The sequence below is a fragment of the Lutra lutra genome, chromosome 4 (genome assembly GCF_902655055.1).
Source record: "Lutra lutra chromosome 4, mLutLut1.2, whole genome shotgun sequence".
Taxonomy (NCBI): Eukaryota; Metazoa; Chordata; class Mammalia; order Carnivora; family Mustelidae; genus Lutra; species Lutra lutra.
Genome location: NC_062281.1, coordinates 108557506 through 108701684, shown reverse-complemented (window position 1 = coordinate 108701684; position 144179 = coordinate 108557506). Strand labels below are relative to the sequence as shown.

At 35.8% G+C, this 144179-nt stretch overlaps 2 protein-coding genes across 6 annotated transcripts; both read left to right on the top strand.

The window, feature by feature from the left end:
- The first annotated feature begins 56089 nt into the window (after positions 1–56089).
- Positions 56090–85161, top strand: RNPC3 (RNA binding region (RNP1, RRM) containing 3). Of its 3 annotated transcripts, none has more exons than XM_047725155.1 (15): positions 56090–56423; positions 58096–58143; positions 62266–62384; positions 62984–63067; positions 63705–63816; positions 64879–64947; positions 66482–66624; positions 70384–70509; positions 71747–71895; positions 74709–74870; positions 76111–76205; positions 76296–76354; positions 78225–78357; positions 79231–79302; positions 80329–85161. In XM_047725155.1, the coding sequence occupies exons 1-14, from the start codon at positions 56229–56231 to the stop codon at positions 79288–79290; spliced, it is 1554 nt and encodes a 517-aa protein (XP_047581111.1). In that variant the 5' UTR covers positions 56090–56228; the 3' UTR covers positions 79291–79302; positions 80329–85161. The 3 variants fall into 3 exon arrangements, with proteins under 3 accessions (XP_047581111.1, XP_047581110.1, XP_047581109.1); XM_047725154.1 differs by having other exon boundaries at positions 71744–71895; XM_047725153.1 differs by having other exon boundaries at positions 71711–71895.
- Positions 81769–124348, top strand: LOC125097519 (pancreatic alpha-amylase). Of its 3 annotated transcripts, XM_047725158.1 has the most exons (12): positions 99989–100004; positions 113879–113882; positions 115582–115795; positions 116117–116263; positions 117082–117279; positions 117687–117917; positions 119032–119165; positions 120151–120273; positions 120368–120467; positions 122471–122589; positions 122699–122824; positions 124124–124348. In XM_047725158.1, exons 3-12 carry the CDS (start codon positions 115628–115630, stop codon positions 124311–124313), a joined length of 1536 nt encoding a protein of 511 aa, XP_047581114.1. In that variant the 5' UTR covers positions 99989–100004; positions 113879–113882; positions 115582–115627; the 3' UTR covers positions 124314–124348. The 3 variants fall into 3 exon arrangements, with proteins under 3 accessions (XP_047581112.1, XP_047581114.1, XP_047581113.1); XM_047725156.1 differs by lacking the exons at positions 99989–100004; positions 113879–113882 and adding an exon at positions 81769–81886; XM_047725157.1 differs by lacking the exons at positions 99989–100004; positions 113879–113882 and adding an exon at positions 104279–104431 and having other exon boundaries at positions 115581–115795.
- Positions 124349–144179: the final 19831 nt, after the last annotated feature.

Sequence of the window (144179 nt, the reverse complement as noted above, 5' to 3'; positions counted from 1 at the left end):
TTATTATTAGAAGTAGTTATTAAAAATAATTAAAAACATTTTATTGGTAATCTTCATAAAAACAATAAAGTTAGTTAATGGGTAAAGCTATAATGTGATATAAAGACACTAAAGCTTATTCATCTTCCCTTTCTAGTGTTTGACATTGAAGAGAGAACACTCAGCTTAAAGTTATAAAATTTTATTTCTTACTCATATATGACACTTGCTAGTTTTGTGACCTTGAGTAGGTCTGAGACTCAACTTTCATATACATATGCTGAAGGACAGTCTCTTCAAGCTTTCTAAAAATTACACGATTTTATCCTTTCCTTGTCTTTTTTTTTTTTGAAGTACAAATTATTTTTCTCCACCCAAATTTTTAGAACATTACCCATATTTTCCTAGGTGAATTCCTTTAAGCCCAGATTGGAATTAGACATCTTTGAATACCTTCCCTCACTTTACTTCAGTCTTCAATAGTTCAATAACTATAGAAAATAATGCATTACAACTTATTTTGTATAATATTAATGTTCATAAAGTATAAAAAGTTTTATTATCTATAAGGTATATTTTAATGAGTATATAAATTAATATACACTTGGAAATTTCAATGCTGATAAATTTATAAATGAACTAAAAATGCTGATTTTAAATAACATGCAAAATACTATAAAATATATTCACTATGCTCTATCAATAAAAACATTTTCTTGCAGTCGTAATTCTTTAGAACTTTTTTTTAAGCCTCCAACTTAGTACTTGTAATAGGCAAAGGATTATAAACAGAGGATGGTGAAGCTACAACTGTGAAAAGTCTTTAATTACCCAACTCTGCATTAAGTTTACAGGTTTTGCCAAAAAAGTCTAAGTAATTAATTCATGTTTATTTCAATCTTGTCAGGGGATTTCCATTTATTCTTGGTTTATACAAAAGTCTATTAAGGTTAAATGTTCAAGGCTTTCTAAACATCTTCATTTTTTAATTAAACATTTCTTAAATCAAGTTATCAAATGTTCTTATTAATTCTAATAAATAATTTAAATTTTTGCAATAATAGTGACAGAGGTAAATAGAATCCAAAAATAATCCAAAACCTTATTTTGACCAATGTCTTACTCTCCACCACACTATTTGTGAGTACTAATAAAAAATATTAAAATTTCCTATTTTGATTTTTTTAATGTTCTATTTACTCTAACACACATTGGAAGAATTATTAATGTACAAAATTCAATATACTCTATTTAAGGTGGCATAATATATATATGATTATTAGATATGATTATTATAATTTAATATATGATTATATATTATTATTAAAATTTGTGCTCAAATTCCATCTACATGTGATTATTAAAATTTGTGGACAAAGCATTTAAAGGTTGAGTGAAGTTTTAAATTTTTGTTCATAATGTTTGGACATTAGGGATAAATAGCTGATTATGTTCTTTGCATTCTTATGATCAGATGGTAGTCTTCAAAAAAGGTCACAGTTCTTTGTAATTCTTCTCATCAAAAATTGGAGTGTATATCTATACCTCTTAAATCTGGGCACACCTATGATTTTGACCAGAAGAATCTGTTGGAAGGTTTATTGAATTATTGAATTCTAAACATGGGCCTCAAGAAGCTTCAAGAAGCTTCAAAGCTTCTCTTGGTCTTGAAATTCTGACACCATCACATGAATAAGCCAGGACTAATTTGGTGAAAGACTGAGAAACTATATTAGAGTGGGTCCGGTCTCCCCAGTTTTCCTAGTCACACAATAATAAACAAGCCAGCCCCAGCCAGCGCACCAACTGGTCATAGACACATGAGCAAACCTTGCTAAGATTAGTCAAGGCTGGCCCACACCAGAACTGTCCAAAAAGGCCACCCCAGAATCATAAGTAAAATAAATGTTGTTTTAGCTGCTAACTTTCAGGTACTTTGCTATGAATTACAAGCAAATTGCTAAAGCTCATAAAGCTTTTCTATATCTTAGAAATTTCATACTTACAAAATGTTGATATCTATAAATAGTACTTAAAGAGCTCTTATAAAATTGCATAAAAAGGTGGCTTTGGGCATGATTTTCTAAATATAAATCCTTCACACAATGAAGGCAATCTTCTTTTATACCTTGAAAGAGTCTATTGTCATTTGGTTTTCTTTTTTTCTTTTCTTTTATTTATTTATTTGACAAAGAGAGGTCACAAGTAGGCAGAGAGGCACGCAGAGAGAGAGGGGGAAGCAAGCTCCCTGCTGAGCAGAAAGCCTAAAGTGGGGCTCAATCTCAGGACCCTGAGACTAAAGATTACAATCTTTAAAATATCCCAGAGTTGACAGTAGGTTTTTGCTGGGTAAGAAGAATTAAGAATTAAGGACATAGATAAGTGGAATGTAGGTCAGGAGTGGGTATGGAAAAGTAGTTGTATGAGACTACAGACAAATTAAGCATAACTTTCCCATCACTGTGATAATGGTCTCAAACCTCAACTTGTCCCCCAATTCATGTGGTGCAGATTATGAAACATTACATGGAAATTCTCCAGTTCTTTATACAGGGCCAGAAAAAAAACAGGGCTTGCTTATGTCAATATAGGGTTTTTGTAAGTCTGGTCTAAGGTAGAAGAGTGTTACAAAATCATACATCTAGTGCAATTAAAATTTTTGATATTGAATTGTTGCTCACAAATTTTCACAAACTATTATTATTCAACAATAAATTAAAAGAATTATATACAATGATCTAGTGGGATTTACTCCAGGGATGCAAGGATGCTTCAATATCTGCAAATCAATCAACATGATACATTACACTACATCAACAAAATGAAGGATAAAATCATGTAATCATCTCAGTAGAGATGGAAAAAGCATTTGACAAAATTCAACATCTATTATCATAAATAACAACATCTATTATCATAAAAACTCTCAAGAAAGTGGGTATAGAGGGGACGTACCTAAATATAACAAAGGCCATGTCTGACAAATTCAGAGCTAATATAATACTCAATGGTGAAAAGCTAAAAGCCTTTCTCTACGATTATTAAAAAGAGAAGATACCCACTTTCCTTACTTTTATTTAACATAGTATTAGAAGTCCTAGCCACAGCAATTAGGAAAGAAAAAATAATCACACAAATTGAAAAGGAGAAGACATTTACAAATCATAAATTTGAAAGGGGTTAATATTCAAAATATATGAAGAACTCAGACAACTCATTAACAAAAAATAAATGATTAAAAAATGGGCAGAGGATCTGAACAGACATTTTTCCTAAGAAGACATACTAGTGGCCAATTGGCACTTGACAAGATGCTCAACATCACTAATCATCAGGGAAATGCAAATCAAAACCACTATAAGATATCACTTTACCCTTGTCAGAATTATCATAAAAAATATGAGTAATAACCAGTGTTGGCAAAAAGTGTGGAGAAAAGAGAACCCTCTTAGACTGTTTGGTGGGAATGTAAATTGGCACAGTCAATATGGAAAACAGTATGGAATTTCCTTGAAAAACTAAACTAGAAATATATGATCTAGAAATTCCACTACCTGGGTATCTATCTGAAGAAAACTAAAACACTCATTCAAAAATATATCTGCAGACCTATGTTCATTAGATCATTAATTACAATAGCCAAGATATCAAAACAACCCAAGTGTCCTATGATGGATGAATAGATAAAGAATATGTGGGGTGTGTGTATACACACACACCCCACATATTCTTTATCTATGTGTATATATATACACACACACACACACAATGGAATACTATTCACGCGTAAAAAAGAATGAAATCTTGCCTTTTGTGCCAAAGGGGATGGACCTTGACAGCAATATCCTAAGTGAAATAAGTCAGAGAGAGAGAGGAACAAATACTGCATGATTTCAGTTATATGTAGAATCAAAACAAACAAACAAAACACATCTCAGACTTGAACAAAGAACAGAGTGGTGTTTGGGAGACAGGAAGGGAGTTGAGGGGAGCAAAATGGGTGATGGAGATCAAGAAATACAAAATTGCAGTTACAAAATAATTAAGTCATAGTGATGTATAGCATAGGAAACGTAGTCAATAATATTGTATGAACTTTGTATGGTGACAGATGGTAACTACATATTGTAATCATTTCACAATGTATGTAAATGTTGATTCATTATATTGTACACATGAAACTAATGTACTGTTTGTTGATTATACCTCAATTTTTTTTATACCTCAATTTTTTTTTTTAAAGAAGAAATAGTTTTAGAAAGTAAGGTGGTGGCAGAGTAGGAGGAAGCTAGGTTTGTCTGTCACACGAACACTAGATAACTATCAAATCATCTTAAATATCCCAGAAATCAACCTGAACACTGACAAAACAAACTGCACAACTAAAGGGAGAGAAGAGGCCATACAGAAAAAGGTAGGAAGTGTGGAGACATGATTTAGAGGAAAAATAGATCATGGGTGCTGTGGAGAGGAAGGAGTCATGGAGGCAGAAAAGGTGAGAAAGAGAGGAGCACAGATAGGAATGCATGAGAAGGTTTCCCCAAAGCCACTGGCTTGAAAAACAAGAGGAGCCAAATCTTATGAGCTCTTGCAAATAATGGGTCTTAAAGCCTGGAGTTTTAAAAGAAAGCAGGATTGACTGGGATAGAACCTAGAGGGCACTGCTCCACAGAAATAAATGATATAGAAGCTAAAAAAAAAAAAAAAAAATAGTAGAACAGATCAAGGAAAGCAGAAACTGATTCTTTAAAAAAAAAAAATGATAAGCCTCTAGCCAGATCTATTAAGAAGAAAAGAGAAAGGACCCTAAAAAATAAAATCAAAATGAGAGAAGAGAAATAATAACGAACACCACAGAAACACAAAACAATTATAAAAGACTATCATGAAAAACTATATGCCAACAAATTGAACAACCTGGAAGAAATGGATAAATTCATAGAAACATATAAACTACCAAAACAGAAAGAGGAAGAGAGGCATCTGGATGGCTCATTTGATTAAACATCTGACTCTTGGTTTTTGCTTAGGTCATGATCTCAGGATCATGGGATCAAGCTCTTCATTGGGCACCATGATCATCTCAGGGTCTACTTGGGAATTCTCTCTCTTCCTCTCCCTCAGCCCCTCCCATGCTTATGGGTTTTCTCTCTCTCACATATGTGCTCTCTCTCTCTCTCTCTCTCTCAAATAAATAAACAAACAAATAAATAAATATAATCTTTTTTTTTTTTTAAGTGAACAGAAACTCAGCAAAGAAATTGAATCAATAACCAAAAAGCTCTCAGTAAACAGAAGTCCAGGACCAGATGGCTTCATAGGTAAATTCTATCAAACATTTAAAGAGGAGTTATTACCTAACCTTCTCAAACTATTCCAAGAAACAGAAAAATATAATTCGTTCTTTGAGGGTAGTTCATTCTTGTGGGTGACTTTATTACCCTGATACCAAAACTTATCTAGATAAAGACTCCACTAAAAAAGAGAACTACAGGCAAATATCCCTGATGAACGTGGATAGAAAATTCTCAATAAAATACTAGCAAACCGAATCCAATAATACATTAAAAACTCATTCACCATGATTAAGCAGGATTTATTCCTGGGTTGCAAGAGTGGCTCAATATTCCCAAATCAAACATTGTGAGATAACATAGGAAATATAGTCAATAATATTAATAATATTATTAATATTAATTGATTATTAATTATTAATATTATTAATAATTATATTAATCTTTTATTAAAAACATTAATAAAAGAAAGCATAAGACTCATATGATCCGGGGCACCTGGGTGGCTCAGTGGGTTAAGCCGCTGCCTTCGGCTCAGGTCATGATCTCAGGGTCCTGGGATCGAGTCCCATGTCGGGCTCTCTGCTCAGCAGGGAGCCTGCTTCCCTTCCTCTCTCTCTGCCTGCCTCTCTGCCTTCTTGTGATCTCTCTCTGTCAAATAAATAAATAAAATCTTAAAAAAAAAAAAAGAATCATATGATCCTTTCAATAGATCTGGAAAAAGAATTTAACAAAGTTTTTCATTCATTCATGATAAAAACCCTCAATAAGGTAGGTTTAGAGGGAACATACCTCAACATAATAAAGGCCATATATGAAAAAAAAAAAAGACCCAGATAACATCATCCTCACTGGGGAAAAACTGAAAGCCTTTCCCTAAAGGTCAGGAAAAAGACAAGGATGTCCACTCTTACCATGTACATTCAACATAACACTGGAAGTCCTAGCCACAGCAATTGACAACAGAAAGAAATGAAAGGCATTCAAATCAACAAGGAAGAAATCAAGCTTCACTATTTGCAGATGACATGAAACTTTGTATAGAAAACCTGAAAGACTCCATGAAAAAACTTCTAGAACGGATGCAAGAATTCGGTAAAGTCATGGGATAGAAAATCAATCTACAGAAATCTGTTGCATTTCTATCGACTAGTAATGAAGCAGCAAAAAGAGAAATTAAGGAATGTCTAATTAAAATTGTACCAAAACCCATAAGATACATAGGAATAAACCTAGCCAAAGAGGTAAAAGATCAGTATTCTTAAAACTATAAGACAATGATGAAAGAAATTGAAGAGGACACATAGAAATGGAAAGACATTCCATGTTCAGGAATTGGAAGACCAAATATTGTTAAAATGTTTATACTATTCAAAGAAGTCTACAAAATTAATGCAATCCCTATAAAAATACCAATAGCATTTCTCGCAGAGCCAGAACTAACAATCCTAAAATTTTTATGGAACCACAAAAGACCCCAGATATTAAAGAAATTAAAAAAAAAAAAAAAGACAAGCAAAGCTGGAGGTATCACAATTGCCAACTTCAAGATACAGTATGGTGCTGGCACAAAAACAGACACAGATTAGTAGAACAGAATGAAAAACCCAGAAATGAACTCACTTATATGATCAATTAATCTTTGACAAAGCAGCAAAGAGTGTCCAATGGGAAAAAGACAGTCTCTTCAACAAATGATGTTGGGAAAGCTGGACAGACCTGAAACCATAAAAATCCTAGAGGAGAACACAGGCAGCAACCTCTTTGGCCTTGGTAGTAACAACATCTTACTAGACACATTGCCTGAGGCAAAGGAAATAAAAGCAAAAATAAATAATTGGGACGTCATGAAAGTAAAAACCTTCTGCACAGCAAATGAAACAATCAACAAAACTAAAAGGCAACCTTCAGAATGGGAGAAGGTACTTGCAAAGACATATCTGAAAATAGGTAGTATCTAAAATCTATAAAGAACTTATAAGACTCAACACCCCAAAATGAATAATCCAATTTAAAAAAAATGGACAAAAGACATGGTTGCCTGGGTCGCTCAGTCATTTAAGTGCCTGACTTCAGCTCAGATCATGATCTCTAGGACCTGGGATTGAGCCCTACCTCACGCTCTGCACTCAGGGAGTCTGCTTGTCCCTCTCCCTTTCCTCTGCTTCTCCCCCAGTCATGTTCTCTCTCTCTCTTTCTCAAAATAGGTATATAAAATTTTTTGAAAAATGGGCAGAAAAAAATGGGCAAAATTTTTAAAAAAATTAAAGATGCATATTGTAATCTCTAGAGTAAGCACTTAAAAAAAAACAGGTACAAAGAAGTGTATCTAAAAAGCTTTGGGAAGAATTAAAATAAAATATTGAGAAGTAGCTAATATGGTTAGCTACTTAGGGGTAATGAAACAGAATCGGAAGAACTATAGCATATACCCAACTTAATTATAAGTAAATAATCAACAAATCCATTGGATAATGCATTGTGACTCTTCAATATCTTATATTGCAAGTTCATTTTTAAAATCTTAACTTCTTTCAGTTCTCTTTTAGAATTGATTATAGTGACATGTGATTAAGATAAAGCATGATATGTAATATTTACATTTGCCAAACATCAGAGAGGCTATCCTTGGTGCCGAGACGTTTGTTGGGAGCCAAGAATATATCTATGTTAATAATTGCGAGCTGTAGGGCATAAAATGCCAAAAATATATTAGAAGAAAAAAAGATCAGTTGATAAAACTTCTGAGGGAAAACCCCCTGAATACAGGGCAGAGGTTCCATTTGTAGACCCACTCTTAACTCTTCTGATAACATTAACACCATTATGGTTAAGGGGAAGAAGTTGAAAAAATGGAGGGATCTGTAAAATATGATAGAATATAGACAGGATTTTAAATTTTTAAGAAAATGTACATGTTGCAACTTGGCTTGAGATGTCCTAATAATTAGTTTGATAATGTCTTGAGGAATGACTTAGGTCATTAAGTTTACAGAAGACTCTGAAGTCAGACTAAGTAGTGATCCTTGCTATATTACTAAAGGATCTCAGAGAAACTAAAAGTCTTGTGCAGAATCGCCCCCAGACTTGGGACAGTAGGGCCATTTTTGCAGACCCCACAACTGAAGAAGCATGGAGTATCTTATCTGTCAAGGCCAATTGGGCAGGGCCTCTCAAGTCCAGACTGGACTCACATGGAACTTGATCCCTAATTTTCCTAATTTTCCCCTTCAACTGTCTATCCTGAGTATCATTTTTGACTAGATGGTATGAACAATTTTGGGTTTATACCTATAGGAACCATAGTTGGGCCCTGGTTCCTAGAAGGTGGCTTAGCAAACAGATCATTTCTGCTGGCTGGGTCAGTACTTCTTTAATATAAGATTGGCCCCCAGAATCCTATTGGTATAATTTTTGATGACTCACTCATTTCAAACATAGGCCAAGTTCAAGGCTATGAGCTGCATTAGTCCTTCACAGAACATTGGTATTGAGCTTTATATATGGCCCTGCAGATGGAGATCAATTGTATGTAGTCTAATCACACTGCCAACTTGAGTCAACAATACCCAAGGAAGTACACTGATTACCCATAAACAAATATGTGTGTGAATTTTCTCCATCCACAGTTCTAAATCTTTATTAAAAAATCACAATGTTTCCTATGGGCCCAGAAATTTTGTAATTTTTAAAATCAGGTTAGTTATTTCTATAGTAAGTTACACCAAAAATATTTTCCTGATGTCTCATTCAACCGAGGGGTGATCTTACTTTTTGAAAAAGGCTTGTGGGGGTCATCTGGGTGGCTCAGCCAGTTGGTTGAGCATTAGACTCTCGGTTTTGGCTTACGTCATGATCTCAGGATCATGAGATGCAGCCCAGTGTGGTGCTCCATGCTCAGTGGGGAATCTGCTTGAGATTCTCTCCCTCTGCCCTTCCCATGCACTTGCTCTCTCTTTCTCTCTCTCTCTCACTAAATAAACAAATATTAAGAAGAAAGAAAGAAAGAGAGAAAGGAAGGAAGGAAGGAAGAAGGAAGGAAGGAAGGAAGAGAAAGAAAGAAAGAAGCGAGCTTGGGGCAGAGAAGGGGTATAAAGAAGTAGGAGAACAGTTGCGTTAACTAATTCTGACTCTTTGTATTAGATGTTTTATATTATTTACTCATTTAATCTTCAACTGGCCTATAAAATAGGCATTTATTCAATTCCTACTAAGAAACAAACTCAGAAAAGTTAAACAATTTGCTTGAAGTCATACATAGTTGTAATTAACATAACCAGTATTAAAATCCAGATCTGTGTCAGTATGTAATCTATCTTCTAAGTTATTTTGGGTAATTTTTAGAACCAAAACAAATAACTTAGTCCTATCAACAAGATTTTATTTCAATGTGTTATTTCTTAGAAAACTAATTAAGTACATTTTAACAATCTGTATAAGTATAGAATCTGTCCTTGAAGCTTTTCAGGTGTCTTTTTAAACATTCTTTGTGTTTTCGTCTTTAGAAAAAAAAGTCTTTAACAATAAAAAGCAAACTTTAGAGTATCCATTTCTAGTGCGCGTAAGAAGGGAATATAACAATAACTTTAAATTTGAATTTGCTACCATCTATGAGAAATTCAAAAGGTTCACTGAACACCAATTTAAAGAGTAGGATTAATGTGGCTATAGGAAGACTCATTAAAGATAATGCTGATCTTTAATCGTAATTGTTCAATTAAATAGAAAAATTGGAAAAGAGCCATCATACTTGGTTTTCTGGTAAAAATAAATGTAGGCAGCAGAGAAATAAAAAATGCCAGATTGATTTTTCTGTGATCACCAGGTTGTTTCTTTCAAGGCAGATAATTCCCTTTCTGGCCAATTATAATATACAGGAAATGGTATAACAAAAGGCTATCATTTAGATGATACTAATCATATACCAGACACTATTCTAAATATTCTACATATATTAACTCATTTAATCCTTACAACATCCTAATACAGAAGAAACTATCATCATTATTCTCATCACCATTTTACAGAAGAGACAATTGGGACAGAGAAGTTAAATCTCTTCTTTAGGGTCACACAACTGGTTAATGGCAGAGTGGAATTTGAACCCAACTGATCAGACTTCCATGCCTTTGTTTTAATCACTATGCAGTATGGCTTCCCTGTAGAGTAGAGTGGTGGAGCACAGAGGCTGGGCCAGATGGCCTGAATTCAAGTTCCAACTCTAATGTGTGTATATATATATATATATGACTCAGCTTAATTTCTCCCAGTCTCAGTTTCCTCATTAGCATACTGAAATGATATCTTACACAGATCTTTGTCTGGATTGTGTGAGGTAGCCCATAAATACCACTCAGTCTAGTGCTCAGTAATGGGAAGTGTGAGTCAATTATGATAATGAAGCTACTCTACCTTATCCTTTCTATTAAATAAGTAGGGTGAGGTAGGTTTGCTGAGTGATAGCCTAAAACTTTTGTAACACCAGATGGACAATAAGGATCAACCAATATGTGGATAATTTAACATATAAATACTACATATCCTTAACCTTGTTAAGGATATTTTATATTATATATATATATATATTTATGTATTCATACATATTATATATTTATAAAAATATATATTTATATATATATAAATATATATAAATATGTACATGATACATATTTATATATTTATATATAAGGATATTTTTAAGTTTGAAAATAAAATTAGGTCATGGAAATTAAAATAAATTAGGATATTTTATTTAATCTAAGATGTCATTGATTATGTCCCACAATCTTTTATGGCACAGTATTAGCAAAATGCTGCTAGTTACATGCAGATAAATGGTTTTTCACTTATAATTTTTATTGAAAATATTATTTTATATTTATTTAGACATAGATTTTTAACATACATCACATGAGGAAAATGTTAGTAAAAGAAATTAGTTTGTTTATTCCTAAAAGCTTCTTCATAAAGCCTGACTCTACTATATCTGTTTCTAACTTGGAGTCATTGCTTTTTATTTTTTCAACACAGTATTGTTCTCTGTGCCATCAAAATTGCTGGTGATATGGCATTTCTTAAAAGACTCCTGCTGTCTCTGAGATTTGTCTTTTAAGTTGCTAATATCCACTTTGAAAGTTGTGATGCTAGTGTTTTTCTATCTGAATAAGCTCATAGTTTTATTTTTTCCTCGTTCAAATTACATTTTGCTGAAACAAGCAGCTTCTGTTCAGATGACAGAAAATTTTTTAACAAATTGATGTTTCAGTACTCTAACAATAATCTTATATGATTCAGGAATTTGGTCATTCCAGCCTCTCTTTGCTTTAAGATTTGTTTTACCTATTTTAAGACTTGCTAATCTCTACAGTGACACTATTTAGTGTGTAGTAAAAATACCTGTAGTTCCAACAACACACATAAGTTAATGAAGTGAGTAAAATATAAATAGCTATACCAAAAAAATTGTATATGTATAAAGCATTAACTAGTACATCATGATTGACACTTAGTTGACAGAAGTTGTAAAATGCATCCTAATTTTAAGTATGTTAGTAGTTGAAAAAATATACATCTTCAATTTGATGAAATGCGATAATTTACTATATTGCTCTTCTGGTTATATAAATAAATCTGTCATGCCCTTATTGTCACTAATTCCACTATGCATAGCTTTTTCATCCTCCCTTTCTTGGTATATCCAACAGGAACTTTTTTTTTTTTTTTGAGAGAGAGGGAGAGAGCACCCATAAGTTGGGGGAGGGCAGAAGGAGAGGGAGAATCTTAAGCAGGCTCCATGCCCAGCACAGAGCCTGAACCAGGCTTGATCCCATGATCCTGAGCCCACGAGCTGAGCCAAAATCAAAAGTCAGACACTCAACCAACTTAGCCACCCAGAAGTACCCCCCACCCCTTTTTTTTTTTAAGAAAGAGAGCAGGAGAGAGCAACAGGAACATTTTTAACTTCTCCAAAACTTCACAGTTTAGAATAGAGATAAGCCTCTTGGAAAAGGACTATCAAGAGAAATACTGTCTACTAAGTAGTCTGCAAAAACCACATAAAAGTTTAAGTTGTATTTAATCAAAAGCCAGCCTATACAACCAAATGTTTAAACTACACCCCTCATAGGAGTTAATTGTCTTGTATTTTGAAGGAATAGAATGTATTACTTGAATGCGCTCAACTCCTTCTAGATCTGTAAAGCAAGTTAGACTCATTGCAGGGGTTCAAGAGTATGTTCGCAAATCTGAAGTGCTGTGATCATTTTGTCATAATTCTTTGCTCTTTGCTGTCAAAGTCTTAGGGAAGTTTAGACAGAATTTAAGCAACCCCTTGTATCTCCAGTATAATAGACATCAGCTCTACTTTCTTAACATTTAGCCTCTTTAAATATGTAACTTTATATTTTTTCCTCCAATTTTTAAAGTTCTAGTTTAATACTATTTGTTCTCTGAGTAAGCCATTAGGAAATAACTAAAAGGTAATATACTTTTATCAATAGTGAAACAACTTGCAGATGATAGAGGCTAGAGATTAAAGAACAAAAAGAACATTTTGACTAAAACTTAAATCTCAAATTGAAATCTTTAACAATCTTTCATAAGAAACTAATTCCCTGTTCTTAAATAAAAAGACAAAAAAAATTCCCTTGAATTTGATCTATAGTTAAATTTTTAGGTATAAATTTTTTTAGAGATGCTTTGTTTTATCTGTGACACAATACTTTCCCAAGTTTTTTATAAATCAGAAGGAATATATGAAGTAAATTCCAGTTCACTTATTTATTGGTATATCCAAATATATTTACATACAGAATATTCTGCTATAGAATATGAGATTGAAAAAATATATAATTCTTGGGGCACCTGGCTGGCTCAGTCAGTAGAGGATTCTTGATCTCAGGGTTGTGAGGGTTAGAGATTAATTAAAAATAAAATATTGGAAAAAATACATATATAATTCTAAAATATGCAGCAAAGAAGTTAAAAAAAAGATGAAAAGTTAAATCATATGGTTATAAAATGTGATTAGATGTCATTTTAAGAACACTGTATTCCTTTAAGAACTAAAAGACCTTATCATATATATTGAGTTGTAACCATTCATAACTACTTACAAGTAGGTATGACTTATGTAAGAGAGATTTAATTTTAGTGACCTCAAGACAAAGTTACTCCATTTCTAATATGCATGTGGCAAGGGAATCCTAAGAAACATCTTCATTTGTGTTAATAGAAAGAAAAAAAAAAAGAGCTTGGAGGATCACTTACGGGAAAGTTTTATAAGCCAGACCTGGAAGGACTACAGATGACTTTCCAATCCACTGGCTAGAACACAGTCACATGAGCACTTTTAATTGCAAAGGAAACTGGGAAAGGGCTCCTAAGCTGAAAAAGAAGAGGAGGCTATGGTTTAGGTGAGTGCTTAGAAGTTATGTCACTTTTCCCTGGAGGTTTTTTGTTTTGTTTTAGTATTGTATTGTTTTAAAGGGTTTCTTCTTCTCCTCCTCCTCCTCCTCCTCCTCCTTCTTCTTCCTCTTCTTCCTCTTCTTCTTCTTCCTTCTTCTTCTTCTTCTTCCTCTTCCTCTTCTTCTTCTTCTTTTTAAGATTTTATTTATTTATTAAAGAGAGAGTGTGCACAAGTTGGGGAGGGCCAGAGGAAGAGGGAAGAAGCAAAAACTCTGCTGAGCAGGGAACTGGACACAGGGCTCCCTCCAGCACCCTGAGATCATGACTTGAGACCAAGGCAGATGCTTAACAGGCTAAGCCACCCAGGGGCCCCCCCTCTGAGGTTTTTTGTGGCCATTACGTTAATTAATACATATGGAGTACTTAAACAATTCCTGATTTGTGATAAGTATTCAATAAGTGTCCATTATTGGGGCACTTGGGTGGCTCAGTCATTTGAGTGTCCCATTTTTTATTTCCATTCAGGTCATGATCTCAGGGTCATGAGATCATGCCCCTCGTCAGATTCCAAACTCAGTGGAGAGTCTGCTTGAGATTCTCCTATTCCCTCTGCCCCTCATGCTTGTGCTCTCTCTCTAAAATAAAAAAATAAATATCTTTTTAAAAATTAAATACATGTCCATTATTACTCTTTTAAATTTTCCCCCACATACAAATTCTTGTCCTTTAACTCAGAATAACTAAGTCTTATTAAAATCATCTTTAGGGACACCTGGGTGGCTCAGTTGGGTTAAGCATCTGCCTTCGGCCCAGGTCATGATCCCAGAGTCCTAGAATCGAGTCCCGCATCAGGTTCCTTGCTCAACAGGGTGCCTGCTTCTGCCTCTGTCTGCTGTTCTTCCTGCTTGTGCTTGCTCTCTTGATCTCTCTCTCTCTGACAAATAAATAAAATTTAAAATAAATAAATAAAATAAAATAATCTTAAAAAAAAAAGAACACTTGTCCTCTTTCCCTATGTTTCTGCCAATAGGGTCTAGTACTATTGACCTGTAGTGGTTAATTTGAAAGATCTTATTGACCTAAATGTAAATTTAATTTTGTATAAAATTTCTGCACTTTTATTGAACGTATTATTGCCCATCTAGATTACTACTTACTCTAAACATAAACTAGATTAACTCATATTGCTGTAATATATAAACTACATGACCAAGTAAGAGTAAACACAAACTGATCTTTGGTAGATAAAACATTGCTTTTGCAACAAGTACAATAGGAGTAATACTTTTTTTCTACTCCCTGACATTTACTATAAGAATTTAGGGAAAAAAATGACCAAAACTAGTTTAATTGGGGTAGATAAAAGAGTGAAAAAGGAATTCATGAGAAACTTTTCCCTAGTAAATTGAATTTGTAGTTGAAAACAGAGTACTAGAAAGCTCCATTTATTTAAACGTTTATCCTGTTAATATTACTGTCCTTGGAACTAGTGATTAAACAATTATTCTAGGCAGCAGTTCAATATGGAAATTAGTGTAAATAATGATATCTTTATCCTACTAAAAAGTACAGCATTATAAAGTTTTCACATTGTACTCTGAAATCACAAACTGCCTCAGCATGCTACTAAATGGTGCATTACAATTCACAATGTGGCTCTAATGAGCTCTTTAATGAGATTATCTTAAATAAATTAAATAGTATCCAAGAGTATTTGTTCAGCAAACAATATTTGAGGGATATGATTAAATATAAAAGAATATATGTGGCAATCACTAAATGAAGAACCAGACTGAATTTTTAAAATTTCTTGTATTGAAATATGATTGACATTTAACATTATATTAGTTTCAGGTGTACAACATAATGATTTGATATATATATTATGAAAAGGTCACAAACTAAGTCTAGTTAATACACATTGCCACACACAGTTAAATTATTTTTCTTGTAATGACAATCTTTAAGATCTACTCTTAACAAATCTTAAATATATAATATAATGTTTTTAACTATAGCCACCATGTTATACATTACAATTATACTGATTTATTTTATGACTGGAAATTTGTACCTTTTTGCCCCTTTAATCCTTTTCACCTATGCCCACTCCCTCCTCTGGCAACCACTAATCTGCAGAACTGAATTTTTTGAAGTTACAAAAACTCTACAAAATTTAAAGGATTTTAATATTAAAAATCCATCCATGACAATTTGAAAGTGGTCTCACTATTCAACAAAATGGATAACAACTGATGTTGAGTAAAAGTAAAGAAAATCTGAATATGTTGGCAACTTTTATGTTTTGTCAATACCTTCCAGTCAAAGACTACCAGGAACATACCTGGAGTTGAACAAGTTAGGTTTATTACTTGCTGCCATTGGGAGAGAAAGCATACTGTGAAGAACTGTGGGACTTTTTAGGAAGAGGATGTTAGAAAAGATTTCTTGAAGGATTTGGGTTATTATTGAATGATTTGGGGGGAGGGCCAAGCAAGAATTCCCTAAATTGAGTTCTGCAGAAAGTGGGACAATTTTATAATTGGGTATCTCAATAAGTCTCATTTATATAGGAAAGGTAGACTAAAGTGATGCTGAAAGAGTGATGATGCTGGCTAAGAAGTCACAGTTATTCATATTAGCTAGGAAAGGGAAGTTGTTTGCTATCTTGTGACTCCCACAAGTGTTCATCGTTTGTGTGCAGACATGATTATAAAGTAAGCTTGTTTTTATCTTGCTCTTTCATGGTCACAGAGTCACCTTTCCTGATGTTGGTGTTCTACAAAGTTATTCCACGGTCAAGAGAACTTACACTTAGCTGTAAAAGTCAGGTCAGCTGACAGGATCACCAAAGCCATCTACAAATTTTTCTTTTCTCTAAGTATTCATTTATTAAAATAATTAACTGTTTTTAACTCAGTAAATATGTGGTTTTGTTTTATTAATTCTGTACTATATCATCATGTATATTGACATAGATGCGCTACTGAGTAAGCAATATAGCTGAAGTGAATTCAGCATTAATTTTACTAAGCTTAATTTTTTATTACAACTATGATATGATCTTAAAAAAATCTAAGTTTGAATAATATCTGATGATCTATGGATCATGTGTTGAGAAAATTTTACCATGAAAACTAATAATCCAGTAAGATTTGAAAGTATATATGGAGGAGCTGGCTCTGCAGCACAATGAAGTATATATGGAGAAAATAAAGCTGAAATAGGAAGTGGATTTTTCATTTACTTCAGAATCAAATTTAGGTAAAGTAAAAATAATAAAACAAATAGGGCATAAATAGTAAATGGTTAGCAATTATTAATTTACTAAATCAATAATATTTACTGACATTTTGAGTGTTTATTATGGACTAAGTAACTGACATGTATTAATTCATTTACATCCTGCAACAACATGAAATGAGTGCTAGCATTATTCCTGCTTCACAGATGAGGAAAAAGTATTTGACAAGTTGCATAATTTACCTCAAGTAATCCAGGCTAATACATAACAGAAACATGTATGATACGAAATCATGTCTGTCTGACTTCAGAGCCACATCCTCGATCAATTGTCATGCTACTAAGGAGGTTCTTCCAGAAAAATCATTAATCATGGGGTTTAAGATTATGAGACATCTGAGTGACCATCCAGTATGAAGACACAGAGAATACGATACCAATTATTGATGATATAATTATTTTAGGCTAAATAACACAACATAATATTAGTAGGAGTGGGAGATGTGCCTGGGTGGCTTAGTTGCTTAAGCACCCACCTTCAGCTCAGGTCATGATCCCAGTGTCCTCAGATAAAGCCCCTCATCGGGCCCCCTGTTCACTGGGGGGTTTGTTTTTCCTTCTCCCTCTGCCCCATCCCCTGCTCTCTCTCCCTCAAATAAATAAATAAAATCTTTAAAAAGAGAGAGAGAGAGTGAAAAAGTTCATACTTTTCTGTTGTAAAAAGCACAAGAACATATCAGTAGAGTCACCAATTTGAAACAATTCATCCCATTATGTTCAGGCTATCCTGAGGCAATGAAATGAGGATAACTTTTCCAAACAAATGTTAATTTTTAAATTATTGACTCAATGAATAGATCTTTCAGAAAAAAGGAGTGAGTACTTCTCATAATCTGCCTCTATTTCATTGAACAAAAGTTTTTTAGTTAGAATGAAAGTACAAACCTAGATTTCTCTCTTTGTAGTTGGAATTAAATTTTAATAACACTCATATTCTCAGGACTGCTGTTTTTCCCTAGTTCATCACTAGATGATGAATATAAAGGATTAATAAAAGCAGTATTGTAAAATGATATAATACTTCCAGAAATTTGCCAATTATTTGGAAAAACTGAAAAACCTCAAAATTTTCATACCCTACTTCCATATTACTCACCAGAAATCTACAAAAAATGCAGACAAAATTTATGAACAAAGAATTTAATCAAACTAATATTTATAATGTTGGAAACAAGCCAGATCTGTTAAGTTAGGGGAAAAGCTAGGTGAATTATATTCCCATATAATTTAATGTGTTGTCGTTATTTGTAATTTTGTCTTTTAGTGTTTTTAATGATATAAGGAAATTATGCTATATCAAGAAATTTTAAAAAACAAAACAAAAGTATATATATACATAAAAGATAATAACTATAAAAATGCATATAAAAGGACTGAAGAGAAATACAGTGTACTGTTAATCATAAATATTTGAAAGCGGTAATGATATATATATATATATTCCCTAAAACGTCACTTCCAAAATTGTTAACTAGTAGACATGCCTATCATTTCCTCTCCTAGACACTCATTTTCTAGAATCTACTATAAACACAGACTTTAGAGAAACAGACTTTTGTGACTATTTCACCAACCTCCTCATGCTCAATCATGGATAATCATCTAGCCCAAACCCCATCAAGGCACTGGCAGCTTAATAATAAATCTGAGTCTTTCAAGAAATGGACTGATGGGGTGCCTGAGTGGCTCAGTTGATTAAGCATCAGACTCTTGGCTTTGGCTAAGGTCATGATCTCAGGCTTATGAAATAGAGACGCTTATTATGAAATAAGATTCTCTCTTTCCACCCTTCCTCTGCCCCCTCTGCCCCACCCCTGTCTCTAAATAAATAAATAAATAAAAATAAAGGGAAAAAAAAAAGAAGAGGAAGAAAGAAATGAACCGAGACAGAGAGATAGTAATCAATTACTAATAAGAACAGATGCTGGGCGCCTGGGTGGCTCAGTGGGTTAAGCCGCTGCCTTCGGCTCAGGTCATGATCCCAGGTCCTGGGTTCGAGCCCCACATCGGGCTTTCTGCTCAGCAGGGAGCCTGCTTCCTCCTCTCTCTCTGCCTGCCTCTCTGCCTACTTGTGATTTCTCTCTGTCAAATAAATAAATAAAATCTTAAAAAAAAAAAAAGAACAGATGCTAAACTGTCATAATTTGGAGGTATTATTGGTGATTCTAACTGGCATCATACAAAATAGGTTAGAAGGTGGTAAGAGAGACAGAAACCAAATGGCTAAGTAACAGACAGAAAGCAGATTTTAGAATCCATTGCGGTCCTGGAAATAACAGAGTGGTCTCTGTTCCTGACAAATCCAGGTCCCATAAGGTTCAACATTACTCATTTCCATTATTTAAAATCTTGAGATATCTGTGGCTTTATAATAAACAACTTTTCATTTCACCTAGTTTAAGTTGGTTTCCATATTTGAAAACAAGAGAATTTGACAGAATAAATGGAAGAAAATATACCAGAACAACTTATGAGAAAATGGAATAGGAATATGAGCTAGAAAAGTACAAGTTTCAGTTATGTTCCTGCATTTTTCTTCATTTTGAATTCTGAAGTTAACTTGTTTTCTTTTATGTGACTGGTTGAAGTTTTACTTAAAAGCAAAAGTATGAGTCAGAGATTGGCAAAAAGAGAAGTCCGAGAGAATCCAAGCATGAAAAGTATTCAACACACTGACACTGGTTCTGAGATGAAGATGAAAGATTCCTCTAGGAGCCAAGGGCAATCCCCAGCTGACAGCCAACAAGGAAAGCAGGACCTCTGTCCTACAACTGTAAGGAACTAGACCCTGCCAACAATGTGAATGAGGATGGAAGTGGATTCTTCCTGGAGACTTTTCATAAGTGCCCAATTAGGCAACACTTTAATATTGGCCTTGTGAAATCTGGAGCGGAGAAACCAACTGAGCCAATCCAGACTTCTGACTTAAGGAATTTCGAGATAATAACTTTGTATTATTTTAAGCCATCAAATCTGTGGTAATTTATTATGCCAGCAATAGAAAAATAACATACCACCTCAGACCATCTACCCCTAGTTAACTGTTGAGATAACTATAGCCACATAAGGATACCGCCTGAATCTAGCCTTAATTTCTGATCCAGAGAACTGTTTGGTGTTTTAAACCACCAAATTTCGGGGATTTTTTAGGCAATAATAAATAAATGATACAGAAATAAGTACTAAGCATTGGAATCCGCTGTATTAAAACTTTAAAGCAAATGGCATTGACTTTGAGACTAGGCCAAGGGTAGAGCCTTGTAAAGTACAAAGGAAATGCTTAGTAAGACTGAAAAAAATGGTGATGAAATTGCTATAGGAAGCTAAAGTAGAAACCACATGCCTAGACAACATATTCCAGTAAAAGAATGTACAGTAAAAGAATGCAGTCAGATCCTTACGAAACAGAAGCATTTAAGGTCGTCCAGAAAGAAAGAAGCTATCAGTAAAGGAGAATTGACACACAGTGTTTGAAAAAATAGGCTGAGGACCAGGAAAGAGTAATTCAAGCAAATCAATAATCAAGGAGGGGTCAGAAAGTTGTTCATGAAAAATTTGGCAATATGTCTCCCAGGCTTTAAAAATAGGTGTATATTTTAATTTATAGCTATATTTCCTTATCCTAAGGAAAATCACAGCATATGTTTCAAAAGCTAAAGAAAAATTCAGAAACAACCTAAACATTTGACAATAAAGTACTGATTAAATAAATGACACAGCCATATTGTGCAACTATTAAAACTTTAAAAATTATTTTGTAAGAAAGTAGTTATTGACATTTAAGATAGTAACCTTTCATTGACCAGTGAAAAAAGCAGATTAGAAAGCTTATATTTTGCATTTTAAAAGTATACATGAATATATGAATATATATGAATATTCATATATATGAATGTATATGAATCAATACTCTGAAAAAATTCTGAAAGTATATATAGTGAAATAGTAATATTAATCATCTCTGAATAGTAGGACTATTGTTGATTTTTTTTTCATTTTATTAGTGTTTTCCAATTTTCTTATTATAGTTATGTGTAAGCCAAGATTTTTTCCCTAACATTAATGAAAACATCTTTCTCTAAAAAGAAATACTAAATGCCACAGAGAAATAATTAAAAAGGAAAGCTACATGCTCACTTGATCTGGCATTCAATAGATTATTCACAATTTGAGAAAAACATTTCATTTGAATTTGGAAGATCCATGAAGGTTGAGGAATGAGTGGGAGCATCCACTTCACAGAGATGTCATGAGAACTAAACAATGTGGATTACCCAGTGCTTGATATACATCAACACAGTAAGCTCTCAATCAATGAACAGCAGTTAATTTTAGGGGGGGATGACAATGTCTACATTCTACTGCACAGACATTGGGTTTGAGTTACTTTCAGCAAATGCTTTAGTCTGTCTCAATGTCGGTTTCCTCATCTGTAAATAGGGAGTAGGGGATATCTACAGATATTTTGTCAGACAGTCAAGAATTAAATTTGACAATATATGCAACACCCAAGCTTTACACTCTGGCTTGGAATTATCTCTGGTTACTAAATAAAGGGGTGGCCAGAGCAATCCTATGTAGCCCTTACAAGAAACTTTGCTGTGAAATAAAGGAATGATCATGATTGAAGTACACAGAACTAAGGGAGAATATTTTAAAGACAAAAGAAATCAATGCATTTTCTAGAGAGAATGAAACAGTGAAGAGTGATAAAATGAAGCTATGGAGAAAGAAATGTGATTAATTTGGGAAAAGTCTTCCTTGAAGAAATGTGGGTAGATGGGATCTAAAATATTTACTTATCTTAGTCATCTTTCCTGTGACACAGAAAGTATCATTATGAAGGAACCAAATCTTTAGGATAGTATTTCCTTGGTGTGTCCCACCTTGAGTGTGCTTCTGCCTGAAGCTTAGAGAATATTCATTTTTGACCCACAAGTTTGAAAGCAGTTATTATTATTATCATCATCATTTCTTGTTTTCCTTGGTATATTAAAAAATATCCCTTCCCCCACAAATAAAGGGAAACTTAGAAAGGTATTTTACTGAATATAAAAAAAAAAAATTGAGAGAAAGACATTTACTTACTTCAGTAGTGCCTTATCCAAACACCTTACCCAAAAATTATTGCTAGACCCCGGATATCTTTATACAATTAAGCCTCAGTAATTTGAATTCCCATTTCATATAAACACTAGTTAACACAAGGTATGTGTTTGTTCCCTTAGTACTTTGAATTAACATTTTGAACACTTTTAATTTTTTTAGGTTCTGGAAAAGGAACATTTTTAAGGTATTTTTGGCAGGTGCTTTGGCTAGCTTCACTGAATCTATTCATTAGTACAAGGAAGCATTTTCCACTGGTTGCAGACCAAACCTAAGGTGAAACTTACTGGGTAAACATTTCTGTTTACCTGTCATGGTAAATTATCTGATTTATGGTTGAACTAGATCAATATACACAATAGTTTTGTTTGATAAATAAATTAAGAAATAACATATGGGGCCAATATAAATTAAGGATAATATAACACTGTGAGGTTTCAAATAAGGTGGTTCATAATATAATTTGTATAGCTATATTTCAATTCTTTTTTTTTTCATAGCTTCTTTTTATCAACATGTAATGTATTCTTAGCCCCAGGGGTACAGGTCTGTGAATCACCAGGTTTACACACTTCACAGCACTCACCATAGCACATACCTTCCCCAAGGTCCATAACCCAACCACCCTCTCCCTACCACCCTCCCCCCAGCAACGCTCAGTTTGTTTTGTGAGATTAAGAGTCTCTTATGGTTTGTCTCCCTCCTGATCCCATCTTGTTCCATTTTTTTCCTTCCTTACCCCTCAAACCCCCCCACTTTGCCTCTCAAATTCATCATATCATGGAAATCATAGGATAATTGTCTTTCTCTGATTGACTTATTTTGCTAAGCCTAATACCCTCTAGTTCCACCCACATTGTCGCAAATGGCAAGATTTTATTTCTTTTGATGGCTGCATAGTATTCCACTGTGTATATATACCACCTCTTCTTTATTCACTCATCTGCTGATGGACGTCTAGGTTCTTTCCATAGTTCAGCTATTGTGAACATTGTTGCTATAAACATTTGGGTGCATGTGCCCCTTCGAATCACTACATTTGTATCTTTAGGGCAAATACCCAGTAGTGCAATTGCTGGGTTGCTCTATTTTCAACTTTTTGAGGAACCTCCATGCTGTTTTCCAGAGTGGTTGCACCAGCTTGCATTCCCACCAACAGTGTAGGACGTTTCCCCTTTCTCTGCAACCTTGCCAACATCTGTCGTTTCCTGACTTGTTAATTTTAGCTGTTCTAACTGGAGTGAGGTGGTATCTCATTGTGGTTTTGATTTGTATTTCCCTGATGACGAGTGATGTGGAACGCTTTTTCATGTGTCTGTTGGCCATCTGGATGTCTTCTTTGCAGAAATGTCTGTTCATGTCCTCTGCCCATTTCTTGATTGGATTATTTGTTCTTTGGGTGTTGAGTTTGATATGTTCTTTATAGATTTTGGACACTAGTCCTTTATCTGGTATGTCATTTGCAAATATTTTCTCCCATTCTCTCAGTTGTCTTTTGGTTTTGTTAACTGTTTCCGTTGCTGTGCAGAAGCTTTTGATCTTGATGATGTCCCAATAGTTCATTTTTGCCCTTCCTTCCCTTGCCTTTGGCGATATTTCTAGGAAGAAGTTGCTGCAGCTGAGGTGGAAGAGGTTGCTGCCTGTGTTCTCCTCAAGGATTTGGATGGATTCCTTTCTCACATTGAGGTCTTTCATCCATTTTGAGTCTATTTCTGTGTGTGGTGTAAGGAAATGGTCCATTTTCATTTTTCTGCATGTAACTGTCCAATTTTCCCAACACCAATTGTTGAAGAGACTGTATTGTTTCCATTGGACATTCTTTCCAGCATTGTTAAAGATTAGTTGACCATAGAAATGAGGGTCTAATTCTGGGCTCTCTATTCTGTTCCACAAATCTAAGTGTCTGTTTTTGTGCCAGTACCATACTGTCTTGAGGATGACAGCTTTGTAATAGAGCTTGAAGTCTGGAATTGTGATGCCACCAACTTTGGCTTTCTTTTTCAACATTCCTCTGGATATTTGGGCTCTTTTCTGGTTCCACATAAATTTTAGGATTATTTGTTCCATTTATTTGAAAAAAAAATGGATGGTATTTTGATAGGGATTGTATTAAACGTGTAGATTGCTTTAGGTAGCATAGACATTTTCATAATATTTGTTCTTCCAATTCATGAGCATGGAACATTTTTCCATGATTTCAATTTCTTTCATAAGTACTTTATAGTTTTCTGAATACAGATTCTTTGTGTCTTTGGTTAGGTTTATTTCTAGGTATCTTATGGTTTTGGGTGCAATTGTAAATGGGATTGACTCCTTAATTTCTCTTTCTTTTGTCTTGTTGTTGGTGTATAGAAATGCAACTGATTTCTGTGCATTCATTTTATATCCTGACACTTTAAGAATTCCTGTATGAGCTCTAGCAGTTTTGGAGTGGAATCTTTTGGTTTTCCACATAAAGTATCATATCATCTGCAAAGAGTCACAGTTTGACTTCTTCTTTACCAGTTCAGATGCTTTTAATTTCTTTTTGTTGTCTGATTGCTTAGGCTAGGACTTCTAGTACTATGTTGAATAGGAGTGGTGATAATGGACATCCCTGCCACATTCCTGACCTTAGCGGAAAAGCTCTCAGTTTTTCTCCATTAAGAATGATATTTGCGGTGGGTTTTTCATAGATGGCTTTAATGATATTGAGGTATGTACCCTTTATCTCTATACTTTGAAGAGTTTTGATCAAGAAAGGATGTTGTACTTTGTCAAATGCTTTTTCAGCATCTATCAAGAGTATCATATGATTCTCGTTTTTTCTTTTATTAATGTATTGTATCACATTGATTGATTTGCAGATGTTGAACCAACCTTGCAGCCCTGGAATAAATCCCACTTGGTCGTGGTGAATAATCCTTTTAATGTACTGTTGAATCCTATTGGCTAGGATTTTGGTGAGAATTTTCGCATCTGTGTTCATCAAGGATATTGGTCTGTAATTCTCTCTCTCTCTCTCTCTCTTTTAAAGATTGTATTTATTTATTTATCTGACAGAGAGAGAGAGATCACAAGCAGGCAGAGAGGTCGGCAGAGAGAGAGGGGGAAGCAGGCTCCCCGCTGAGCAGAGACCCTGATGTGGAGCTCAATCCCAGCACCCTGAGATCATGACCTGAGCCAAAGGCAGAGGCTTAACCCACTGAGCCACCCAGGTGCCCCTGTAATTCTCTTTTTTGATGGGATCTTTGTCTGGTTTGGTGGTCAAGGTAATGCTGGCCTTCAAAAATGAGTTTGGTAGTTTTCTTTCCATTTCTATCTTTTGGAACAGTTTCAGGAAAATAGGAATTAATTCTTCTTTAAATGCTTGGTAGATTTCCCCTGGGAAGCCATCTGGCCCTGGGCTCTTGTTTGTTGGGAGATTTTTGATAACTGCTTCAATCTCCTTAACTGCTTTGGGTCTGTTCATGTTTCATATTCCTTCCTGGTACAGTTGTGGTAGTTTATACACCTCTAGGAATGCATCCATTTCTTCCAGATTGTCAAATTTGCTGGCATATATTTGCTCATAATATGTTCATATAATTGTTTGTATTTCTTTGGTGTTGGTTGTGATTCATGATCCTTCATTCATGATTTTATTCATGATTTTATTTATTTGGGTCCTTTATCTTTTCTTTTTGATAAGTCTGGCCAGGGGTATATCAATCTTATTAAGTCTTTGAAAGAACCAGCTTCTAGTTTTGTTGATTTGTTCTATTGCTTTTTGGTTTCTATTTCATTGATTTTGGCACTGATCTTTATGATCTCTCTTCTCCTGCTGGGTTTAGGCTTTCTTTGTTGTTCTTTCTCCAGCTCCTTTAGGTGTAGGGTTAGATTGTGTATTTGAGACCTTTCTTGTTTCTTGAGAAAGGCTTGTATCGCTATATATTTTCTTCTCACAACCACCTTTGCTGTGTCCCACAGATTTTGAACAGTTGTGTTTTCATTATCATTTGTTTCCATGAATTTTTTCAATTCTTCTTTAATTTCTTGGTTGACTCATTCATTCCTTAGTAGGATGCTCTTTAAACTCCATGTATTTGGGCTCTTTCCAAATTTCCTCTTGTGATTGAGTTCTAGCTTCAGAGCATTGTGGTCTGAAAATATGCAGGGAATGATCCCAATCTTTGGGTACCAGTTGAGACTAATTTGTGACCAAGGATGTGATCTATTCTGGAGAATGTTCCATGAGCACTAGAAAAGAATGTGTATTCTGCTGCTTTGGGATGGAATGTTCTGAATATATCTGTGATGTCCATCTGGTCCAGTGTGTCATTTAAGGCCTTTATTTCCTTGTTGATCTTTTGCTTGGATGACCTGTCCATTTCAGTGAGGGGAGTGATAAAGTCCCCTATATTATTGTGTTATTGTCAAAGTGTTTCTTTTATTTTATTATTAACTGGTTTATATAGTTGGCTGCTCCCATATTAGGGGTATAGATATTTAAAATTGTTAGATCTTCTTGTTGGACAGATCCTTTGAGTATGATACAGTATCCTTTCTCATCTTTTATTATAGTCTTTCACTTAAAATCTAATTGGTCTGATATAAGGATTGCCACCCCAGCTTTCTTTTGATGTCCATTAGCATGGTAAATTGTTTCCCACCCCCTCACTTTTAACCTGGAGGTTTTTTGGGTATAAAATGAGTTTCTTGCAGAAAGCATATTGATGGGTTTTGGTTTTTTATCCATTCTGATGCCGGGTGCCTTTTGATTGAGGCATTTAGCTCATTTACATTCAGGTTAACTATTGAGAGATATGAATTTAGTGCCATTGTATTGCCTGTAAGGTGACTGTTACAGTATACTGTCTCTGTTCCTTTCTGGTCTACTACTTTTAGGCTCTCCCTTTACTTAGAGGACCCCTTTCAATATTTCCTGTAGGGCTGGTTTGGTGTTTGCAAATTCTTTTAGTTTTTGTTTGTCCTGGAAGTTTTTTTTAAACTCTCCTTCTATTTTCAATGACAGCCTAGCTGGATATTGTATTCTTGACTGAGTATTTTTCTCATGTAGTGCTTTGAATAGAGCATGCCAGTTCTTTCTGTCCTGCCAGGTCTCTGTAGATAAGTCTGGTGCCAATCTAATATTTTTACCATTGTATGTTACAGACTTCTTGTTCCGGGCTGCTTTCAGGATTCTCTCTTTGTCATTAAGACTTGTAAGTTTTACTATTAGATGACGGGGTGGACCTATTCTTATTGATTTTGAGGGGGGTTCTCCTTGCCTCCTGGATTTTGATTCTTGTTCCCTTTGCCATATTAGGGAAATTCTCTACAATAATTTGCTCCAATATACCTTCTGCCCCCCTCTCTCTTTCTTCTTCTTCTGGAATCCCAATTTTTCTAATATTGTTTCATCTAATGGTATCACTTATCTCTTGAATTCTCCCCTCATGGTTCAGTAGTTGACTCTCTTTTGCTCAGCTTTATTCTCCACCATTTGGTTTTCTATATCACTAATTCCTCTCTTATGCCTCATTTATCCTAGCAGTAGGAGACTCCATTTTTTATTGCACCTCATTAATAAGCTTATTATATTTCAATTTGGTTAGATTTTAGTTCTTTCATTTCTCCAGAAAAGGATTTTATTTCTCCAGACAGGGTTTCTCTAATAGCTTCCATGCCTCTTTCAAGCCCAGCTAGCACCTTGAGAATCGTCATTCTGAATTCTAGGTCTGACGTATTACCAACATCCATATTCATTAGGTCCCTAACCTTCAGTACTGCTTCTTGTTCTTTTTTGTGGTGAGTTTTTCTGCCTTGTCATTTTACCTGGATAAGAATATATGAATGAGAGAATAAAATACTAAAAGGGTGGCAAAGACCCCAGAAAAATGTGTGTTAACCAATTCAGATAAGACCCCTAATTGTGGGGTGAAGAAAGGGGGTAAAGAGAAGTTAAAAAAATGAGAAAACATATATATTAGACTGGTGAATAGAACAGAGCCACCCACTTGATTTTGGGAATAGTTTCATCTCTTAGAAGAAACTACTCCCAAAATTGTAAAGAAAGAAAAACTTATACATATATTCATACAAAAATAAGGGTCAACATGATGAAGGGATGGAATATGAATGTAAAGATGAAAATTTTTTAAAAATCTAAAAAAAGGGGAGAGGAGTCAAGATGGTGGAGAATTAGCGGCTGAGACTACTTCAGGTAGCAGGAGATCAGCTAGATAGCTTATCTAAAGATTGCAAACACCTACAAATCCAACAGGAGATCGAAGAGAAGAAGAACAGCAATTCTAGAAACAGAAAATCAACCACTTTCTGCGAGGTAGGACTGGCGGAGAAGTGAATCCAAAGCGACCGGAAGATAGACCGCGGAGGGAGGGGCCAGCTCCTGGCAAGCGGCGGAGCAACAGAGCACAAAATCAGGACTTTTAAAAGTCTGTTCCACTGAGGGACATCGCTCCAGAGGCTTAACCGGGGTGAAGCCCAGGAGGGTTAGCGTGGCCTCAGGTCCCGCAGGGTCACAGAAGGATCGGGGGTGTCTGAGTGTCGCAGGGCTTACAGGTATTAGAACGGGGAAGCCGGCTACAGAGACAGAGCCAAGGAGTAAGCGCTAAGCTCGGGGTTACCTTGAACCGGTCACAGGCTTGGTCAGCTCCGGGCGCGGCCGGAGGCAGGGTGACGGGAGTAATTGGGCGCTGTTCTCTGAGGGCGCACTGAGGAGTGAGGCCCCAGGCTCTCGGCTCCTTCGGGCCGGAGACTGGGAGGCCGCCATCTTCATTCCCGTCCTCCGGAACTCTACGGAAAGTGCGCAGGGAACAAAAGCTCCTGAAAGCGAACTCGAGCGGATTACTCAGCCCGGCCCGGGTAAGGGCAGTGCAACTCCGCCTGGGGCAAAGACGCTTGAGAATCACTACAACAGGCCCCTCCCCCAGAAGAGCAACAAGAAATCCAGCCAGGACCAAGTTCACCTACGAAGGAGTGCAGTTTTAATACCAAAGAGAGCAGCAGAATTCCAGAGGAGGAGAAAGCAAAGCCGGAGCTCATGGCTTTCTCCCCATGATTCTTTAGCCTTGCAGTTAATTTTTTTTTTCCTTTTTCAATTTTTTTCCTCTTCTTCTGCTAAATTTTTTTAAACTTTTACCCTTTTCTTTTTTAACGTTTCTTTTTTTTTTTTAAGATTTTACTTATTTTATTTGACAGAGAGATCACAAGTAGGCAGAGAGGCAGGCAGAGAGAGAGGGAAGCAGACTCCCCACAGAGCAGAGAGCCTGATGCGGGGCTCGATCCCTGGACCCTGGGATCACGACCTGAGCCGAAGGCAGAGGCTTTAACCCACTGAGCCACCCAGGCGCCCCTCTTTTTTAACGTTTCTTAACTAGTTTATCTAATATATTTATTCCTTTTTATATTTTTTCTTTTTTCATTTTCTTCTTTTAATTTTTTTTTTTTTTTTTTTTTTTTGTCTTTCTGAACCTCTTTTTAATCCCCTTTCTCCCCCCTCATGATTTGGGATCTCTTCTGATTTGGCTAAAGCATATTTTCCTGGGGTTGTTGCCATCCTTCTAGTATTTTACTCGCTACTTCATATACTCTTATCTGGACAAAATGACAAGGTGGAAAAATTCACCACAAAAAAAGAACAAGAGGCAGTACCAAAGGCTAGGGACCTAATCAATATAGACATTGGTAATATGTCAGATCAAGAGTTCAGAATGACGATTCTCAAGGTTCTAGCCGGGCTCGAAAAAGGCATGGAAGATATTAGAGAAACCCTCTCAGGAGATATAAAAGCCCTTTCTGGAGAAATAAAAGAACTAAAATCTAACCAAGTGGAAATCAAAAAAGCTATTAATGAGGTGCAATCAAAAATGGAGGCTCTCACTGCTAGCATAAATGAGGCAGAAGAAAGAATTAGTGATATAAAGGACCAAATGACAGAGAATAAAGAAGCTGAGCAAAAGAGGGACAAACAGCTACTGGACCATGAGGGGAGAATTCGAGAGATAAGTGACACCATAAGACGAAACAACATTAGAATAATTGGGATTCCAGAAGAAGAGGGAAGAGAGAGGGGAGCAGAAGGTATATTGGAGAGAATTATTGGAGAGAATTTCCCCAATATGGCAAAGGGAACAAGCATCAAAATCCAGGAGGTGCAGAGAACCCCCCTCAAAATCAATAAGAATAGGTCCACACCCCATTACCTAATAGTAAAATTTACAAGTCTTAGTGACAAAGAGAAAATCCTGAAAGCAGCCCGGAAAAAGAAGTCTGTAACATACAATGGTAAAAATATTAGATTGGCAGCAGACTTATCCACAGAGACCTGGCAGGCCAGAAAGAGCTGGCATGATATATTCAGAGTACTAAACGAGAAAAACATGCAGCCAAGAATACTATATCCAGCTAGGCTATCATTGAAAATAGAAAGAGAGATTAAAAGCTTCCAGGACAAACAAAAACTGAAAGAATTTGCAAACACCAAACCAGCTCTACAGGAAATATTGAAAGGGGTCCTCTAAGCAAAGAGAGACCCTAAAAGTAGTAGATCAGAAAGGAACAGAGACAATATACAATAACAGTCACCTTACAGGCAATACAATGGCACTAAATTCATATCTCTCAATAGTTACCCTGAATGTTAATGGGCTAAATGCCCCAATCAAAAGACACAGGGTATCAGAATGGATAAAAAAACAAAACCCATCTATATGTTGCCTACAAGAAACTCATTTTAACCCGAAGACACCTTGAGATTTAAAGTGAGGGGGTGGAAAAGAAGAAGTACAGACAATTATAAGAACATACTATGAGCAACTCTATGCCAACAAATTTGACAATCTGGAAGAAATGGATGCATTCCTAGAGACATATAAACTACCACAACTGAACCAGGAAGAAATAGAAAGCCTGAACACACCCATAACCAGTAAGGAGATTGAAGCAGTCATCACAAATCTCCAAACAAAAAAAAGCCCAGGGCCAGACGGCTTCCTGGGGGAATTCTACCAAACATTTAAAGAAGAACTAATTCCTATTCTCCTGAAAATGTTCCAAAAAATAGAAATGGAAGGAAAACTTCCAAACTCATTTTATGAGGCCAGCATCACCTTGATCCCAAAACCAGACAAGGATCCCAACAAAAAAGAGAACTACAGACCAATATCCTTGATGAACACAGATGCAAAAATTCTCACCAAAATACCAGCCAATAGGATTCAACAGTACATTAAAAGGATTATTCACCACGACCAAGTGGGATTTATTCCAGGGCTGCAAGGTTGGTTCAACATCCGCAAATCAATCAATGTGATACCACACCTTATTAAAAGAAAGAACAAGAACCATATGATACTCTCCATAGATGCTGAAAAAGCATTTGACAAAGTACAGCATCCCTTCCTGATCAAAACTCTTCAAAGTGTAGGGATAGAGGGCACATACCTCAATATTATCAAAGCCATCTATGAAAAACCCACCGCAAATATCATTCTCAATGGAGAAAAACTGAAAGCTTTTCTGCTAAGGTCAGGAACACGGCAGGGATGTCCATTATCACCACTGCTATTCAACATAGTACTAGAAGTCCTAGCCTCAGCAATCAGACAACAAAAGGAAATTAAAGGCATCCAAATCGGCAAAGAAGTCAAACTATCACTCTTCGCAGATGATATGATACTATATGTGGAAAACCCAACACACTCCACTCCAAAACTGCTAGAACTTGTACAGGAATTCAGTAAAGTGACAGGATATAAAATCAATGCACAGAAATCAGTTGCATTTCTCTACACCAACAACAAGACAGAAGAAAGAGAAATTAAGGAGTCAATCCCATTTACAATTGCACCCAAAACCATAAGATACCTAGGAATAAACCTAACCAAAGAGACTAAGAATCTATACTCAGAAAACTATAAAGTACTCATGAAAGAAATTGAGGAAGACACAAATAAATGGAAAAATGTTCCATGCTCCTGGATTGGAAGAATAAATATTGTGAAAATGTCTATGCTACCTAAAGCAATCTACACATTTAATGCAATTCCTATCAAAGTACCATCCATTTTTTTCAAAGAAATGGAACAAATAATCCTAAAATTTATATGGAACCAGAAAAGACCTCGAATAGCCAAAGGAATATTGAAAAAGAAAGCCAAAGTTCGTGGCATCACAATTCCGGACTTCAAGCTCTATTACAAAGCTGTCATCATCAAGACAGCATGGTACTGGCACAAAAACAGACACATAGATCAATGGAACAGAATAGAGAGCCCAGAAATAGACCCACAACTCTATGGTCAACTCATCTTTGACAAAGCAGGAAAGAATGTCCAATGGAACAAAGACAGCCTCTTCAATAAATGGTGTTAAGAAAATTGGACAGCCACATGCAGAAAAATGAAATTGGATCATTTCCTTACACCACACACGAAAATAGACTCAAAGCGTATGAAGGACCTCAATGTGAGAAAGGAATCCATCAAAATCCTTGAGGAGAACACAGGCAGCAACCTCTTCGACCTCAGCCGCAGCAACATCTTTCTAGGAACATCGCCAAAGGCAAGGGAAGCAAGGGCAAAAATGAACTATTGGGACTTTATCAAGATCAAAAGCTTTTGCACAGCAAAGGAAACAGTTAACAAAACCAAAAGACAACTGACAGAATGGGAGAAGATATTTGCAAATGACATATCAGATAGAGGGCTAGTGTCCAAAATCTATAAAGAACTTAGCAAACTCAACACCCAAAGAACAAATAATCCAATCAAGAAATGGGCAGAGGACATGAACAGACATTTCTGCAAAGAAGACATCCAGATGGCCAATAGACACATGAAAAAGCGTTCCACATCACTCGCCATCAGGGAAATACAAATCAAAACCACAATGAGATATCACCTCACACCAGTCAGAATGGCTAAAATTCACAAGTCAGGAAATGACAGATGCTGGCGAGGATGTGGAGAAAGGGGAACCCTCCTACACTGTTGGTGGGAATGCAAGCTGGTGTAACCACTCTGGAAAACAGCATGGAGGTTCCTCAAAATGTTGAAAATAGAACTACCCTATGACCCAGCAATTGCACTGCTGGGTATTTATCCTAAAGATACAAACGTAGTGATCCGAAGGGGCACGTGCACCCGAATGTTTATAGCAGCAATGTCTACAATAGCCAAACTATGGAAAGAACCTAGATGTCCATCAACAGATGAATGGATAAAGAAGATGTGGTATATATACACAATGGAATACTATGCAGCCATCTAAAGAAATGAAAGCTTGCCATGTGCAATGACGTGGATGGAACTAGAGGGTATCATGCTTAGCGAAATAAGTCAATCAGAGAAAGACAACTATCATATGATCTCCCTGATATAAGGGAGAGAAGATGCAACATGGGGGGTTAAGGGGTAGGAGAAGAGTAAATGAAACAAGATGGGATTGGGAGGGAGACAAACCATAAGAGACTCTTAATCTCACAAAACAAACTGAGGGTTGATGGGGGAGGAGGGTTGGGAGAGGGGGGTGGCTTTATGGACATTGGGGAGGGTATGTGCTATGGTGAGTGCTGTGAAATGTGTAAACCTGGCGATTCACAGACCTGTACCCCTGGGGATAAAAATATATTATATGTTTAAAAAAATAATAATAAAATTTAAATTAAAAAAAATCTAAAAAAGGAGTTGATAAGATAAGTTGTTTGGGAAAAGAAAGAAAAAGAAATTGGAGAGAATTTGCTCAGGCTGGAGACTAGAACAAATCTGTGCTAGATTTAGGGTATACTTTAATTTATTAGAAGAAGTTGTATTCCAAAAATTTTTTTTTAAGATTTTATTTATTTATTTGATAGAGAGAGATCACAAGTAGATGGAGAGGCAGGCAGAGAGAGAGAGAGGGAAGCAGGATCTCCGCTGAGCAGAGAACCCGATGCAGGACTCGATCCCAGGACCCTGAGATCATGACCTGAGCCGAAGGCAGCGGCTTAACCCACTGAGCCACCCAGGCGCCCGAATTCCAAAAATTTTTAAACAAAAAAACCCTATGTGTATATAAAAAATAAAGTTAGATACAACAAAGGATAAAATAAGACTATTATAATGAAGGTTCAAAAAGATTTTTTTTTTTAAGAAAGGTATTGTTAAAATAAACTAGTTAAAAAAATTGTTAAAAGAGGAAAGAGTAAAAGTTTAAAAAATTAGTACAGGAAAAAAATAAAATTTAAAAAATTAATTAACTTTGCAAGACCAAAGAATCATGGGGAGAGATATGAATTCCATGCTTTGCTTTCCCTTCCTCTGGAATTCCATTGTTCTCCTCGATTAGTGAGCTTGGTCTTGGCTGGATGTTTTTGCTGATCTTCTGGGGGACGGGCCTGTTGTAGTGATTCTCAAGTGTCTTTGCCCAAGTTGGAATTACACCACCCTTGCCAAGGGCTGGGCTAAGTAATCAGCTCGGGTTCACTCTCAGGATCTTTTGTTCCCTGAATGCTTTCCGTAGATCTCTGGAGGATGGGAATGAAAATGGCAGCCTCCCAATCTCTGGCCTAGAGGAGCCAAGTGCTTGGGGCCCGACTCCTCAGTGTGCCTCAGAGAAAAGCGCTCAATCACTCCCATCTTCCTGGTCCCCGGCTGTGCTCTGAGGTCACATGGCCTGTGACCAAGCATTCCTATCTGTGGCACACAGCTCCATTTGGAGTCTCCAAACCCAGCAAATGCCTGCTGCTCTTCCAGGTGGGATCTCCCCAGATCTGCTACTTATGGGGTTCCTGCTCAAAGAGCAGTGGCCTAACTCTGCCATGGATCACAGTTCAAGGTAACCCCGAGCTGAGAGCTCACTCCTCTGCTCCGTCTCTGGAGCCGGCTTTCCTGCTCTAATACCTATGAGCTCTGCAACACTCAGATATCCCCGATCTTTCTGTGACCCTGCAGGCCCGGAGACCACACTGTCCCCATGAGAGCTCCACCCTTGCTTAGCCTCTGGAGCAGTGTCCCTCAGTGAAACAGACTTTTAAAAGTTCTGATTTAAAAAAAAAAAAAAAAAGTTCTGATTTTGTGCTCTATTGCTCCGCTGTTTGCCAGGAGCCAGCCCCTCCCCACATGGTCTATCTTCCTATGGCTTCGGATTCACTTCTCCGCAGGTTCTACTTTTCAGAAACTGGTAGATTTTCTGTTTTAGAATTGCTGCTCTTCTTTTCTTTGATCTCTTTTTGGATTTGTAGGTGTTCAGAATGGTTTGATAACTATCTAGCTGATCTCCTGCCACCTGATGTCATCTCACTCAGCCTGCTACTTCTCTGCCATCTTGACTCCTCCCCTATATTTCAATTCTTGTCATCATCATCATTTTATTTCCATTTGAAATACAATTTGTGCTACAAAATGAATATGAATGTATTTCATATTTGGTAACCATTTTGCTTGTGCCCTTATATTAGGATTCTCCAGAAAAACAGGACTAATAGGATGTGTGTATATAAAGAGAATTATTTTAAGACATTGACTTACCTCATTATGGAGGCTGGCAAGTTCAAAATCTGTGAGGTAGACTGGCAGGTTGAAGACCCGTTGCTGCAGTTCAAGTCTGAAAGCCTTCCCCTGCTAAATTCCCTGTTACTCAGAGGAAGTCAACCTTATATTCTATTAAGGACTTCAACTGATTGGATGAGACCCAACCAGCTTACAGAGGGCAATCCACTTTACTCCAAGTTTACCAGTTTAAATATTAATCTCATCAAAAAAACCACAAAAAAAACAAAAAACAAAAAACCACACCTCAGAAACATGGAATAACGTTTGACCATATACCTGGGCACCATAGCCCTGCCAAACTGACACACAAAATTCATCATCATACCCTTCCTTAATTATAATCAAGTTTAATGAGACTTTCAAAATTAGGCTAAAAGGATACATACCAGTGAAAAATAGAGTTGGTATAATAAGTCAATACCAGACAGAAATCTGTCAATGCCCTTCCTTCACCCCAATCTTCTGCTATGTTGATAGATACCACTCTGCCTGTCTTTGATCTCCATTCCCACCTCCTGTCCCCTATCCTTATTTGGAGGAGGAACCAATATTAGTCTGCCTTCAGCGTTACTAAAAAATGCAGGCAGGCAGTATCCTGTACTGTATTTCTCTTCTCTCACTCTACTTCTTTCCTCTGCTTCCCTTCATTCCCCTCTTCTCTTTGGAGGTCTCCAAGCCCAGGGACTCCCCCTCATTTTACCTATGCCTAAGTGGGTAATAAACCTTCATATTACTTGTAATCACTGGCTCTGGTATGGACTGTTTGTCATTTAATATTTTATACAGGAAGGAATGCAGACATGACAACTGGTCCAGTCATGCAAAAGCAATAACAACTCCAAACTTTTAAGATGACCATTCTTAGACTGGAATGCAGAGGGTAAAATTTCTGGTTTTTTACTCAGTACACAAAGTGTATTAACAGAATTTTGTAATTAAAAAATATATGTTTCATTTTTAAAGTAGGCATTCGGTTAGAATACCTCAAGTAAACAGTATATAGACCACTATAGACCAGTACATAGACCATTTTTATGATATATTTCAAATACAGTATTCAGTATTACCAACTACATAAACAAGAATGAAGTCTGTCCTCACACAAGTTAAAGGCCCAAGCTGTTATGGCAGTTGTGCTATACAAGTAATCAGAGGGTCAGCTTCCTTTTGTCTTGTGATTTGTCTATCTCTAGATTCCCAGATAGCTCATTAACACCTACACAAATTCTAGCTAGTGGTAAAAAGGAAAGAAGGAAGGAAAGGTATTTTCCTCTAAGGGCATTGCTTTCAGGGCACAGAGATTTTATCTGCTCATATGCCATTGTCCAGTACACAAGCACATCTAGCTTGAAGGGAGCCTGGGAATCTTTAGTCTAGATGACCTAGTGCCTGGTATTATAGGAAGAGGGAAAATGGATGTTGGGAATCAATAACCAGCAGTGTTGACCACATATGTAAGCTTTAGTTTAATAATTCAGTAAGTAAATAGTGTGATTCATATCTTGAAATTACTAAAATTACAACCATGCATCTGCTATAATGGTGATTCATTCACCTGTGTCAATAAGGATTTGCTTTATGTCATAGGCATACTAGATTCATTTTGATTGATTATGAAAATATGTAAGCACTAGAAAATGTTTCTGTGGATATAAAATAAACGGTGCAGTTTATTCATTAACTAGACACGTGGGAAAAAATCTCTTCATAGATGAGTATCAACTGTTGTCACAATTGTGCTTGTAAATAAACTACCTCATGACTTTAAGGCATGAAACAAAAATCATTTATTTTTGCTCACATATTTGTGTCCTGTGAAGGTTGGCTGATTTAGGCTGAGCTTGGCCTCAAGCTATAGGTTAGGTTTAAGTCTGGTCTATATATCTTTCTTAGATCTGTGGGCCTAGTAGACCACCTGCCACATGTTCTTCACATGACAATAACAGAAGCACAACAGGGCAGACTCAACTGCTGCATTATTTTATGTCATTTCTGTCATGTCTGCTAACAGTCCAGAGCCCATTGCTAGCCAAATGTTCAAGTCTTTAAGGCTGACAAAGTACCTCCTGCTTACCTGGAGATAAGGGTAGGGATATATATTATCAAGAATGTGGATATATATTACTATTATAAGGAAGCAAAATCTATCATAAGATTGCATTGTACTATTCCAAAGTGAATGTAATTTCACATTGTATATCAGACTTATTCCTATAAATGAATTCATTTATTTGATAGTTATTTAGCTCCTATTATATGTGTGAAACAGATTTTTTTTTTTTTAAATATACCTCCAGCTCTTAAGAAAATTAGCCTGGTGGAAGATTACAACAAGGTAAGAAGCAATTATAGTATAATGTGGTAAGCTCAGTGAAAGAGATATGGAAAAGTCAATTCACAGATACAGTGAGAAGTATCTATCTAGCCTAAGACAAAGGAAGAGTATTGGAAAGATTTCCTAGAAGGAACATCTTAAAAAGTTATGTAAAAAGAAAGAGAATGAAATTCTATCAGTTATCTTTTGATGCATTGAAACTGCCCAAGAACCTCTCAGAGGAATTTTACTCACATGTCTGGGTTTGCTGGGGTGGCTCTGCTTCATTCAGTGACATGGTCTTCATTCCCCCACTGGAGCTACTAGCTAGTTAGGGTATTCTCATGGTAATGCCAAAGAGCTAGAGGAAAAACCTGAATATACAAACACATCTGTGTTCTATCTTCTAAAATCCCACTGGCCAAAATAATTTTTATGACTGGGCAAAACATTAAAAGGTAGGGAAGAAAGTATACTCTTTTGTGTGTGTTGGGGGGGGATTGAAAAGTTACAGTGCAAATGATTACAGGAAGCAGGGAAAATAATTGAACCAAATAACTCAGTCTATCATATAAGTAAAAAAAAAAAAAAAAAATCAAACCAAAAACTGAAAACCAAAACCAAAAAAACCTCAAACTCCAAAAATCTAATCTCTTACAAGTACTGATCTGTTGGGGCATCTGGGTTATTCAGTCAGTTAAGCATCTACCTTCGGCTCAGGTCATGATCTCAGGGTCCTGGGACAGAACCTTGAGCCCTGTGTTGGACTCCTTACTCAATGGGGAGCCTTCTTCTCCCTCTCCCTCTGCCACTGCCCACCGCTCATGCTCTCTCTCTCTCTCTCAAATAAAATAAAATCTAAAAAAAAAATACTGATCTGTCTGCATTAATATATAATTATATATGTCTAATCTTATAATAAAAATAAATACATAAAATACATAAATACTTTTTAAAATATGTATTTAGTTCATATCATGATTTAGTCCATATCATGTGATAGTTACTGTATGGTCTGTGTTAGGATATATTAATAATATATTAATAAATATGTATTATTAGTATACACTATACTAATTCCTACAGCATTGGGAATGCTCACTGATTCCATGGTCCATGATAATAACATTTGCTTCATTATTTAGTTATACTTTTTTATGCAATTTCTATACTTTCACAGAATTAATTCATGATATAACTATATGGATACATTAAGCCCTTTATTAAATTCTCAGTACCAATATTGGTGGTTTTCATTGTTGTTATTAAACATAGTTATATAGGACTCAGTTTTGGAGACTGACCTTATTAAAGTTAAATAGTGTCCATTAGTAGGACATTAATAGCAACTAATGGGTTTATGTGTGTGTGTTTTAAGTTCCACAGAGTATAAGACTTTGTCTTTGCATCGGGAGGGGAGTTTGTTAACAAAGTAGATTCTCAGGTCTCTGTTAGGTTCTGTTATGGACTCAAAAACACTGAATAAAAATTGGTTAAATCATTGAATACATATAATAAAAAGGCAGTTAGGTGATACAGGTAGTCCTGGAATGCACTTTGAGAAACACAGGTTTTGGTTTTAGGAATTCCAAAGAAAAGATACAAAAACAGCAGGTAAACAGTGGACAAATAGTTCTCAATTCTTGTCTATTTATTTTTCTGGTATGTACTTTGAACATAAAATAAACAATACATTAATTGTGTTTAAAGCACATTTGAACTGGGTAAATGAAGATGCAGGCTATTTTATATTTCATTAGCATTTGCAATGGTTCTGTGGATATTTAGCAAAATTTTTTAATTGGAAAAGTCATAATGAGATGCTTTTCAGACTCTCCTTAGTTTTTACTTAGAAGACTTTCAATAATTTGTTTCTTACTCTATTATTAAGATTTTCTTGAGCCTCATGATTGATAGATCTAATTCTAATTCTTTTCTAATTTATCTAATCTGCTATAAAGAATTAGTATAGCTGGGTAAGCCAGGTTTCCAGCTTCCTTGCTGTCAGCATTCTATAAAAGTGAATGCCAGCAAATTGAGACATTTGATGTGAAAATCTGATAAGTGATTATTTAATGAAATATGTAAATATGTAAATCCAACCTTGACTGGATGTACTTAGTGTCAAATTTAACTACAAGATTTAGCTTTCAACAAATTTTGAAAGTTATAACAATGCAGTAATAACCCAACATTATTAAATTATGATGAGGTTGATCATCCATTCATTACAATAAGAGTAGCTAAGTTACTGAACTCTTATAGGCATCTTAGATACATTATTTTATTAAATCCTCAAAGAAATTCTTCAGCTTGATACTGTAATTATTTTACAGATGAGGTTTAGAAAAGTGATATAATTTCTCATGATTACAGAACTAATGAGTTTTTCCCTACCCATTTATACCTATCTGTGGCTTATATCATAAACATAAATCTGCTTTTCTTCAGTTATCAAATATTTTAGGCAACAATAATCCAGATTTTTTTCCTACTAAATTATGCTTTTAATTATTTTATTCATTTATTCATTAGATAACAGTTGAGCAATTACAATGATATAGAAATTAACCTAAGAAATTGTGGACACAGACATAAAAGAACATATGGCCCACTACCTTCATGAGTTTCCTAGTTTGATGGTTTAATAAATATACACTGACTGATAGAATGGTTAACTAATGGCAGTGGGCCTACCCATTTTTCCCTTTAAATTTTTGTCAAATGTTTGCTTGAAAACCACAAAATGGAGGTTTTTAGAATCATTCATAAAAATAAAGATATCTGAATAAAGAACTAAAAAAAAAAAAACAAAGTACATCAATAAGTTAGAATCCTTTTGGTTGCAAGTGACAGAAAATGCAACAAAGCTGGATGTTACAAAAAAGGAGGGATACTGGCTAACATAGGGGAACACTGTAGGGGTCATTCTATTCCAGGTCAGAAAGAAAACTGCACCATGATGAATTTTCAGTTTCTACTCCTTGTGGAGGCCATAATCTTAGGCCACACTCTTCCAATTAACAAAATGCCTTACTATTTCCAAGCCACTCATTGCCATATCTAGCCCAGTGTTGAAGGGAGAATCTGCCCTGGTATTCACAGCAAAAGTGCTGAAGTATACTTTAACTGGACTGGCTCTTCTGCTTACCCCTGAAATAAACTCAGTGGCGATATTGTGACTGCTTCAAGCCAGTAAGTCTAGCCCTGAAGTACATAGAGGTAACTCAATTCAATCCTCAATCGTGGGAAATGGCAGAGTGGAGAGCAAGTTCCCCATACAAGTATCAAGAGACTTTCATAATTTTTTAAAAATACGTAATTTTGTATTTTTTTGATAAGGGCTATGCTTTATTTTACATAGAATAGGTTGCCAATTTGCTTAATTCTAAACAACTGAAGTATTACTGAGTAATTCTACTCACCAAAATCACTCATTTAGCAAATATTGACAGTCAGACTTCTGCTGGTTAAATAGACCATAAAAATTATCCAGAAGGATAAGATACTGTCTTTAATCTTAAGAAATACCTATTTCCTCTGACTTAACAAGCTGTAATAAACAAACTAGCTGAAACTCTCTAAAATTACCTAGAAATACTTAAAGCTGTTTAAAACTTGATAGAAGCAAAACCCTTTAAGCTTACTTTTCTTTTTTCTAGAAATAGAGAGAATTCTTTTTTTTGGGGCTACATTGTTTATTTATTTATTTTTTTAAATTAATTTTATTTTTTATAAACATATAATATATTTTTATCCCCAGGGGTACAGGTCTGTGAATCACCAGGTTTACATACTTCACAGCACTCACCATAGCACATACCCTCCCCAGTGTCTATAATCCCACCCCCCTCTCCCAACCCCCCTCCCCCCATCAACCCTCAGTTTGTTTTGTGAGATTAAGAGTCACTTATGGTTTGTCTCCCTCCCAATCCCATCTTGTTTCATTTACTCTTCTTCTACCCCCTTAACCTCCCATGTTGCATCTCCTCTCCCTCATATCAGGGAGATCATATGATAGTTGTCTTTCTCCGATTGACTTATTTCGCTAAGCATGATACCGTCTAGTTCCATCCACGTCGTCGCAAATGGCAAGGTAAAGCTATTTCCTATAAAAAGGTAAAGCAAAGATCCTATTCTGAAATAAAAAGTTTACAAAGACATTAAGTTAGTTGTTTTGTGTAATACTGTAAGTGCTTTCTTTACTGTGAAAGGAGCTGTATTAATATGGGTAGTTTCCTTTATGAAAATGGGTCTTGTCTAAATTGGATTAAGACGGTATCTCTGAAAACTATTTATTTAGGGTGGATGTGGTATCTACGTGTTTTCCTATACTATTGAAACTTTTACTCATAAGTGATAGATCAAAACAAGACACTAGATAAAGATAAGAAAGAAAAAGCTGAGTTCAAGCAGATAGAAAAATTGTGTAGGGTCAGAACTGTGCGTGTTGGAGCCCAACATAGATTATTTAGTTGCAGTTTCCTTACACAGTATTACTCTACATTGGGAATTTGCCAATGTAAAATGGTCATTGTTAGGCAATAATTTAGTTTAGAAGTGAGGTGGTAGATTCATGGATGCTCTTTTTATATTACCAGGCTCTCTAACATATTTGTTAGAGATATTCTTTTAGATCTATCTAATATTATATATTAATATATAATCAAGGAAAATAATAAAGGGATTGGTTAAATCCATGCATTGGGATCCTATAAAACATGATTTGAAGAACATGTATAATTATACAAGAAGATGTTTATAATACATTACTAAGAGTTACAAAGTAATAGGAATGATGATCTTTAATTTTTACAAACATGTATATAAAATGGGTAAAGGAGTAGAAGGAATATAACAGAGTTTATCAATGTTTGATGGGGTTATGTTTTTTCTTTCTTTCATTTGCTAATTAGCATAGAGGTTCAATATAAATATGCATTATTTTTGTAAAATTTTATTTATTTGTCAGAGATAGAGAGACCACGCAAAAGCAGGGGGAGTGGCAAGCAGAAGGAGAAGCGGGTTCCCTGCTGAGCAAGGAGCCCAGTGCAGGAATCTATCCCAGGACCCTGGGTTCAGGGCCTGAGCTGAAGGCAGATGCTTAACCAACTGAGCCAGCCAGACATCCCTAAATATGCATTACTTTTAGAAAATAGTAGTACATTCATTTCAAGTAAGGTATAGTTGTTTTAAAAAATATGATTTCTTGAGACACCTGTGGAGGTGTGCACTCTCTCTCTTTCTCTCAAATAAATAAATACATCTTTTTAATACATCTTTTTCAAAAATGTGAGTTCTCAGGGTGACTGAATCTGGAATATTAGTGGGACAGTCATATATTTGAAAATTTTACATGGGGGATGCCTTATATAATATAACTATAACTTACTATAACTATAATAGTTCAATTCAAATTTGCTCAAGTTGAATATAAAATAATTTATGAGTCAGATATGAAAGAGAATAGAGAGATTAGAGAGTACATAGGAGTCAGTGCAAGACTCAGAATTCATGATACAAATCTTCCCATGATATAAGAAATCACTGTACTGAATATTTTTTCAACTTTCAAACATTTACACTGAGAAATATTATCAATAGGTCTAATTTCCCGCCAGCCTTGCAAATGGTAGCAATTTTGAGAACCAGCAGGCAAAGGGTTGAAACAATTAGGAAACTTTTGTTAATAATCCATACTGTAAGAGAACTTTCTAAACACTGTTTTTTAAAAGAAAACTACAAATGATATAAGAAGGGGGCTAGTAGAATGACAGAAATGCCAAAAAGCATCACTATGTGAGAGATGTCAGAGGGTTAGAACATACAATAGAATGAAGCAGAATAAAATACAGGTGATTCTTCTTATTTTATGATTTAAACTCTTATCTTCCTACCACCCTGCCAACCTAAAAAACACATATGACATTTATCCCTACCTTGCACTTCCACTCCATTTATAAGCTTAATGCCAGCAACATTTCCCTTGCTTAGAACAAGCTTGCCATCTAGTGTCAATCACTGGTAACTACAGAATATGGGAAAGCATTCAGTCCATACAAACATGCAAGCATTATCTCAAAATTTAAATCATTCTCTTTTTTCAACATAATTTGTAGAGTTCCTATTATGAGCTGGTGTCTGAAGATACAGTGGTGAGGAAAAAAAAAAACACCTAATATGGCTCCTAAAAGTCTCCTGGGAAAGACAGACATTACTCAATCATCAATTAAATGTAAAAATGATAACAAATTAAACTTCAATAGCACTGACTCTATGTCAGATTAATTCATATAATACTTATAAAAAAAACTATAAGGAAGAAATTTTCTCCATCTTACAGGTTGAAAAACTGAGGCAGAAAGGTCACGGAACTTCCCCTAGGTCACAAAGCAGAAAAGGAATATAAACCCAGGCTGTTTCACTCTCCAATCTGTGCATTTAATCACCTCTGAAAACAAACTGAAACTTTGTATATGCAAGCAAGATAAATATATGATTGGAAAACACTTATTAATTCAAAAAATATTTGCTGACCTCCTATAATGTGCCAGGTACTATTTTTGGCCTGTGGATGAAGAAGTGAATAAGAAAAAGACAAGACAAATATACTTAACCTTATAAAGCTAGTATCATAAACATGCAAGTGGATGCACACACTCACATATAAAAGCATTAATATAATGTCTAAGCTGTTATATGTGCAAAACTTAATATACCAGGATAACTGATTAGTGATGGGAAGGATGGGGAGATACACTATTTCCAGAGCAGTAATGGAAATCCTCTCTGAGGAGAGGACATCTGAATAGACTTTGTATAAATGTGAGGGATATGAGCATCTAGAAGAATGCTAGAAAGAAAAATAGCAAACACAAAGACCATTAGGAAGGATTCTGGTTTTTGTTCTGTGCCTTTATCCCACCAACCCTACCACTCCCCACACCAGCAAGAATGATTAAAGGGGGGGTGGGGAGTGCATACAAAACAAAGTAATAGGATTACATGAGAACATGACAGGGATTTCATATTCCAAGATGGGAAACCAACTGAAAGGTTCAAACAGGGAAGTAACACGATCAAATTTGTATCTTTTAGGGGCGCCTGGGTGGCTCAGTGGGTTAAGCCGCTGCCTTCGGCTCGGGTCATGATCTCAGGGTCCTGGGATCGAGCCCCGCATCGGGCTCTCTGCTCAGCAGGGAGCCTGCTTCCTCCTCTCTCTCTGCCTGCCTCTCTGCCTGCTTGTGATCTCTCTCTGTCAAATAAATAAATAAAATCTTTAAAAAAAAAAAAATTTGTATCTTTTAAAGACCACACTAGTTACTATGAGGAGAAGAGACTGCAGGGTGTATAAAGTGAAACAAAGAAATTGATCAGGAGGCTAATACAACTTTCCAGATAAGACATAATGATGAAATCTAAGAATCAGGGGTGCCTGGCTGGCTCAGTAGGTGGAGAATGCGACTCTTGAATTGGGGTTATCAGTTTGAGCCCCACATTGGGTATAGAGGTTAATTAAAAATAAAATCTTTAAAAAATTTTAAATCTAATAATCAAATCAAATTTATGAATGACTAGAATACAAAGGAAACTATAAATGTCATAATAGAAGGTACAAAATATATAGGTCATCAAAGTTTATATTTGTATGAAGACCAAGAAAGTCATTACTAGGGGGCTGGGATATGCAGCATATCTAAATTTACAGAGAAGAATATGTGAATGTGTTCAGAAAAGAGTAAGTACTTCAACTTCCCTCTGCCACAAGGCGACTATAAGGGTAAAACATGAATTAGAGTCAAATAATGGAGCATCTCAAAGGATTAAGGAGATAAATTTAGTCTCTCCTTTATTTTTTCTTCTCTGCTTTCTTTTTTTTTTTTTTTAAAGATTTTATTTATTTATTTGACAGAGAGAAATCACAAGTAGGCAGAGAGGCAGGCAGAGAGAGAGGAGGAAGCAGGCTCCCTGCTGAGCAGAAAGCCCAATGTGGGGCTTGAACCCAGGACCTGGGATCATGACCTGAGCCGAAGGCAGCGGCTTAACCCACTGAGCCACCCTGGCGCCCCATCCTCCAAATTTTCCTTTTAAAAAGATGGTCTAGGGGCGCCTGAGTAGCTCAGTCAGTTAAGCATCTGCCTCAGGTCATGATCACAGGGTCCTGGGATTGAGCCCCACATTGGGCTCCTTGCTCAGTGGGGAGCCTGCTTCTCTGCCTCCCACTGTTGCTCCCCCTGCTTGGGATCTCTCTCTGACAAATACATAAATAAAATCTTTAAAAAAATAAAAAATAAAATAAAATACAGTCTAGATAAAAGTTCTGGAGAAGACCCTGGGTACAACATTTATACTTCAAAGAAAAAAAAATAAAGCAAGATGACCCTAGTATGTTTGTTCCCTTGAGCCCGGAGTTTTTACAAATTTTACTTACAAGCCTTTTGAGATAAATAAGGGAGGTTTGGGAATAGGTAAAAAGATCAGTGGACTCTGAATTGTTTCTGTAATCATACCTTTGGTCTTGTAGTAAAGACTAGGTTCCTTAAACAAGGACAACTATTTCAAATTCTTCAATTTGGTTACTTACTGCCAATGATATCAAAGGCCTGTTGTACCCATCTACCTACATTAGAATTTCTTCTTTCCTTTTGGTTACATTTAGCCTACGGGAGAACACCTAAAAAACTTCTTATCAGGCTCTGAATATCAGCTTCTACTTTGGCCAAATTTCTGATCATAGAGTTATTAAGTCCTTCTAAATTTCTTGTCAGGTTTCAGCCTAGACAAAAAATAAATATTTCTGGCAGTTTTAAACAACCTTATAGACCTATGAGGTGTTCTCAAAGAGGGTGTAAAAGATTGTATCTTCACAAGATCTACAGTTACTTCCAAAGATAGCTAAAGAAAGAACCAATAGGGGCACCTGGGTGGCTCATTGGGTTGAGCCTCTGCCTTCAGCTCAGGTCATGATCCCGGGTCCTGGGTTTGAGCCCCACATCGGGATTTCTGCTCGGCAGGGAGCCTGCTTTCCCCTCTCTCTCTGCCTGCCTCTCTGCCTACTTGTGATCTCTCTCCCTTTCAAATAAATAAATAAAATCTTAAAAAAAAAAAAGAAAAGAAAGAACCAATAACCTGCACTCCCTAGGCTGGTAAAAAGCCAAGCAAAATTCTTAGGATGCAAAAGGTAGATAAACAAAAAGGAAATAGCTATCCTGGGAGAGAAAGAATCAATAATCAATTGGTCTAGATTTGGAAAGAGAGGGACAATGTGAAATTTTATTTTCCTCTTTTGAGTGGGCTCAGGATGCAATTATTTACAAAAACTTCTGAAGATCATCCTTGGATTTAAAAAATTCTTAACTCTAGCCCTTAGTTTGGTCTTTGACTGAAGTGTGAAGAATACCTCAACAGGACTACCTGTAGCCTTGTAGTCTTAATTTAAAAGACAACTGTTTAATATTTTTTTCAGAATATAATCTTCTAAGTACGTTTTCTCTCTTTAATTTTTTATTAGCCTTTTACAGTGACTCTTCTGCTGAAATGACTTTGGAAGTTTGAAAATTTCTGGAGACTTCTGCATGTAAATTGAAATAAGTATCCCATTCTATTTAATTTGGAACCATTAATTATAAGTGTTCTTCTTAAATGATCTTATCTAATTGTAACATTCCCCATAGTGGCCATTGTAATTCCAGGATGTTTTTAGTAAAATTGTTCCATCTTGCTAGACATCTCCAACTAACAAGACTATGTTATGTAGTCTATGTAACTATAGTTCTTAGACACAAAATAAGTAGGTGTGCTGGAAGCAGTGTACTCAACTCTAGATATAAAGAATCCTATTTCTTTTAGCTAGGGCTTTTAGCTAGGTTTCTTAGAGGCAAACTAATACCTACAGGGGATGTGTCATAGGTTTGGTATTTGTGAGGTGTTATACAGTGTACTTCATTGCACAGAAATTTTCTTGAAGTTGGCAAGGGAAATAGTGTCAGTTTAACCCATTCCACAACAAACTTATCCTATCATGGAAATCTTCTTGAGGTGGCAAAGCCTTTAAATGCTCAGTCTATGCCCACTGATGTTTGCAGCTTTATTTCCAGCTTTCAAGATTCCCCATTAGCAACTAGTTTTTATTTAAAAGGCCTCACACTAAATGCAGGCCAGCTCAAATCAGACCCAGTCCAATCCCAGACCTATTCTGGTTCTTAAATTGGATCCAGCCTAATCCTGAACTCATTCTGGTTCTTGGGTCTGGTTCTTAGCCAGTCCAGCTCTGGCTAATCCAACATGGACTAAACCAGCAAACCCTAGTAAATGGGGACTACAGACTGGAACTAAGAAAGGGATTCTGATATGGAATTGTGGCCTGAACTGAGGGCTGACTGATGATCTGTTAGTGCTTCCTCTTAGTCTAGAGTGATCTGTTAACCCTAGACAAAAAAGTCAATTAGATCATGAGCACAAATGCAGAGCACAGAGCTCAAACAGAAAAACTAACCAATGGCCTTGGAAAACAGAGAGAAAGACAGTGAATTCAGAAGGATTCACAGGGTGCCATGCTTGTGTTTTTCATTATCCCTGAATATCGATGGAGATTTGCTTTGGATCCTACTGCTGCCACCAACTCTGTTAAAGAACTAAAATTCAATCGTGTAAACTTGAAGATCTAATTGGTTTTATTAAGTGATTCAGGAAGTATCCCATATAGTAGGTAGAGGGGAGCTCCAAGGAGCCATACAAAATAAAAGGTTTTCATAGGGAGGAATAATAACAAGAAGTTATTAGCGAAAAAAGAAAGGAACATCTCAGGCAAGGTCACCTTCCCTTATCGGGAATGGTAGGAAGTCTTATCAGGTAGATTACCTCATCTTTTCATCTTCATTTGGGGCTAGAAAGGGCCTAACAGATTACCTCATTGATACTTCACAGAAAATTTCCTGACCAGTTAAGGTTGTATGTCTGGGGGAGGTTGAAACTATAATTAGGTTATGTATAAAGACTTGTTTTGTTGACTTGGTCCAGTGAGCCATTTTGGGGCTGCAGTTTTTTTTAACAAAACTAAAGAAAATATGGGAGAAAAAAGAGTGGAGAAAATAAATATAAACCATTATTTCTAGTTTTTCTATAAACAGAAAAAGATGAAGTAGCAGCAGGAGAGGGAAGTGGGAACAAAAGTTTTGTTTTTTTTTTTAATTTGTATATTTGCTGATGTGAAATGTTGGGGCTTGGGAGCAAATGGTCAAGAAAGAATTCTTGAGATATCTTTTTCAAAAAACGTGGTTTTATTAAAATATGGGGACAGAACCCATGAGCAGAAAAATCTGCCCTGCAGTTGTGAGGAGCAACGATTATATACTTTCAGATTGAGAGGGGGTTAGGGATAGCATAAGTCCTTAAGGAATTGGAAGCAAGGTTTCCAGGACCTTGAGGGAGCATTTATTACTGTCTAGTAAAATCTTAGTCATGAGACCCTTCAGATATATACCAGTGGGCCATATGTTGGAGGATGATTGCTACCATATACCTTGGGAGTGATATGGTTTGGGGTGGTAGGGTTTATTGCCGAAGGCCAAGAAAGAATTCTTAAGATATCTTTGGTACAAAAAGGTGTTTTTATTATAGCAGGGGGACAGGACTGTGGGCAGAAAGAGGGGCACTGGGAATGTAAGGAGTGTCTGATTATACAAGACTTTTTATCCTGTGGAGAGGAGGGTGATGTTACGGCTCCAGGAAATTGAGTCTATAGATTTTAGACACTGTTTTTTTCTTGTATCATTAAGACAGTTGCAGATTAATGGAGATCCATGTCCTGCAGACTGTGACAACGTCAGCCTTTTCTTTTTCCATTTTCTTTGTTCTAGGGCAGCCAGGAATGCCTGAGGAATGTCACACATGTTGGAGGAGGGGGTGGGGGTTAGCCCCGTGTTAGTTTGTGCTATCTATGCTCTCCTTTTGCCTTTTGCTCCCTTATTATGGGCATAGAGATAAAGGAAGTTTCCAAAGGAATTTTTATATGTTAAAGAAGACTTTTAGCACCCTGGAGGTTGGGCTATTGTCAAACTAAGGCTGCCTTTTGCCTCTAGCAAAGTATTAACACTGAGGCAATTGATTTTCTGGAGGAAGGTCACTCTGCTTGTCCCAAATACTTGGCTATAAGTTGTAAGGAAGTTTATTTCTATATTTCTTTTGCCTTTATTCTCCATATCATTTGCTTTGCTTTTTTAAAAATCAAAATAATAATAGCATATATGCTGAATACGAATGATTCAGGAGAGCACACCAGAAGGGAGGGAATCTTCTTCTGAAGTAAGAGGTTGCATTAACTAAAGGGCACAAATGCAAGTAAAATTGATAGGTATGTAAGTCCTCAATTTTTTTTTTCAATGAGAATAAAAAACAAGGTTATCATTTAAGAGTTGTAAGGACCTATTTAGCCAGAGAACTTCCATCTGGTTAAACAATAACCTTGTTGTTTTTACCCTTAAACTGTCCCTGTCCCCCTTCCCCCAGAGGACTTACTTAAAAACAAGTCCTGGAAACCAGTCCCAGGTAACAAAGCCCAAACACAAGTGTGGGTCAGGCCAGGTGGAGACATCCACGGGGGGGGGGGGGGGGGGGGGGGGGGGGGAGTCGGGGGGGTGTGGGGGTGTGTGCATACTGTCTCCCTAGTTACCAAGGAGTATGGACCCCACCCTTTGGGAGCCTTTTGGGCACCAATTCTGACCAAGGTGATAGGCTAGTTCAAATATCTACTAGGGTAAATTGTAATTCAGTTGGTCACTGATGTGTGACCTAGCATGACTGTGCAGCTTTCTCTGTGTGTTACAATTTCATTGGCTACCTGTGCATGGCCAGGCCCAACCTCATGGCCTTTGCCTTTAAAAGCTAGTCTGTGAAGCAGAGAGAGGTCGCCCCGAACGTTCGGTTTGATTCTCGATGCTTGGCACGAAATAAAGCTTTGCTTGACCTTCGCTTTTTATCAGTCTCGCTCCTTTGATCATGGACCCATTATTGGGGGACTTTTCAGAGTAAAGATAGGAAAAAAAAAAGAGTAAAGGTAAAATGAAGATGAAAATTTACTACAGTCAGGCCAGATAGAAAGTGAACTAGAATAATAAGAGAAATGGTATATTTTGTAAACCAAGGGAAAATGATGTTTCAAAAAGAATGCGGCCAAATGTCTCAAGTGCTGCTAAAAGTTAAAATGAGAACTAAAAAAGTCTACTAGATTTAGAAATTTGGAAATAACTGTTGCTGTAGCAAGAATTACTTTATGGACTGAAGGAATCAGGAGTCAGATAGAAGTGCATTTTGGAGTGAGTACAAGGTAAACAAATAAGGATAACTTATGTCTCTTGATGCAGGAAAGATGTTGAGGTTTCGAGCCAATACCCAAGAAATAATTCTTGAGATGTCTTTAGTGCAGTAAGGTGGTTTTATTAAAGCAGAGAGATAGGACCTCTGGGGACAAAGAGCTGCACTGGGGTCATGAGGAGTGGCTGATTATATACTTTCAAGTTGGGAGGTGGTTAGAAATAGCAAAAGTCTCTAAGGAATTTTTGAAGCAAGACCTTGAGGTGAGTCCTAGAGGACTGTTAACCTGTTCCAAGGACTTATTAACGGGCTGGCTGTGAATAGTAAAGAAATTTAATGTTTCTTTACTTACCACATCATCTCTCTAGAAGTTTGGCTATGAAGGAAGAGGAGAATGCTTTTAGCAAAAAAATTAGGAAAGGAATTCAGAGAACTGAATAGCAAAACATATACAATTACAATAAGCAGAAAATCTAAGTAGACATTTTTCCAAAGACAACATACTAATGGCTAACAGATACACAAAAATGCTCAACTTCAGTAATCTTTAGGGAAATGCAAATCAAAACCACAATGAAATATCAACTAATGCATTTTAGAATGGGTATTATCATAAAAAAGAAAGAAGGAAGGAAGGAAGGAAGGAAGGAAGGAAGGAAGGAAGGAAGGATGGATGTTGGCAAGGACCTGGAGAAGAGGGAACCCTTGTGCACTGTTGGCAAAAATGTATACTGATACAGCCACTATGGAAAACAGTATGGGGGCTCCTCAAAAAATTAAAGATACAGCTATCATATGATCTAGCAATTACACTTCTGGGTACTTAGCTGAAGAAAACTAACTAAAAAAGATAAATGTATCCCCATATCCACTGCATTATTACTTACAATAGACAAGATACATGCTAAACAACCTATGCATCCCTGAATGAATGGATGAAGAACATGTGATAGATAATGAAATATTCTGAAATGTTTTTTTCAGAAATAAAAATGAAGGAAATCTTGCCATTTGTGGCAAAATGGATGGATCTCAAGGGCATTTTGCTCAGTGAAATAGGTCAGACACAGAAAGACAAATATCATCTGATCTCATATGGAGACTCAAAAACAAAACAAAACCAAGCTCACAGATATAAAGAATAGATTGGTGATTGCTAGAGCCAGGAATAAGGGATGGAGAAACTGGTGAAGGGTGTCAAGATATAAACTTCTAGTAATAAAATAAATAAATCCTGGGGATGTCATGTACAGCATGGTGACTATAGTTAATAATACTGTATTACATATTTGAAAGTTGCTAAGAGAGTAGATCTCAAAAGTTCTCATCATAAGAAAAAAAATTGAAACTATGTATGATGGATGGATGTAAACTAGACTTATTGTGGTGAACATTTTGCACAGTATACAAACATGTCATTATGTTGCATACCTGAAAATAATATAATGGTCTATATCAATTGTATATTAAGTAAAACCAAACCAAACCAAAAAAACGAAAAAAAAAAAAAAGAGTAAATTCTTTTCTTAGGTTAGTTCTCCAAGCCCTTCCAGAAATAGTAGAAATAGGCCCCAGTTCTCCTGGCTTCATGAGAAAAATTAAAGAGCTTGGAAACTGAAAGGAATGCCCAAATAGACACATGGCTAAGTGAGGTAAACTGGAGATGTAACCTAAACCAAAGTAAAGGCTGAAGGGGAGGGGGAAGCTACTCTTAACTGAAAAGGTACCCAGTGACTAATGGAGAGGGAGCTGATGAATATGAACCTCTAAAAAACCACATTAGCAGAGGCTTCTATGAACAGACAAAACCAGAGATAATCAGAGTGAGATAAAGAACCAACTTTTGGTCACTGAAGTAAGATACTCCCAAATTCTAACTTTCCCTCCTCTTACCTTGCAATGAAGAAAATCAAAACCATAAAGTAGTATAGAGCCATAGTTCTCAAACTATGTGTTGAGGGTGTCCCAGGTGCCCCAGCTACCTCACAGAGGTGCTATGGAATATATATATTTAGTAATCTCCACACTCAACGAGGGAGTTGAACTCATGACCCCAAGATCAAAACTGAGCCAGCCAGATGCACCTACTATGGAATATTTTAAATATTTGAGGGAAACAGCAATACTCATTATCTGCCAGATACTACATGATCACCAGCTTGAAATATTTTTGAATTTAAGAATCTTTGCAAAGCTGTTTTTTGCCCCCCCTGTTGCTTTGATAAAGAACAGGCATCTCTTGAAAATCAGGGTGGAACAGGAAGCGAGGAAGCACCAAGAGATGCTGTTAAAAAACTATTGAGACAGTAAAAGCACTATGAGCTGAGAAAGTTTGGGAACCTCTGTGGTATCCCAAGAAAAGAAAATTGAGAAATGTGCAACACAGAGCAGACCACACCCACTTCTACCCAAACGTGGGAGAGCTGAAAGCAAATTATATCTTCTTCTTATCTCTTAGGCGAAGGCTGATAGGAGAAGAGAGCAAAAGCGAGGGCTGAATGTAATTCAGAGTTGACATTTTGAACCCACTGGGACTATTAACTAAAAGTGAGTAGGAAATTATGAAATTTGCCTGAGCTATTGACAAGAAAAGGATAAAACAGATTTAAGTCAGTACAACTAAAAGTAATTAAGTGGAGAGAAAATAAAATTTTGTCCCTTTACTATCCAAATGAGTTGTGGTATCTCAATTATAACAAATAAAGCCCATTAAATTTATCTTGATGGCCTATGAAGCAATTCTTGACCAAAAGAGGCAGTTGTAAATATTAAAGGTAATCCATTCCCCCATTCATTCACTGAACATGTATTTTTATGTCTATTATATGCTGATCATCTTACTAATAGTAAAAGACACAGACAAAAGCCTACAAAGGATAGTGTTTAAAGTAGCATGTCTCCAATCACAGTTTATTCCTCTACTCTGTCTCTATTTCTCCCCCTACAGCACATATTACTCTCCAAAGAAACTTAATTACTCATCTACATGTTATGGTCTGTCTTTCCTACTAGAATGTAAGTGCCAAGAAAGAAAGGATTACTATCTTGTTCTTCCTCTTTCCTCCAATTCTCAACATTGGCATGCCCCATCAATCAATACTGGGCCCCTCTCTCCCTGCCTACACTCTCTCTCATCCCTTGGATATAAATATTATATGGGTTGATGCTGTATGTGCATCCTGTTTTGATAGCTCTCTAAAATACGGATGTTGACGAGATACCTTAAATTTAATATGTATTCCTCCCTTTCCCACCCTTCCCAACAGTCCCTAATCTAGCTAAACTTTACTCCCTCTTCTCATACTCAGTAAATGAGATGGCATCATCATCCACCTAGATGGTGAACAGTTTGGGGCTCAACGTAAACATCCGAACTATCCTTCACTACTCCTCTTCAAGTCTATCAATTCTACTTCCCAAATATATCTCAATTCCAGATTCTTCTCTTTGAATCCACTGTTACCAAACTATTTCAAGCAACGTTTTTTTGTTTGTTTGGTTTTGGTTTTGCTTTGCTTTGTTTTTGCGGACTATTGTAGGAGCCCAGCTATCTTCTGGCTTCTACTCCATTTTTCACACCGCAACCAAAGAGAAATTTTCATACCCAAAATTTAATTATTACATACACATACATAACCTTACTAGGAAAATCTGTCAATTTCCAATTACTCTTCACATAATCAAGACTCCAAACAAACATATAGGGTCATCAAGTTCTGGCTCTACATACCGGACATTTTGGTTTTTTTTTCCCACGTTTTTTCCAGTTTTTATTAAAGTCTGTACCTCCTCTGCCTCTCAAACAATGCTCTATGAAAGCGCAAGTTTGATATTTTTACTGTTATATTTTAAACACCTAATTAAGTAGCAAATAAAAAGTGTAGGCAGAAGTTCCTTAGGTCTCTAGATTGTAGTAAGCCCTGTGGAGAACGCAGCGGACTGCAGAGAATACCTTTCTCTAGAATCCTCAAGGCCCTCACTGTATGGAGTGAGGGAGAAATTTGATTCTCTTCTTGGGCTGATCTCTGCCTCACTCCATTCAGAAACTAGACAGTATAGTGGATTCAAGTGTAATCCCTTGTCACACTTGCAGGGTCGAATCTCACTTTTGCCATTTATTAGCTATGTGACTTAAACTTTTTACATCAAAGTCCTCAAAGGTAAAATGGGAAGGGGTACCTACCCCTTAAAGTTGTTATTAGAATTAAATATGTGAATATCTATCTATTGATTGATTTATCTATGTAACTATTTATATTCATTAGGGTACATCTCCCTAGAGACCACCAGTTCCCTGAAATGTACACTGGCCAGAGCCTATTAGACTGCTATATGCACGATGATTCAAGAAAAAAAAAAAAAAAAAAACATACTTCTTAGCTTTTTGTTCCGTAAACCGAGTTCTGCCTACGCGCACCTTACTGAGTTGAAGAAAGAATTTGCTATCTTTAGGTTTTACAATCCCAAGATTGCAAACACACACCGCTGAATCCCACACCAAGTCGTCCTTCCCAGGCAGCCAGTCAAATGCGCTTTCGCAATTGGCCGTAATAGAAACCCTGGGAGCTCAGCTCTGACCAGGCGGGCGCCACGCCCAGACTCGCTTCCTGCTCCCACAAGCGCAGCCGTAGTTCTTTCCTGTCCTTGGGCTTCCATCCTTTTCCTTCACGCGGCTGAGTCCCCTTATCAAATTTTTTAAATCCTCGCGCTTCTCCATGGCAAATTTTTGTCTTTAATACCTTCAGCAGCTGCCTGGAATTCAAAACCACTTTCCTCTCCCACCGGTGTAGAACCGATTCCTCCAGTTTGAGGAACCGGCCTCCGCAGACCAGTCAGCCGCGGGGGCGCAAATCTCGCGAGAAAGAGACCATCCATCGCGGCACTTCCTTGTTTCCAGAATCCTTAGCGCGAGGCGGAAAAATACTGCCTCTTCAGCTTCTGTGGATTAGCGCATTTTCACTGCGTGCTCATTTGTCGCCTTCCGTGTTGCGTTCTCTGGAAATGGCGGCCCCTGAGCAGTCCCTGCCGCCGATGTCAAGGGGATGCCAGAACTCTGCCTCACTCTCCCCACCGCGGGGCGACCGAACCCTTTTAGTGAGGCACCTGCCAGCCGAACTGACCGCCGAAGAGAAAGAGGACTTGCTGAAGTATTTCGGGGCGCAGTCGGTGCGGGTCCTGTCAGATAAGGGACGACTGGTAAGGGCGCGTCCGTCCCAGGCCTCCGGGGAAGGCCCTGGGCTAGTGACTGAGGGGGTCGGGGGGTGGGGGAAGCTTTGACAGAAGGAAGTAGAATAGAGTGGGAAAATGAGCTTGTGTAGTGGGGTCTTCCCTGTCTTCTCTCTTTTACGTCAAAATACCTTGCGTACCAAGTGAAGTTTTAAATGCCTTGAGCCTGTGTTAGTCACTGCGCTGTAGAAAAAAGCAGTGAAAAAGTCAAGGGAGAAGAATGGAAAATAGCTTCTGTCCCCTTTTCTGACCCATCTTCAGAATCTCAAAACTCCTCTGAATTTGAGAGCATTTCTTTTAGACGCAAAGTACTCTCAGATATGAGGTACAAAGGACTTTTTAAAAATATTGGATCATTTATAAGCCACTGTTAAGACATTCATGAAAACAGAGGAGAAAGTACAGAAGTAACTTCAGTAAAGCAGTTACAGAATTTCTACGAGAATTTTTAGGAAAAAATTCTGAAATTTTTCTGATGGATTCCGTTGGAATAATATTTTAAGACTATTAAAGTTTTCTACACAGGAAAAAAAATTTACAGTTATTTCATTTGCTTTTATACCTGAAGATGTTTTAGATCGATTTCTCTCCGTTAAAATAGTGATGGTGAGGGGCGCTTGGGTGGCTCAGTGGGTTAAAGCTTCTGCCTTCGGCTCAGGTCATTATCCAGGGGTCCTGGGATCCAGCCCCCCATCGGGCTCTCTGCTCGGCTGGGGGGCTTGCTCCCCGCCCCCCTCTCTGCCTACTTGTGATCTCTGTCTGTGAAATAAATAAATAAAATCTTTAAAAAAAAATAGTGATGGTGATGTGAAGTTTCTGCAAGATGGTCTGGGTCTGTGATTCTGCCAAATGTCAGTGGTTTTAGTCTCCTCACGTAATTCTAATATGCAAACAGGGTTGAGAAGTATTGAGAAGACTGACAATTTTGATCAATGTGTCAGGTACACCGGAAAATACAAATAGTCTATGTGTTCAGTTTAAGTACTCTTAATTATGTCATCTTGGATCAGATTAGACAAAACTAGAATGTGTCATATAAATACTCAAGCAACTTGTAAATGTTTTAATAAGCGCTGTTAAGAATGATAACATTACCCGTTGTAATGATTCATTTACCTTTGAGTTAACTTTTTTTTTCCCTGATGGTCTTTAAACTGTTTACAGTTTATATTTTAAAATAGACTTCCCCCACTGACCCCTTATTGCAGGGGTAACAGACAAAGGCACCATGCACTTGAGGAATGGTTTTCTGTGGTAAACATTTATAAACTTTGTATTTGGCTGTATAGAGGGAAAATCTGTATTATAAATTTAAGATATTTTGTTTAAGGGTTGTCCTTTGGTAGAGTAGGGGTTTTAAACTTCTGGTCTCTTGAACTATTTGAAAGTGTATATAAAGCATCCTGTGTGTGTGTGTGTGTACACCTTTATATAAAAGGCTACATAGCTATCATCTCAAGGAACTCTGATCCAAAAAAGATTTAGAACCACAGTACTGAAATTAATAAATTTATAATGGTCTTGATTTTCCATCCCTTTCCATGACTTTATTTATTTGTGAAATAACTGTCAGCTGGTAAAGTCAGACTTACGAAAACCTGATACTGCATCAGAAGTAATTTGTACCTTAATTCTTTTTCAGAAACATACAGCTTTTGCTACTTTCCCTAATGAAAAAGCAGCTATAAAGGTATGACTTTTTTTTTTTTTTTTAACTATTAAAGTTATCAGCAATTTCCTGTTAACTAATTTTTGTTCAAAAGATTTTGGACTGAGGTATTGGGTTATTGCATTACCTGACATTAAGGGCAGGATTCAAAGGATGTTGGGAAAGGTAGATAATGAATTCAGATGTTACATATTAACGTTGAAGAGTTGAGCTGTTTCTATGGAAATTTTTTTTTTTAAAGATTTTATTTATTTATTTGACAGACAGAGATCACAGGTAAGCAGAGAGGCAGGCAGGGGGTGGGGGTGGAGCAGGCTCCCTGCTGAACAGAGAGCCTGATGCTGGGCTTGATCCCAGGACCTTGGGATCATGACCTGAGCCGAAGGCAGGGGATTTAACCCACTGAGCCACCCAGGTGCCCCTGGAAATTTTTTTTTTTAAGATTTTTTATTTATTTGAGAGAGAGGCAGAGCATCAGGAGGGAGAAGCAGACTCCCTGCTGCATGGGAATCCTATATGAGACTCAGTCTTAGTATCCTGAGATTATGACCTGAGCTGAAGTCAGATGCTTAACCTGACCTGAGCTGAAGTCAGATGCTTAACCAACTGAGCCACACAGGCACCCCTGAAATATTTTTAATATATTTAAAAATATGACTCTAAAGACAGGGTCAAAAATGGAGTTTCTTGAATCAGGTGAATGGATATGGTTGCCCAAAGGAAGACAAGCCAGGAAAGGAGAATGGGAGGGAGAAGTTAAAAAGAAAGTTGAACTAGAAAAGAAATTTTCATGGTTGCAAAGAGAAGAGAGTTTTAAGAAGATGAGGTACTGTGATGACACAAAATGAGGAATGAATAGTCTAATCAGTAAAAGGTTTTTTATTGTGAAACAATAGAAATCACCCAAATTCTCATCAATAAAGGGAAGGGACAGCTTATATTATAGTATATCGGTAGCCTGTACTACTGTCAAAGAATGACGGTCAAACCAATATATATTAGTAAGGAATGTAGCCTTGATAGAGTACATGAATAAAGTTGGCAGACATTATGTATGAGATGTAATGGATTTTTGGAAATCCAGTAGTACCTATGTTTATGCATAGGAAAAAAATGTGGCAAAGTTGTACACAAAATTGTTAATAAATGTCTTTCTGTCAAGGTGGGATTACAGAAGACTTTCATGTTGTATGTATTTTTTTAACATTATAGGATTTTTTTTTTCAGAAGAAATTCTTGTAAATATTGCATAAGATATTATAAATAAAATATGGTAATGAAACCCACGTTGTTTTATGGTCGACATTAACTTAGAGAAGAGGATGTGGAGCCAGTCAGTGTCTTTGGGAAATGTTTGTAGTAGAGAAGTAATGAGAAGATAATAGCATTAGTATGGCTTTTAGGTTACGTTGCATGTGACTGATAGATTTTTAAAAAACAAGGGTAGAGAAATCTTTAAGAATAAAGTAAGTAGCTGGGCAAAATGGGTAAATTAACATTAAAAGTGGAAAAACTGTATATCCTTGAAGAGGATAGGTTTGGTACCCATTTTGCCAACAAGAAAGTTGAAGCAGTTGAGCTCAGATGCCTTGTATCTCAGACAATCAGAGGTTCACTGGTAATTGAAGAAGTCTAGAATTGATTTAAGGACTTGAAAATTATTGAAACATTTTAAAATGAAACAATCAAATAAGGATGCATAAAGATGGTAAAATAAAACTGTAGTCCTAAATAAGGCTTATAGGTCTATTTATTAAAAAATATTAAATGCTTACAATGTGGTAGATGCTGCTTTAGGTCTCGGGATAAATTGGTTAACAAAATATTTATAAAAAAGGAAATAAAAATTTATGTCCTCATTGGGGCTCATATTCTCAAAAGGGGAGGCAGATTATAAATAATAAACTTAATTGTTTAATATTTTAGAAAATGATAAATGCTATGGAATAAAAAGGAAAAAGAGCAGTACAATCAAGAGTGCGAGATGGGGATGGTTGTAGTTAAGGTTATTAGGGTCATATTTAAGTAATAATTTGAAGGAGGTGAAATTAGCTAAGGGAATATGTGGAGAAAGTACATTCTAGTCTGATTAATGGCTGGAATAAGGGCACTAGTATTGGAGAATGCCTGTTATGTTCAAGTAAGCTAGAATGACTGAAGCAGACAGAATGAGGAGGATGTAATTAGAATTTGAGGTCAGAGAAGTAATAGATGCCATATCATGTAGGTACTCTAAAGATCCTGGATTTTACATTTTACATTTGAGTAAAATGGGAAGGTACTAGAATATTTTGAGCAAAGCAGTAACATAATCTAATTTATATCTTTAAAAGGATGTGTTGAGAAGAGATGGGAGGCAGGAAGAGTAGAAACAGGGAAATCTCTAAAAAGGTTATGGTGGTAATTTAGGTCAGAGACGATAGGTGTTTGGACCAAGTTAGTAAGAAGCGGTTAGATTCTGGATATATTTTGAAGGTAGAAGCAAACAATTTCTTGATGGCTTGGGTATGCAATGTGGGAAAGAAGTCTTAATGTATGTTTCCAATATTTTTGATAAGAGTAGGTGGAAGAAGGATTACCATCAACTGAATGTGAAAGCCTCCACATAAAAAACATTTGGGGGGATGAGGATAGAATATCAGTGGTCCATTTTCTGAAATGGCAATTTTGAAATGTTTGTTAGACACTTAGGAGAGCTGTCTGGTAGTTTGGATATGGTTTCTTGAACTTTGGAGCAGGTTTGGGCTGAGGTTAAGAAGTGGGGAGTTAGCACAGCATTGGGATTAAAATTTAGGATGGTGATTAGATCACTAAGATAGTAGCTAGAAAGAGGACCAATAATAGAACCCTGGAGTATGCCAACATTTAGAGTTTGAAAAGGCAAAAGCCAAGAGATTAAGGAGTAGAAACCAGTGAGCTGGGAAGAAATCTGCAGGAAAGTATGATGTTTTAACATCAAATGAAGAACATGCATCAAGGAGGGAGTGATCAACTGTGTTAAGTGCAATAAAAATGAAGACTGAAAATAGACCATTGGCTTGGCAGTACAGAATTTGTTGTCTTTGAGTTGGAGACTGGATGGGAGGAGAGGAATTTTAGAGGGCTTAGAAAAAAAAATTTTTTTAAGATTTTATATATTTGAGATCAAGAGAAAGTGTGCGTGAGAGAGGGCAAACAGTGGAGAGGGAGAAGCAGGCTACGGATCTAGCAGGGAGACCAATGTGTGGCTTGAGCCCGGAACCCTGGAAACATGACCTGAGCCAAAGACAGCTGCTTGACAGACTTAGCCACCCAGGCGCCCTGGTTTAGATAAATAATTCTTAAGGAGTTTTACTGCAACTGTAATTAAAGAGGGGGAAAGGAGCAAAATGGGATCAATAGATGAATAAGAACAAAGTAGGGTGGGAGAAGTAGAAGCATATTTGTGTGCTAATATGGATGAATCAGTACAGGTCAGAAAATTAGTAATGTAGTTAAGAACATTCCCCAAACAAGAGTTGAAAAGAGATGATGGGTGGATGCGAAGGTGGGATTTAGTATACAAGTCAAGTAACTGGATTTAAATAAAAATGTGGATAATTAATACTTAATAACAGAAGGTTGAATATGTGGATTCATTAGCTGGTAGATAGGCCATTAGGGTGGGAATCTGAAGTTCTCATCTGGTTGTTTCAGTTTTCCCAAAGTAGGAAGCAAGGTCCTAGGCTAGAAGAACGGGAAAGGAATGTTGTGAGGCTGAGGAACAAGGAGAAAATACAAAATAATATCTTAGAGATTAGTAGAAAGAAATTAACTAAAAATGTGGTAAGTGTGGCATCATTTAGGTTTCATCTCCAAATTTGTGGTTGTGATCATGAGTTTAAAGTGAGTCCAGACTGATTATGTTTGTTTTTCTAACAATTTTCAGCTGCCTAGTTATAGGGAGATTTGGATTTACCAGATGTTGCTTTTACTAAGTGGTAGGAAGCAGTCCCTTAGTAAATGACAAAGGCTAAGCACCCTGAGATTGGAAATGGGTAAAAAATAGCCAGGGAAGTATTAACAGCATTCACAAAGATCATGTAAAACTATTTTGAAATGTTCTCTAACAAACAACTTTTGATGCAGTTATAAAATATTTTACTCTTATTTTTCCAACTGAAGGCATTGACAAGACTACATCAGCTGAAACTTTTAGGTCATACTTTAGTTGTTGAATTTGCAAAGGAGCAAGATCGAGTTCATTCTCCATGTCCCCCTTCAGACACTGAAAAAAAGAAAAGGTATGTAGTTAGGTTTTCCTAAATTTTAAAGTGTTTTTTTTAATCAATTGTATTGTTGTTGGGTTGTTTTCAGACTAGCAGGTAAATAATTTGACATAATAAATGATACATGTCTCTATTGAATCTAGTACACTATATTTATTTTTGTTCCTAATTATGCGTTAGGAATCCGAGTATTGATTTAATATTAAGAAGTAATCAGTGTGAAGTGAGAAGAGGGTGGGGTGAAAAGTATTCGGCTTTAAGTGGAGGAATATAACTAGTATAAAATCCTTGTATTACAGATAGCAGGGTGTCATGGATAGGCATGCCCTTTGAAATCAAAGACTGGTATTTGGTTCCCAGCAGTAACTCTTTGTAGTTACAAAAACTTTACAAATTTGCCTTACACTGGTGATTCTCAGAGTGTCCCTGGGCCAATGGCATCATGTAGGATCTTGGTTGGAATACAGATTCTTGGGCTTTACCCTAGTCCTGTTGAAATTAAAATTTGGGGATGGAAAGGGGAATATAAGGCCTAGCAGTCTGAGTTTTAACAAACCCTCAATTTTTTACTCTATTTCTAAAGATAAGATCAACTTGTATTCTGTATTTTATAGATGTGATGACCCTGTGGAAGATGATAAAGAAAAGAAAGAACTTGGTTGTTTAACCATAGAAAATGGAATTGCACCAAACCATGGGTTAGTGTTTTTTGTTTGTGTTTGTAGCTTTTTGATTTGTTGTTCTGAGTGTGTGTGTGTGTGTGTGTGTGTGTGTGTGTGTATTACAATAAGATATTTTAAAGGATATTTTATTATGTCAGTCAATATGTTGGTTAAAGATGTTGAGCTATTAGAGTCTGTCACTAAATTTGGGTCCATTAAAATGTTAAGAGCTATAAAATAAGCTCTGGTAAGAAATACCTTATTTTTCTTTAGTGCAATCAGAAAGCAAGTTTTTTTTTTTTCTTTTTTAAAGATTTTGCATATTTGAGAGTGTGTGTGCTCACAAGCATGGGGGGATGTGGGGGACAGGGAGAGGGAGAAGCAGAATCCCTGCTAAGCAGGGAGCCCAATGGCCCAATGGTGGGGGTAGGGGCTTGATCCCAGGACCCTGAGATCATGACCTGAGCCAAAGGCAGACACTCAACCAACTGAGCTACTCAGAGACTTCAAAGCAATTGTTTTCTTAAATGTACTTATTTGGGATTATAAGGAACAAGGTAAATCTAAAAGTGCTGAATTATTTGAACAATTATGTACTTCTATCAGGTTATGTAAAAATGTTATTGATATGAAACTTACTAAAACATGATAAGCATTTTAAATATTTTTTTAGGCTGACTTTCCCTCTGAATTCATGCCTCAAGTATATGTACCCACCACCTTCAAGCACAATCCTAGCAAACATAGTAAATGCTTTGGCAAGTGTGCCTAAGTTCTATGTACAGGTAAGTAGAATGAAACTTACTTTCCCAAAATAAATGCTTGAATAACTTAATAAGTTATTTTTCATGCTGATTTCTTTACTTTTCATAATAGCATTAATCAGACTAATTCTAACAGGTAACGGTATTATAATTATCTTAAAGGTATCTTCTCAGTTTGGGCTTGCATAACTAAGTACCATAGACCAGGTGGCTTATAAGCAACAGAAAATTATTTCTCACAGTGCTGGAGATTGAAACTGTGAGATTAGGGTGACAGCAAGGTTGAGTTCTGGTAAGGGCCCTCTCCAGGGTTGCAAATGGCTGTTTTCTCTTTGTATCTTCCCCTAGCTGAAGAAAGGAGAGAGCTCTTTGGGGTCTCTTTTATAAGGAACACTAATCTCATTCATGGGTGTCTACCCTTGTGACCTAATTATTTCCCAAAGACCTTGCCTCCTGATAGCATCACATTGGTTAGGGTTTAGTATATGTATCTGGTTGGAAGTTAAGTCCATTGCAAAAGGTAGTGAAATATTACTACATTCGAGTAAAGGTTTTTATAAACTGGCTTAAACTTTTTAACTTGTTTAGTATTAATACTAATAAACATAAGATAATTTGGGAAGTGTAACTTGTGGTAATTTTTGTTACTTGATCATACACCTTTAATGTGGAGATTCTTTCTTAAAGGAAAAAACATAGGGGACCCCTCAGCAAATGCTTGAAAGTATTGACAGTACTAATATACTTTTAAGTACAAACTATAGATGATATTTCTTTTCTTTAATATGCTTCTTATTTAACTCATAGTAACTGGAAGATAAAACATTTTGGTAGCATTTACATTGCAAGAACATGGTATTTTTAATAATGAGAATAAGTATTTATGTAATTGACAAGCATTTTAGAAAGGGTAATCTTCTGAGATACATCAGTGACTGGTAACAGCCCCATTCTGGGATAAAGCAAGAAATAGCCAGCTTTTGCACCAAATCAGGAGTATAGTTATAGCAGAGTTTTAAAGTACATAAAATATGTGAGTTGAATTATTTTACTATGTGATTTTCAATGTTTTATTGCTTTCAGGTGCTTCATCTTATGAATAAAATGAATTTACCCACACCTTTTGGACCAATTACTGCACGCCCTCCAATGGTAAGGAATATCTTACAATTGTAAAGATTTATGGGGCACCTAGGTGGTGCAGTTGGTTGAGCTGCGATCGTGATCTCAGCATCATGGGATCGAGTCCTTCATTGGACTCTCTGCTTAGTGCAGAGTCTTGTTTAAGACTCCCTCTCCCTCTGCCCCCCACCCATAAATAAATAAGTCTTTTTTTTTTTTTTAGATTTTGTTTATTTGTCAGAGAGAGAGAGAGCTAGATAGGGAGAGCACAAGTACGGGGAGCGGTAGGCAGAGGGACAGAGCAGGCTTCCTGCTGAGCAAGGAGCCTGATGCAAGACTTGATCCCAGGACCCTGGGATCATACCCTGGGTCGAAAGCAGATGCTTAACCAACTGAGCCACCCAGATGTCTCAATAAACAAGTCTTTGAAAAAAAAAATTTTTTTTTTTTTGAAGATTCACAACTTCTCTTCCTGAGGTGGGATTGTTGAGGCTAACCTTCACAAATACTGAGCCACTAACCTCTAATGTGCATTGAAAGTAAGGGACAAGTATAAAGTTAACATACTAACAATAGTTAAGTGGAGAATGCTAGAAGGTGAAAAAGATGCTTTTGGTAATAGAGGCTCTCATTTCTACCAGTGTTCAGTCCTTTGACCCACAATGCTCTTGCATTTTATAAAATATTTGCATTTAACAAACTTAATTATGTAAAATTTCCATTGTTCTGGTTTTATTGCATATAGAGAGCATCATTTGCAGAAGAGAAGAAAGGTTGCTAATAACTTCTATTCAGAATTTACTGTGAAAATATATCTGTAATTTAGATAGTAGTCTATGTCTGCTACTGAACTATTCTACTTACTATTTTGTTATAGTACTTGGTAATTGTCTAGATAATAGCAATGAGAAATCATATTGAGTCCTTACATTTAAACAGAAAATTGACTTTTCTGTTGTGTATTGCATATTGACTGCTTTTTCTGATGTATATACTACTAGCGGCACTATTTTTCTTTGCAATCCCAACACTTCAATATCTGGCACATTACAGGAATATCTGTTAAGTTTAGGCTGCTTTTAACATAAAACTCAAATCTTAGTCACTTAACCCAGCATAAGTTATTTCTTGTGCATGTCAACTCCATTCCAAAAGTAGGGCAGATGACTTTCCATTCTATTTAGTCATTCAGAAGACCTAACTTGTTTTCACTATGTGCATATCCCAGAATAATGAAGGCATTACCATACATCCTGCAGATCAAGAAGGAAGAGAGGATTATGGATGGATATTTTTTTTATGCTAGCATTCTGTTGGTTAAAACTCATTTACACGGTTAAATCCAGCTATAAAGGAGGTTTGGAAATTTACTCCAGCTAGGTGTCAAGGAAGAGGAAACAAGTTTTGTAATCAAATAGCAGTCTTCTATAGCAGGTGTTCTCTCAGTATGTGTTGAATGTGTCATGAGGGAGAGAGGTGAGAATAGAGTATCTGAATGGAGATGGTTTTTCTGTTCTATAAATATCATAGATTACCATATGATTACCGTTTTTCTCTTAATTAGTATGAAGATTATATGCCATTACATGCACCTCTTCCACCTGCATCTCCTCAGCCACCAGAGGAACCTCCTTTGCCAGATGAGGATGAGGAATTATCAAGTATAGAATCAGAATACGAGAGTAGTGATGATGAAGACCGACAGAGGTTTGCAATATCAAATAATATTTGTTTCGATTTCAGGAACAGAATATGAGAGAGATTCTTTTGCTCTTCTTAAATTTTACCTTAGAAGAATTATAGGAATTTATAATTCTTCCATAATTTGGGGTCATTAAAATTTCTCCCAACCCCCCAACCCCTCAAGCATATTATAACAGGTATAGATTAAGATCTGAGAATGTATATCTAGACCTAAGGAAAAATTCTTGGATCATAAGTAATTTTTTAGATTAATTATTATGGTATTATAAAGTGCATTTGATCCTCATTATTTGTGGATTACGTATTTGAGAATTGTCCACATACTAAAATTTATTTGTAAGACCCAAATCAATACTTAACAGTGTTTTTATGGTCTTTTGCCAATGTGGGCATGCACAGAATGGTGAAAAATTTGAGTTGCTTGATGTGCACATTCCTAGATGAGGTAGAACAGAGTGACATGCAGTCTTCTTATGTCAGCTCCAGTACCGTAAGCAAGTATCCCTTTTGTGGTCTATTTAATACCAAGCCTTTCACATTTTTTATGCTTTTTTTTGGTGATTTTGCTGGTTTTTTTGTTTGTTTGTTTGTTTAGATTTTATTTATTTATTTGACAGAGAGAGATCACAAGTAGGCAGAGAGGCAGGCAGAGGGGGAGGGGGAAGTAGGCTCCCCTCTGAGCAGAGAGCCCGATGCAGGGCTCGATCAATCCCAGGACCCTGACTGAGATCATGACCTGAGCCGAAGACAGAGGCTTAACCCACTGAGCCACCCAGGTACCCTGGTGATTTTGCTGTTTAAAGTGGTCCCCAAGCATAGCGTTGAGGTACCATCTGATGTTTCCAAAATCAAGAAAGCTGTGTTGTGCCTAATGGAGAAAACATGTTAGATAAGTCTTGTTCAAGCTTGAGTTATAGTCTTTGACTGTGAATTCAATGTTAGTGAAACAGCAGTATATAAAATAAGATGTCCTTAAACAAAACACACAGGAAACAAGGTGTGTGTTGATCAGTTGGTGAAATGCTAGAGCATAGGCTTACAGGAACCCTATCCTGACTTTCTGGTAGGGGCATTGATTCATTATTCACTAATTCTTTGTGAAGACTTTATAAAACTTAAGTATCTCAAATAACAAGAATAAGAATAGATTGTATCCATATTTTTTTCAGCTATTCCCCTGACTTTTATTCACCTTAGAATAAATTTCCAGAGCATTTCTGCGGGATTTTATACAAAATAGTTCATAGTAACTAATGCAGAGGAATTTTTGTTGTTGTTGTTGGTTGTTCTTGACACCATACATGTATTTTATTTAAAGATTCTGGGGAGAAGTAGTAAGTTGTTAATAATGTTTAGGTGTATTTACAGCATAGCCTAGAACAGGAATATGTAAATATTTTCTGTATAGGGCTAGAGTTCTGTTGTAGTAGGAAAGCAGTCACAGACAATGCCTAAATGAGTGGATATGACTGTGTTCTAGCAAAACTTTCTGTTCACAGAAAGAGGCAGCTGGCTGACTTTGGTCCTAGGGCTATAATTTGACAACCCCTAGCCTGGAAGACCACTATCGGCATATGATAAGAATCTTTTTTTTTTTTTTTAAGGTTTATTTTCTAATTTTTAAGTAATTGTTAGATCCAGTGTGGGGTGTGGGGCTCAAATTCACAACCCCAAGGTCAGGAGTCACATCCTCCACCAGTTGAGCCAGCTGGGCACCCCAAATGTTAAGAATCTTAGGTAACTATGTTGAGAAGTCAGATACAGGAGTGGTTGACATGAATCAAACCCAAGCAGAGAATCCAAGCAATATTTACAAATAATCAGCAACAATATGACTATTATTGAGTCAATGTTAACTTAAGTAGTTGCTCAGTATGCATTCTTTTTAGAGAAAGAGTTAAAATAAAAATGTAGATGGAGCCCAAATTACAAAAATGGGGTGAATAGAGTGTCTTGAAGAGAGACATTTAGGAAGTCTGGCAGTTCTTGATAGACTATAACTTTAACTTGTTGATAAATAAAGAACAGTATAAAGTGTTGCCTTGGGTTCATTACGTAACTTCTGTAAATTTTACTTTCTTTATAAAAATAGTGATAGCAGTTTCAGGAATGCTTTATGCAGACTGGCCGAAACCTTTTTTTGTTGTTTTGTTTATTTAGGTTTCCATTTAGGGAAATAGTGAAGAATTCAGCAAGTATGTCATCTTGAGTAATGAGAATAAAGTTTTTCCAAGAAACAGTCTCTGGTTTCATGCTTTTCTACTATCTTATGGAAACATAAAACGAAACAAAACCATACTATTTATTCAGCAAATATTTATTGGTTATCTAATTTATGCCTGGCACTGTTGAGAGGCTTAGTATATTCTGGGTGAGCAATTTATGAATAGAAACATGTTTGTATAACTGGATTTATTCATAAAATTTTTGGCGAACATTGGTTGTTAAGAAGCTTTACAAATGTATAGCATGTATTTACATTTTTTGTAACTTAGTTTAAAGCTTATTTTAACCACATTCGTTTGTTTACATTTTTCCTCACTTGGTTTAAAGCTTACTTTAACCACATTCTCCCTTTTTATTTTGCCTTTAAATTTCACAAATGTAACTGTAGAAATAGAGTTGTGACTAATGGTTTTGAGCTTGTGCTCTGTAGGAACACTGTGTTTGATTCTATGGAAGATAACAAAAATGCCTAGACAGGACCTATTTGAAATTTTACACTGGTAATGAAGATAAACTGGGTACAATGTATTAATTATCACACCTTGATAGTTACTTATAAAAAGCTGCTTCAGAGTATAGTATTGAAACTTTGTTCAAGTTATCCTTTTTCTATAAGGATTCATGTACAACAGTTAGGAAAATGCTTTAAAATAACTTCAGTTTAGACTCTAATTAGAGTAAGAATCAAAATAATTACACTGTATTTATAAGGTCTTTTGACTATCAGTCAAGAAAGGCAGTAAAGTTACCTAGGTTGTATTATTGTATCCTGTTCAACTTTCTGGCATCAAATACAACCATTTTATTTAGAAAACTAATAATTTTCATAATAAAACATATCTTTTTTTTTTTTTTTAAAGATTTTTATTTATTTATTGAGAGAAAGGCAGTGAGAGAGAGCATGAGCGAGGAGAAAGTCAGAGGGAGAAGCAGACTCCCCGTGGACCTGGGAGCCCGATGCGGGACTCCATCCCGGGACTCCGGGATCATGACCTGAGCCGAAGGCAGTCGTCCAACCAACTGAGCCACCCAGGCGTCCCAATAAAACGTATCTTTAAAAGATAAATTGAGGGGCACCTGGGTGGCTCAGTAGCATCTGACTCTTGGTTTATGCTCCTGTCATGCATGATCTCAGGTTGTGAGATAGCCCTGAATCGGGCTCCACAATCAGCAGGGAGGCTGCTTAAGATTCTCTCTCTCCCTCTCCCGTTGCCCCTCCCTCTGCTTGTGTATGTGCGCACACACACACACACACACACACACACACACACACTCTTTCTCTGTATCAAATAAATCTTAAAAAAAAAAAAAGATAAATTGAAATTAAATAAATTCCCAGTTCCTTTAAAGGTGAAATTGGCCTAGGAAATTCAGAACCTGAGCTTATTGTTAATTATTTTAATTGATGGCTTAGAAACTATACTTCTGCTATATAAATCATAATTTATAATATAACATATGATTTATATTTATAGTTCATATTATATGCTTCTACATGAAGAATTTCTGTTTTTACTTCCCCTTTTCATAATGTAGAATGACTAAACTAATGGAACTAGCAAATCTTCAGCCCAAAAGGCCAAAAACAGTAAAGCAGCACCATGTGAGAAAAAAACGAAAAATAAAGGATATGTTGAAAACACCTTCATCTGCTCCGCACAGGTAATTTTGTTTTATGAAATAAGGATTTTCTGTGTACTTTGTCTACTTGCTTAACTCATGTCATTTATAAACAATTAGTGACAGACATTTTACCTACCTGTCTGCCATGGAACTCTATATATTTTAATATATTAATCACATAAAATTAATGTTAATTGCAGTTTCATTTAGCTATTCTACAGTGTAAATTTCCCTTGAACTTGTTATTAACTTCATAAATTGAGAAAGGAGTTTGTTAGAAATTTTTTTTCCATTTTGAAGGAATAAATCCTTAATCTGTGTTTTTTTTTTTTTTTATTTATTTATTTGACAGAGAGAGATCACAAGTAGACAGAGAGGCAGGCAGAGAGAGAGAGGGAAGCAGGCTTCTTGCTAGGCAGAGAGCCCGATGCGGGACTCGATCCCAGGACCCTGAGATCATGACCTGAGCCGAAGGCAGCGGCTTAACCCACTGAGCCACCCGGGCGCCCCAATCTGTGTTTTTTTTAAATTTCACATTAAGTATGTGTTTCTTACCTGTCTATGTCTTGATACCACAGTTCCATGCTTTTATTACCTATTGCACCCCTGAACAATTAAATAACCTGAACCAAATTCAGTTTTCCAGTAGCCACAGTAAAGGATTAAAAAGCTGATGAAATTAATTTTGATAATATATTTTATTTAACCCATTATATCCAAAATATTATTCCAGCATATAATTAATACAAAGAATTATTGATGTGTCACTTTTTTTGTACAAAGTTGTCATAGCGGTGTGTATTTTATATGTTTTAATTTGGACAGCAGTATTTTTAAGTGCTCATTAGGACGAATTTGGCAAATGGCAATTCTGTTGGACAGCATAGCTATATTATATAGTGGTATAGAATATAGTACATAAAAATTCTTATATTGAACGGAAGAATGTCTTTGTATATTAGTAAATTTCCTTAAGTTTGGAATCAATAGTCCTCAAGTATTGTTTCTGTCATTTAGTGAGTGATATTCCTTAATCCAGTCTCCTTGTTTAACTAGTAATTTAATAGTATCTGTATTAGAAAATTTATTAGGGTTTATTAGGGTTTATTTATTAGGGTTTATTTATTAGGGTTTATTAAATGTAAGTTATTTTGTGCAATGCCTGTAGTATAATGAGTGCTTTGTCAGTGTTAATTTAAGGTAAATAGTAATAATGTTTTACTTAGGATTTTATTTGCAGTTGGAAAGTAATGCTGTCACTATTTATAAACAGCAGTTTACATCCAGTTCTGTTACCTTCGGATGTATTTGACCAACCACAACCTGTAGGTAGTAAGAAAATTGAATTTCATATATCTACTGACATGCCATCTGCATTTAAGAAAGATCTAGAAAAAGAACAAAATTGTGAAGAACAAAATTATGGTAAGCATATTCTAGTTCTCTAATATGCTATGTAAAAATTCTTCTCATTCTGCTTTTTGTGTTAGAATTAAATTTTTAAAATTTGCAGTTAATCTTCCTTAATATTGTGGAACATTATCCATATTGAACTTTTTCATATAACTAAAATTAATGCTTAATGATGAAACCATCACTGTTGCCTTTTGCTAGAAATGAATTTTAGGGTGAAAATGGAGTCTGGTTTTTGCTGATATTGACACTAAAAATACAGTGAAGTAGTTCTGCTAGTGACTTATTTTTTCATTGTTAGATGTGATGTTCTGTAATTTTATTAGTACATTTGTATTATAGATGAGGAAATAAACTGACTATTGTGTGTATTGTAGATTTCATGTAAATTTTTATTTTTTATCCAAAAGACATTGGAGATTAATTACTAAGGTACTGTTCTTTGCTTTAAAGACAATTTATTAAAATTGCAGATATTTGTTCTGTTAATTTTAGGCATTAATTTGATACTATAGTGAAATTCCTTTATTAATTTCATAAATAATACAAACTTACAGAAAAGGTAACAAAAAACATATAAAGTAAAAAATTTAAAAAGTTTTACCACCTCAAACCCCACTGTCCTCTGTCTCACCACCATTGTTAAAAATTTAGAATATAGCTATTCTTCTGGACCTTATTCTCTATACATGTGTAAACACATTTTCTCCTCTAGTTTTAAGTGGGTATAATGTTTTATGTAGTGTTTGCCATTGACTTAATATTGACTTATTGAAAGCATACAGTATAGCAGGCTCTGTGCTAGGCACTAAAGAACAAGTTAAATGTGGTCTCTGATTTTTAGGAGTTTAAAGTCCAGAGGGAGTAGCTTAATGTATCAACATAAAAATACATACTTTTTTTAATGGTTGCATAATACTACGTAGTACAGTTAAATCAATCTGTAATCATGCTCTGTTAGTAGAAGTTAAGATTGTCTGTTTTTTTTTTTACTATCTGAGAAACTACTGGAACATATATTTTTGCATATATATCTTTGAGCATTTGTGTGACTACGCAGTTAGAGTTCCAGTAAGTGTTGTAAATGTAGTGAGTGGAAAAACTGATTTTAATTCCTCTTTTTCAAGGTTAATGAGAAGGTATTGCCTTTTCAGATAGCTCCCCTATTATTATTAAGGAGAATAGAACATATTTTTTTTAACAGTTAAACTTGATTTTTAACTTTACAGTATTTCAACGTATGGTATGAGGCCTCCATCTGTACTCTTGTCTTGGCCTGCCGCCATTAGGGGTGGGCTTGGGTTAGCCATTGGATCATAATCTCAACCAGAGGGGTAGCATGTGCAGAACCCCTGCTCCAGAGCACAGTGCCTATCACATAAGAGCAGCTGATAAATACCAGCTGTGAGAAACAAACAAGATGATCCAAGTAAAATGCTTGGCATGGTGCATATATCTAAATAATAGCTATTACTGTTTGTTGAATAAATGAATATAGGTAGGGCACGGATAGCTCCTTTTTTGTTTCAATATTTATATTTTTCTTTTTGTATATTTTTGTTTCTTATTTCATGTTAGTCACCTACAAACTAATTTTTACTTTTTTAAACTTAATTTACTCAAGGGTGTAGACCACTATGAGATGGTGACAGCCCTACCATAACATCCCTGTTTGGTAGTAATGTTGAAGTAACAGTAGAAGAGTCTTAAGTTTTTCTCTTATTGATACTTCCAGGCCACAGGAGATCTATTTGTACAACAGTTTTTCAACATAATGAAGAGACTTTATAATCCTCTAAGTTTAGCATGTTCTTTGTATCATTTTCATAGCTTTTTAGTTTTTTGTTTTTTGGTAGTATGACTAGAATTTTTCTAGTGAATATTTAACTTACCCTTACTGTGCCAGTTTAATTTTTGCTGAAGCTAAAATTCATATTTTATAAATGAAATCCATTATATTGCTAAAATTAGAAATTTGCAGTGTTTTTGAATTTTCCTAGTTGAGTAATTTTTAAAGTGTGAATACTTGTTTTTCTTTATTTCTTATAGGATCCAGGAGTAAAATTGGTTTCTTTTTGGTGGGAGGGTGGGAAAAGGATTGATGAAGGTTTTTTGGTATCCTCAAATTTCCATTTGTCTTACGATTTCAGGATTTGTGCTGATCTTAATCTTTTAATCATTTTTGATAAGACTGAAGATTGAAGGCTATTTAATTATATTCTGGTGTAGCACTATGAAGTCTTCAAATCCATTGTATAAATAATGTTGAGTGACCACATTCCATTACAGAATGAATGCCTTTGCTACAAATTTCTTTCATATAATTACTAAGAGTTCAAAGTAGACAGGTTAAACATAATACTTACTATTGACCCCCTCTCACACACACACACACACACACACACACACACACACTTGCACGCGCACATTCTGCCTATCTTGCCCAATACATTTTATCTTTTTGAGGTGTCCCTCTGGTACCTCAGACTAAATACATTGAAAATGAATTCATTTTCTTTCCACCTTGCAGGCCCTATGAGTAGCACCACAAAGCAATCATTTGGCTGTTTAGCTATTGTCTGGCTGTTTCCATAATACAGTGGCAGAGTTTTAATAGCCATGACAGAAATCACATGGCCTGCAAAGCTTAAAATATTTGCTATTTAAACCTTTACAGAAAAAATTTGTCTACTCGGTTCTAAAGCATTGAGAAAAACACTGAAGAATTTTAGTACCAAAAGATATTTTAAAGACTAAAAATGGAAAACAAAACCTGTTTTGAAGGGAGGGAATTTTTAATGGCTGATGTTAATGTTAACTTTTAGATTTACCTGCTGCTGAAGGTGATGCACCCAATGTAGGATTTGGAAAAATCTTCCCTAAACCTAATTTGAACATCACAGAAGAGATTAAAGAGGACTGTGATGAAATGCCATCAGAATGTATTTCTAGAAGGGAGTTGGAAAAAGGCAGAATTTCTAGAGAAGGTAATTTCATGAAATAGACCGGTGCTTATTCCATTTCTCTGATGCATCAGAAACAACAAATCTCTTCATGTTCTTTACCTAATTAAGGCATACATTTCAAAACCTCTTTCCAAATAATGTTTTTAATCACTGCCTTTTTTTTTTTTTTTTTTTGGGTGAAGATTTTGTTTATTTATTTGGTAGAGAGAGAGAGAGCGAGAGAGGGAACACAAGCAGGGGGAATGGTAGGGGGAGAAGCAGCCTCCCTGCAGAGCAGATGTGAAGCTTGATCCCAAGACCCTAGGATCATGACCTGAGCCGAAGGCAGACGCTTAATGACTGAGCCACCCAGGAACCCTGCTTTTGGTTTTAATACCCATATTTTGTAGGGAGGAAAATGTGTCTCGATAAAGTATTTTCAGTCTATCTATGATTGGAAAAAATATTTTTGTTTTCATTCCTAAAACTTTTTATATATAATATTTTAAAAAATCAAGTGGTCTATGGTCTGGAATTTTGTATTCCAAATACGGTGGATATATCATTACAATTCTTATGTTTGAGAAACATGCAAAGCAGTTGTTTTAAAAAAAACAGTTTCAATTATTTGGTAATTGAAGATCTGTGTTTAAGGATTTTATATCCCAACACGATAGTTTTTTTACTTCTAAAAGAATTTTTTCTGTTTAGTACATTTTAGGAAATTAGGGGTTTTAGATTGACTCGTAACATTTTATAGTATTTCCCATGGTAATGGGAAATAAACTTCCAACTAGCATTTTTACATAGAACATCTGTTGTTAGGAACTGATTATTGATACTACAAGTAGTGGTATAGGGATTCAGAAGCCACAGTTTGTATGAAATTAGGTTTCTTACATTTGACTGTGTTGGTACCTGGTGGTTTGGGAAATTAACTTTAAGCAAGACAGTGACACAAATGATTGATAACATTTTTTTGCTTTATTTTTTTTAATAAGGTTATTTTATTGTAAAGGAGTTTCAATAGTAGATATTTTATTGAACAGATTTTAGTTATTCTAGGTGACCTGAAATTTTTAAGTTTATTTTCATATTATCAATACAGATTTTTAATGAGTATATTTATTAATAACATTGCTATTAATGGTTATGGTTTAGAAATTTTTATAATGCTTGTTCTATTTAACACTTGTATTTGAATGTTCTTACAGTTTTTCTTTGAGAAAATTAATGAAAATATCCTAATGTGTGTCCTCCTTTTGTTTTGCTTTTAAATAAGAAATGGAAACACTCTCAGTTTTCAGAAGTTACGAACCGGGTGAACCAAACTGTAGAATTTATGTAAAGAATTTAGCTAAACATGTTCAAGAAAAGGTAAATTGAAATTTGTCAATTGACTGTATCATTTTACTTTTTTGTCCCCCCTGAACCTTCTTACTTGTCTTTTTTTTATTAAAATTCTAGGACCTTAAATATATTTTTGGGAGATATGTTGACTTTTCATCAGAAACACAACGGATAATGTGAGTCATACTCTCAAATTATGTTTTGTTTTTATCTGTTACAGATTAGCCCTTTATTTAATCCCAGCACTTTCCCTTTAGAGATAATAATTACAGGAAAAAATTGCTCTTATCTGTGGCATAACTTTTAGATAACTATAGCATTAGTCAGCAGAATTCTTCGTAAATGGACAGATAGTAAACATTTTATATTTTTATTTTATTATAGGCCATATAGTGTCTGTCGGAGCTACTCAGTTCTATCTTTGTAACATGAAGGCGGGCATAAATAATAGACTAATACTTATGTCTGAGTTCCAGTAAAACTTTATTTATACAAAGAGCATAGATTCCAGCCTTAATGCCCAGTTCTGAAGCAGTGGGTCTCAAACTTTAATCTGCATAAGAATCACCCGAAGAGCTTAGTAAAACCATTTCCTGGATCCATCTAGGTTGACGTAGGGCCTATGAATTTGTATTTCTAAAAAGCTCATGGGTGGTGCCAAAGCTGCTGGTCCAAAGACTATACTTTGAAAACTACTGCATTAATGACCTATTCAGGAATATATATAGTAGTCTGGCAAAACTTTTCAGATTCTTAACCTTGGCAGTAACTTCCCTTCTTTTAATTAATCTGCATTAACCAAGGCTCCCAATTTTGTGAGAGGAAAAGAGAGGCATATGATTTGTAAACAATATAAAAGCTAATGTTTAGAGTTAGAATTTCATTCTTTAAATTGCCATAATTAGTTGGCTGCGAAGTATCTAAGACCCTCAGCCATGTAAGTTAGAAGTAGGGAAAAGTAGAAAAGGTAAAGAGACAGACTTTGAGTTGGAGGTAAAATGGAGGACTAACTGGAACTAAGTTTTATTTTAGTATTTAAGTCTTATCTGGCCTGTTTATACACAGTAGTAGTAGATCTCTTTTCTTAGCAGTATACCAAAAGTTTCTTTTGCTACTCTTGTAAAATACTGGTCCTTTTTCTTGTTGCTACCTTTGAATCATGATTATAAGAAACAGAAAAAAATATATGTATGAAATGTTTCATTTACATAAGTATTTGTATACATCCATTTCTTCTATTTTTAGTATTGCTGCAATTAGAATTTGAGGGATATGGAGAAAGCTGTATGTACATCAAAATTATAAATAAATTGTTTTTCTTGGGACTAGTGTGAATTTAAAAAATTGCTGCATTTTTTAATGCTCTGTATAGACTATTGTGATTGTAGGAAGTACTTTAGTTGTAAATTATGGTCTGGTTTTTCTGATTTTTGAATATCATTTTCCCAAAAGTATTGAAAAATAAATATGTTATGGAATAATAGAACATTACATTTGGAATAAAAAAATCTAGTTTGTGTTTTTGCTCTAATTTTTATCTATCTTTATGACTGAAGAAGTCACTCTCTGTAGACTTCTGTACAATGGTGATTTTGACTAGATGATAAATAAGGTCATTTCCTATGCTGAAGTTCTGTGTTACTTTTCTTTGGTTCCTCTCAGCCTTCCTATTCTCATTATGTAGTTGTCTTTTGTCTCTTGGGTGGATAATACTGAGTTGGCTGTATGAAATATTTTAAACATTGAAATATGAAGTAAAAATTTAAGTTTGCTTTTATAGTTTTTAGTATTATAATTTTTAAATTATATAAATACACAACATAGTTTTGAAGGATAGGTATAAGCTCATTATCAGACTTACTTAGAATCAATTTTAGAACAGTATATAAAACATAACTCTAGAAAGTCTGAGTAATGTTCTAATCAGACAATATGGTCATTTTTATTCTGAAATAGCAAACATTTTAAATGTTCAGCACATTTTCCTGTGATTAGAATTGTTTGATACTCTTCAAATCAAAATCTCTTTTTCTTCTTCACTTCTAGGTTTGATATTCGTTTGATGAAAGAAGGTCGCATGAAAGGACAAGCTTTCATTGGACTTCCAAATGAAAAAGCAGCAGCAAAAGCCTTAAAGGAAGCTAATGGATATGTTCTTTTCGGAAAACCTATGGTGGTTGTATCCTTTAAATAATCCGTTCCAAAGACAGTGTGTTTTTTAGTAGAAGGGTATGTGAAACTAATTTTTTTTTAAGATGTTATTTATTTGGGATAGAGAGAAAGCACAAACAGAACTAGGGTGGCAGCAGAGGGAGAGGGAGAAGCAGGCTCTCTGCTGAGCAGGTAGCCCAATGCCGGGCTTAATTCCAGGACTCTGGGATCATGACCTGAGCCTAAGGCAGACACTTAACTTAGCCACCCAGGTGCTTCTTGAAACTAATTTTTAAGTTATCCTTTAGAAAACTGAACAACCTGGCTTGAGATTAGTTATAAACATACTTAACTGGGTCACATGGGTGTAAATAAAGGAACCTCAGTGGCATGAAGATATTAAAATTTAGCCATGTCTACACATTTCACTTATATACCTCAGAAGCACATTTTTAGGCTAAGCCTAAAACACTACAGTATCTACAAATACACTTGGAGTCTTTAAAAAAGATATGATTCATTGTAGTTTTGTTTTGTTTTATTATAGTATAATTCATATATCTATTTGAAAATTTTAATGACCAAAATATATCATTGGTTAAACATTCTGCTTTTAGTAGTTAATGTAGTTTGCAAAATAGAAATCAGTGGGATAGATGGAGTCAAGGTCCGGCTGTAAAAAATTATGAAGGAAAGGTACATTTCTTACTTTAGTAAATCATGGGCAGCAGGTAGGAGGCACTCAAGAAAAATTTTTTTTGACAAATGGCTGAGAGTAGGAAGACAGGTGTAAGAGACAGATTTTAAAAACTACTCCTATCGTACATTAGGTAGTTCTTAATAATTATTTAGAGAAAATTACTGTCCTGTTCGCGAAAGAACCTTAATTTTTGAATATTAGCAGTTTGCTCGATCTGCTAGACCAAAACAAGATTCAAAAGAAGGAAAAAGGAAGTGTTAAAAATTAATGAAGGTAAGTGTGGATATAACATAATGAAAGAACAAGACTTTCTTGAGATAAAATAAAGGAAGTATAAAAGCCTGCTTTTTTATAACTCAGGTATCTCCTAAGGTTTTTAAAGGATAATCATTTGATTCATCTATCCATCCAAGTCTTTATCACTCTCTTTGTTTCACTATGCAACTAATTCCCAATAAATTTCAAAATTGTAACTACAGACTAAAGCCAATCTGTATATAAAATTAAGTTTGGAGGATGGATTTATGAGGGGAATATGTCTTTGTCTTAGAACTTTTTCAACCTACAGGAAAGCAGTGGTTCTTAAACTTTAACATATATACAGTGACCTGAAGGGCTGATAAAATAGTTAGCTAGGCTTCTTTTCACCCTCACCCAGAGTATCTGATTCAGTAGGTCTGGAGTAGGAACCTTGTGTAGTCAATCATGCCAGTTTTCCTGTGCTGATGCTGGGAAAATGTCCACCCAGCCAAGACATGTTGGTCACTCTTAACAGGGCCTCTGAATTTTCATTACTAATTACACATGTCACGGAAATATGTACATTTTTTTAGTGGAATGAAATCTTTTGCCTTTCAAACAAGTAATTTTAATGCATTCTTAAGTAATTTAATGGTTAAAAAAGATAGAATTAACCCGTTTTAAACTTCAAAGTTTGTGTTATATTGTTTAAGACACTTGAGTGGAAACATTTTTTTGTTTTATGTTAAATCTTTTTACCTTTATATTTGGAAGGACATGGAGTAACTCAGTCAACTTTAATGGTGTTAAGCTAAAAAAAATCCCATAACTAAGGAAAAATTTTGCTTAATGTTTATTTCTTTTGTGAAATGGCTTTAAATACTTGAATTTTGTGAGGTATCTATACTGGTATAGTCAGAATTCTTACAAATACCTTAGTGGAACAGTTAAAAAATTAACAGTTTTCAGTGTGTGTTTAAAAAAAAATCATTTATTTATAAATCTAGTGTGTGAAAACTGAGAAAAAAAATTAAACTGCCTTCTGCTGTTCTTCTTTAGAAGCATTCCTGCGTAAATACTGCTGTATTACTGTCATACAAAGTGTATCCTTTCTTGTTGTATCCTTTTTGGGGCAGTGTTTTCTGTTTTTCCTAGAAATGTTTTGTCCCTCCCCTACTCATTGATTCAGATTAAGCAATAATTTTTTATAATTTATCCAATGAGATATTTCTAAAATAATCAATGTTGACTGGACAAATCGCTTACATGTTTTTTAGATCTGTTGGCTGAATTTTCTATGCTGTTCTTGAGGTTATGCAATTTTTCCAGGGAAAGTTAGTGAATCAGGTCATCTTATGTACTTGGAGAATGTATGCATCTGCTTCAACACAGAATTTAATCTTCTTATATTTATGTATTTCCTAAACCTGTTTCAATAACATATGCTTTCTGTTTTATGATATATCTGGTTTAGGTGTTCTATATAATGTATTGTAAAATTGGTTTGGGGAAAGGATTTTTTCTTTAAAAAAGTGTATATATTGGAAATTAAAATAACTGAATTTTGTAAATTCCAAGTAAGAGTAGCAGACTTCACTTCTGAGGTTTTATTATTGATATTTCCTTTGAGACAGATAGCAAGTAGAAGTATTTTTTTCCCCTCTTTTTCTAAACAAAACAAAAGGAATGAGAAAAGAGGAACAGAGGGAAGAAGAATATAATACTGACTCAGGGTAGCACATTAAGTGAAAAAAAAAAAAAAAAATCTGGTAGGTATATGTAGTAACAGTGGTTTCCAGACTGGCTGATGACCATAATTACCCAAAACAGTAGTTCTTAATCTTGGCCACATTTTGGAATCACCTGGGAAACTTAAAAACTGATGAAGGGAAGAAAAGGCTAAAATGTACCTGGGTTTCTCCCCATTTTGATTTAATTGGTCTGGCGTACAGCATAGATCCTGGAGTATTTCAAACTTCCTTATGTGTGACCCAGGTTGAGAACTATTGAGGAAGGATTTTTATATTCAGAGATTCCTGGACTCTCACCTGAAACTAATAAATCAGAATTTCTGGGAATGGGACCAAGAGTCTAATTTGAAAAGGTGTCTTTAGTAGTTCCAAGGGCTGACCAGTTTGGATACTAGTTTGTTAGATTAAAATGGTTAGATGCTTACTACAACCTAGCCATCCAACCTTCTCTATGTAGGAAAATCAAGAATTGGAGCCTCTGCTTTTCTTGCAAATCCTGCTATTGCTAGTACTAGGAAAACAATAAAAATTCTGTTAATAATTTTAATCACTCAAGAGTATAAAAATTTATAGATATTGAAATTGCTGTTTTTGTAGAGACAGTTAAAATGGTTCTTTTTTAATGTTAATCAGTTTCTGTATAAGCTGTTTATTTAGACAATTAAAAATTTTTAGTACTGACATGATTCACTAATTTTCTAAATATAAACATGTTAGCTTTTAGTTATTTTAAAACTAATAAACTGTGTTATAATCATAATTATTTTTAATGAACTCTTATGGTGTTTTAGGTTCCTTTTGATTCCATGTCTTCCAACTGCTTTCCAACTTTAAGGAAAAGAAAGTGACACCTGGATTATGGAACTGTGCGTAACAGCTTTTAAAGTATATTTAAAAATTAAATCTATATGCATTTAAATCAGTTTATTGGAGATATATTACATGTATTTTAATCCTCTTCCTCATATATAATAAATTATTTTCTTTCCAATAAAATAATGTTCTTATTTTTTTTTGTGTGTGTTTACCACATTTGGAAAGTGTAGTTTGATAATTGCATAAAATTTTGAAGAAATTTTCTTTTATGATTACAGATACTGCCCTTTTTTCACTCTTAACCTTCATACCAATGCACTTAAACATGCTTTTTTATAGTAATATTATTTCTTACTTCTTATAATTATTTTAGGAGTGGTTATATTTGTCTGGCTATGAATTTTGTTTTTTTATTGTTGGTTTTTTGTTTTTGTTGTTGTTGTTGTTGTTTTTAAGTAGTGGGAGATTGCCCCCGCTTGAGGGAATTTGTATCTTGCCCTAATTTAGACTTTTATTTTGGTGCCCCAAATCGATCAGATTATCACCTAAGGTTGTAAAGGTTTCCCTTACAAAATCTGTTATCTTAGTGAAATTACCTTCATCTATGTGTTAAGAAGGAAACTGATATATTTAATTCTTACTAATACTATCCTGTGAGTATATAATAATAACTTGACCAGAATCAATGCCCAAAGACTTGGTCTTTGTTGGAATGCTGTTGTGAATCACAGTTTTTTCCTCAAAGCATTGTAAAAGTAAGGAAAATAGGAATTTTGAAGATATAATTTAGAAGTATGGAGAAGTGAAGCCTAGGACATGCTCAGTTTTAGATATCAGGTATATGAAGAAGAGGTAGAAGCCAAATGAAGGTATCTCAGGTAGGAAGGGGTGGTGAAATGTATCAGATCTATTCTTGACAGATTTCTTCTTGACAAACTGATTCGATGAATGGAAGAAATGAGAAGAGGTATTAAAGAGAATGGTTGAGAGGAACTTAATATAGTGAGAATTTTGAAGGCAACTGTTGGAGAGTCTTGCTCTCAGAGGGATGGAGAAATGGGCTGTTAATGCAAAGACAAATATGATGCAGGAGGGAGGAGGAGGAGCTATAAATACAGTATACAAATGAAGTTAGTTTTAAAGATGGACGTGTAAACGTAATAGCAGTGGGAGAAAGGATAGATTATGAAGGTCCAGATATTTGTAGTTTGCTAGATATATAGGAGGAGCATGTAAAAGTTGAAATAGGAAGCAGGGTCACAGAGGGAAAGAGTATTAGATTGAGGAAAGAAAAGAAGGTATAAAATAGACACTTAGGGAAGTGGCAGAGTGAATAGATATTAGAAAGATGGCTAGACAGTACTTAAAGAGGTCAGTTGAAGTCTGTTAATTTAAGTAAGACTGGTCAGATGATTCTGTATTTTCAATTATGTTTAGCCTTGGTGCTATCACTAAGCAGACAAGAGTTGAATTTAATGAAAGTTGGGATTTTCCTAGATGAATACAACAAAGTGGGAGAAAGGAAAAGATGTTGGTATATTCAAGGGAATGATTTTAAAGAAAAGACATAGAGATCTGGGTAAAGAGCAAAGTGAGAAAATGAAGGTTCAGAAACAATGGGAAAGTGGTATGATCAATTATAGATTATAGTATGATTGAAGATATGTTGAGTTATTTACTAGAGGTGGGAAGTAGAAGTTTGGGAGGTTGAAATAACAGAATAAAGTAACAAGTTGACAAAGGCATAGAGAATACAGTAATTAGTGACTATAAGTTCTAGGATCTAAACATGGTAGTTGAGTGAAAACAGGGTCATGGAAAGAGATGAATTAAAGAAATAAACTTGAATGTTAAAAGGATCATCTAAGGGATTTCAAAATTATTATGACAAGAATAGTGAGCCAAGATCTAAGTAAAATTATTCCTTAGAACATGTGATTCTGTTAGATATGCAAAAAGTAATATTTTAAAAAATAAATTTATAAAACTCTGGAGTCCCCATCTTTCTATAGTGACAGGAAATTCAGCCTAATTTACTGAAAACTAGTATTTACTAGTTTATATACTAGTATATATAACTAGTATGTATACTAGTTATATATACTAGTATTAAAACTAGTATATTACAGTGGTTTTATAGCTGTAGATTCTGACATCACATCTTGTTTCTACGGTTTAATTGCTTTATGGCCTTGGGTAAGTTCTGTCAGTTTCCATGGAGATAATCAATACTTGTCATAGTGTTGTTGTAAAGTTGATTTGATGAATATAAAATACTTATAAAACAACTCTGATGTGTGTGTATGTATGTATGTGTGTGTGTGTGTGTTTATAGTCAAGTTTTCAATAAATACTACGTCTTGTAGTAGTGGTTGTGGTGGTTCTCAACTCACACCAATTACGGGTGATACAAAGATTTCGATGTCTTAGACAAGACTTCAATCATCTACCCTCTGTGATGACCAGCACTTCTATTTCTTCTGAGAGAGGAAAAATTGCCTCGATTATTCAAGGTTCTTCTAGCTGTTCTAAGAATTAAATTTATGTGAGACATATTCCTAATTTCTTAATCTTAAGTTAGCTTTAATACTGAATATTTTCCCATTTCACGTGAATTTGAAATTCATTTGGATTTTTTTTTTATTTTGAGAATTTTTATGAATACAAAACTTATGTAAGTGCTTAATTTTCTTTAAGCCAATCAAATAGAGCTCTTTTACAAATTAATTTTAGCAATTCTAACTGGTGGTAGAAAATGCTGTATAGCCACAATAGACACATACTGACAGATGCAGAAACCTTACTTTTATTAATATTTGAAGAGAAAAGGGGCAAGAGAACCCTTTTGCAGTTTTATTTTTTAGAAAGACCTACTTTCTTCTTTTTTCCTTTACTTAGACAATTGCGGGGTGTGTTCACACTTCAGAGATAAAAGATTTACAACTTTAAGAGACAGAAAGAATGTAAGCTCCCCCTACCCCCCAAGAATTATAGGGTAATTGCTACTTAGAATTTTCTTTCCTTTTCTTAAGTACAGGACAATTCTGTTTCAGTATCCTAGTTTTTTATAATACCTATAAGCATTTTGAGAGGAATCGTTGAGGTTTTGGGATTGGTAGAGATGGCAGGCAGGGTGGGGGGGGGTTGCTTCTAGAGTTGTATTTCTGGTTTTGTAGAGATTAGCAGGCAAAGTTGTTGCTAATTCCCAGAAAGAACTGAATTACAGCCTGAATATCAAGAGACTGATTAGCCTTTTTAACTAAACTTGCCTCTTTAGATGAGGGAGATTTCCAAATAAAGTAGGAATCAGAAGATTTATATCTTTATTTAAAAAAAAATCTGTATAAATCATTTTAACAAAAGCCTTCTTTCGTCACAATTCAATCTTGACTTCTTTAGACCCTGAATATCAGCCTTCTGCTGTTGAATTGTAGGAAGGCCAGGAAAAATTATGGTCATCTGTTTTCTTTGGTAGTGGGGAGGATGTGAATGGCTACTAGTCTTTCCAATTTCTCTTTAAATTTGGTGGGATCTTCAAAAAGTGGAGGTAAAATTGGGCTTTATAAGACTTGCTGCTATCCAGGGGACATGAAATTTTTTCCCTCCTGGGTTTGGGGTGGGAGGAGTGGATCCAGAGTACATCTGCAAAGGACATGACATAAGAATGCCTAAAGCTGGCAGAGCCTGATTGCAGAGCTGTAGAAAGTAGGAGTTTTAAGAAATAGCAAAGTGAGCCTCATCACATGTCTTCAGTGGTTCTGTTATATTCACTTCATGAGTTTTAGCATTTATATGAGTAACCTACATACTTTGACTCTAGCAGATAGGCTAGAGTGCTCTCGGTAAATCTTATAAGGAAGGGTAAGTTAAAACAGGCGGACGGACGGAGCTGGTTTTTAAGAAGAATTTACCTTGGACGTGGACATCAGTTTTTGTCTTAGTCTAACTTCTGTTCTTTGACTTTATTAAGGGAGTCCCTAAGTCCCTAACCCTAGTAAGTATACTAATAGGATAATTGAGAGCTCTGTATAAGGATTTTTTTTTCCTTTGAATTGTAGCCAGTTTAAAAGATTTATTGTCTGACCATTGATGAGTAGAATCTTACTATTTTTTTTTTAAATATTGTATTTATTTGAGAGAGAGAGCACAAGGAGGGAAGGTAAGGATAGAGGGAGAGGGAGAGGCGGGCTTCCCGCTGAGCAGGGAGCCCAATACAGGGCTCGATCCCAGAACCCTGGGATTGTGACCTGAGCTGAAAGCAGATGCTTAACCAACTGAGCCAGGTGTCCAGGATCTTACTAATTTTAAAGCAACTCAAACAAATAAGCCTTTTTATGGAAAGACCCAGAGACATGTTCTAGGCTTAGGCCATGGATGCAAGTGGCATCCCTGGGGAGGGCATAGATGATGCAGTCCCCATGATCTAAAAGTTTATTCCCAGAAGTAGTGTAAGAAAGCAGATGCTTTTGTTACACAGGCAGTAAGGATGCTTCAGTGAAAACAGTGTCACTGGTCACCTACAAAAACCTGAAATGCCTCCAGTCATAGACCTACTAATCTGTGACACCAGGCCGGTGCTACTGAAATGGGACACTTCAGCACTAACAAAGCACAAAGGTTAAGAGCACAAAAGTCCCTTATGGACTAGAACCTGTTATGACTTACTGTTCTGAGGGCTGTCATGGCTAGATAGAGAGTGCCACTAGCAACTTTGTCTTAGAACCCCACTCTTAACTTGGCTACCAAGGTATACCCCAGTAAGTGCTTTGTCTGCATGGTGGAGACCAGAGAGAATAAAGCAAGTTCTCAAGACAAAAGGAAAACCCTTATCCAGATCTTATGTGTGAAACCCACAGCAAAGTTTGTCGGAACATATGCCAGTCTGTTGAGAACCGTGAACTCAACAGTCTATAATGTTAGTTTGAATAGCAGGCTTATAAGGACCTGTGCTGGTATTTCCCTATAATAATTCCCTTTTATAACAACACAAAAGATAAAATTAGTGACCATCTCTGGGAGGAAAGAGAGTACTCTACCGAATTTATCAGAGATGCTGAGCCCATGGAACTATTTCCAAAAATATTTTCTCCTGCTAATCCAGATTTAGAAAGAAAAACGGCCATCACCACTCTTGCTTCACCAGATCTTGCAGACAGATTCCAGGAGGCTGACATGGTAAGAAATCTTACCTTTGCTAGCTGTTTGTGAGATATCCCAGAATTTCTCAGCTACAGCAATCTCGGGGAATAATATTTAGCCGGTTAAAGTTTATCCTGCCAACTAGCTAACTATTGGGGAAGAAAAAATTTCCTTCAAGGTTCTTCTAATTGGTCTAAGAATTAAATTGACATGAAACAGATTAGCAGTAGGAAAAACAAATTATAATTAAATGTACATGGAGGCCTATTAATAGCATTGAGTCTCAAATGTCCAAGTCCTATGCTTTTATGCATTTTAGGCAGATGTTGCCGGGTGAACTTCGGAGACCCTGGACCCTGGGTCCTCAACCTAGCCCATCCTGAAGGAGTCACCAAAAGTTCTCTATCTTGAGAAAAGATTCAAGGACACACTCAACACAGTGGATAAGTGACATAACGGGAAGTTTATTAAAGTGAAAAGTGCACTCTAGAGATAGGAGAGCAAGTGAGCTCGAGAGAGCGAGAGCGAGCGTGCGTGAGCGCTATGTGCTCTGAAGGTTGGGTTTCTGTCTTTATTGATATTTGTTAACTAGAGGGTAGAATATTTATTACTTGGAGCAGGAAGCAGGGTTTTGTACTTTTTCTTCCTAATTTGGTTAGGGGTTTACTGTCATGGTATCCATCATCTTGGACCTGTCTGGTTTCATCAGGTTTCTTGTGGAATACTGCCAGGATAGGCCTCTGACTTTCCCAGCTACTTTGTTAGAACCTAACTTCCTACTTCGAACAGGAAGAGACATTTATCATCAAGGAATTGACAAGATAAAGAAAACTTAGAATTTGGGCTGTAAAATTTTCAGTTGTTTTTGTTTGTTTTTTTAAATTCATCATGGAGAAGTACTAATAATTTAAACCTGTAGCAAAAGCCTGAACAGTTAGTGTGTCATAGAATTTTTTAGTTACTTTAAATGAAAAAAGCTTGAAATAAATACATTTTCCTTTTGCTGGACGGATTTGGCACTCTACAGACTAACTGTGGGTCATAGATGTCATCCTTAAGGACAGAAGTTTCATATAAACTGCATGAAGTGAGAGTTTAAAGGCCTTCTCCAAAGGAAAAGCATAGAGCTATGAAATCAAGAGAGAAAGTAGGTACTACACAATCCAAAACAAATGTTTTACTACAGTGTATAATATATTTCCACGTGGTGGTTTTCCACTTATGCCTTCTACAAAGGCTGGGAATGGTATGAGGCAAGTGAGACAAATATGGTATAAAATTAAGGAGTCACTCAGACTAATGTAAGTGCTCTTCATCCCAATTTAGTAGCATGGCTCTGCCTCCTACTGTTAGTAGCATGAATAGAATCAGCATAAACCTGATTAGGTAAATCAAACAAAAGGCGGTAGTTCAGTTTACTGCTTTAGATGATTTGGAAAGTATTTGCTATGCAAATGAGACTCCTTTAAAATCAGTATCAAAAAAAAAATCAGTATCAAGAGATAATCAAGGCTTTTAAAAGAAGTAAGGGAACATATTAAGAGCCTGAAATTCAAAAGGCACTGTACTGAGTGCTTGGAGCAATTTGATCTTAACCACTTTATAAGAAGAGAGCACTTCCCATTATGAGTAATGGAGAAGGTTGTTTTGTTTTTTCTAATAAACTTCAGCTGTAAATTAATAAGATACTTTTTTATATCTATACTTATCGATGAATATAAAACAAAGAAGTATTCACCTTAGTATGATTGTTAGGAGAGATGAGAGCCACCCACATATGTTAGGCACATAAGAGAACTGATGATCTCAGGAGGAATAGTGTACTCCAAAAACTTAAGCCACTATATATATATATGCTACTCTGACATTTCCTGAAAGCAAACTGTTGTTAACGGTAGGGCATTCATGTAAAGGCCAGTAGGGAATCTAAAATAAACAGCTCAAACTCACCAAATTTTGGGGGGAAAAAAAAATCCTGGGAAAGGGAGACTCTGTATCCAACAAGCATAAGCTTCAATACCTTGGTGTAAAGCAAGGGGATTAAACAAAAACAACACTGCGATTGAAAGGGGTTATATCCAAAAACTGCAACAATGAGAAAAGGGGCATTTAACTACACAAGAAATTTTAATTTTTCCAAATAATAATATAGCACTGATACGTGGATATTTGAAAATCTTAAGAGTTCAAGAAAGTCTGAGCAAGAAATTAATTTATTGTATGAAATTTCTCAGAGCTTAGAAAAAAGATACACAAAATATTAAAATTACTTATGGAGACATTTAATATGCTGCTATGTAAGAAAAGGGTGGAAGGAAAAGATTGAGGTTTGAATTGTGCAGTTTTGTATATATTGTACGTTTCTTTTAAAAAGTTATTTGAAGAATATTTTGATAAAATGTTAACATCTGTTAAATCTGGATCTTGGGACCTGGGGCCTGTAATTTTTTTTTTTCTTTTACATTTTTCTGTATGACATATATCACAACTTGAATGAAAATAAAATAGTGGAACACCTCTAATCCAGTGTTTTGCAGCTGTTTTCATATTGTCCTCCCCAAAGGAACATTTTTAGAATTTTTTTCACAATTGTACATGAAATTTTAATATCATAATATACTTTTTGATTTTGAACTATATATGTACCTGTCTTTATGGATAAAAATTGGTAGATTTTCTATCCTTTTGAAGAACTAAAAAATAACACATGATACCATAAAACATTAAAAAGTTCAAAACCTTAAGAGATCATATAATTTTCCCTGACCTTAGTTGATAAATTAGGTATCAGTAAAGAAAGATTTGAAAAATGCTTAAATTTCTGAATATTAAACAATATTTCTAAATAACATGGATCAAGGCAGAATTCTTAAGAGAAATTAGATAGTATTTGAACTGAATGAAAGTGAAAATCGATCAGATATTTGTGGAATACACCAAAGGAGTGTTTAAGGGGAATTTGCTTATATTAGAAAAGAAGAAAAATCCAGATTGATGACTCAGCTTTCTACGTTAAGGAACTAGAGAAAAAAGAGCAAAGTAAACACAGAGCAAGCAGGTAAAGGAAGTAAAAATAAGCATTAATCAGTGAATTTTTAAGCAGAACAATAGAAAATATTGTAAACAAAGCTAGTTCTTAAAAAGACCAATAACATTGAAAAGGTTCTAGCCAAAATGCAAAGAAAAAACACCCCCAGAGCTGTAAGAAAGTATTTGGAATATTTTGAACAAATTTATTTCTGCAAATTTCCAACTTTGATGAAATGGGTCAGTATCATAAAAGAGACAAACTGCTAAGCTGTTTGAGAAGTAAGTAACCTGAATGATCCTACATCCACTTAATACATTTACTTTGTAGTTAAAAATATTCCTTTCTTTCTTTCAAAGAAAACATAAGGCATAGATAGTGTCACTGGGTTAATTTTACTAAATGTTAAATGAAACCAACAATTCTATACGACACATACAAATTCATTTTATGAGTTCTGTACTGCCCTGATGCTAAAACAAGATATAAGAAAACTGTGTTACCACTATTTCTCATGAGAGTAAATGTAAAAATCCTCATCAAAATATTAAAGAAGCTGAATCAGGCACTGTGGGAAGTATTTTAAATCATGATATACAATTTATCTTGGAAAATGCAGGCTAGTCCAGCCTTTGAAAATCAACTATAATCCATATCGATAGACCAAAGAAGAAAAAGCATATGCTCATCTTAATGAATGAAAGCATTTGATAAAATTAAACATTCCTAATAAAAAATAATAGAGAAGAGCTTTCCTTAATCTGGCAAGTAGTGTTTACAAAACTTACTACTACCCTAATGGTTAAAAAACAACATTTTATTCCAAGATTGAGAACAAGGTAAGAAAGTCGATACCAATTCCTTCTTTTCAACATCTACTAACAGCCAGTGCATAAAACAAAAAAAGAAAAGCCATACAAATTGGAAATGAAGTAAAATTGTCCCCATTCAGAGATGACATGATTGTTTATGTAGAAAATCCAAAGAATTAAGTCTCCTATAACTAATAAGTAAGGTAAGCAATGTTGCAAGATTAAAAGTCAGTAAGTGGATATCAAATTTTTTTTCTAAAAATGCCATTTGCAGTAGTACCAAAACAAATAATAGAAGTCTACCAAAAATGTGTACTGACCCTGACAACCCTTCACCAATTTTGATATTGACAGGTGAAGATCTAAATGAGAGAGATACTATGTACATGAATCAAAAGACTCATGATTTTTAAGAATATCAACTTTGCCAAATTTATTCATTACTATGAAAAAATCCTAGCAGTATATTGTGTTGATATTGCCAAGCTGATTTAAATTTCTTTGGAAAAGCAACAACTGGAATAGCCAGAGGGGGGAAAAATTGGGTGACTTAGACTACCTAATTCTAAGACTTATTAGAAAGCTTGGATAATCAAATTGTGGTATTGGCAAACATGGACACATAGATCATTGGAACAGAAAAATCCAGGAATAGACCCACACATGTACCATAATTTTTGACAAAGGTGAGAAGGCAATTCAGTGGAGAAAAGATGGTCATTTCAACATATGATGCTACAATAAATTGGACATCCATATGCTAAAAATTGAGAATAAAATCTCAGTATATTTTCTCATGCAAAAAATTTCTTCAAAAATTAGCCCTAGTGCTAGGTATAAGGTGTAAAAGTATAGAATTCCTGGAGGAGGGGGGAACAAATAGAGTAAGTCTGCATGGCCTTACATAAACAAGTTCTTATATGCAACACTATAAAAATACAAAGATAAATATGCCTTCATCAAATAAAAACCATGTATTTTTCAGAAGACATAACTAAGAAGATGAAAAGGAAAGTCACAGACTGGGAAAAATTTTTGCAAAGTATATATTTGAATTTTATCTGGAATATATAAAGAACTTTGAAAACTCAGAGAAAACAAATCCCTGCCCAAAAAAAGGACAAAAAATTTGAAGATACTTTACCAAAGACTTAGAGATGGCAAATAAGCACATGAAAAGATGCACATCATTAGATCTTAGACAAATGTAAGACAGCCATAATAATGTATAGCACTACACACCTATTAGAATGGCTTAAAATGAATTTTGACAGTACCAACACTTGTCAAGAATGGAGCACTACAGCTTTCAAACATTGCTAATTGAAGTATGAAATGGTCCAGCTGCTTAAAAAAAACAGTTTCAAGAAGTTTGATATAAAGTGAAATATACAATTATATGTGACCTAGCTATCACACTTCCTGTTTAAGAGGAACAAAAAAGTATGGTCACCCAGAAAACAAACAAACAACAACAACAAAAACAAACAAACAAAAAAAAACCTTGTATGTGAAAGGATACTGGGAACATGACAGAGTAGGAAGCACCAGGAATTCATCTCCCCACCCAGATGACAATTGGAGTGGTAGAATTTTTTTGATTAACTATTTTGGAACTCTATTAAGGCCTTTCAGTTTAACAAGAAAAAGCTTGGACAGTAAATTGAGGTTAATTTTATTCAAATTTAGATCTTAACATAGTAGCGACCCATTTCCCAACCTTAGCCATATAACAGGCAACTGTACATGTGTTTCTGGGACAGCTTGGACACAGCTAGTGGGCGTCAAGGTAGGCAAAAAGAACCTCCACCTCCAAATATTGGGAATCAGGCTGATGGCTGATTCCTGCTTTTGATCACAGGAGTGCAAAGAAGTGGGAAGCCATGGTTCTACTTCTTTCCATTATAAGCATACACACCCACATCCTGTGAAGTGACTTAAAAGGGTATAAAAGGACTGACATTCCCTTTATTCCCCGTTTCTTTCTTTCTTTTTTTTTTTTTTCTTTTTCTTTCCTTTTGTCTTTGTCTTTTCTCTCTTCTTTTCCTACCCCCCTCCTTTTTGGGATCCAGGCATTAAATACCAGGGCATTCATAAACAACTGCATGTATGGGAAAAATGAGAAATTGACCACAAATGCCCAGGAAAAGATTCAAACAAGATCTGAGAAGACCTTAGGTTTCATACTTCAGACTGATCCTTAGCACAGAGAGCGAAAAACAATCAAAAGCAAGCGATAGGGTTGCCTGGGTGACTCAGTCAGTTAAGCATCTGACTTTTGATTTTTGGCTCAGGTCATGATCTCAGGGTTTTGAGATTGAGCCCTGTGTCAGGCTCCACGCTGGGAGTGGAGTTTGCTTAGGATTCTTCCTCTTCCTCTGCCCCTCCCCTGCTCATGTACAGGCACATATGGGCACATACACTTTCTCTGTCTCAAAAAAACACAAACAACAAAAAAACCCAGCAAACCCCAGGGAGGAATTTATTTCTAGAATTAAGATATTGTAAAAATGTGATTTCAAAAAGCACAAACAGAAGTGTATGACCCATTCAAAAGAGATACAAACTACCTGAAGTAGATGATGGCATTTACTAGACAAAGTATTTAAAACAACTTAGAAAGATGATCAAAAGATTAAAGAATGATGTCCAGAAAGCTAAAAAGCAAAAGAATTCTAGAGATGAAAAATACAGTAAGTGAAATGAAAAAAAAAAAAAAATCACTGTAGAGGTGTTCCAAGGAAGATTTGAATAGGCAGAAGAATCAACAAACATGAAGATAAGACAATGAAAATATTAAGTCTGAAGAACAGAAGCCAAAAAGATTGAAGAAAAGTGAACAGAGCCTGAGGGACCTGTTGGACACCAACAAACAGATGTGTATACACTGTGGGAGTCCCAAAAAGAGAGAGAAAGGGACAGAGAATATTTGAAAAAATAATGACTGAAAACTTCCTAAATCTGATGAAAATTACAAATATAGAGATCCAGGAAGTTAAATTGTCAGTAAGATGAACACAGAGACCCACATCAGGACACACTCTAATCAGACTTTCAAAAGACAAAAACAGAATCTTAAAAACTGTAAGAAGTGGGGCGCCTGGGTGGCTCAGTGGGTTAAGCCGCTGCCTTCGGCTCAGGTCATGATCCCAGGTCCTGGGTTCGAGCCCCACATCGGGCTTTCTGCTCAGCAGGGAGCCTGCTTCCTCCTCTCTCTCTGCCTGCCTCTCTGCTTACTTGTGATTTCTCTCTGTCAAATAAATAAATAAAATCTTAAAAAAAAAAAAAACTGTAAGAAGTGAGTTGTCACAGGGGATACTGAGATTATCAGCAGATTTTTTTTTTCATCAAAAACTTTGGAAAACCAGATGGCACTGGGTACAAAGTGCTAAATGGGAAAAAAAACAAAAACAAAAACAAAAAACTGCTAACCAGGAATCCTGTATCTAGCAAAACCTTTCTTCAAAAGTGAGGGGGAAATTAAGAATCACAAATGAAGTTTGAGAAATTTGTTACCATTAGATTTGCTTTGGAAGAAATACTCAAAGGAGTCTTGCATAGTGAATTTAAAGGTCACTAGATAGTAATTCAAAGTTGTTTGGAGAAATGCGGCACTCAATAAAGGGAAATATATGGGCAATTATAAAAGTTAATATTGTAATAGTGGTTTATAACTATACCAGTTTTCTACATGATTTGGGAGACTAATACATTTTTAAAACAATTATAAGCCAGTATTGTGACTGTGGCTAGTAACTCCACATGTTTTCTACATAATTTGAGACTAATGACATTTAAAATAATTACTTATGTTTTGGGTTTTGGAGTACACAATGTATGAAGATGTCCTTTGGGGGACTTCAACAATGAAGTTAAGAACTGTAAAGACAGAGTTTTTGTCTGATACTGAAGTTAAGAAGTGTTAATTTAGGATTGTTAATGTAAACCCCATGATAACCACAAATAAAAGAGCTACAGAATAAACACAGAAGAAAATGAGAAAGTAAACACGTCACTACAAAAAATCAACATAAGACTGTAAGGCAGGAATGAGGAACAACAACAACAAAAAAGCTATAGGACATATAGAAAACAGACAAATGATCCCCACTTTAAGTAATTAAGTATAAATGAACTTAACTCTTTAGTCAAAACACAATTGGGACAGTGTATAAAGACACCTGATTCAACTATATGATGTCTACAAGAAACACACTTTAGATTCAAAGACACAAAGAGATTTAAAGTGAAAGGATGGAAAAAAAGAATGAGAAATGATAATGCATGCAAATAGTAATCAAAAGAGAACAGGAGTGGCTTTACTGATACTGACAAAAGAGACCTTAAATTGAAGATTGCAAGAGACAAGAAGGATTTTAATAAAAGTTTAATAGAGCAAAATAATATATTTATAGGTTATAAACTATAAACATTTATGTGCCTTAAGAATATGAAATGAATGAAATATGAAGCAAAACTGACAGAGTTGAAAGGTGAAATAGTTTTACAATAATACTTCAAAACTTTAGTACTCCTTTTATGATGATAGAATGAGACAGAAGATAAGGAAATAGAGGACTCACACAATAAACCAACTAATCTAACATAGAACACTCTACCTAAGAACAGCAGGATACACATTCTTCCCCAGTGCACATGAGATATTTTCCAGGGTAGACTTCATTATCAAACCACAAATTAAGTTTCAGTAAATTTATAGAAAGGGGCATACAAAGTATGTTTGACTGCAGCAGGATTCAATTAGAAATCAATAACAGAAGGAAAGTTGGAAAATTCATTTTACCATTGAAATTAGACAACATTCTTGAACAACCAGTAGGTCAAAAAATAATTCACATGGGAAGTTAGAAAACCCTTAGAGACAACTGAAACCAAAACAATGTACTAGAACTATGGGATGCAGCAAAAGTGGTGCTAAGGGGAGAATTTATTGTTAGAAATCACACTAAAAAAACAAAGCTCTCACACCAACAAGCAAACTTTATAACTTAAGGAACTAGAAAAAGAAAAATAATTAAATCCAAAGCTAGTAGAAGGAGGAAGTAATAAAAATTACAGATAAATGTAAATGAAATAGAAAATAGAAAAATAATAGAGAAAATCAGTGAAACCAAAAGTTGATTAGTTGAAAACATCAGCAAATTTGACATATTTATAACTGGATGGACTAATTTAAAAAGACTCAAATTATTAAAATCATAAGTTAAAGTGGGTACATTACTAATGATTCTACAAAAATAAAAAGGATTACAAGAGTATGATGAACAGTTCTACCAAATTGAATAACTAGATGAAATGGACAAATTCCTAGAAATACAAAGCCTACTAAGAATAAATTACACACAAAAATAGAAATTCTGAATAGATCAATAACTAATAGGAAGATTGAATCAGTAATCAAAACTCTGACAATGAAAAGCCCTGGGACTGACAGCTTTACTAGTGAATTCTACAAAGCATTTAAGGATGAAATAATACCAATCCTTCCCAGACTCATCCTAAAATTTGAAGAGCAGGCAACACTTCTTGGCTCATGCTGTGAAACTAACATTACCCTGATATCAAAGCCAGAAAAAAACACAAGAGAAAAAATATAGACCAATATCCCTTGTGAACATTGATGCAAACAAACCTTTCAACCAAATACTAGCAAACTGAATTCAGCAGCATATTATAAGGATTACACATCATGACCAAGTGGAATCTATTCTTGGAATGCAAGGATGGTTCAACATACGAAAATTTATCAATGTAATATAAACCATGAAAAGAATGAAGAACAGAAATGACATGGTCATTTCAATTGATACATAAAAAGCATTTCACACAATTTAATACATTTTCATGATGAAAACATTGAGTAAACTAGGAATAGAAGGAAAACTATCTCAACATAATAAAAGCTATATATGGATAACCCACAGTGAACATCATACACCGTGCTGAAAAGTAGGGAAAAGTTTTCCTGTACAACCAGGAAACAAGTAAAAAATTCCCACTTTAATTATTTCTGTTCAACCTAGTGCTGGAAATTGTAGCCAGAGGAGTTAGGAAAACAAACAGCATTCAAATTTAAAAGGAAGAAATGAAATTATCTCTGTTCACAGATGATATGATTTTCAGCTTAATTAGGTACAATTGAGAAATAAAATCTTCAGATAAAGTATACAACATGACAATATATACATATATTGTGGAAAGAATCTGCACCCCCCCCATCTAGTTAATTAACACATCTATCATTTGACATATTTACCTTTAAGATTTCTCCACAAAGTTCAATTACAGAGTAGTGGTATCACTTATAGTCTCCATGTTATACATTAGATTATCAAACCTTATTCATTTTATAGCTGAAAGCTTATACCCTTTATCAACCTTTTCTGTATTTATGCCACCCTCAGTCCCTATTAAATACTTTTCTACTCTCTGACTATAGGTTTGACTTTTTCCCCTTTCTTTTTAAAATTCCACTTACAAGTGAAACAGTGCAGTATTTTCCTTACTCTCTCTGGCTTATTTCACTTAGCATAATGCCCTTTCAAATCCATCCATGTTGTCAAAGATTACTGGGATTGGTGGATCATATGGTAATTCTGTTTTTACTTTTTTGAGGAAACTGTACTGTTTTCCATAGTGGTTGTATTACTTTACATTCCCATCTACAGTGTACAGGGTTCTCTTTTTCACATCCTTTCTAGCATTTATTATCTCATCTTCTTGATGATAACCATTCTAACAGGTGGGAGATATTAGCTCTCTGTGTTTTTTGTTTCTGTTTTTTTTTTTTAAGATTTTATTTATTTATTTGACAGAGAGAGAGAGAGAGATCACAAGTAGACAGATAGGCAGAGAGAGAGAGGGAGAACCAGGCTTCCTGCTGAGCAGAGAGCCCGATGTGGGGCTTGATCCAAGGACCCTGAGATCATGACCTGAGCTGAAGGCAGAGGCTCAACCCACTAAGCCACCCAAGTGCCCTAATTCTCGGTGGTTTTGATTTGCATTTCCTGATGATTAGTGATATTGAACACCTTTCATGTACCAGTTTCCTATTTGTATATCTTTGAAAAATGTCTACTTAGGCCTTTGTCCACTTTTTAATTGTTATTTATTTTACTGAGTTGTAAATATAATCTTATATGTAGAAAACGTTAAAGATTCCACCAAAAAACCATGTCAGAAAAAAACCTGTCAGAATAAGTGAGTTCAGCATAGTAGGATGCAAAGGCAACATGCATTTCTGTACACTAATGAACAATCTGAACAGGAAATTATGGGAAAAAATCATTTATAATAGCATGAAAAAAGAATAAAATACGAATCAAATGATGAGGTGGAAAAATGTACAGTAAAAACCTATAAAACATTGCTGAGAGATGTTAAATACATAATAAATTGAAACATTTCTGTTTTCATGGGTTGGAATACTTAGTGGAATCAAAATGTCAGTACATCCAAAGTAATCTGTAGCTTCAGTGCAATCTCTATCAAAATCCCACTGACTTTGAAAAAAAAGAAAGAAAATTCTCTCCTAAAATTCATCTCTCAAGGGACCCTGAATAGCCAAAACAATCTTGAGAAAGAACAAAACTAGAGGACTCACTTCTGGTTTCAAAACCATTATAAGCCTATAATAATCAAAACATTGTGGTACTGGCATAAAGACAGATATATAAACCCATGGAATAGAATAAGATCCAGGAATATAGCCTCTCATATATGGTCAAATGATTTTTTTTTTTTAAGATTTATCTTATTTGAGTGAGAGAGGGAGAGCAACTATGAGTGGGAGGTGCAGAGTGAAAAAAGGAGAGTCCCAAGTAGACTCCTTGCTGAGCATGGAGCCTGATATAGGGCTTCATCCCAGGACCCCCAGATCACGACCTGAGCCAAAACCCAGAGTCAGATGCTTAACTGACTGTGCCACCCAGGCACTCCTGGTCAAATGATAAGAATGATGCCAAAACCATTCAATGAGAAAGGACAGTATTTTCAACAACTTGTGGTAGGAAAATTATATAACCACACATGAAAGATTTCATTTGCACCGTTACCTAAGACTGTATACAAAAATTAATTCCAAATGGATCAAAAAATCTAAATTTAAGAACTAAAAAACCTCTCAAAACAGAACTAAAGCTTCACAACATTGGATTTGACAGTGATTCATTACATAAGGCATTTATGTAAAACACACATTTTACATTACCAAAGGCATAGGTAACAAGAAAAAATAGACAAATTGGATTTCACGAAAATTTTTAAAAATTTTTCATCAAAAGATGTATACAGAATGAGAGAATATATTTCAAATCCTAAAATCTGATAAGTGATTAATATTCAGAATATACAAAGAACACCTAAAATTCAACAACAAAAAAATCAACCTAATTAAAAAATGGGCAAAGCATTTAAGTAGACTTATCTCTAAAGATGTATAAATTATCAATATGCACAAAGATATTACTTCACTCTCAGGATGTCTATTATCAAAACAAACAAACAAACAAACAAAAAAAACCAAGAAACAAGTGTTTTTGAGGATGTGGCAAAATTGAATCCTGTGCATTTTTGGTGGGAAGTTAAAATGCTTTAGTTGCTGTGGGAAGCAGTGTGGCAGTTTTTAATAAAACAAAAATAGAATTACCATATGATTCAGCAATTCCACTTCTGGGTATATACCCAAAAGAATTGAAAGCAAATTCTCAAAGTAATTATTCATGCACCCATGTTCTTTTTTTTTTTTTTTTAAGATTTATTTTTATTTATTTGGCAGACAGAGATCACAAGTAGGCAGAGAAGCAGGCAGAGAGAGAGAGCTGAGCAGAGAGCCTGATGCAGGGATCGATCCCAGGACCCTGAGATCATGACCCGAGCTGAAGGCAGAGGCCTTAACCACTGAGCCACCCAGGCACCCCACACACCCATGTTCTTTTTTTTTTTTTTTAAACACATGATAGAACTGAAGTTTTTTTTTTTTAAGATTTTATTTATTTATTTGACAGACAGAGATCACATGTAGGCAGAGAGGCAGGCAGAGAGAGAGAGAGGAGGAAGCAGGCTCTCCACCGAGCAGAGAGCCCGATGCGGGGCTCGATCCCAGGACCCTGAGATCATGACCTGAGCCGAAGGCAGAGGCTTTAACCCACTGAGCCACCCAGGTGCCCCCACACCCATGTTCTTAACAGCATTACTCACAATAGCCAAAACGGTGGAAGCAACACAAGTGTACTTCAACAGATGGATGGATAAGTCACATGTGGTAATACCATATGAGGGAATAATATTCAGCCTTTAAAAAGGAAAATTTGCCATATGTTACAATGAGGATAAACCTTGATGATATTATTGTTTGTCTGGGAAGTCTTTATATCTCCTTAATATCTGAAGGACAACTTTGCCAGATAGCATATTCTTAGCTATCAATTTTTATCTTTTAATGCTTTAAATATTTCATTTCATTCACACCTGTCCTATAGTTTCTGCTGAAAAGTCCATTGATAGTTAAATGGGAGTTTTCTTGTAAATTACTTTCTTTTTTCCCCAGCTGCCTTTAGCATTCTTCATAAGTAATTTTTGACAGTTTTGTTATAAAGTGTTTTGGAAATGGTCTTTTTGCATTGAAATAATAGGGTGTTCTAGCTTTGCAGACTTGTATGTTCAGTTTCTTCCCTACATTTGGAAAGTTCACAGCTATTATACCTTTAACTCTCTGCCCCCTTCCCTCTCTCTTTTTCTAAGTACACCAATTATTCTATTTTCTTTTCTGATAGAATCTGATAGTACTCATAGGGTTTCTTTAATTTTTAAAAATCTTAGTTTTCTCTCCTTTTCTGACGGAATCATTTCTAAAATCCTATCTACCAATTCACTTATACTTTCTTTCTTCTTATTTGCTCTGTTATCTATGCTCTTCAATGCATTCTTTATTTCATTCTATGACTTCTTCAGCTCCAGAATTTGTTTTTGTTTGTTTGTTTCTTTTTAATTTCAGTTGTTTTGGTAGAGAACTCATTCTGTTCATTAATTTTATATGGAGTTTATTGAGTTGCCTTTCTTCGTTTTCTTGTAGCCCATTAAATTTCTTCATAAAATTTATTTTGAATTCTCTTATCAGTTTCATTTCAATATTTTGTGTCTTTGAGTTCAGTATATGGGGAATTATTTTCTTTTCATGATGTATTACCTTGATTTCTCATTGTGTCTGACAATATGTGTCTCTGATTTTACATTTGAAATAGCAAACACTTTTCTTACTTAAAAATTTGTGTTACTTGGTCATTACAGCTCAACAGGCTAGCAATTAGAAAACTCTCTTTTGTAATCCAGGAGGTGGCACTATAGCTCAAGTTTTTGGTTTCTCACATGGGTGTTCGTTCTTGGGATGAAGTATGCAAAAAGAGTTGGCAGCGAGTTGGGCTAGATATGGATTTAGCACCTGGAACTTTGGGGGTGCCCACAGTCCATTAGGTGGATCCTAGTGTAGGGAACTTCAAGAGATCTATGAATAGACCTACTGCTGAAATTCTGAAGCATACAGAAGGAAATTAAGTTCCTTCAGTGCCATTTAATATTCCTTGTCTGCCTCCTTCCCTTCCCTCTCCCTCCCCCAAGTCATGGAGGTCCCTCCTTAAAACTCTTGTGTCGCAAGCAAGAAACAAGCCCCTCCAGCTGCAACCCACACGCAGCTAGGTAGTGTGTCAGCTTCTTTCACTTATCACTTCCTCTGCCAGGGAAGTAGCTCCTTCTGTTGCCCAAAGCCCAGAGTGTTGCATTGTTGCCCTGAAGAGGGAGCTGCCTCAGTGGGTTACTCCCTGTCCTCTGCCTCCTCTGCCATCTATCCCACTCTGATGTTGTGCCAGATGGAGCAGGTTCACCAATTCCCTTGAATCTATAGTCCGCTCTGAGATCCTACCACTTACTTTTGGATGCACAAGTAGATAGAAATTGGTATAATACAGAGAGGCACTTTAATACAGTTATAGGTGACTAATTAATTGTAAAAGAGGAGAGGAGAAAGGAATCACTCACAGTACCATGATGCTGACATCACAGTCAGTTTTTTTAAGTTGTTATTTGTTCAATATAAGTACTGCTTGTCTCATTCCTAGGTCTTGTTTTTTTATATCAGTAAAATAAGAGCATTAGATTTAGATAAGAACAATATATTCTTATCTAAATGTAAAAATATAAAAATAATATATCAATGTGGTATATATATACAATGGAATACTATGCAGCCATCAAAAGAAATGAAATCCTGGCGTTTGCGATGATGTCGATGGAACTAGAGGGTATTATGCTTAGCGGAATAAGTCAATTGGAGAAAGACAACTATCATATGATCTCCCTGATATGAGGAAGTGGAGATGCAACGTGGGGGGTTTGGGGGGTAGGAAAAGAATAAATGAAACAAGATGAGATCGGGAGGGAGACAAACCATAAGTGACTCTTAATCTCACAAAACAAACTGAGGGTTGCTGGGGGGAGGGGGGTTGGGAGAGGGTGGTGGGGTTATGGACATTGGGGAGGGTATGTGCTATGGTGAGTGCTGTGAAGTGTGTAAACCTGGCGATTCACAGACCTGTACCCCTGGGGCTAATAATACATTATATGTTTATAAAAAAATAAAAAATTTGAAAAAAAAGAATAATATATCAGTGGTAGTTTTTTTATGAAACTGAATTTCATGACTTTTATATGAGAATATGTTTTTATATAATTTTTTAAAGATTCTACTGATTACTTAAGAGCTCAAAATCTGGAAACCATTGGACTAGCTTATTCCAGTAGTTTCTTTCAATATTAATGTTCTCTGATCTTATGATTTATTCTTTCTTCCTACATCACAAGAGAAAAGAAATGTCAAGTAGAATGTCTAAGAATCAAAGAGCTTAATTAAGGGAACTTAATGGTTGCATCAATCAGGATAAAATAAGTGATGTCATAATAACAAAAACCCTGAATTCTCAGTGGCTTACAATAGCCAAGTTTATTTCGCACGTTTACCTTAAATCAGCAAGGAGACTCTTCCTATTAGTCACTTTACAGTCTGTCACTGAAATTTCATTTTGATACATGCTTTAACAATCACAGAGGCCCCAGAATAAAACGTATTACTTTTGCTTTTATTTCATTGTCAAAGGAAATTACATAGATATTCCCAAATTCAACAGGACAAAGTGTGTAATTCACCTGCAGGGAGGAGCACTGAATATTTATGAATAAGATCTGGAATAAGAACTGTAACAGAGAGGGGTGCCTCTCTGTGGCTCAGTTGGTTAAGCAGCTGAGGACTCTTGATTTATGCTCACGTCATGATCTGAGGGTATTGAGATCAAGCCCTATGTCGGGCTCTGCACTAAGTGTGATGCCTGCTTAAGATTCTCTTTTACCCTCTGCTTCTCATGCTCATGCTGTCTCTCTATAAAACAAACACACAAACAAAAACCTCAAACTGTAATAGAGAAATATTAATTTTGTTTAGTGTAAAAATTCAAAAAACAGGAAATAGGAGATGAACTACTTTTGCAATTTTCTAAACATATTGATATTAGCTAAACAGGAATTACCAGATTCTAAAATATCTTCAGATAAAGTATTTGATTTTTTTTACAACTCAGTGACGGAGACTGATAAACCTAAGTATTGGCTACAAACACACTATAGAGTTAAACTGCTTGATTTTGAATTTCAGTTTCAGCATTTACTGAAATTTGACCATGGACAGATTACCTTACTTAGTGTACTTCAGTTCCCTTCATTTAAAACTGGGTATAATCATAATTCTATATTGCATTTATGTTTGTGTGAAGAATCAAAGTGATAATAACACTGAAATGACACATAGTTGTACTCAATATATAGTTAGTTGGTTTTAGTTATTTTTATATTTCTATCATGTTTATCAATAATACTATTACCCCCATTTTCCAACTGAGACCTAAATACAATAGTCTTTGATTTTCCTAAGGTTCACACAGAAGATGGCAAAGCACAGATTCAAAATTAGATGTTTGGCTTAGAGACTTTGTGTACATCCTAGTCACACTTGTTTAATTTGACACAATCATTTTAATCTTTGTCTTTAAGGTTATTTTATCAAAAAAAGTTTTCTTACAGATTGCTATAGATGGTTCAGGAAAGAAAAAGACTGAGATTGGGAGAGGATATTGAAAGAAAGAGAAAGGAAGAAAAAAAAAGAGAAAGAGAAAAAGAAAGCAAACAACTGAAAAGGCTCCGTGTAATTAGAAGTGGTGGTAGGACTGCAACTTGAGCAGAGGAGAGAAGACTATCGTTTGTTCAGCAACCGGGAGTGATGGTAGCCAATCAAGTATCGTTGTGGAGCTCACATTAGACTTTTTTTTTTTCTTTTTTTTTTTTTTCTTTTTACAAATTAGGTTTGAAGAATTGGAAAGGGTTGTAGAGCACCTATTGGAAAGAAAAGAATTATAGAAAATCTATAAAGTCCTAAATTCAGTGTTTTTTTTCCTCTTGCTGAAGAGAAAGCAAAACAAATGTCTGATTTTTGTTTTTCTGTAATTGAAAAGACTGACCTGTGGATTTGAGAGGTTGCTGATTTAAAGAAGTGATGTAAGTTATTTTAATGTTTTATGAGTATCATGTAGTCCCTTCCCCCCACTTTTTTCTTGAAAGAAATGGTTTCTATCATATGATTTGATATTGCTCAAAGCTTCCCGACCTATTTTAGATTTGTTGACAACTCAAGTTTCAGTTTCCAGCAGCACAAAATGTACTGTTTGTGTTTGAAGTGTGTCTGAGCCTTGGCTCAAAATATTTCTTTCATTTAAGAAATCTGGTAGGCAAACTTCATTATATTTGCCTCTTTTCTCTAACTTTCCCATGTGATTTATTATCTTGAGCTCAGTTTCAATTTCCTGTTTTTATTTTCCTTTTTTTTCTTTTTCTTTTTTTTTTTTTCGTGAGAATAGAGAGCTTGTAGGAGACAGTTTTGTTGTACATCATTCAATGCAAAGTTTAGAAGAATTATCACTTTTTCAGTAAGAGAAACCACTAACTTGACCAAATACTGTAGTAATAATACTACCTAAAGCTCTAAAATATTCAAAACAATGAAAATAGAAAAAAATACTTACAGATAAATAAAAGTGAAAAATAAGCATAGATGTGACGTATAAGGTATTTCCATTAAAATGTTTTATGATACTTTAATTAAACAACCTAAAAAAATTTAACTATGAGGTATCTAGGCTAATAACTACAAATGATAAGAGTAGATAAATTGTCTCTTCTTGATTAATGTTAATTTATTTACATGTTAAAAAATATATTACTATCTGCCTGAGATACGAGGTTGCTTTGGATAGGGGGAAAGAACATTGTCATAGCTAATACTTATATAGGTAACTGACTGACATTTATATAAATAGAAAGAAAGCCATAGAAATAGATACTAGTTTTTTTACTACTACTTTTTACCTAACATTTTAATAGAGCTCCTTTATTCTATTTATGACATGGTATGGTTTAAGTAGACTTTAAGCTGAATCACTAAGTTTATGGCATTTCATGTATCAAGAGAAATCCTGAATTTATTCCAGAGCTTTTCCCCCAGGATGTCATTTATATTGTGGACATTAAATAAAATAACAAATATATCAATACTGATTGAGAAAAAAAATACTTGAGAACATTAGAAACTAGCAAACTTATGGAGAAGTCTAAGTTAATAGTATTTTCTTCTTCTTTTTCTTTTTCTCTCTTTTTTTTTTAAAGATTTTATTTATTTATTTGAGAGAGAGAGCACGAGAGGGGAGAAGGTCTGAGGGAGAAGCAGACTCCCTGCGGAGCTGGACCCTGGGACTCGATCCTGGGACTCAGGGATCATTATCCAAGCCGAAGGCAGTGGCTTAACCAACTGAGCCCCTATTTTTTACTTCTTAGCATTGTATATATTTTATTGACACATCAAATATAAATACCTCTTTTTTTTTTCTTTTATTTATTCGACAGACAGATCACAAGTAGGCAGAGAGGCAGGCAGAGAGAGACAGGAGGAGGAGGCAGGCTCCCTGCTGAGCAGAGAGCGTGATGCGGGACTCGATCCCAGGACCCTGAGACCATGACCCCAGCCGAAGGCAGAGGCTTTAACCACTGAGCCACCCAGGCGCCCCCAAATATAAGCACCTCTTAAGGAGTATTGCTTTTTACCAAATGTCCTAGTTCAAGTTTTTTTATTTTATTTTATTTTTTTATTTTATTTATTTGACAGACAGAGATCACAAGTAGGCAGAGAGGCAGGCAGAGAAGAGGGGAGGAGCAGGCTCACCGCTGAGCAGATAGCCCGATGTGGGGCTCGATCCCAGGACCCTGGGATCATGACCCCAGCCGAAGGCAGAGGCTTTAACCACTGAGCCACCCAGGCGCCTCCAAATATAAGCACCTCTTAAGGAGTATTGCTTTTTACCAAATGTCCTAGTTCAAGTTTTTAAGGAACTCCCAATACATCTCATTTGACATATTATAGTAGCCCTTAAAGCTTTAATATAGAAGGAAATCTCTTTGTAAGGCAATCCAAGCAATATGAGATATGGGCAATGGAGCATTGATATTAGTATTAATAACTATGAATATCTTCTCTGAGGAAAACAATTTTAGGAAATCCATAATGGGAAGTAGACATAACAACGATTTCAAGTTTCTTATTTTTTTGTTTTGTTTTTTAAAATATTTTCTTTGTTTATTTGAGAGAAAGAGAGAGGATGAGCTGGGGGAGGTCCTGGGGGAGAGGGAGAAGCAGGCTGCCACTGAGCAGGACTGATTTGGGCCTTGAGCCTGGGACACTATGATCATGACCTGAGCCAAAGGCAGAGGCTTAACTGACTTAGCCACTCAGATCCCCCCTTTTTTGTTTTGTTATTGATATCAAAGATGTCAAGGATTTGTTTGCAGATTTTACTTCACATGATATAAAGATGCTTTAGTTGTTTTAATGTCTCTCCTATGGAGTTTATAACTCTTTGATTGAGATAAAAATTAAGATTAAATGAGAAAATCTTTGACAATGACTGACCCTTGATAGAAGATTATTGTATAATTGTATACATCCACCTATGCTGTGATGCTAGTAAAATTTCTCAGCTTATGTCTGCAAGTTATCTGTTATTTTAATAATAACATCATAAGATACATGTGAAACAATATTAAAAACAGTTCAGAGATAATGGATGAGGCAGTGATGAGAAGTTATTTCAAAATCAACATGTGATCTCCTATAAGTTCTAAAGAGGTTAAAACAAAAAGAGAGAAACAGAAAAGAAAGTGTGGAAAAAAGAGCAGTGGAAAACCTTGCTGGTTCCTTCTTATCACTATTCCCATGGGAGGGGGGAGTATGCAAATACTTCTGAGAGTAGAAGGTATTATTAGAATTTGGAAAGAATGGAATGGAAAGAGAGAATGTCCAAGTGACTATAAGTGAAAGTAGAAAGAGAGCATGAGTTTAGAGCAGTTTGAATAGTACTAGCAATAAAAATAATAAAACAGTAATAGCAACATCACAGAAACCAAATATATTGGGTTTTTAATATATCATGTACTGGGGTAACAGTATTATTGATGTTAATTCACTCAATCATGATGACAACTTTATGAGGGTCATGTTACATTTTCTAGTTCATAGATAAAGAGATTATCCCCCCCCAAAAAAGATTATTTTCCAGGGCCACATAGATAATAAATGACAAGGTCAGGATTTAAACTGTAGTTTATCTAACTCCTAAGGTCATTTTCTTAACATTTGAATGCTTAACTATGAAGTTCAAACCATGCTCTTATCTAATTCTCAACTCATTATCACCATCAGCCCTATATCATCCACTGTCTAGTCAGTCTTCGCTCTTTTTTCTTATTCTGATATTCATCTTCATCCAATTGGTCTCTTGTCCTCCCTGAAAATTCTTCTTCCTATTTGTTTTTGAAAACCTTTCTCTGGTGCCTGGGTGGGTCAGTTGGTTAAGCGTCTGCCTTCCACTCAGGTCACAATCCCAAAGTCCTGGGATTGAGACCTGTTCAGGCTCCCTGCTCCATAGGGAGTCTGCTTCCCCTCTCTGCCCCTCCCCACTGCTTGTGATCTCTCCCTCTCTCTGTCTGAAATAAATAAATAAAATCTTTAAAAAAAGAGAGAGATGTCAAAAGAAACTGGAGAAATTAGTGTTAATAATAAATTTTATTTAGCCTAATGAATCACAAAATATTATTTCAACATAAATCACATAAAATTATTTTTTACACTAATTTCTAATACTAATTCTTCAAAATTTGGAGTATATTTTACACTTATAGTACATCTCCATTCAGACTAGCATTTCAGGATCTCCGTAGCCAAATATTGCCTGTGGCTATGATATTGGACATTACACCTCTAGAATTCTATGATAACTGTTGGTGTAATACAGAGAATGTTGATTTGTGGTAGAATCTATTGTCAAATCACTGGCTCTATTTACCATATGAGCCCAGTTTTATTTATTTATTTATATATTTATTTATATATATTTATATATATTTATAAATTTATTTATATATATTTATATATATATTTATAAATTTATAAATTTATTCAGTTTATCTGGCATTAGTTCCTTCATATGTACAAAGGTTTTACAAAGATTAGATTGTATCACATAATTTCTGACACTGTTTGTTAACTTTGGAAAATCATTGAGGACATCACCCATGTTATGCCAGAATTTTATACAATGCCTGAAATTTAGTCTTTTTTTTTTTTTTTTAAGATTTTACTGATTTATTTTGACAGAGAGAGAGAGAACACAAGCACAAGCAGGGGGAGGGGCAGAGGTAGAGGGAGAGCAAGGAGCCAGATGTGGGACTCAATCCCAGGACCCTGGGATCATGACAAAGGCAGATGTTTAACCAACGAGCCACCCAGGAGTCTTTGGAATTTAGAGTCTTATATTACAAAAATTTATTGATCATATAAGCCATTATGCTATGTGTTTTGCTAGTTTCTAAGAATATTAGGTAGAAGGTCTACCTTTAAGAAGTTTGGTATAGAATGATGAGCATGTAAATACTTAGCTATTTATAGTATATTTATAATATAAATCAAATATAGCTTAATAATGTCATATAAGTTAAAAAATTATCATACAGAGGAGTTATTAACTATGCCTGGAAATATTAGGATAACCTTCAAAAGATGCTACTTCAGCTGCATCTGGAAGGAAGAATAGTTGCTAAGTACACAAGGATGTTGGCTAAGTACATAAGGATGTTGGAAGGTGATATTTGGAAAATCATGGAGCAATTTAATTGTTTGTGAAATGTGAGGGAATTTTAGTTTTGCAATGGATAAGTGTTGGGGTCTGCACATTTATGTCTCCTTTCCCCCAAAATTTACATGTTGAAACCCTAACTCCCAGTGCAATGGTATAAGGCTGTGGGGCCTTTGAGAAGTAATTAGGTTTAGATGAAGTCATGAGAGTGGACCCCCATGATGGGATCGGTGTCCTTATAAGAAGAGAAAGAGACTGGAGCACTCTCTGTTCTCCACCATGTAAAGATACAGGAGAAAATGGCTATCTGTGTCTCAGCAGGCACTGGAACTGCCGACATTTTGATTTCAGGCTTCCCAGCCTCCAGATCTATGAGAAATAAATATTTGTTGTTTAAGCCACCAGTTATATGTTTTAACATATAAAACATATTTTATATGTTAAAAGAATCTTATTTTAACAACTTGAACTGACTAAGAAAGTAGGACAAATTGTGTTTACATCGTGGGTTAGAAGAAGGACCAAAGGAAAGCATTAGGGTTGATAGAGGAGTAATTATGGAACATAGTGTTCTGCACAACCCTTCCCTAAAACTGGTACTTCCTTGTTTTTCCTCATCTTAATGAATGATATCACCAAATACCTTTCTATATTTTTTCTCTTTCCCTCATTCTTCAGCTCTAATCTATCCATAAACCTATTGCCTTTCTGACTCTGAATTATATCCTGTCAGTGCCCTTAGTCCAAGCCACTCACCTCTTTCCTAGATCACCAAAAAAATTGCAACTGATCTCCTTATCTCTACTCTTGTCTTCACATAATCCCAATTTCTTCATGACAGCAAGCGAGATTTTCTTTTCAAATATACCAAATTTTCTTTGCTCTGCTTTTTACAGACTCAAAGACTTTCTCATTATATTCTATAAGGTCCTAAGTGATCTGGCCTGATAGACCTCATGTCAGTTTACCCTTCACTTTATTACACATTGCTTAGCTACTTTTTTTTTTTTTTAACGTCACTTTGTTTTTTTCTTTCCTTGTTTTTTTTCTGTTGTATTTTCCTCTAGATTGTTCTTTCTCTCATCTTCAAATGACTGGCTCCTTCTTATCTGTCAAATCCTAGCTGAAAATCATTTCCACAGAGAACTCTTCCTGACTATTAAAATACCTTGATGACAAAGTCACTTTCTATTTTATTACTGTTAATTCATACTAGTTCTTATTGAACTTATTAAACTTATCTTCAGTTGTTTATTATTATTATTATTAATTCATATATTTTCTTTTTTAAATTCCTTTTTCTTTTTTCAGCTTTTTATATAAATTCTAGTTAGATCACATATAGTGCAAAATTGGTTTCAGGAGTAGAATTAAGTGGTTTACCACTTACATACAACACCCAGTGCTCATTATAACAAGTGCCCTCCTGAAGGACACTCCTTAAGGGCTCTCCTTAGGGCCCTCCTAACAAGTGCCTATCATCCATCTAGCCCATCCCACACCCACCTCCCTCCCTCAACCCTTACTTTGTTCTCTATTACTAAGAGTTTCTTATGGTTTATTTCCCTCTCTCCTCTTTTCCCCCCCTCCCATATGTTCATAGGTTTTCTTTCTTTTTTTTTTTTTTTTTTAAGATTTTATTTATTTATTTGACAGAGAGATCACAAGTAGGCAGATAGGCAGGCGGAGAGAGAGAGAGAGAGAGAGGAGGAGGAAGCAGGCTCCCCGCCAAGCAGAGTGCTCAATGTGGGACTCAGTCCCAGGACCTTGAGATCATGACCTGAGCCAAAGGCAGAGGCTTAACCCACTTAGCCACCCAGGCGCCCTCTTTCTTAAAATTTATTTTATTTTTTTTTTACTTTTAAAGATTTTATTTATTTATTTATTTATTTGAGAAAGAGTGCAGAGCAAGAGAGAGAGAGCAGCAGTGGAGGTGAGGGGCAGAGGGAGAGGGACAAGCAGGCTCCCCACTGAGCAGGTAGCTCAATGTGAAAGTTGAACTCTGGGATCATGATCTGAACCAAAGGCGGATGTTTAACTGACTGAACCAACCACCCAGGTGCACCATCTGTTTTATTTCTTAAATTCTACATATCAGTGAAATAATAGGATATTTATCTTTCTCTGACTGACTTATTTTGCTTAACATAATAAACTCTAGGTCCATCCATGTTATTGCAAGTGGCAAGATTTCATTTTTTAAATTTTATTTAAATTCCAAGTTAGTAAACATATAGTGTAGTATTGGTTTCAAGAGCAGAATTTAGTGATTCGTCACTTACATATAACACCCAGTGCTCATCCTAACAAGTTTTCTCTTTCAAACCCATCACCCATTTAGCCCATTCCCCACAAACTTCCCCTCCAGCAACCCTCAGTTTGTTCTCTTTAACTATACAGTCCCTTATGGTTTGCCTTCCTTTTTGTTTTTATCTTATTTAATTTTCCTTTTTTCCCCCCATTATGTTCAGTTAGCCAATGATTCATTAGTTGTATAACACCCAGTGCTCATCACTGCATGTGCTCTCCTTAATACCCATCACAGGGGTACCCCATTCCCCAAACCCTCTCTCCTCTGTAACCCTCTCTCCTTTGCTTCCCAGAGTCCAGAGTCTCTCATGGTTTGTCTCTGTCTGTGATTTCTTCCTATTCCGTTTTCCCTCCTTTCCTCTGTGGTCCTCTGTGCTCTTCCTTATGGTCCACATATGAGTGAAACCATATGATAATTGTCTTTCTCTGCTTGACTTATTTCACTTAGCATAATACATTCTAGCTCCATCCACATTGTTGCAAGTGGCAAGATTTCATTCTTTTTTATGGCTAATATTCCATTACACACACACACACGCGCACACACACACACACACACACACACACACACACACCACTTCTTTATCCATTCATCAATCAATGTACATTTGGGCTTTTTCCATAGTTTGGCTGTAGTTGATAATGCTGCAATCAACAAAGGGGTTCATGGACTCCTTTGAATCTATATTTATGTATCCTTTGGATAAATACCTACTAGTGCAATTGTTTGATCATAGGATAGTTCTATTTTTAATTTTTTGAGGAACCTCTGTACTGTTTCCCACAGTAGTCACACCTGTTTTTATTCCCACCAACAGTGTAAGAGGGTTCCCCTTTATCCATCTCTTCGCCAACACCTGTTGTTTCTTGTATTGTTAATTTTAGCCATTCTGACAGGTGTGAGGTGATACTTTGTTATAGTTTTGATTTGTATTTCCCTGATTGTGAGTAATGTTGAGCATTCATATATTTTCTTTCCTCAATAGAGTGTAAGCTTCTTGAGAATAAGAATCCTGTCTTATTCATCACTGTATCCTGAAAATCATCCACATGCTTAAGCAAAAAGCAGCATTCAGTTTAAGCAAAGTGCTTATTGGATAAATGGTTTAAGTTTTCCCCACCTGTACTATTATTCTCTTTTATAGGTTTTTACTTATATTAAGAAAAAAAATGGGATTGAATTCATCAATTTAATGTCCTATTAAGTATAAGAGATATTTAGCTTGGGGCGCCTGGGTGGCTCCGTCGTTAGGTGTCTGCCTTTGGCTCAGGTCATGATCCTGGGGTCCTGGAATCGAGCCCCACATCAGGCTCCCTGCTCAGCGGGAAGCCTGCTTTCTCTCTCCCACTCCCCCTGCTTGTGTTCCTGCTCTAGCTGTCTCTCTCTCTCTGTCAAAGAAATAAATAAAATCTTAAAAAAAAAGACAGTAAGTGAGAGAGAGATATTTAGCCAAAAGGAGAAAAAAACCAAAACACTCTACTGCTATAGGCATTGCATTAAGCACATGATTTGATGGAGGTGGGGAAAGGGTCGGTTTCCTCAATTCATGGACATTCAACTTTCAAATAGTTTCTTAAATCTTAATGCAGAAGCATTTGATTTTGATGAAGTCCCAAAAGTTTATTTTCACTTTTGTTTCCTTTGCCTTTGGAGACATATCTTGAAAGAAGTTGCTGTGGCTGATATCGAAGAGATTACTGCCTATGTTCTCCTCTAGGATTCTGATGGATTCCTGTCTTACGTTGAGGTCTTTTATCCATTTCGAGTTTATCTTTGTGTATGGTGTAAGAGAATGGTCGAGTTTCATTCTTCTACATATAGCCGTCCAGTTTTCCCAGCAAGCTTCTGCACAGCAAAGGAAACAGTCAAGAAAACAAAGAGGCAACTCACTGAATGGGAGAAGATATTTGCAAATGACAGTACAGACAAAAGATTGATATCCGGGATCTATAAAGAACTCCTCTAACTCAACACACACAAAACAGATAATCATATCAAAAAATGGGCAGAAGATATGAACAGACACTTCTCCAATGAAGACATACAAATGGCTATCAGACACATGAAAAAATGTTCATCATCACTAGCCATCAGGGAGATTCAAATTAAAACCACATTGAGATATCACCTTACACCAGTTAGAATGGCCAAAATTAGCAAGACAGGAAACAACATGTGTTGGAGGGGATGTGGCGAAAGGGGAACCCTCTTACACTGTTGGTGGGAATGCAAGTTGGTGCAGCCTCTTTGGAGAACAGTGTGGAGATTCCTCAAGAAATTAAAGATAGAACTTCCCTATGACCCTGCAATTGCACTACAGGGTATTTACCCCAAAGATACAGATGTAGTGAAAAGAAGGGCCATCTGTACCCCAATGTTTATAGCAGCAATGGCCACGGTTGCCAAACTGTGGAAAGAACCAAGATGCCCTTCAACGGACGAATGGATAAAGAAGATGTGGTTCACAGCAATTGCATTGCTGGGTATTTACCCTAAAGATACAAACGTAGTGATCTGAAGGGGCACGTGCACCCGAATGTTTATAGCAGCAATGTCTACAATAGCCAAACTATGGAAAGAACCTAGATGTCCATCAACAGACGAATGGATAAAGAAGATGTGGTATATATACACAATGGAATACTATGCAGCCATCAAAAGAAATGAAATCTTGCCATTTGCGATGACGTGGATGGAACTAGAGGGTATCATGCTTAGCGAAATAAGTCAATCGGAGAAAGACAACTATCATATGATCTCCCTGATATGAGGGAGAGGAGATGCAACATGGGGGGTTAAGGGGGTAGGAAAAGAGTAAATGAAACAGGATGGGATTGGGAGGGAGACAAACCATAAGTGACTCTTAATCTCACAAAACAAACTGAGGGTTGATGGGGGGAGGGGGGTTGGGAGAGGGGGAGTGGGGTTATGGACATTGGGGAGGGTATGTGCTATGGTGAGTGCTGTGAAGTGTGTAAACCTGGCGATTTGCAGACCTGTACCCCTGGGGATAAAAATATATGTTTATAAAAAATAAAATTAAAAAAATTTCCAAATAAAAAAAAAAAAGAAGAAGAAGATGTGGTCCATATACACTATGGAGTATTATGCGTCCATCAGAAAGGATGAATACCCAACTTTTGTAGCAACATGGACGGGACTGGAAGAGATGATGCTGAGTGAAATAAGTCAAGCAGAGAGAGTCAATTATCATATGGTTTCACTTATTTGTGGAGCATAACAAATAGCATGGAGGACATGGGGAGTTAGGTGAAGGGAGTTGGGGGAAATTGGAAGGGGAGGTGAACAATGAGAGACTATGGACTCTGAAAAACAATCTGAAGGGTTTGAAGAGGTGGGGTGGGTGGGAGGTTGGGGAACCAGGTGGTGGGTATTAGAGAGGGCACGGATTGCATGGAGCACTGGGTGTGGTACAAAAACAATGAATACTGTTATGCTGAAAATAAATTAAAAAAATGATTTAAAAAAATCTTAATGCAGACATTTAAATAGCTAAAAATTAGGGTTGGTGGTGTAAAAATAGAATGGGATTGAATATCCTATTTCTTTTTGAAATTGAAACATTATAATGTTTGCAAATAAATAGTTAAGGCAATGTTTTTTTTTTTTTTTTTTAAAGATTATTTATTTATTTATTTGACAGAGAGAGATCACAAGTAGGCAGAGAGGCAGGCAGAGAGAGAGGAAGGGAAGCAGGCGTCCTGCTGAGCAGCGAGCCCGATGCGGGACTCGATCCCAGGACTCTGGGATCATGACCTGAGCCGAAGGCAGCGGCTTAACCCACTGAGCCACCCAGGCGCCCCAAAGGCAATGTTTTGACTATAAGTTCAGTTGGCTTTGATTGTGATTGTCCTATTAGTGAAGGACTTCAGAAATAAAACCTAATCCTAATTAAATAATACATGATTAAGGTTTCTTTACACATAAGCTGCCAGATGTTTTAAAAGGTTAATATTCCCTCAGTAAGGAAAACATTAAGTTCTAAAAAGTCATTTAGATTGTTTTCCTAGTAGGTTGTTTATAGATATTCTTCACCTGTTAATATTATTACTGATAATCCTTTTCTGATTTTGAATAAACACTTTCTCTATGTGTTTATTCATGTTAACATTTACTTAGTAAAACATGTTTCTTGCAGGAAGATAAATACTTGCTGGAAGAAATGCTGGCAACTTCAAAGCAAAATGAAGGTCTTTCTATTGCTTTCAGTCATTGGGTTCTGCTGGGCTCAGTATGCCCCAAATACCAAACCTGGACGGACAACTATTGTCCATCTGTTTGAGTGGCGCTGGATTGACATTGCTCTTGAATGTGAGCGATACTTAGCTCCAAAAGGATTTGGAGGGGTTCAGGTGGGTATTGTTCACAGTATAAATTGTGGTTTGCTATGCTTGTAGTAAATGGCTATGATGATCTGTATCTATGAAGCTGAAACGTTTTACTGAGGAAGAGAAAAGTTTAGTATTGTTGGCAACGTTATGTTTTGTTTCTGATATAATCCTTCTTCAGCAGGACATTTCCAATATGTTGTTAATATTTTCATGTATTTGTTAAAAATGTAGCTGTATATGCAAAGATTAAGAAATTATTTTAGATTATTGATTAGTCTCTAGAGTACCCAGTGATATAAAGTAACCCATAATTTGATACTTATTATGATTTTTTATTTGTAGATCTCTCCACCCAATGAAAATGTTGTGATTAATAACCCTTCAAGACCTTGGTGGGAAAGATACCAACCAGTTAGCTACAAGTTATGCACAAGATCAGGAAATGAATATGAATTCAAAGACATGGTGACTAGATGTAACAATGTTGGTGTAAGTGAATTAAAGTTTCCTTTAAAAAATATTTAGGAAAATAATTTCTCCTCTCTCCTGCTTGTTTTGAGGAAAATGTTTTCCATATTTATTTTTTATTTTACTTTACACTTAAGCTATAACTGAAATTTAATTATTACCTTATGTTCAGCTTTTGTAAATTTTTGTATATGTGCTGTGTACTAAAGAAATTTAAGTCAAAGTTTAAAGTGAACTTACTTATAAAGCAAGTATCAACTTTTAGTTCTAAAACTATACAAATTTCTGGGGAATACTTTTCTAGTTAGGAATTGGAAATTCTAGTTGTGATATTTGCTGTAATTTTTGTGTGACTTGTATCTCCACCTATAATTCCTGGGTCTTCTTTCACATAGGGTTTTTGATGGTAAATAATTATATTCTTTTTGGCAAGGAGCATGAGAGACAATATTTACCTTCAGATGCTTAATAAATAATAAAGGCTATCTGCTTCTTTCTTAGGATGATGCATGGAAATTTCAAAGACCACTACTCTTTGCATCTCAGCTGATTCTTACCTCCCCCCGCAAAAAGCTGCATTTTTTTCATAGTTATGGTAGTTTCAGTTCTATAATTTTATCACATATGTAAGTATTTTACCAAGATGATAGAAAGCAGATAGGTATTGAGTTCACATTAATTTCCCTTCACTCTTGACTTTTGATTTACTAAGAAGAGAAATTAAAAAATAATAAAGACCTATTTTGGAGTGTGATTAACATACCATAAACTTCAGTCAATAATACCATAGATTAATTCCTCTGTATAAGTCAAACTGAAATAAAAACTTTGTTTTTCAGGTCCATATTTATGTGGATGCTGTAATTAATCATATGTGTGGGAATGGTGTGGGTGCAGGAACGAGCAGTACTTGTGGAAGTTACTTCAACCCTGGATATAGAGATTTTCCAGCAGTCCCATTCTCTGGTTGGGATTTTAATGATGGTAAATGTAAAACTGGAAGTGGAGATATTGAGAGCTATAATGATCCCTATCAGGTAATTAAAGAAAAAAAACCACAGTGATCTAAATAAAGAGCTATCTGTTCCTTTAATTATCTACATATAGTTTATTAATCTTCATTTTAAATACTGGCCTGGATTCCATAGGAAAACAGGATTCTAAGTATGACTCTTTAAAAATAAGAAACTTGAATTGATATATAAAACATTTTTCCCTATTTAATTTGTCCCAATCAAAAAGCTCATCTACTTTATTTCCTACATTTTTATACTAGAAAATATTTCAAAGGTATGTCCCTACTAGAGTGTCAGTATCTCCAGTTCCCAATGCAAGGAAGACACTACAGAAATATCTGTTACTGAATAAATGAATGCATAATCAAATGGATTCTCAGGTAAAGGTGATGTTTTGTCTATCGCTCACAAAATGTTTACTTTAATAGGTCAGAGATTGTCGTCTGGTTGGTCTTCTTGATCTTGCACTGGAGAAAGATTATGTGCGTTCCACAATCGCTGAATATCTGAACCGCCTCATTGACATTGGTGTAGCAGGGTTCAGAATTGATGCTTCTAAGCACATGTGGCCTGGAGACATGAAGGCAATTTTGGATAAGCTGCATAATCTAAATACAAAGTGGTTCTCTGAAGGAAGTAAACCTTTCATTTACCAGGAGGTACATTAATACATATATGTATCTATATTTCATGTGTATATGGAATAATATAATTTAATTCAGTAGAAAATAAGTGATAGGAGTGTCTAGGTGGCTCAGTCGGTTAAGTGGCTGCCTTTGGCTCAGATCATGATCCCAAGCTCTTGGGATCAAGCCTGGCAGGCTCACTGCTCTCTGGAGAGCCTGCTTCTCCCTCTCCCTCTGCCTGCTGCTCTACCTACTTGTGCTCTCTACCTCTCTGACAAATAAACAAAAAAAAATATAAAATAAATTTTAAAAAAGAAAATAAGTGATAGATTTAATTAATACAATTTCAGTTGTTTATGGGCTAAATCATTTATATAGAAGAGTTTTCTTGAACCTCTTTTAGTGAGACAGTATCTTAATACCTAACTCTTTATCACAAGTAGTTTTATGAAAGTGCAGAGAATTTATTTAGGTTGCAGACATCTGTGTCTTTTACCATCTCCCCAGAGACCATTAGAAAAGATAGATAATATTACAGTGGTTTTCTTGAGCCAGTCTATCTGAGTTTATATCCTGACTTTAGCACTATTAGCTGTGTTCACTTAGGCAAATTGATTAACCTCTCTATGCAACATTTTTTTTCATATGAAAAAAAGGGATGATGTTAATAGTTATATTTTTGTCTAAATATTAATGAGTTAACATAGTCAAGCAAGCACTTAGAAATGTTGTGAACCCGATATCAAGTGCTATAGAAATGCAAGCCTTTTTTTTATCATTATATGCAAGTCTAAAATTATGTCAACATTCTCACAGGCCAACAGTTCACCTTGTTATATTATTTTTTTAATATTGTAGCATATAATTTAGCACAAAAAAAGAATCTTTCTTTAGGGAAAGCCATTTACGCTTTTTCAAATAATATAAATAGTTTCAAGCCATTTTCTATATAATAGTACCTTGTTCGTTAAAAGTCTTTAAAGTTCTGATTTAAAATGATATTAAAAAAAAAACAGTAGACCTAAAGAAAATATTTTTTAAAAAAAGGATGAACTTGATTTTAGTGTTTCAATTTAGGGCAATAAATATTTTTAGGGGTAAAAAAAAGTTAAAAAATTAAAATGATATTTCCCTATATTTCTACTAGGTAATTGATCTGGGTGGTGAGCCAATTAAAAGTAAGGAGTACTTTGGAAATGGCCGTGTGACAGAATTCAAGTATGGTGCAAAACTAGGCACAGTTCTACGCAAGTGGAATGGAGAGAAGATGGCTTACTTAAAGTAAATGAAATATAATTTGTCTATTAAATTATTTTAAAGATGTATTAGTCTTATTATGCCAATCTGAGTTATCTTCAGAACTTATTTAGAACTTTTAAGGATTCAGTTACTAGTAATGAGGGTTATAGTTCCCCACACTCCAGTTTATCATCTTTATTATTAAGAATGTCAATCATGAAGGTATCTAGAAACCCAAAACATACCCTAGAGACTTTTATATTATATAACTATACTATATTTGACTCATGTTTGCATATAATATGTGAAGGCCACGTTATTGTTAAAATGATTGCATCATTTATGAAGTACTTACAAGGTGACTATTTTTAATTTACATATACTTATTTACATATTTATATAAAATGATTTCCATATATTATCAATTATTTTCAAATATTAGAATATTTACATTATAACAATATAATATTGAAACCTACTTTTTTTTAAGATTTTTATTTATTTATTTGACAGAGAGAGATCACAAGTAGATAGAGAGGCAGGCAGAGAGAGAGAGAGAGAGAGGGAAGCAGGCTCCCTGCTGAGCAGAGAGCCTGATGCAGGACTCGATCCCAGGACCCTGAGATCATGACCTGAGCTGAAGGCAGCGGCTTAACCCACTGAGCCACCCAGGCGCCCCTTGAAACCTACTGTTAATCCAGTTTTCCATTCTGTATGATATCATATGGATATTGATCATTCTGAAGTTTTATCTAAATTATAATGTACTAAAATCTCTAAAATGACTTTTTTATAACAAAAATCTTATAACTGTAATGTGAATGTAATACAAGTAATTCATACATATATACATACATGGAATGTATAATGTATCTGTATATTGTTTATATATTTTTTAAAAACCCCTATAGAATAATCATTTTAATTAGAAGATTTCATTTGGGCCTGCTATACCAAAAGAAATACACATTTAGGTTACCCTAAAGCTATTGGAAAAGAATACATATCTTTGTGTGTGTTTTAATAGGAACTGGGGAGAAGGATGGGGTTTTATGCCTTCTGACAGAGCACTTGTCTTTGTTGATAACCATGACAATCAGCGAGGACATGGAGCTGGAGGAGCATCTATTCTTACATTCTGGGACTCTAGGTAGGTAATAAAGCACCTCCCCCTTTTTTTAACCTACCTTTTAATGATGCTAAAAATGTTTTCTTCTATGATGATATCATTTTGTAACCTTCAGACTGTACAAAATGGGAGTTGGATTTATGCTTGCTCATCCATATGGATTTACACGAGTAATGTCAAGCTTCCGTTGGCCAAGGTACTTTGAAAATGGAAAAGTAAGTTTTGGTGTTATCCAAAATATATTTTTCTCAAGGAAGGGAATGCAGTTTTGTTGTGATTGTACATGATGCTATTATATTTACTATTTATCAAATATTGAAGTGTAAACCTGATATAGGACACTGTTAGTAATGCAGTAGATATTAAAGAATTAAAATTCATGGTCTGTATTGTCAGAGTATTCAAGCAATATCAGAAATATGACAAACATACACTCACCCCAAAGAAGCACTTAAAAGTAAGGATATAGTGGAAAAAAAAGAAAAAAGATAAGGATATAGTCAGTAAAATATGCACTTTTTATAAGTACCTACTTCATAGGGTTGATATAAGTATAAGTTAACACTTGTAAAGAACTTAAAACAGTACCTGCCCATAATACAAACAATATATTTTTTTAAATACTTTGAAAGAAAAAGTTGTATGGAATCCAAAGAAATTATTCAGTTGAACTGGGATTAAATAGGGAAAGTATCTTTTAAGAGGAAAGAAAATATATGTATTAAAGAGGAGAAATTTGCAAACTATTTTGGGAAATGTAAAGATGAGAAAAATATTTGGGGTAATAGGGGATATTAAGTAGCAATTTTATTTATTTTTAAAGATTTTATTTATTTATTTGACAGACAGACATCACATGTAGGCAGAGAGGCAGGCAGAGAGAGAAAGGGGGAAGCAGGCTCCCTGCGGAGCAGAGAGCCCGACATGGGGCTCCATCCCAGGACACTGAGATCATGACCTGAGCTGAAGGCAGACGCTTAACCCACTGAGCCACCCCGGCACCCTGAATAGCAATTTTAAAAAAGGAACTGAGAAATAAAATTATGAATGTATTTGGAAAGTTAGTGGAAAATTTTTTTTTCTTTTTTAAACTGAAGATTTCAGGGTGCCTGGGTGGCTCAGTTGGTTAAGCGACTGCCTTCAGCTCATGTCATGATCCCAGAGTCCTGGGATTGAGTCCTGCATCAGGCTCCCAGTGGCTCCCTGCTCCACTGGGAGTCTGCTTCTCCCTCTGATCTTTTCCCTTCTCATGCTCTCTCTCATTGTCTCTCTCTCAAATAAATAAATAAAATTTTTAAACTGAAGATTTCAGATGCATCATTGTACAGCAACTTCATACCTAAAGTAAAAAACACTTTACAAACCAGACTGATATTTACCTGGTTTCTTCCATTTTTTTTTCTATGACTATCATAAAAAGTGCCTATCAGAAAAGCACAATATTAAAACTTTGATCAATTTAATAAAGAATATTGTGAAGTATTGAATAACACATTTATCCAGAAGAAAGAATGAAGGAAATGAATGCTTATTTAGCAATTTGTCATATTCAAGGCATTTTCACATGTATTATTTAAATTTTATAGCAACTAAACAATATCCCCATTTTATAGAAGAAAATTAGATACAGAGAAGATATGTATATTAACTAAGTTTTCTTAACTAATAGTAATAGAATCTTTGTTTCCATTCTGCTGTTTCTGACACTGAAGTCCTTGCCACTTCAATATCATTGTACTATTGACAGTGATATTTATTAAAAATTCCATGGCAGGGACGCCTGGGTGGCTCAGTCGTTTAAGCCACTGCCTTCAGCTTGGGTCATAATTCCGGGGTCCTGGGATCGAGTCCTGCATTGGGCTCCTTCTCTCTCTGCCTCTGCCTGCTTGTGCACTTGTGCTCTCTCTCTCTCTCTCTCTGACAAATAAATAAATAGAAATCTTAAAAAAAAATTCCATGGCAATTCCTTGGAAAGAAAATAAAAGGGCAAAAAAACATTACCTTTAAAATATGGCACTAGAGAATGAAAAATTGGGGAGAAAATGGTGAGGACTTGGTAAAAGGCTGTAAAAATACCGAGGGACTTAGATTCTAAATGAAGACAATGCAGAGACACAAGACAGATTAGGTTTGGTGTTCTGGAGAGAAAAGAGACAAATACATGAAATGTTAAAAGTCAGGGCTTTTTAAATTTTTTCTTTTTTTCTCTTTACTTAAGGATGTTAATGATTGGATTGGGCCACCAAATAATAATGGGGTAATTAAAGAAGTTACTATTAATCCAGACACTACTTGTGGTAATGATTGGGTCTGTGAACATCGATGGCGTCAAATAAGGTGGGCATTCTTATTTAGAGATGTCTTCTAATAATAAACATTCTTAACATTTTATTTTATTAAACTGTTAATGTATTCATCAGCATTTTATGTGGTATTATATTTTTAGGAACATGGTTATGTTCCGTAATATAGTTGATGGCCAACCTTTTACAAACTGGTGGGATAATGGTAGCAACCAAGTAGCTTTTGGAAGAGGAAACAGAGGATTCATTGTCTTTAACAATGACGACTGGTAAGCAGATCTCAATTAGAAATAACGTTTTACACTAATATGTTCTTGATTTACTACTTTCTCTTCTTGCACATTTACTTTTTTCATATCTGAAAAATTCCTTAGTGGATTAAGAAATCACAGAAATCAGAAGAAAAATGATGATGGCTTTTATTCTGATCTCTTCTTTATAAGGGCTCTATGTTCTAAGTAGAGTGATTTTATGTGCATCCTTGCCTGTTACATGCAGCTATATGAGGCACACACATAGGCTCACACATACACCCCACACAAAATACACAGAATAGTTAATATAAAGGTTGTGAAATCACTAGAACTGTCTAATAACCCCCCTCCCTTTTTAAATAATGGAAAACTATTGCCTCAATACTGAAGTGCCTTTATTTAGTTCTCTCTTTCAATTATTCTTGTATCTGTTTTTTTTTCTTCATTTCACTTCCCTTTCTGACAAATAATATATTTTTTAAAGCATATGTATAAAGAACTTATATCTTATGGTTGGTCAGTGATTCACTTCAGAAGATTTTCAAGTTTTAGTTCTGAGACTTCTTCTTACTTTCATTGGTTATACTTACATCCTTTACCTCTAGTATATTGATTTCCTAATATATAGAACTATGACTTAGAAGATGTCTTTGCAAGAAGTTGAAATGTCTCAGTTCCAAGGCCAGCTTTCACTTATGCTTAATTCATTTTAGCCTACATTATATTTTACTGACAAAAAGATAAATCAAATATATCTCTTTCTTGCCAAAGGAAGCTATGGCTTCTTAAATTCTTCTTTAATTTCTGTCTTTTGGATAGGAAAAGCAAAATAAATTTATGAGAGAGCTTTATATTTAAAACCATATACTTCTTCATAAAATGCTATCTTATTTTTATTTCCAGTCCAAATTCATTTTCTCCTCTTGTGAAAGATTTTTGCAGAAATAACCAAATTTAAATTATTGAAAGTAATTAGTATTTTCTTAAGTTTAATGAGGACAAATTTAAAATATTTGTGTTTACCACAGGAAGTACTTTTATCTAAGAGTGACAATTCACTCAAATTTTCACTGATATTCCTCAACCATAACTTTGTGATAATATTTACTGCTGACTAAGAAATTGCTAAGCTTTCTGTAAAATTACTTTTAGTCTTGGAAAACTGTTCACATCTACTAGAGAGGTCTTTATATTTTCTTCTCACTGAGTCTTTGCTTAGAGTTCTATAGCACACAGTTAAGCTTTTAGAGATAGTCTGAAATCTTGCTTTTAATTGTGCTGAATTCAAGTTAAATCTTAAATTTTATTTTACAGGTCATTATCTTTAACTTTGCAAACTGGTCTTCCTGCTGGCACATATTGTGATGTTATTTCTGGAGATAAAATTGATGGCAATTGTACAGGAATTAAAATCTATGTTTCTGGGGATGGAAATGCTCATTTTTCTATTAGTAATTCTGCTGAAGATCCATTTATTGCAATTCATGCTGAATCTAAATTATAAAACTTGAAATAAATAAGTACACATACTCAGAGAAATAACCAAGTGTATTTCTTTGTGTGTGTGTGTGTGTGTGTGTGTGTGTGTATTCTTATAATTCATTAATTTTTGGTAAAAGCTGTAAGTAATCAAATTGAAAAGCTCAGAAAAACATAAAAATCACAAATAATTATATAATTATAATATAGCTACAATTGATACCATGTTATATTTTAGAAAACTCATGATGACTTATTTGTCAAAAGAATTTCTAAGAATTTAGGGAGCCATCTTAACAAATATGCTTGTTGCCATTAACACTATTTCCCAGTATGTATTTATGTATTTCTTCCATCATGTGTTTCTAATAGTTAGGGATATCTGATATAATTATTCCCATATAAAGTTATAACATTTGAGTGACTTCAACTTTATGAAAGCCCTTTTACAGTTAATAAGTTAAAAAATAAACTTAAATTATGCAAGATAAAAGTCTCAGTTATATGGAGCTCATAAAAATCTTCCACTTTCTATTTTTCTCTTCTCTTTGTAATGTCTTTAACTTGATGTAGATGTATGGGTTTTTTGTTCCATTTCTTAACCCCCATATGGATGGATGTAATTATTTAGGACTCTCATTATACCGTATGTTCTGGATTTTCTTCCTGATCCTCCAGCTATTCATTTTCCTTCACCTTGACTTTTAATGTGGAATTTGGTAAGGATCTCATCTGTGTCATATAACTGTCAGTTGTTTTTCTTATGCTTGAGTGATAAAATAAAAGCCATAATTTGGAAACTCCCTCTTCCTTTCACCTGTAAATTTATCTATAATTATTTTTAATATTATTATCATTATTATTTTGAGAGAGAGAGCAAATGGGGAGGGGCAGAGGTAGAGAGAGAATCTTAAGCAGACTCCATGCCCAGCACAGAGCCCCAACGGGGGCCTTGATCTCACAACCCTGAAATCATGACCTGAGCCAAAATCAAGAGCTGGGTACTTAACAAACTGAGCCACGCAGACACCTGGTCCCTATTATTATTTTTTTTTTCTTTCCTTATGTCATAATGAAGAAAGTGTACTTCATTTTATCAAAGGCCATTCTCCTCACTTGTGTTAATACCGTTCCATTTTTATCTGGTGGGTAATTTTATTTCTTAAATTACCCTTTTTTCAGAGCACCTGAGTGGCTCACGTTGGTTAAGCATTGGACTCTTGATTTCCACTCAGGTCATGATCTCAGGGTTGTGAGATCAAGACCCATGTGGGGATCTGCCCTGGAAATGGAATCTACTTAAGATTCTCTCTCTCTCTCCCTCTTCTTCTGCCCCTCCTACCCACCTCCCTCTCCCTTTCTTAAAAAAAAAAAAAAAAAGATTATTCTTTCTCTTATAATTTAATAATCTTTCCTTTTTTGCTAGATTAGTACCCTGAGATTACATTTATTAGTCTTCCAACTAAAAAATCCATGACTTCCAGAATTTTTCTAAGTATAACCTACTTATTTTCTTCCCTTCCTAGCTGAGCTTCTGTTTTTACCACATAATCTCTACATTTTCAACATTGGTCATTTTCATCTCCTCATTGTCCAGTTTCTAATCCTGACTTCACTGAATCTACTCTTGTCAACATCACCAAAAACACTGATGTTACTAATCCAATGTATTTCTCTATCTTGATTTTACTTTATTTCACAACAGTATTCAACATGTGAGCCAACCTCTCCTCTCTTCCTTCAGTCTCCATCTACTCTCTGGTTTTCCTTTTTTTCTCACTGGTGGCTCTTTTTCAGATTCTTTTTCTGGCTTATCTTCTGTCTGACCTAAAGACTCATTTAGATCTAACTCTCTTCTTTTTATTCATCCTCTCTCTTCTAAGTATTTGCAAACTTTTCCATGGATTTAAAACACAGACTTTTACATGAAGACCTATGCCTCCAATTCAGATCTTTTCTTGGCCTTTAACCTCACATTTCTAACAGATGTTTACTCCACTTTAAGATTCACAGATATATATATATATATTTTTTTTTTAATTTTTAATTTTTTATTTTTTATAAACATATATTTTTATCCCCAGGGGTACAGGTCTGCGAATCGCCAGGTTTACACACTTCACAGCACTCACCATAGCACATAACCTCCCCAATATCCATAACCCCACCCCCCACCCCCCTCCCCCCATCAACCCTTAGTTTGTTTTCTGAGATTAAGAGTCACTTATGGTTTGTCTCCCTCCCAATCCCATCCTGTTTCATTTACTCTTCTCCTACCCCCTTAACCCCCCATGTTGCATCTCCTCTCCCTCATATCAGGGAGATCATATGATAGTTGTCTTTCTCCGATTGACTTATTTCGCTAAGCATGATACCCTCTAGTTCCATCCACGTCATTGCACATGGCAAGCTTTCATTTCTTTTGATGGCTGCATAGTATTCCATTGTGTATATATACCACATCTTCTTTATCCATTCATCTGTTGATGGACATCTAGGTTCTTTCCATAGTTTGGCTATTGTAGACATTGCTGCTATAAACATTCGGGTGCACGTGCCCCTTCGGATCACTACGTTTGTATCTTTAGGGTAAATACCCAGCAGTGCAATTGCTGGGTCATAGGGTAGTTCTATTTTCAACATTTTGAGGAACCTCCATGCTGTTTTCCAGAGTGGTTGCACCAGCTTGCATTCCCACCAACAGTGTAGGAGGGTTCCCCTTTCTCCGCACCCTCGCCAGCATCTGTCATTTCCTGACTTGTTAATTTTAGCCATTCTGACTGGTGTGAGGTGATATCTCATTGTGGTTTTGATTTGTATTTCCCTGATGCCGAGTGATATGGAGCACTTTTTCATGTGTCTGTTGGCCATCTGGATGTCTTCTTTGCAGAAATGTCTGTTCATGTCCTCTGCCCATTTCTTGATTGGATTATTTGTTCTTTGGGTGTTGAGTTTGATATGTTCTTTATAGATTTTGGACACTAGTGCTTTATCTGATATGTCATTTGCAAATATCTTCTCCCATTCCATCAGTTGTCTTTTGGTTTTGTTAACTGTTTCCTTTGCTGGGCAAAAGCTTTTGATCTTGATAAAAATCCCAATAGTTCATTTTTGCCCTTGCTTCCCTTGCCTTTGGCAATGTTCCTAGGAAAATGTTGCTGCGGCTGAGGTCGAAGTGGTTGCTGCCTGTGTTCTCCTCAAGGATTTTGATGGATTCCTTTCTCACATTGAGGTCCTTCATCCATTTTGAGTCTATTTTCGTGTGTGGTGTAAGGAAATGATCCAATTTCATTTTTCTGCATGTGGCTGTCCAATTTTCCCAACACCATTTATTGAAGAGGCTGTCTTTTTTCCATTGGACATTCTTTCCTGCTTTGTCGAAGATGAGTTGACCATAGAGTTGAGGGTCTATTTCGGCTCTCTATTCTGTTCCATTGATCTATGTGTCTGTTTTTGTGCCAGTACCATGCTGTCTTGATGATGACAGCTTTGTAATAGAGCTTGAAGTCCGGAATTGTGATGCCACCAACTTTGGCTTTCTTTTTCAATATTCCTTTGGCTATTCGAGGTCTTTTCTGGTTCCATATGAATTTTAGGATTATTTGTTCCATTTCTTTGAAAAAAATCGATGGTACTTTGATAGGAATTGCATTAAATGTGTAGATTGCTTTAGGTAGCATAGACATTTTCACAATATTTATTCTTCCAATCCAGGAGCATGGAACATTTTTCCATTTATTTGTGTCTTCCTCAATTTCTTTCATGAGTACTTTATAGTTTTCTGTGTATAGATCCTTAGTCTCTTTGGAAAGGCAGTCCTGAGAGGAAAATATATAGCGGTACAAGCCTTTCTCAAGAAACAAGAAAGGTCTCAGGTACACAACCTAACCCTACATCTAAAGGAGCTGGAGAAAGAACAAGAAAGAAACCCTAAACCCAGCAGGAGAAGAGAAATCATAAAGATCAGAGCAGAAATCAATGAAATAGAAACCAAAAAAAAAAAAAAAAAAAAAACAATAGAACAAATCAACGAAACTAGGAGCTGGTTCTTTGAAAGAATTAATAAGATTGATAAACCCCTGGCCAGACTTATCCAAAAGAAAAGAGAAAGGACCCAAATAAATAAAATCATGAATGAAAGAGGAGAGATCACAACAAACACCAAAGAAATACAGACAATTATAAGAACATACTATGAGCAACTCTACGCCAACAAATTTGACAATCTGGAAGAAATGGATGCATTCCTAGAGACATATAAACTACCACAACTGAACCAGGAAGAAATAGAAAGCCTGAACAGACCCATAACCAGTAAGGAGATTGAAACAGTCATCAAAAATCTCCAAACAAACAAAAGCCCAGGGCCAGATGGCTTCCCAGGGGAATTCTACCAAACATTTAAAGAAGAACTAATTCCTATTCTCCTGAAACTGTTCCAAAAAATAGCAATAGAAGGAAAACTTCCAAACTCATTTTATGAGGCCAGCATCACCTTGATCCCAAAACCAGACAAGGATCCCACCAAAAAAGAGAACTACAGACCAATATCCTTGATGAACACAGATGCAAAAATTCTTGCCAAAATACTAGCCAATAGGATCCAACGGTACATTAAAAGGATTACTCATCACAACCAAGTGGGATTTATTCCAGGGCTGCAAGGTTGGTTCAACATCCGCAAATCAATCAATGTGATACAACACATTAATAAAAGAAAGAACCAGAACCATATGATACTCTCCATAGATGGTTAAAAAGCATTTGACAAAGTACAGCATCCCTTCCTGATCAAAACTCTTCAAAGTGTAGGGATAGACGGCACATACCTCAATATTATCAAAGCCATCTATGAAAAACCCACCGCAAATATCATTCTCAATGGAGAAAAACTGAAAGCTTTTCCGCTAAGGTCAGGAACACGGCAGGGATGTCCGTTATCACCACTGCTATTCAACATAGTACTGGAAGTCCTAGCCTCAGCAATCAGACAACAAAAGGAAATTAAAGGCATCCAAATCGGCAAAGAAGAAGTCAAACTATCACTCTTTGCAGATGATATGATACTATATGTAGAAAACCCAAAAGACTCCACTCCAAAACTGCTAGATCTTGTACAGGAATTCAGTCAAGTGTCGGGATATAAAATCAATGCACAGAAATCAGTTGCATTTCTCTACACCAACAACAAGACAGAAGAAAGAGAAATTAAGGAGTCCATCCCATTTACAATTGCACCCAAAACTATAAGATACCTAGGAATAAACCTAACCAAAGATTCACAGATATCTTATACACAATATATACAAAATGCAACCTTCAAAATTTTTTTTTGTAAGCTATGCCCCTCTTATGTCAATGTAGTTTTCTTCAAACAGGAAAAATGAGGCCACATTGTTCTTAATATAATACATGTAAAATAAATTTATGCTATGTTCTTAATGATTTCTCATACTTAGGAACTTGTTAATAGTTTCTTCCTTTAGATGTTTCATTTTATGTATAGAAGCAATTCTGCCTGTGAATACTGAGTAATTTCTCTTCTCATGGAAGGAAAAATATGTTGAAGAATCATTGTTCATGATTAGACTTTCACTTGCAAGTCAAAACTGAACCACTAAAAATCATCATGGAATATGATCACAGAGAATGATTGAAACAAGCTCAGTGTCAGACCCTTCCAGACTAATCTCAGCATTATGATTAATAGTATCATTATTATTATCATTAAACTTCCAAATGAAGTACATCTAGATGTTGGACCAATAAATGATCAAAGTTTCCAAAAAGACACTTATGTTCAATAAACCAAATCTCTAAAGAGATCACTTTCCTGTGGTATTAAGAGAGAAATGAGACAGTTTTTGAAAGTGATAGAAATATCTCTGAGTATTTATACCAGTTTTTGAACATTTGCATTTTGTTCTTGTGTATTAAAAGAAACTCCTGTATTTCTTTTTTATATTTAAATTTTATATTTAAATATTAAAGTAAATTCCTTCTCCAATTTGGAATTGACTGGAAAAAACTTCAGGAGCTTAACTCAGGGCTAGTTTAAGTAAATAAGAGTTTTTCTTCTGCTTTTTTGCCCTTACAAATCTCTCTCTATACACACACACACACACACACACACACACACACACACACACGTAGATACAAAGCAGAAAAATCTACATATGTCAGTAGTAGTTTACAGTTTGTTGCAGAAAATCCAAAGGCTTTAGAAGAAATCATCTAAGAACTCCAATAAAAAAAGAAAACAACAGGAGTAAAGTGATATATTAAAAGACCTTTAAAGGTCTTTCACAAGAATTGGAACAGATGGGTAAATACACAGTCTATTTGCTCTTTTTGCCCTTGAACATAAGTCTGGAGGGAAAAAATGTGAGTGGCTTGGAGCCACTCACATAACCTATTTAGAAAGAAATAGTTGTGTTGAAAGCACCACTTACACTAGAATAAAAGGTGATATTTATTATTTCCTTATAATTGCAAATCTGTCAAATCCAACGCAATATTTTTTTTGATGTTTTTAAAGATCTGTTTTGAGTAATGAAATATTATATTTTCATAATCAATTCAGTGAACATTTTAAAAATGCCTCTCTGAACCTCAGTTTCCTCCTCTATAAAAAGAAAGTAACATCTACTTTTTTAGTTTGGTGTATTGAATGAGAAATTATACATTATACACTAACCACTATTTCTGGTTAAATACACACTTCTTCATATCTTCAGTAACAATGTGTCTTTATGGGGGAGGGTGCAAGATGGAGGAGGAGTAGGAGACTCTATTTCAACTTGTCCCCTGGACTGAGCTAGATATCTACCAGAGCACTCTGAACACACATGAGTCAGCCTGAGATGAAGATTATACTTCTGGATCTCTACGGGGACAGAGGATCATCAGCAGAGAGGTACAGAGATGTTGGGAGTGTGCAGACAATATCAGGGGATAAACAGAAGGGGGAGGGAGCCCTCAGAAGGGAGCCATTGAAAAGTAACACCCCAATGCAAAAGTGTCCTGTGCTTGCAGACTAGCAATAGCTTGGAGACCAGTGGCTGAGAGACGTAAAGGATTGAAAACAGCACTCAAACAGAAAAAAGGGACTTGAGGGGTAATTGTTGGGACCAGGAGGCCACAAGTGCAGACCTAAGCTGACGGTCCCAGCCATGGCCCATCCATGCCTGAAATGACCTGGTGCAGACTCCATTCAGCAGTTCCTGGGGGCTGGTGACTGCTGCCGTGACCACAGCTGCTGCCACCTCCGCCATAGCTGGCAGGACCCAGCACGGACTTCAGTCAGCAGCCCTGGGAATGACAGCTGCCGGGACTGTGCTCACCTGGACCAATATCACTCATGGTTTGGGTGGCACAGTGGTACAGAGAAAAGCGGAGGCCTTGGGTGACCACTGAGACAATGTGTAAGGGTGTGCACTGCCTGTGGGAGGCTGCAGTATTCAATGCGGTGGGCAGAGGGGGAGTCTGTGTGTTCTTGACCATTTTGAGAGGAGCAGACCATGGCTTCTTTCTGAGGCCAAGTCTGGTTGTGGAGAATTTACGTTGCTCTGACCTTCCAAAAGCGTGTGAAAAGCCACCAGAGAACAAAGCTTCCAGAGAGCAAAACCCAGAAAAACCTCTTTCCATGGATCCCAGCCCCTTGATAGCAGGCAGGTCAACTCCACCCAAGCAGGACTGACTGAAAAACAACACGGCAGCTGAAAGAACAAGATCAAGCTGAGAGAACAAGCAGACCACAACCCCAGGATCCCCATAAAACTGTAAAATCCCAACACCAAGGGAAAACAGTATATTAAGCTCCTGGTATTATCTTGAGGCCTGTGTATTTCTTAGATACAACTTTTCTCACTCTCTCTTTCTCTCTCTCTCTCTTTTTTAATTCTTTCTCATGATTCTTGCTCTTTTATTTTTTAACCTACTTACCACTCAAATAGATTGCTTAATACTACATATTCCATAGTAACTTTTTTTTTAAAGATTTTATTTATTTATTTGACAGACAGATCACAAGTAGGCAGAGAGGCAGGCAGAGAGAAAGGAAGGGAAGCAGGCTCCCCGCTGAGCAGAGAGCCCGATGTGGGGCTCGATCCCAGGACCCTGGGATCATGACCTGAGCCGAAGGTGGCGGCTTTAACCCACTGAGCCACCCAGGCGCCCCCCCATAGTAACTTTTTAACTTGAACTTTTTCATACATATACTTTTTTATTTTTCTTTTTTAAATATGTATAGATGTAAGATTCAATGTAGTCCTTTTTTCCCTATTCTATATATATATACACATATCAGTTTTAATTTCCCTGTTTCTCTAAAAAGTGAAGTCCTTTAACAAAGATAATAAGATACACCCAGGAAGAACTGAAGTACCCTTCCTCACCCACACTGAGGGATTATAACCACCATCCCATTACTAGCCCTTTTTATCTTGAGTTTTTATTTTCTTTTTCTTTTGTCAGTCTTTCTGTTTGTTGGTTTTTGTTTTTGTACATTATGAATCTTATTCTTGGGGCTCATTTGGCTGTTTTTTTTTTTCCTTTTTCTTTTGTTGGTATTTTTGTTTGTTTTTGTTTTTGTACTTTATAAATATTACTCTTGGGGCTCATTTTGGCTTTTTTGTTTCTTTGTTTTTTATTTCTTATTGGCAGTGACTTCCAGTTGCTCTGTAACTTCCTAAGGTGCACCTTGCTTGGATAGTGGTTGATATTTTCAGCTATACATCCCCTCAACCACAACTCAACAAAATGACAAGGGGGAGGAATTCCCAACAAAGAAAACCCAGACACAATGACCTCTTTAGCAGATCTAATGGTTATGGATCTAAACAAAATATCAGAAATGAACTTCATGGTAGCAGTTATGAAGATAATGGTCAGGCTGGATTAAACTATTAATGGCAACACCATTTGTTGAAGAGACTATCATTTTCCCATTGGACATTCTTTCCTCCTTTATCAAAGATTAGTTGACCATAGAGTTGAGGGTCTATTTCTGGGCACTCTATTCTGTTCCATTGATCTATGTGTTTTTGTGCCAATACCATACTGTCTTGATTACGGCTTTGTAATAGAGCTCGAAGTCTGGAATTGTGATGCCACCAAATTTGGCTTTCTTTTTCAACATTCCTCTGGCTATTTGGGGCCTTTTCTGGTTCCATATAAATTTTAGGATTATTTGTTCCATTTCTTTGAAAAAAATTGATGGTATTTCGATAGGGATTGGTTGGATTAAGTGTGTAGATTGCTTTAGGTAGCATAGACATTTTCACAATATTTGTTCTTCCAATCCATGAGCATGGAACACTTTTCCATTTCTTTGTGTCTTCCTCAACTTCTTTCCTGAGTACTTTATAGGTTTCTGAGTACAGATTCTTTGCCTCTTTGGTTAGGTTTATTGCTAGGTATCTTATGATTTTGGGTGCAATTGTAAATGGGATTGACTCCTTAATTTCTCTTTCTTCTGTCTTGCTGTTGGTGTAGAGAAATGCAACTGATTTCTGTGCATTAATTTTATATCCTGACACTTTACTGAATTCGTGTACAAGTTCTAGCAGTTTTGGAGTGGAGTCTTTTGGGTTTTCCACATAAAATATCATATCATCTGCAAAGAGTGAGAGTTTAACTTCATCTTTGCTGATTCAGATGCCTTTCTTTTTTGTTGTTGTTGTCTGATTGCTGAGGCTAGGACTTCTAGTACTACGTTGCATAGCAGTGGTGATACTGGACATCCCTGCTGTGTTCCTGACCATGGGGAAAAAGCTCTTAGTTATTCCCTATTGAGAATGATATTCGCTGTGGGTTTTTCATAGATGGCTTTGATGATATTGAGGTATGTTCCCTCTATCCCTACACTTAGAAGAGTTTTGATCAAGAAAGGATGCTGCACTTTTTCAGCCTCTATTGAGAGTATCATATGGTTCTTGTTCTTTCTTTTATTGAATCATAATGATTGATTTGGGGATGTTCAACCAAACTTGCAGCCCAAATCCCACTTGGTAGAGGTGCATAATCCTTTTAATGTACTGTTGGATCCTTTTGGCTAGGATTTTGGTGAGAATTTTTGCATCTGTGTTCATCAAGGATATTAGTCTGTAATTCTCCTTTTTGATGGGTCTTTGTCTGGTTTTGGGATCAAGGTAATGCTGGGCTCATAAAATGAGTTTGGAAGTTTTCCTTCCATTTCTATTTTTTTGGAACAGTTTTAGGAGAATAGGTATTAATTCTTTAAGTATTTGGTAAAATTCCCCTGGGAAGCTGTCTGGCCCTGGGATCTTGTTTGTTGGGAGACTTTTGATGACTGCTTCAATCCCCTTACTGGTTATGAGTGTGTTCAGGTTTTCTATTTCTTCCTGGTTCAGTTGTGGTAGTTAATATGTCTCTAGGAATGTATTCATTTCTTCCAGATTGTCAAATTTGCAGACATATAGTTGCTCATAATATGTTCTTGTAATTGTATTTCTTTGGTGTTGGTTATGATCTCTCTTCTTTCATTCATGATTTTATTTATTTGGGTCTTTCTCTTGTCTTCTTGATAAGTCTGGCCAGGGGTTTATCAATCTTATTAATTCTTTCAAAGAACCAGGTCCAAGTTTTGTTGATCTGTTCTACTGTTCTTTTGGTTTCTACTTCACTGATGTCTGCTCTGATCTTTATGATCTCTCTTCTCCTGCTGGGTCTAGGCTTTCTTTGCTATTCTTTCTCCAGGTCCTTTAGATGTAGGGTTAGGTTATATACTTGACACTTTTCTTGTTTCTTGAGAAAGGCTTGTATAGCTATACACTTTCCTCTCAGGACTGCTTTTGCTGTGTCCCACAGATTTTGAATATTTGTGTTTTCATTTTCATTTGTTTCCGTGACTTTAGTCAATTCTTCTTTAATTTCCTGGGTGGCCCATTCATTCTTTAGTAGGATTCTCTTTAGCCTCCATGTATTTGAGTTCTTTCCAAATCTTTCCTATTCTGATTGAGTTCTAGCTTCAGAGCACTGTGATCTGAAAATATACAGTGAATGATCCCAATCTTTTGGTACTGGTTGAAACCTGATTTGTGACCTAAGATGTTATCTAATCTGGAGAATGTTCTCTGTGCACTAGATAAGAATGTGTATTCTGTTGCTTTGGGGTAGAATGTTCTGATCATCTGTGATGTCCAATGGCCCTTTAAGGCCTTTATTTCCTTGTTGATGTCATTTAAGGCCTTTATTTCCTTGTTGATATATTGCTTGGATGATCTGTCCATTTCAGTGAGGGTGGTGTTAAAGTCCTCTACTATTATTGTATTATTGTCGATGTGTTTCTTTGATTTTGTTCTTAATTGGTTTATATCATTGGCTGCTCTATGTTAGGGGCATAGATATTTAAAATTGTTAGATCTTATTGTTGGACAGACTCTTTGAGTATGATATAATGTCCTTCCTCATCTCTTATTATAGTCTTTGGCTTAAAATCTAAGTTATCTGATATAAGGATTGCCACCCAGTTTTCTTCTGATGTCCATTAGCATGGTAAATTGTTTTACATCCCCTCACTTTTAATCTGGAGGTGTCTTTGGGTCTAAAATGAGTTTCTTGCAGACAGCATATCAATGGGTCTTGTTTTTTTTTTTAATCATTCTAATACCATGTGTCTTTTGATTGGGGCATTTAGCCCATTTACATTCTGGGTAACTATTGAAAGATATGAATTCAGTGCCATTGTATTGCCTGTAAGGTGTTACTGTATATTGTCTCTGTTCCTTTCTGATCTGTTACTTTTAGGCTCTTTCTTTGTTTAGAGGACCCCTTTCAATATTTCCTATAGACTGGTTTGGTGTTTGCAAATTCTGTTCCTTTTTTTGTTCTGGAAGCTTTTTATCTCTCCTTCTATTTTCAATGACAACCTAGCTGGATATAGTATTCTTGGCTGCATATTTTTCTCATTTAGTGCTCTGAATATAGCATGCCAGTCCTTCCAGGCCTGCCAGGTCTCTATGGATAAGTCTGCTGCCAGCCTAATATTTCTACCACTGTATGTTACAAAGCTCTTGTCCTGAGCTGCTTTCAGGATTTTCTCTTTGTCACTAAGACTTGTAAGTTTTACTGTTAGATGATGAGGTGTGGACCTATTTCTAATGATTTTGAGGGGGATTCTCTGTGCCTCCTGGATTTTGATGCTTGTTCCCTTTGCCATCTTAGGGAAATTCTCTACTATAATTCACTCCAATATACCTTCTGCCACACCCTCTTCTTCTGATATACAAATTATTCTAATATTGTTTCGTCTTATGGTATCCCTTATCTCTCAAATTCTCCCCTTGCAGTCCAGTAGTTGTTTGTCTCTCTTTTGCTTAGCTTCTTTATTCTCTGTAATTTGGTCTTCTGTATCACTAATTCTTTCTTCTCCTCATTCATCCTAGCAGTAAGAGCCTCCATTTTTTTTTTCAGGCTTAAAAATGTATTTAAGAACTATCATGATACATGGTTACTTTTAATGGAAAATGTTTAGAATCCATTAAAATACGTTTTTAGATTTAATTAGACAAACTCACTTATTGACTATTATTATATTTATGTGCACTATAAATATAGTTACATTTCTTATTCATTGGAAATCCAGAAGAACAACATCTTGTGTATATAGCAATATCTTTTTTCCCCCACTGGCTTTTCTTTTATTTATTTATTTATTTATTTTGCTCTTTTTTTTTTTAAATTAACATATAATGTATTATTAGCCCCAGGGGTACAGGTCTGTGAATCATCAGGCTTACAAACTTCACAGCACTCACATAGCACACACTCCTGAATGTCCATAACCCAACTACCTTCTCCTTACCCCCCTTCCCCTAGCAACACTCAGTTTGTTTGTGAGATTAAGTCTCTTATGGTTTATCTCCCTCCCGATCCCATCTTGTTTCATTTTTTCCTTCCCCACCCCCAAATGCCCCACTTTGCCTCTCAAATTCCTCATATCAGTATGATCATATGATAATTGTCTTTCTCTGAGTGACTTACTTTTAGAGCCTCCATTTTAAAAAAAAAAATTATTTATTTATTTAACAGACAGATCACAAGTAGGCAGAGAGGCAGGCAAAGAGAGAGGGGAGGAAGCAGGCTCCCTGCTGAGCAGAGAGCCCGATGTGGGGCTTGATCCCAGCACCCTGAGATCATGACCTGAACTGAAGGCAGAGGCTTTTAACCCTCTGAGCCACCCAGGTGCCCTGAGCCTCCATTTTTGATTGAGCATCATTAATAGCCTTTTTGATTTTTAACTTGGTTAGATTTTAGTTCTTTTATTTCTCCAGAAAGGGATTCTCTATCTTCCATGCCATTTTGCAGCCCAGCTAGCATGTTGATAATCATTATTCTGAACTCTGGTTCTGACATATTACCAATGTCTATATTGCTTAGGTCCCTGGCTGTTGGTACTGCCTCTTATTCTTTTTTTTTTTTTTTTTTTGGTGGTGAGTTTTTCCACTTTGTCATTTTATCCAGATAAGAATATATGAATGAGAGATTAAGATACTAAAATACTAAAAGGGTGTCAAAGACCTCAGAAAAATATATGTTAACCACCGGGGGTGGGAGAATGTAGAAAGGGGGAAAAAAAAAATATATATATATATATTAGACTGGTGAATAAAGCAGAGCCCCCCACTTGATTTTGGGTGTATTCTGGTCTCTTAGAAGAAACTACCTCCCAAAATTTTAAAGAAAGAAAAACTTATATGTATATTCAAAAAATAAGGGTAAGCGTGATGAAGGGATGGAATATGACTTTATTTTTTTATTTTTTTAAAAGATTTTATTTATTTATTTGACAGAGAGAGACACCACAAGTAGATAGAGAGGCAGGCAGAGAGAGAGGGGGAAGTGAGCTCCCCGCCAAGCAGAGAGCATGATGTGGGGCTTGATCCAGGACCCTGAGACCACGACCCAAGCTGAAGGCAGAGGTTTAACCCACTGAGCCAACCCGGTGCCCTGGAATATGACTTTAAAGATGAGAATGAAAAAGATTCTAAAAAAGGTATTGATAAGATAAGTTGGTTGGAAAAAGAAGAAAAAAAAAGGAGAGAATGTGTTCAGGCTGGAGCTAGATTTAGGGTGTATTTTGGTCTATTAGAAGAAATATATCCCAAAATCTTAAAGAAAAAGAACCTATATGTATACAAAAAATGAAGTTAAATACAATGAAGGGATAAAAGGTGACTATAACAATAAAAATTTTAAAAGGTTTTTTAAAAAAGGTATTGATAAGATAAAATAGTTAAAAAACGTTAAAAGAGGAGGACTGTCAAGATGGCGGAGAAATAGGAGACACTGTTTCAACTTGTCTCCTAAAGTGAGTTAATTATCTACCAGAACACTGAACACCCATGAAATCAGCCTGAGATGGGCTTATACACTTCTGGATCTCTACGGGGTCAGAAGACACCTGTGGAGAGGTAAAGCAAAGTAAGAATGATTGAACTGATATTGGAAGATGAAGAGGAGGGGGAGGGGCCACCAGAACCAACCTATTGGAAAGTAATACCCCAATATAAAAGTGCCCTGTGATTGGGGACCAGCATTAACTTGGAGTCTGGTTAAAAGCACTCAAAAAGAGCAAAAGATCTTAAGGAGCAACTGGCCTAAGCTCATAGACCCAGAATGGCCACTGCCAGCAACCACCTATGCCAGAGAGAATGCGGTGGCAGAGCCTCCAGTTCTTGGTCCTGGAGCCCCCCAGGTTGTGTGGCTTGCACCACCACTCAGCTGGGAACACTCCCGCCCCCCACATGAGGGAGTCTGATGTGGGTGTCAGCCTGTGCTCTCTAGAAATACTGCCTTTTGTGCTCTGCGTGCACTGCGTGACCAGGCTCTGAACTTTGCTCTCCATCCATGCCTGAAAGAGTTCCATGAGGGCACTAACCATCTGCCTCTAGGACCTGCCAAGAGTCTGGACACTCTCAACCCAGGCTTGAAAGAACTCAGCACACTATCTCTGGTCATGATCTCTCAGCAGACAATGACCTGTGAAACCATGAGGTCTGGACCCAGACAGCAGTCCTGGCAAAGGCAACCACCAGAAGTGGGCTCCCTGGACCAATATCACTCATGGTTTTAGTGGCACAGAGGTACAGAGACAAGCGGGCACTTTGGGCAACACCTGAGACAGTGGCTGGGGATGTGCACTGCCTGTGGGAGGTTGCATGGTTCAGCGGAGTTTGCAGAGGGGGAGTCTGTGTATTTTGGACCACCCAGAGAGGAGCAGACAGAGGCTTCTCTCTGAGACGGGGGGTTTGGGCGCAGTTTGCTTTCCACTAAAGCTCCAACAAGCTGCAAAAAGCTGCCAAAGAACAAAACCTCCAGAGAACAAAAGCCTGAGAAACTGGTTTCCACAGAGCTCAGCCCCTTGGATAGGGAGCAGGACTCAAGCCAAGACAAGCAAGCAAGACTGACTGAAAAGCCAAGCAAGAAAGCAAGCCAAGCAAGACTGACTGAAAAACAATGTGGCAGGCCCCTCCCCTAGAAAGCCAGCCAAAAGAACGAGAGGACAACCACCACAGTGTCACCATAAAACTGTAAAACCCCAATATCAGGGGAAAATAAGATATTAAGCTCCTAGTATTACCCTAAAATCTGTGTATCTCATGGCTATAAATGTTATTTTTAATTCGTTCCCACTATTGTTATTCTGTTTAATTTTTTTAACCTACTTACCATTACAACTAGAGTTTCAATACAATATATTCTGTAATAACCTTTTAACCTGAACTTTTTTATACATATGCCAGTGCTTTTCTTTTCTTTTCCTATTTTTTTTAAAAGATTTTATTTATTTATTTGACAGAGAGAGATCACAAGTAGATGGAGAGGCAGGCAGAGAGAGAGAGAGGGAAGCAGGATCTCTGCCGAGCAGAGAACCCGATGCGGGACTCGATCCCAGGACCCTGAGATCATGACCTGAGCCGAAGGCAGCGGCTTAACCCACTGAGCCACCCAGGCGCCCCCTTTTTCTTTCTTTACAAAGGAAGGTCCACCAGCATAACGTCAGACATGTCCACAGAAACCTGACAAGCCAGAAAGGGCTGGCAAGATGTATTCAGGGCACTAAATGAGAAAAACATGCAGCAAGACTGACATTCAAAATGGATGGAGAGATAAAGAGCTTCCAAGATCAGCAGGGTTTAAAAGAGTATGTGACCACCAAGCCGACACTGCAAGAAATATTAAGGGGGGGGGGATTCCTATAAAAGAGGAAAAGAAACCAAGGAATATCATTGAACAGAAATGTATGGAGACAATCTATAGAAACAAAGATTTCACAGGTAACACAATGTCAATAAAAATGTATCTCTCAATAATCACTCTCAATGTGAATGCGCTAAATGCGCCCATAAAATGACACAGGTTTGCAGATTGGATAAAACAACAGGACCCATCCATATGCTGTCTCCAAGAGACCCATTTGAACCTAAGGATACACCCACACTGAAAGTGAAGGGATGGAGAAGCATCTTTCATGCCAATGGACCTCAAAAGAAGGGTGGGGTAGCAATTCTTATATCAAATAAATGAGATTTTAAACTAAAGACTGTAGTCAGAGATACAGAAGGACACTACATCATTCTTAAAGTATATATGCACCAAGAAGATCTAACAATTGTAAATATTTATGCCCCCAATATGGGAGCATCCAAATACATAAGCTAACTGTTAATGAGGATAAAGAGTCATATTGATATGAATACATTAATAGTAGGGGATCTTAACATGCCACTTTCAGTAATAGATAGATCATCCAAGCAGAAAATCAAAAAAGAAACTAGCATTGAATGACATGATGGACCAGATGGACTTTATAGATATATACAGAACATTCCACCCTAAAACAACAGAATACTCATTCTTCTCAAGTGTGCATGGAACCTTCTCCAGAATAGACTATATACTGGGTCACAAATCAGGGCTCAACCAATGCCAAAAGATGGAGATTATTCCCTGCATATTCTCAGACCATAATGCTTTGAAACTGGAATTCAACCAGAAGAAAAAGTATGGAAGGAATTCAAACACTTGGAAGCTAAAGACCACCTTGCTTAAGAATGTTTGGATCAACCATGAATTCAAAGGACTTAAACAATTCATGGAAACCAATGAGAATGAAGACACACCAGTACAAAACCTATGGGATTATGGCAAAGGCGGTCCTAAGGGGGAAATGCATAGCCATCCAAGTCTTTCTCAAAAAAATTGAAAAACCCAGAACACACCAGCTCTCTTTACACCTTAAAGAACTGGAGAATCAACAACAAATTAAGCCAACCCCACACACAAGAAGGGAAATAAATAATCAAGATTAGAGCAGAGATCAATGAAATAGAAACTAGAGATACAGTAGAACACATGATGCATTCAACATCCAACAGAAATGGATGCATTCCTGGAAACCTCTAAACTTCCAAACTTCCAAAACTGAATCACGAATAAATTGACAACCTGAATAGACCAATAGTTGATAACAAGATTGAAGTAGTGATCAAAAACCTCCCCCCAAAACAAGAGTCCAGGACCTGATAGATTCCCTGCAGAATTTTACCAAACATTCAAAGAAGAAATAATACCTATTCTCCTGAAGCTGTTTCAAAAAGTAGAAACAGAAGGAAAAATTCCAGACTCTTTCTCTGAGGACAGTATTACCTTGATCTCAAAACCAGGCAAAGACCCCATTAAAAAGGAAAATTTCAGACCAATATCCCTGATGAATATGGATGCCGAGATTCTCAATGAGATCCTAGCTAATAGGATACAACAGTACATTAAAGAGATTATCCACCACAACCAGGTGCAATTTATCCTTGGGAGGCAAGTGTGGTTCAACAATCACAAATCTATCAATGTGATAGAAACAAATTAATAGGAGAAGAGAGAAGAATCTCATGGCCCTCTTAATTGATGCAGAAAAAGCATTTGACAAAATTCAGCATCCTTTCCTGATCAAAATCCTTCAGAGTATAGGGATAGAGGAAACATCCCTCAATTTCATAAAATCCATCTATGAAAAACCCACAGCAAATATCATTCTCAAAGGGAAAAGATGAGAGCTTTCCCATTGAGATCAGGAACATGACAAGGATGCCCATTCTTGCCACTATTTTTCAACATAATACTAGAAGTCCTAACAAAAACAATCAGACAAAAAAAAAAAAAAAGAAAAGAAAAGAAATAAAATGTATTCAAATTGGCGATGAAGAAGTGAAATTCTCTCTTCTCAGATGACATGATACTTTATATGGAAAAACCAAAAGGCTCCACCCCCAAATTACTATAGCAATTCATACAGCAATTCAGTAATGTGGCAGGATACAAAGTCAATGTACAGAAATCAATTGCTTTCTTATACACTAACAATGAAACTGGAGAAAAGGAAATTAGAGAATCAATTCCATTTACAATAACACCAAAAACCATGAGATACCTTGGAATAAACCTAACCAAAGAGGTAAAGGATCTGTACTTGAGGAATTACAGAACACTCATGAAAGAAATTGAAGAAGACACAAAAAGATGGAAAAACATCCCATGCTCATGGATTGGAAGAATAAACATTGTTAAAATGTTTGTGCTACCTAGAGCAATCTATACTTTTAATGTCTTCCCAATCAAAATTACATCGGCATTTTTCAAAGTGCTGGAATAAACAATACTGAAATTTCTATGGAACCAGAAAAGACCCTGAATCACCAAGGGAATGTTGAAAAAGAAAAACAAAGCTGGGGCATCATGTTGCCTGATTTCAAGCTTTATTACAAAGCTGTGATCACCAAGAGAGCATTTTACTGGCACAAAAAAACAGACACAAAGACCATTGAAACACAAAAGAGAGCTCAGATATGGACCCTCAACTCTATGGTCAAATAATCTTTGACAAAGCAGGAGAAAAAATATCCAGTGGCGGGGGGGGAGGGGGATTGGAGAACAGTCTCTTCAATAAATGGTACTGGGAAAATTGGACAGCTATATACAGAAGAATGGAACTGGAACATTCTCTTATACCATACACAAGATAAACACATAGTGAATAAAAGACCTCAATGTGAGACACGAAGACATCAAAATCCTAGAGGAGAACATAGGCAGTAACCTTTTTTTTTTTCAAAGATTTTATTTATTTATTTGACAGAGAGAGATCACAAGTAGACAGAGAGGCAGGCAGAGAGAGAGAGAGAGGGAAGCAGGCTCCCTGCTGAGCAGAGAGCCCGATGTGGGACTCGATCCCAGGACCCTGAGATCATGACCTGAGCCAAAGGCAGTGGCTTAACCCACTGAGCCACCCAGGCGCGCTAGGCAGTAACCTTTTTAACACTGGCTACAGCGAATTCTTTCAAGACCTGTCTCCAAAAACAAGGGAAACAAAAGCAAAAATGAATTTTTGGGACTTCATCAAGATTAAAGACCTTCTGCATAGAAAAGGACACAGTCAGCAAAACAAAGAGGCAACCCATGGAATGGGAGAAAATATTTGCAAATAACACTACAGACAAAGGGCTGATATCCAAGATCTATAAAGAACTTCTCAAATTCAACACCCAAAAAACAGATAATTAAGTCAAAAAATGGGCAGAAGACATGAATAGACATTTCTCTAATGAAGATGTACAAATGGCACATGAAAAAATTTTCATCATCATTAGCCATCAGGGAAATTCAAGTCAAAACCATATTGAGATACCACCAAAAATTACATCAGTTAGAATAGCAAAAGTTAACAAGGCAAGAAACAACAAATGGAGAGGATGTAAGAAAGGGGAACACTCTTACACTGTTGCTGGGAATGCAAGTTGGTGCAGCTACTTTGGAAAACAGTGTGGAGGTGCCTCAAAAAAATTAAAAATAGAGCTACCCTATGAACCAGCAA

Excerpts from the sequence above, each read along its gene's own strand:
- LOC125097519 (XM_047725156.1), top strand. Across the intron at positions 116,264-117,081 it reads CTAGATGTAACAATGTTGGT|GTCCATATTTATGTGGATGC; the intron begins GTAAGTGAATTA and ends TTTGTTTTTCAG. Across the intron at positions 117,280-117,686 it reads GCTATAATGATCCCTATCAG|GTCAGAGATTGTCGTCTGGT; the intron begins GTAATTAAAGAA and ends TTACTTTAATAG.
- RNPC3 (XM_047725153.1), top strand. The coding sequence starts at position 56,229 with ATGGCGGCCCCTGAGCAGTCCCTGCCGCCGATGTCAAGGGGATGCCAG. Across the intron at positions 70,510-71,710 it reads CCTTCATCTGCTCCGCACAG|TTGGAAAGTAATGCTGTCAC; the intron begins GTAATTTTGTTT and ends TTTTATTTGCAG. Across the intron at positions 71,896-74,708 it reads TTGTGAAGAACAAAATTATG|ATTTACCTGCTGCTGAAGGT; the intron begins GTAAGCATATTC and ends GTTAACTTTTAG.